This window comes from Miniopterus schreibersii (assembly GCF_964146895.1).
Source record: "Miniopterus schreibersii genome assembly, chromosome: 5".
Taxonomy (NCBI): Eukaryota; Metazoa; Chordata; class Mammalia; order Chiroptera; family Miniopteridae; genus Miniopterus; species Miniopterus schreibersii.
In genome coordinates, this window is record NC_138106.1 from 89819157 (window position 1) to 89962287 (window position 143131).

The window sequence follows — 143131 nt, forward strand, 5'->3', positions numbered from 1 at the left end:
TGTCCACACTCCCAGGCCAACGAGGACGGCTAGTCCTCCAGGCCTGAGGCTGGAGGACGCTGGGACAGGGTGGCCCTCCACTGCTGACACATTTACCTTCAGGGACTGCCCTTGCCCTCCTGGGACTGAGGACCCATCGCCTGTGCCATGCTTCCCCAGGCTACCGCGGCTTCTCCAGGTCAGGGCCCTGAGACCAGGTACCTGGGGAGGGGAGGGGCTCAGAGAGGTGATGACCTGACTCGGCTGGGGCTGTAACATGAAGGCCCAGGCCGCAGGCACGCAACAGACGAGAAATGAGAGGCGTCGCTCTGCGGGCAGACCGCAGGAGTGGTGGGGGCCGAGGCGGCAGGACAGACCGTGCCGCTCCAGCCATTTTTTGCCAGGTGGAAATGTAGGTTGTGGGGCTTCTGGGTTGTTGCTGTTATTGCTGATACATTGTTTTTAAGAAAGGCAATAAATCCAGGTTTTTATATAAAATCTCACTGAATCACTGAAACACTGAGTCTCAGACAACCTGAAGAGGCCTGTCCAGAGGGGGTGGACGGGGTGGGCGGCACAGGACTGGACATGCTGAGGACAGAGGGCTGGCACCTGGAGGCAATCTGGGCACAGGACAGGAGGTGCTGGCATGCTGTCTGGGGCCCACACCTGAACCTCAGCCCCCACCTCGCAGGGCGACTGAATGCCTCGGGCTCTCCAGAGCTCCACAGCTGGCTTCCGGGTGGGGAGGGTCCCCATGTAGCTCACCCCTGCTCTCTGCAGGATGGTGTTTGGGTCCAGAGGCAGCGCTGTGAGGCAGGCACCCTCATCCTGGGACCCTACAGTTAATGAGGCCCCCACGAGCAGTCCTGAGCTTGCAGCAGTGGCTGTGGGTTTGGGGGTGCCTCTGCTGACATCCCATTTCCCTGACAACCCAGAAAGCAGAGAGGAACATCGGGGTGGGACGTGACCACAATGTGTGGTGCTATAGGGACAGTGAAAATAAACCCTCTGCCTTGAGTCTGATGCATTTTATTGAGGGCACCCCCCTCACGTGCCTCACTCACACCAGCCCAGACGCCACTGGAGGTCCGTGCACAGCAGTGGGCAAGAACTGCCATGCTGAGGGCATGGCCCCTGCAGGAGGCAAAAAAATGCCTCCTCCCAAAACGTCCACGTCCTAATCCCTGGATCCTTTGGATGTGTTACCTTACATGGCAAAGAGACTTTACAGACGTGGTTAAATTAAGAATGTCGAAATGGAGGGATTGTCCAGAGAATCCAGGTGGGCCCAAGGTAATCCTCATGGTCCTTAAAAGTGGAAGAGGGAGGCAGAAGGTCAGAGTCACAGAAGCACTTGAAGCCGCTACACTGCTGGCTTTGAAGACGGAAGGGGCCACTAGCCCAGGAGTGTAGGCAGCCTCGAGAAATGAGAAGAAGCAAGGAAAACAGTTCTCCTAGAGCCCCTAGAAGGAATGCAGCCCAGCCCGCACCTGATTTTATCCTGCTAAGACCCATTTTGGACTTCTGACCTCCAGAACTGTTAAGAGAATTAATGTGTTCAGTCACTGCATTTGTGGTAACTTGTTACAGAAACAATAGCAAGTAATACAGGTGCCATGTTGGCCTGAAGAGGGCCTGGGGTAGGAGCAGCTCGGGCCTAGGTGAGGGAGCCCCGGAGCTACATCCCCAACATCGGGGGCCCTGGGCACACCTCCCACAATACGCTGCCAGGAAAGCCACATGCCTATCTTGGGGACACAGGGGTGGCCCAGCCTCACTCAAGTTGGTCTGTGGCATCCCACCCCTCTTGCCTCAACCATTGGTTCAGATAACCCAGGGCAGAACCAAGAGAGGACAGCATTCCCCTGCTCCGGGAAGTGCTGTGGAAAGGGCCCGTTTCGTGCAAAGGCCAGAACCTCTGCTAGTTCTGCTAAAAGTCCTGCAAGTGAGGCCTAGAGTGCTGCAGCCACCTTGCTGTCTTGGGTTAAAAACTAGAGACACCAGGAACAAGAGAATCACCAGTGAGAAAGGTTGAGGCCGGAGCTGTGGAGAAGGTAGTGCCTGAGTGAGGGCCACTCAGAGAGAAGGGGGTCTGGAGCTCCGTGTTGTGGGGGAGGGAGGACGGCCCTGGGGGAGACAGCCACCAGCATCTCACCTACATTCTCCCCACAGCAGCCAGGGGCACCCCATGAAAACTGAGGCTAGATCACGGCAGTCCACTGCTCAGGCCTCCGGTGGCCCGTCCTCACCAAGTAAGAGCCAAAGTCCTTTCTGCAGCTGCAAGGCCCTGCCTGATCTGGCTGCAGACCTCCCTAACCTCACCCCCCCTTCCCTTCGCCCAGCCTGTTCCACCTTGGTCCCGGTCTATACTTCAGACACAGCAGGCACATGCCTGCCTGGGGCTGTTGCCCAGGCTGTGCCCTGTGCCCACCACGCCCTCTCTAAGAGGCTCACTTGGCTCCCTCCTCCATTTCACATCTCTGCCTTTGGGCGAGTGCTTCCTTGGCCGCCCGTCTAAAACTACAAACCCTGCCACCGCTTCCCACCCCACTACCTGCGCAGTTTTGCTCCCTGCTGCTTATTACACACCATCTATTCACTTATATCTTTTGTTAATCTACCAAAGCTCCCCAAGGGAAGGGGCCTTCCCTGCTGTGTTCCCAGGGCCTAGAGCAGTGTCTTACACAGAGCACCTGCGGAATATCTGCCTGAGTCAGGGCCAAGACACCGCCAGGTAGAAGCCCCGCTCCGACCCCCACCGACCCGCAGCTTGCTCTTGGGCACCCCCACCTCCCAAGCCAGCCTGTGACACCAGCCTGTCTTAGGAAGAGCAGGCATTCCTGGGTGCCCCCCCGCCACCGCCTGCCCCCTACTCCCCGCCTCCGGCGCTCGAGTGGATTCCGGGGGTCAAGAGAGCAGCCTGCTTGGCCCAGAGCTGCTGCCCACCATGGGCACCACCAGCCCCCGCCCTGACCAGGGAGAGCTCCCAATCTGCTGCCTGAGCGGCCCTGCTCCTGGGCACAGGGGCACGCACACGGGCATACTCCCTGTGGAAACTCCAGAATCGCAGAATTTTGAAAGCTTGTTTGTTTCAGTTTGGCCCATGTTGTGATCTTGAAGGTCTGAGCCATGGCCAGCTGTGCACTTGCAGGCCCCCAGGCCCTCGAGAGTCAAAGCGGAAAGGCCCACGAAGCCATCCTACGGCAGATCAGCTGGGACCCCAGCACCACCCTTCTCTTCTGCCTCTGATTTTCAGCTGGGCTCCCAGAGTAAAATCTTATTCCCAGCTTCTGTTGCATCTGGAAGTGGTCATGGGGCTAAGCTCTCGCCAGTGAGATGTAAGAAATAGTGTCAAGCATCAACTTCTAGAAGCCTTTCTTAAAAGACATCTAATAACCCCCCCTCTTTTTCTTTCCTCCTTCCTCTGTGCCTCTGCTTAGAACTACAATGTGATGGTGGAACTCTGGCAGCCATTCTGGACCACAAAGACAAGATCTCTTCCTTGGTTTGGTGAAGCCAGGAGTTAGAAGGGAGCTGTTCCCCACAACAGCCCTGTACCACTTACCTCTAGGCTTAAACATGAAAGAGAAAATTTTCTCTCTTGTTTAAGTCACTGCTCCTCGAGGTTTTCATTTATAGCCCAGCCCTCTTACTGCAAACCTGGGGCAAGTGAGGCTGGAGTCAGGCACGGACCTGTGTAAGGTTCGACAGTGCGTCACAGCAGGACCCGTACAGAACTGAGGCTCTGCCTTGTTTTCTTGTGAGCACCTGGGCTGGTCCTCTGATTGCTGTAACGGATCCTGGGACCTTCTCCCCTCAAGATCACCCACGCTAGCCCCCTGATTCATTCCCACCCATGGAGGACCCCAGAGGCTGCCCCAAGTGGAGGCATTGGGAGGCCTGGCCTGGGCTCCACCAGTGGCCAGGGCATGAGCCTGGGCCAGCCCTTCCCCTCTGGGCTGTGTGTGCTACGTCAGCCCCAGGTACTGGCTTCCATGCCTCCCTTCCTTAGCCTCCCCCAGGACCCAGGATTCCTGGGTTCTGATTCACCCACATCTTGAGAGCAGAGGTCCTTGGGGTTCCCTCAGCCAAGCCCTGGCCCTTCCACAGCAGCCTTGGTAGAGGGTCACCAGGTGCTGCTTGGACACCTGAAGTGACAAAGAAGACACTTCCTCCCTGACAGTCCAGCCCGGCCCCTCTGACCTCCAACTGGGACGCCTGGGCCGCACATGGAGCTGGAATTGGCCCCTGCAGAGCCCTGTCCTGTCCTCTGGGTCACTCAGACCCTGGGACCAGGGACCCCCTGAGGCTACTCCTCTCCACCTTCATGCACGTTTGCTATATTGCCCCTTTCTGAATTCTGCACTCCGAGAAGAAGTTTGGGTGGGAGAGAGGAGGGAAGGGAACGAAAACTCGCTGGGGCTCCCCTCAAGGGCTTGGTACTTATGTCCGTGGGGCTGCGGGAGCTGGTCCAGGCCTCACTGGCACACGAGGGACCCAGCGCCTGCTGCACCCTGTCTGCGCACCATGCAGAGTGCTGAGTGCTCTTCATACAGTGCCTGCTTAATTTTCATAACAGTCCTCTAGGGCTTATTAACCCCATTTCACAGACAAGGAAACTGAGGTGCAGAAAAAACTTTCCACTGTCGCTGCCCCAACAAGTCCAGATTCAACAGAGGTGTGTCCTGCTCCAAGACCCTCACTCTTCCTGGGACCCAAGCCTGCCCTGCCCCTGGCGCAGGCCCACCCCCTCCCAGTGCCCCTCCCTCGGTCTGCCCACGGCCCACGGCAGGACAAAACTCCAACTTGCAGGATACGTTATGAATAAAGCAAAAGAAGGTTGTCCTGGCCCCTGAGCATGTCTTAAGTATTTAAATTCTTTTTCACAATTATCTCAAATAGTAATTATTGCAGGAGCAGATGCGCTTATCGCAGACAAGAAGCCACCTGCCTCCCCATTTCTGTCAAAAGTGGAAACACTGACATTATTTTTGTGATTCGCTTCAATAGCTGTTTTCACTGAAAATACCACCTTAACCACAAGAAAAATACCCTGGGTGATGCTGGAGGCATTCGAGGTTTCGGAGGAATTATTCCATGAGGACAAGGCCGGGAGTGCTTCACAAGGACGGGGGGAAAGGGGCATGGGCGAGCCCCCTCGTGCCCAGGGGAATGCACCAGCTGAGAAAAGGATGGGGGTCACATGGTGCTCCCCAAACCCTGTCCTCCTCTCTGCCCCCACCTCCCATCCCCACTGTCAACTCCAGCTACCCCCGCCCCGGGCTGCCCACCCTCTGGAAACACCTTGTTCACCCTGAAGAACACCAAAATGAAGGGGGTCCCCCTGGCCCCATTGACAAGAGGGGCCTCAGCTCCAACAGGAAGCTTGAGGAAGCCAAAGACTGAAAGGGACCAGAGTGCCAGGCACCATGTTTCCAAGAATGCTGCATCCCAAGATTTGCGGGTCTGCAGTCTCACACTGGCAGGCATAGGGGGAGTTGGGGAAGAAAAAGGAACATCTGGGGCAACCACCTGAAAATGGGCCCCCCTGGCCAGCTCCTTCCTTACAGAGCTATAAGGAGGCAGGGCACTCCCTCCCTCTCACAGCCGGGTCGTCAGGGGACTGCGCTCCCTGGGGTGTGCAAGCGAAGCCGGATGGTCACTATGAGAAGGTGTGTCCAACTCTGGGTGAGGGGAGGCCCTCTGATGGGGCAAGATAAGCCATGGCAGGAAGCAGGCATCCCGGATTCTAGTCCTGTGTCTGCCACAAGGTGGCCTTGGCCAAGCTGCCAGTCCTCTCTGGGCCTCAGCATCCCTTCTGCAGAATGGAGAGGCAGTGCTGGAGGAACCCCCTGGCCTCACTGCTGAGTAGTACAAATTGGGCAAATCCCTCCCTTCACAGCCTCCAGTGTTCACATCTGAACAGCATGTCTCTCCCAGCTCTGCACACCTAAGTCACTGATGCTATTGTCATCATCAGTTATATCACTGAGCATTTACAGGGTGCCAGGCACCATGCTCAGCATCAGCATGCACTAGACATTAGGTCAGTGTTCCTGCACAGCGTTTCCACGACACGGCCCTACCATCGCCCTGTTTATAGACAGGGAACTGAAGCTCAGAGAGTGTACGGGAGTTGCCCAAGCCACACAGCTAATTGGCCAAGGCACACATCACTGCAAACAGACAATGTCACTGACACTGTGACGTGTTCCTAGAGATGGAACTCTGTTCCCATTTCCAGGACATTGAGGCTCAAGGGAGACTCGCTTTATAGAAGTAGTGGAGTTGGGAGTTTAGCAGGTGTCCCTGGTGGTTAGGACGGAGGAGCTTGAGAAGAGAGTAGCAAAGATGGGTACAGAGAAGCGGAGGGGGAGGGTTCAGATCCAGCCCTGGCTGCCCGGAGCCCCCACAGCGCTGATTCGCCCTCAGCCTCCTCACTCCTTCCCAGTGTTTCTCTGCCGCCCTCGTGTGGTCACTGGGGTAAACACAGCCTTTCATAGCTTGGCAGTTTTGGGGATCCCGAGTCTGCTCCAGTGAAGAAGGGGTGGCTGGACTGGGCAAAAGACAAGGGGCCCTCGAGCACAGGGCACAGCCCTTCTCTCTAGGCTCACTCACCCCACTCCAGCCACTCCACCCCAGCACATTCTTGCTTCCCGACCTTTGCCCTTGCAGGGCCCCTGCTGCTGTTGTCTGCCCTCAGCTCTCCTCCGTTGTCCATCTTCATACTTGATACCTGACATCACATTTCAAATTTGTTGACTATTTCTCCAGAAGAATAATGTCAGCTCCAGTGCTTGGCACACTGCAGGTGCTCAATAGTGACTTTTGAACAAATCACTGCATGAGCATTCCCATCATGGGCATCCCTTGTTCACACCCATTATGACTAAGACGGTGCACTCGCTCACAAGTGTGGGCCCTATCTTCCCAAGGGCCCCAGCCCTGCCCTGTGCCCCTCCTGCCACAAGACAGCCCTGCAGAGGATTAAGGACAGCAGTTGGAGCCCCTGTTGGCTGAGCCACTCCACCTCCTCACAGGATGGAGTCTCCAGGGATCGCTGTCCATCTCAGAGTCCATTGAAGGGTCTGGAGCTGAGCATAGGAACCAGGGAGCTCAAAGAAGAGCAAAGAAAAGTTGTACAGCTCCTCCCTTGTTGCAAGCATAGACCTTCAGTAATGTGGTCTCCCAGAGTCATTAGCTCAAGAAACATACCTTCATGCTGTCCCACGCCGGTACAGAGAGATCTGCAAATTGAATCAGGCCTGGGAATACTGCTTGTGGGAAAGTCACCTTCATCCCACCCACTTCTTTCTGGCTGTGTGAGACCTTGGGCAAGTCTTTAGATTCCTTGGCTTCAGTTTCTCTTAGATAGAGTGTGGGTCTAGTGAGAATGATCACAAAGTTTCCTGGGGCCCTGGGAGCCCACATCTCATTGCATTGAGCCTGTCTCTGCTCTGAACCCGTGCCTGTCACAAGCACCCCCTCCTGGTGTGCCTTCCTGCTCCTCTAGCTCCTTACTGCCCATCGTTCCCTTGTAGCTCAAGGGATGACAGACTTAGCAGGAAAGAGAAATGTATCATTGGAAACAGGGCTGTGCCCAGAGGAGACAGCCAGTGGCATAAAGGGCTGCTGTCCACCTGCTTGGCACCCTTCTAAGATGGCCTGACAGCAGTTGTCATTGCCCTCTTCTGGGTGGAGAGGGATGGCCTGGCCCAGGCATCCCCATACAAGCCTCTCTTTTGCTGTGTGACAAAGTTAGGGGAGGCAGCCACCCACATTTATTGAAAACCTACTTTGTGCCACACCCTGCCCTGGATGTGCCCCATCAGCCCTAAAGGAGAGGTGTCTGCATCCCATTTTTCAGGTGGGGGGACTGGGGCTTGGAGCATTCAGCAACTTGCCCACACCACCCAGCTGGTCAGTGTCTCCAAGACCATGGCCTTGGCCTGGCACAGACTTCACTTACTATGGCTTAACCTGCTGGGCTTCTCATTTCTCTTTTCTTCCCAGGAAGAGAAAAGTTTGGGCCAAATGTCTTCTGGATGCTCCCAGACATCAGGGTTCACACAACTCCATTTCTTGACTTCCTGGTTCTCTGCACCTCCTATTGTTAAGTCTCTGGGTTTCTGAGCCCAATGAGTCCAACACCCGGTCATGAGTAGTAATGATCACAACCCCAAAGTGCCACCCTGTGCTGACTCTCAGTTCTCACCACAACCCTGGAGCTGGCTCTGTTATTAACCCACCTGAGTGTCCTCTCCTTAATGCAGTGTTCTCATGACACCCCCCCAGCCCCCCCCCCCCGCAGGGAAAACTTTCAGGCTCAGAGATCTCTGGGTGCCCTGCCCTTCAGAGAAGTGGTCCAAAGGGCTGCTGCTCCTGGAAAGTGCACTGGGAAGACGGAGTCTTTGAAGAGGCTCCCGACCAGTTAGTTTGGAGTCCCAGTCCCGTCCGCTCCCAGGGGCACCTCATAACGAGGAAGCTGAGGCCAGTGGAGCTGAGGCCCTGGTTGCTTGGGTCTGCCTGGCAGGCCCTTTCCTCCTGGTGGCACCAGCCTCCCCAGGTAAGCAGCCAGCCTCAGGGGGCAGCCAGCCCGAGGGTGCAGTGGCAGCCCACATGACCCAGACCTTGGAGAGCGGCTGGGAGACTCACGGGCCACCCCCCACCCAGAAGCCAACTGGGCTCTGCTGGCCCACAGCGTTGGGGCCAGGCGGCCGGCAGGTGCTCCCCCAGGGAAGGAGAGTGCACCCAGGCCTGCGCGGGGCGGCTGAGGGCGGCCCAGGGGCCAGCTGACCCTGACCACCTGCAGGAGGGACCGGCCCTTCCAGAGAAGCCTGGGCTTCCTGTCCCCTCTCCAGGCCAGGGCACAGCCTGGCGGACGGAAGAGGGGACCACACCCCGCAGCCCGAGGTCAGGGACCTTCCAGCTGCCGCTTCGCCCGGGTGGGAGGGCAGGGTGGGGCTGCCCACCACCCCCTGTGCCAGCCTGCAGGCCGCCGTCCAGCAGAGCCCCACTGGGCCAAACAGGCGGAGACCGGGGCTGGGCTGCAGAGGGCGGCGAACAGAACCCGCCTGAGAACAGTGGGCTGGGGACAGAACCCTGACCAGATGCCCTGGATCCGACGTGCCTGCTCCTCCACTGCCACTCCGTGGACTTGGCGCTGGTGCCCACGCCTCTCAAACGGGAGACAGGCGAGGCTGGGCGGTAAGGAGGGTGCCCAGACTTGGGCCTTTAACAACACACAGACCTGGGGCGCATGCTTTCCCCAAGTCAGGCAGGATTCCCCCAGGGGGACAGCCCTCTGCTGAAGCCAGTGCCTCTGCTTCCCCAGCCACTCTCCGGGAGAAAGGGGTGGGCAGAGCTGCCCACATCCTGTTAGCAGGCCGGGCAGAGGGGGAGCCCAGGCCTCGGAGCACAGAGAGAGAAAATGAGGCCTAGAGAGGGGCAGTGATGCTCTGAGCCCCCCGCAGACTCCCACATTTCCCCCGTCACACCACAGAGCTTGTCTAACAGGGACCCCAGACAGTAATCACACAACTAAATATATAAAATAATATCAGTGAATGTGCTTTGAAGAAAAACACAGGGTAGAAAGAGGGGCTGGCAGGCGGTGGGGGAGCAGGGCTGATTGAAGACATGGGTCAGGAAGACCTGTATGAGGAGGTAGCATTTGAGAAACGCCCTGAAGGAAGGAAGGGAAGGAATCCCATGAATACCTGGGAACCAAGTGTTTCAGGCAGAGGAAACAGCCAGAGCAAAGGCCCTGAGGTGGGAACGTACTAGGTGAGCAGAAGGACAGTGGATGTGGAAAGGGTGTGAAGATGGTGAGGTCAGGAAGTGGGGACCGGTCCAGAACTGGAGATCTTACAGACAACAGTAAGGAATTTAAGCCTATCCTGGGTATGGTGGGAAGCTGGGGCGAGGGGATCGAGAACAGGCAAGTCATTTAAATAATTGCTCAGGTGGCTGTGAGGAAAAGGGCTATGCAGACTCTCAGGAGGGACGCAGATGGGACAGGCAGAGGCGATGGCGCTGGGCCCGCTGCGGGCAGTAGAGGAGGGGAGGTGGGTTCTGGAATGTCTGAGGGTTGATTATGCAGGCAGTGCTCTAGTCGGATGCGGGGGCTAGGGCGAAGCAGAAGCCAAGGAAGAGGTGTGGTCCTGGAATGACCTGAGGCCCGGCTGGCAGGGCTCACTGACGGTTTGAATGTGGGGATGGGTGAGAGAGAGGAGTCTAACTACCATGGCACCATCCTTGCGCCACTGGATCTAATCTAGGCTCAGCCCCACCCTCCAGGTGACTTCTGGGACTCAGTTTGTAGCCAGCAAGACCCCTAGCACCACCTCTCCCCTTACGTCTTGCCCTGTGCCTGGAGGGATGGTCAGGAAGGTGGGCAGGGGACAGTCCAGCTAAGGTTATGTGGAGGGGGAGGGCACTCCCCAAAAGAAAAGAGGGTGGGCTGGCTGGTACAACCAGGAGGGAGGGGACCACCAGGCAGCCACATGCACCGTCGCTTCCTGCAGGTACACACACTGACCAGGCCCTGAGGAGTGGTTACGAAGGGTATGCCCATTCACGTTAGGAAACTGAGGCCCAAGGAACAGATGTCTTAGCCAGTGTCTCAGCTGGACCAGGTTGGGCTTGCCTCGGGTCTTATCAGCAGATGCTTTCCCTTCACCACAGTGGCGGGTGGGCCTGTCAGGGGAGTCCCTGTCCCTACAGCAGTGACAGGGTGGCTTGTGCTCACTCTGCCCAATTTGAGGGCCATGGTGATCCAGAATGCCTCTGCTCCTCTGCCCTCCTCCTGGCTAGCTCCGCCTGGCCCTCCAGCCCTGCAAGGCCCTCTGCGGGGAGGGCTCAGCACCCGCCCAAGGACATCAGCCTGCTAACCAGTTCTCAGGGTGGAAGCATCAAGGCATAAATCCTGACGCGGCTGACAGCACCCTGGGGCAGACACAGAGGCCCCTATCCCCTTCCTGCCCCCACCCTTCCTGGAGTGTTTCACAGGGTCAGAGTGGCTAGGGTGGAGAGGACAAGCACATAACCTTGGCCCCTCAGGCTGGACCAGCTTTGAACTTCCGACCTGATAAATGGACTGAGAAGAGAAGGAGGCCTGGCCCAGCACTGACCTTTGAGGGCTGAGAGAGAGAGAGCCACAGAGAGTGAGCCCCAAGGGGACCCTCGGGTGCCTGTGTAGAAGCAAGAGCAAAGCCCTCCCTGCCCAAGGAGCATGCAGAGGAACCTGGAGCAGGCGCTTTAGGTACTGGGGGGAGGGCAGTGCAGTCACACACAGGCCCCCGCCTAGGACCACCCCCACCCAACTGCTGCTATTATAACCATCCAGCTCCTTCCTTCAACTCTGGCCCCAGCCTGAATAGTTGGACAAAGTCTGACTATCACCTGAATAGCGGAAAGGACCCAGCCTTTCTCTCAGGCAGCTTGGAGTGTACAAACATGTTTGTTTATTCATTCAACAAACATTATTAGTGCCTACTTTATACTGTACCCGGTGATATGTGCAGGAAAACAGACATAATGTTTAGCTGCATAAATTTTTATATGGGCTTCCCCACAGGGCTGAGTGAAGGCAAAGGAGGCATAGAACAGGGACATGCCAACTGTGTGGGGTGATCAGAGTGGGGCATGACAGGATGTGTAGGAGTCTTCCAGGCATTCCAAGCACAGGGAACACAACGGGCACAGGCATGGAGGTGTGAAGACACTTGGAGGGAGCTGGGAAGGGCTAGTGGCTGTAGTGGCTGGAGTGCAGGGAGTGGGTAGGAAGTGATTTGGGTCCGTGGAACTTGGACTTGATGCTATGGAGTCACACTGGGGTTCACACAGGAGAGGGGCTAAGGCCGAGTGCCTCTGCTAGCTCAGCCCCAGACAGCCTCCTCTCGCCTCCTGACATGGCAAGCAAGGACACTCAGGAAAGCCAGGTGTTCTGCCCCTCATCACCCATGGCTGGACTCCCTGTGTGGCCTGGGCAAAGTATTCAACCTGTCTGGGCCTCAGTTTCTACTTCTGTAAAATGAGGAGAGTCATGGAAGAGAGGATGAGCTTGGTGAGGCAAGAAGACTAAACATGTAGCCCACCTGCCTCCCTCAGAGGAAGCAAGGCAGACCCCACTCTCAGACCACTTGCCATCCCTGTGAACATCTGGGCAAGATCTCTGAGGGCCAGAGTGACTAGGCCGAACATGAACCCAGGCACTACACACACACACACACACACACACACACACCCAGGACAGTGGCAGCCCCTCCACCTCAGATGCACTCCCACTCAGATTCACTTGTCCACAGAAATGCAAGTACAGGCATGACCAGCAATGCCCTGTGGGCCCCAGCCATAGCGTAGCCTTTTCCTAGTGTGCTCAGGAGAATCTGTTTCTGCCCACTGTCCCAGCCTGATCAGTGCCCCTTTCACACCCAACATGCAGACCTAGACAATAAACTATATGATCATGGGCACTTGCTGGTGTTGCCTTTCCTCTTGAGAGGAGTTCTCAACCATTGTGTGTGAATGCATGTGTGTTGTGTGTATGCATGCATATTGTGTTCTTGTTTGTCTGTACATGTTTGTTTTGTGTGCACGTGTGCAATTGTACCTGCATTTGCATGTACATTTGCCTACATGTATGCTTGTGTGTGCATGTACATGTTTGTGTGTGGCTCAATATGGGCATCTGCAGGTGTTTGCATGTGTGCACGTGTGCATTCATGCATGTTTGTGCATGCACACATGCTTCTGTGTTCACGTGTGCATGCTTGTGTGCACCTATGTACATTTGCATGTTTGTGTGTATGTGTACACATTTGTGTCTGCATTCATGTGTATGTTTGTGTGTGCATGTGTGCCTTTGTGTATGTACACCTTTGTGTATGCACATGTGCATGCTTGTGTACCTATATGTGTGCATTTGCATGTTTGTGTATATGCATGTACATTTGTGTGTGCATGTGTTTGTCTTTCAGGTGCATGTGCATGCATATTTGTGTGTATGTGTGTACCTATGTATGTTTGTGTGTGTGTGTGCATATGCCAGAGACATATGTGTATGTGTCTTTGGAGGGGTGGAGGAATCTGTAGGTTTTAAATGCCAATTACATTGAAATTGTAGTTACCAAAAATTCTGAAAAGAAGACTAGCACCGTGTGGGCTTCTTTCTTAACACGATGAATAACATAGTCTAGTGACAAGTCTAACACCCATGGCAATTTTAAAGCATGGTGAGCACAAGTGATATTTTGAGATGTCTGGAATATGATGTGAACACAGCTAATGCTACTGTGGCTTGTTGCCTGTGTTCATAATGAAAGGAAATGCTACATTTCCTTGAGGGGTTAACGACAAACAAAATATGTCATTTTTGTGAATCTGTATTCACAAATCCAATTTCTTTCCAGGTCCTGGGACTGGCCCCAGGACCTGGCCCTAGCCAGGCCCCATACAAACCACTCCCCGGTCTGTGCCTGCGGGGCTGCCTGCAGCTCTGCAAGCTAGGGTCAAGTGGCCCCGGGGAGCCTCCGCAAACCAATACCTCACTTTGACTTGTCCAGCTCCACGAGGCTCTAGGGCAGCACCCAGAGTCCTCTTGCCCGTCACCTGCAACTAAACTCTGCACAAGCACCCCCACCCTGCACCTCAGAACTTCCACTGCCCCTTCAACACCTCACAACTTGGTTCCTCTGCCTGGAGTGCCTGCCATGCTTCTTTATCTGGACTTTTAAAACCCACTGGAGGCAACACCTCCTTCAAGAAGCCTTCCCTGATGCCAGTGTAATAGCCCTTCTAAGTATCCACAGCCCCCTACAGTTTCCTCATCATTGCAGTGACTGTCCAAATGGTCATACCTGTTTCTGTATCCAATCCCCACCAGACTGTGAGCTTCTGAAGGCTGGGTAAGGCCATGCAATGAGCTGTTTTTTAAAAGACTATTTTTCAGAGTAGTCTCAGGTTCACAGCAATATAGCATGGAAAGTGTAGACTTCCCCTATACCCCTACCATCACACTTGCACAGTCTCCCCTACCCTCATGAATTTACATTAACACGCCATCACTGCCTGAAGCCTGTAGTTTGCAGCGGGCCCCCTCTCGGTGCCGTACATTCTGTGGGTTTGGACAAATGCATGACGACATGTCCATCATTGTAGCACACAGAGCAGGCTCCCTGCCCCAAACCCCTCCCTGCTCTGCCCGCCCACCCCTCCCTGCCCCTCACTCCAGGCAACCAGCGGTCTTTTATTGCCTCCATAGTTTTGTCTTTTCCAGAAAGTCTAGAGTTGGGATCAGACAGCATGTAGCCTTTTCAGATGGGCTGCTTTGACTTAGTAATGCGAATTTAAGGTTCCTCCATGTCTTTTCATGGCTTGGTAGCTCATTTCTCTTTAGTGCTGAATAATACTCCATTGTCTGGATGGGCCAGTTCATTTATCCGTCACCTGCTGAAGGGCACCCCGGTTGCTCCCAAGTTTGGGCAATTATGAAGAAAGCTGCTATGAATATCTGTGTGCAGGTTTTTGTGTGGATGTAAGGTTTCCACTCATATAGGTAAATAACAAGGAGTGCAACCAGCAAACTACTTCCCATGTGGCTGCCCCAGTTTGTGTTCCCACCAGCAAGGTAGGAGAGTTCCTGTTGCTCCACGTCACGCCAGCATTTGGTGGTGTCAGTGTCTGAGAGTTTGGCCCTTCTAATAGGCATGTAGTGGTATCTCCTTAATTTGCATTTTCCTGATGACACATGATAAGGAGCACGTTTTCATAGGCTTGTCATCTATAGATCTTCTTTGGTGAGATGTATCTTAAGGTCCTCTTTCTTTTTTAAAAAAAATATTTTTATTGATTTGAGAGAGAGGGAGAGGTAGAGAGAGAGAAACATCTATGTGAGAGAGAAATGCCGATCGGCTGCCTCCCTCATGCACCCTGACCAGGGATCAAACCTGCAACCTGGGTACGTGCCCTGACCTGGAACAGAACTGGCAACCAGCGCAGGGTCGATGCTCAGCCAGCTGAGCCGCACTGGCCAGGGCTCATTTGCCAGTTTTAAATCAGGTTATTAATTTCCTCATTGTTGACGTTAAAGAGTTCTTTGTATTTTTTGGATAACTGTCCTTTATCAGCTCTGTCTTTCACAAATATCTTCTCCCACTTTGTTGCTTACCTTCTCACTCTCTTGAGTAGGGAACTTTTGTAGTCAAGCACACCCGGGCTGAAGTCTCCTTGTGAATTTAGGCAGGTCAGCCGCTTTCTCTGAGCCTGTTTCCACCTCTGTCCCAGGCTGCTGTGGGGTACAGTGACATCTTAGTGACGCAGAGCCCCGACTCACAGAGGCTGCTGAGTGAGGCTGGTGGAGCAGAGTCACCTCCATTCTGTGGGTGGTGCCCTTGCCCACAGCTCTACCATTAAAGCACTTGGCCGTTAATAGTGGTCCCATCCATGGCAGGGGCAGTCAGTAAGTCCATTTGTCAAGAAGATTTCTGTGGGTGGGAATTCTTGGTCCCACAGGTGGGACAGAGCTGACCCCAGGGAGAATACAGCCTTGGGGCAAGGGACACACTTGTTGTTCAAGGAGGGTTGGCCACTCTGCCAAAGTCAGGACACCACTAGGCCACATCCCCTCAAGGACCATACCTCCCTCAGCATCCAATGCCCTCCCCAGCTGCCTCCCTCAGATCTCCCAGCCTCTGCTTCTGATTCACCCTTCACTCCACCCAGGGGCAGGGCCTCGAGTGCACCCCATGATATGCCGTGACCCTCCTGGCCCTGAGAAACACCTTTCCGCCACGGCCGGCCGGTGTCCAAAACCCTCCCCCTAAACTGGTAGTGAGCAGAGCTGCTAGATTGGCACTAGAGCCACAAGGGGGCACCATTGCCCCGCAGATGGGCCAGAACTCATCCAAAATGTTGGAAGGTGCCACCTCCCTCCTACTGGCTTGGAGCACCAGGAGGGGAGAATGCCTGTCTCACAAAATCAGGGAATCTGGACAAGACGGAATTTCAAGGGCTCCATCCTATGTCAAGACATTCTGGGCCCAGCCCGCACACCTCCAGGGATGGGGTGCTCTCCACCTCCAGCCAGGCTCCTCGCCCATGGCAGGACAGCTTTCCTGTAAGAAAGGGGCTCAGCAGTGATCTGAGTCTATTTTGCAGAAGCCATGAGGTTTTAAGAGGCCACAGAGACTACCAAACCCATATATTTTAAGAGAACAGCTTCATTTTGGAAAAACGTGAGGAGGAAGTCTGGGATTTCCAGCTCAAAACTTAAAAAGTTTATGTGAAATTTCTTAGTTTACAAGTTGACTCTAAGAATTTCTAAATATTGTGCCAGCCAAGCAACAAAGCACGTGGGTCCTCAGCTCACCAGATGGGCCTCTGGTTTGTGGTGTTGGATGAAGCAAGCCTTACAAGGGTGCCTGTGTGAGGTGATCAGACACCCCACCTGTAACGGGCCAGCATCATGCATGCCCCCAGCTTGGCCTGTGTCGGGAAGGGAGGTATTGATGGGACACAGGCTGCAGGGGGCGCACTGGCACTGCCTCTCTGCAAGGCACACACCTGGTGACCAGCACCTTACTCCTGGTTTTGAGTCCAGAGAAGTCCTGAAAGGGCCCCAAGGGCACAAGATGTTCCCTGTGGCACAGCCCGAGGGGTCGGTGCCAGGGCAGCCTGGGGTCATCACTGGGGTCAGGGGGGCCCCCCCAGAGGGCTCTGCCACATGACCCGACTCACACAGTGCTGAGCGCAAAGCAACTAAGACACCAAATGACATCTATACCACAGACCATTAAAGAATTGAAAATAAGTGCACAGAAGAATGTAGCATGGGAAGCATGAAAAGAAAAGCCAAGGGTAAAAACAAGATGGCAGCCTGGTAACAGCTGCCCCCGCCGCCTCCCGCACCACATCAAAATCACAACTAAAACACAGAACCACCATCACTCTGAGCCTCCTGAGATCTGGCTGAACAGAAGCCCCAGAACCAGGGAGCTGAAGCAGCACCGAGACCGGGAGGAGGGGCGCAGACGCGGGCGGATCGGGGCTGGATCCCGGAGACGCGGGCCCACACCTGGTGCCGCGGTTGAAACCCGGGAGGGAATCTCGGCGGTGGGGGTTTCCCGGAGGAGGGAGGGGTCCCAGCCCCACAGCAGGCCCCCAGCCCAGGGCTCCAGGGCCAGGAAGAGGCGCCCCCACAACTCCGGGCCGTGAAACCAGCGGGGACTGGCCCTGAGGGTCGCGGAGGCTGCGGGAGCCCCAGCAGCTCTTTCTAAGGGCCTGGCACGGACTCACTCGGACGCTCCCGCTGAGCCCAGCGCCGGGCGGCAGCCTGAAAGGACCCGGGACACTCAGGGAGGAACTAACCTGCCTGAGATCCGGGCGAGAGCTGGAGGGGCGGCTTCCTCCCAGGTGGAAGAGCTGGTGGAGGCCATGGCTCCTGTAGTGAGTCCTCCCGGCACACAGCCGGCAGGCAGGCGCCATATTTGAATCCCCAGCCCCTGACTCGCACCTTTGGCCCCGCCCCGTGATTCCCGGAGGCCCCGCCCCTCCCCACCTGTAGCTCATCCAGGCCAGTTCCAGGGGCTTTTCTGTGCAAGTGGCCTCTCCAGCCCCATGTTTAGGACTTTCCTAAAATCTCTCAAACAGGCAGCAGCAGGCCCCATACAGCTTGATAAGTGGCCCCAGGCCTGGCACTAGCGGCAGCTGCATTGGCTCAGAGCTTGGCCTCTCCTGGACACCTCCAAGCCCAGCACAAGGAGCAGCCAACTACGGTTTGCTGTGTAGCTCATGCTGGGTGGCCCTGGGCAAGGCACTGGCACAGGCTGACTTTGCACCTCCCGGGAGGCCCCAGAGACAGTGCACCTGGTGGTCAGACTCGACCACGTGGATTACAACCCTACCACATCCACGAGTGACATTCAAGGGGCGCACTTTGGTGAACACCAAAGCCCCACTGAAGTAAATCCTGCTCCATAGGGGTGTCTCCAGCACAGCAGCTCTTTGGCTGTAGTTGCAGCTGGTCCTCACAGCTGATTGGCCTGGGGGTCAGTTCCTCCCAGGGATGCCAACAGCAACCAAGGCTCAATTACAACAGGACAGTGCACACAGTCCACACAGGGGAGCACCTAGAAGGCCCAGCTCAGGTGACTGGGGAGGCTGAGTCACTGGACCTTACAGGACACCTACTACACAAAGCCACTATACAAATTCCAGGAGACATAGCAGCTCTACCTAATACATAGAAACAAACACCTGGAAGCAGCCAAAATGTGGAGGCAAAGAAACATGTCACAAAGGAAAGAACAGAAGAAATCTCTAGAAGAGGAACTAAATGAAATAGATCCAAGCAAGCTAACAGATAGGGAGTTCAGAATTTTGGTTATAAGGATGTTGAAGCAGACTATTAGGGAAGTAACTGAGAATATCAATAACATAATAAAGTACCAATTTGAAATGAAGGCTACAGGAACTGAAATGAAGAATAATTTACAGGGAATCAACAGTAGAGTAGAGGAGGCTGAGAATCAAATGAGCAATTTGGAACATGAGGAAACAAAAAACACCCAACCAAAGAGCAAAAAGAAAAAAGAATCCAGAAATATGAAGATAGTATAAGGAGCCTCTGGGACAACTTCAAGAGGCCCAACATTCGTATTACTGGGGTGCCAGAAGAGGCAGAAAGAGACCAAGGAATTGAAAACCTATTGGAAAAAATAATTACAGAAAACTTCCCCTACCTGGGGAAAGAAATCGACTTTCAAGTCCAGGAAGCACAGAGGGTCCCAAAGAAGAGGAACCCAAAGAGGCCCACAACAAGACACATCATAATTAAAATGCCAAAGGTTAAAGACAAAGAGAATCTTAAAAGCAGCAAGAGAAAAGCAATTAGTTACCTACAAGGGAGCACCCATACGACTGTCAGCTGATTTCTCAACAGAAACCTTGCAGGCCAGAAGGGAGTGGCAAGAAATATTCAAAGTGATGAAACACATGGAACTACAACCAAGATTGCTCTACCCAGCAAAGTTATCATTTAGAATTGAAGGTCAGATAAAGAGCTTCACAGGTAAGAAAAAGCTAAAGGAATTCATCACCACCAGACCAGCACTACAGGAAATGTTGAAGGGTCTTCTTTAAGCAGAAGCTAATGAACAAAAGAATCTGATGAACTAAATAGATCCAGAGACATTGACACATGCAACAGACGATCATATTTCAGAGGAAAGAGGGAAGAGGGGTGGAGGGTGGGAAGAGATTAACCAAAGAAGTTATATGCATAACCCACAGACACAGTCAATAAGGGGGGGAAGGCCAGGGGAGGGGGTAGGAGCGAAATGGAGGGGGTCAGTTGCGGGGGGGAAATGGTATACCTGTAATACTCTCAACAATAAAGATAAATTGTAAAAGTAAAAAAAAAAAGAAAAAAAGAGAATAAAATTAAATAGAATAAATCTAAATAGAATAAATTAGAATAAAACAAAAGAGAAAAAAAAAAAAAAAGCCACTTCACATCCAAGAAACCTGACCACAGGACCTCAGCCAGCGGGCCAAGGACAACACTGGCAGGGACAGGTCATTTCAACAGCATGTGTCCTTGATGTGGGGTTGTCTTCCCCCCAAACCTGCCATCCGGTCTAATCCTGAGGAAAACATCAGCCAGCCCCAGGAGAGGGTTCCTGAGACTCCTCCTGACCAACTCAACCCACACCACCCCGGGGTGCAAGACCGTCACAGCAGGGCCTGAAAACGGACATCCAGTAAAAACAAAGGACATCTGAGTAAACTGGGGGCTTCAGTTGGTATTATCAATATTGGTTCATTCACTGTGACAAGTGTGTATAACAATGTAAGTGCTAACAATAAAATTGGGTGGGTGGCAGTGTGCGAGAACTCTACTGTCTGCACTTTTTCCATAAATCTAAAACTATTCTAAAATAAAAAGGTTATTTAAAAGCTGCACACACATCAAGCCACAATACTCATTTTCTAAAGCTCCTCTTAACACAAAGTTAGAGTGGAAGCCTGAAGGAGCAGGGTGGGGATATCGATACAGACCCCAGAGACAGTCATGTGGTCTAGAAAGCAACGCAGCAGACAGACCTGCAACCCCGGTGCTCCCCACATGGCCCTTTATGCAGGGACACCCTGGCTGTACCCCTGCTGGCACACACTCTCCCCTGCAGGGGTGCCTATCTCTAGCTGGTCCCAGGCTGGCCCTGCCCAGACAGGGCATGCAGGCTGGCAGAGGCTGGGCCTTGCAGGCAGCAGGAAGGCCTCAGAGAGGAAGCCAGCAGGCAGGCTGGGGCCTGCCCAGAAGATAAAGGACTGTGTGTGTGTGTGTGTGTGTGTGTGTGTGTGTGTGTGTGGTGGGAGGGTGCTGTGCTCCACCTAACACAAGGCCACAAACTGCCACCCCTCCCTGGGCCTGGAAAGCAGAGTGCATGCAGAAAACATGAATATGTCACAGTTCTGGTACAGATGGATCCAGCAGTCTTGTCCTGTTTAATGAGCAAGTCCTTGGCTTGTCCCTGAGATAAGGGAGGGGCCTGGACACGAGATAGGGCTGAAGTATAAGACCAGCACCCAAGGGCCCTAATGGCAAGGCACGGATATCCCAGGAGCGATCCAGCTCTGCAGGAACCTGCCCTCAGCCCTGTGTTCCATTCTCCAGACAGCAGCCAGAGGGACATCTGTAAAGTGCGAAACCAACCCAGTAACCGCCCACCGATGCTTCAGCAGCTCGCTGTCACCCTGAGGAGCTTAGAGTCCCATCTGAGGTCTAGCACGTCCCCTCTGACCTCCCCTACTCCCGTTCCCCTCCAATCCTGCCAATCACTTTCTTCAAGCCTCCGGCACATCAGCCTCTTGCACTTCTCGGAAGCTTTGCTCTTGATGTCCCCTGGCCTGGCACACCTTCACCCCTTGACACATTATGTTGGACTTTTCCTGTTGCATTTGACAGAAAACAAAATTAACTTACACAGAAGAGAGTTCTGACAGAAGACTCCCAGGTCAGTAGCCTGGCAGGCTCTGCCAGCACTGCTGCAGCCGGGCGGCTTCCCCAGCTCTGGCTTCACTTTGGACGGCACCGACTTGTTTAACCTCCACCTGCAGCAACGGGGAGGCAGCAGTTCCAGGCCTGACAGCTCCTCAGGCTCAGGGCCGGGGGGGCAAGAGACCACCTGCACCCCAGTGTTCCCAGCAAGGGTCTCAGCAGCTGCACTCTCTCGGTGGCCTCAGGATATATCCTGCAACCAGTCACAGCAGCCAGGATGCACTGCTGCTCGTCAGCTCAGGCCCAGCACGCAGGGACTCCACTGTGCAGGAGGGGAAACTCCCAACGAAAAGTGAGGCACTAAGCTCAAAGAAGGGCGCCTGATGCTGTGCGGGGAGATGCAAACACCCTCCCTGCCCGCCCTCTGACCTCCGACGTCCAGGGCCCCTCCTCCCACGGTGAACTCAACACTCACGCAGAGCACAGTGCTGTCCAAGCCCAGGGTCTCTGGTGGACATGAAATGTGGAGGTGCTCCTGATGTGACCCACCCACACCTCCCGTGTCCTGGTAGAAAGAGAGGCGAGAAGAGCCACATAAGTCCTCCATGTTTTCACCCTTGAATTGACAGGTTTCAAGCTTAGCTTGTCCCTTTTCTCACAGGGTTGAAAGGCCAGCAGGATGAGGTGGCCAAAGCAGTCCAGCCTCCTTAGTCTTTTCTCCCAAGACACCATAGGCAGACTGCCCGGCTTTTGTCACCAGACAAGAAGTCCCCGTTTCCCGCCCAGGCTAGGAGAGCTCTCATGTCCCGCCACAATCGGCCAGCCCGTAGCCCATCCGCTCTCCTAATCCCCTCCCGCAGCGACGTGCTCGGGCTGCTCAGCCAGAAGACGGCCTCAGCTGGGTCCAGGGAAGGCGGGTCAGGCTCACAGCATCCAGCCCCAAGGACAACGAGTCCCTCTCCTAGTCCCTGGGGCCTTTTGTTTAGGCGAGTTTTTAAGAGAGATTAGGACACCGGGTAAATCTCTCTCCAGCATTACTCCTGCACAGTGGGCATGTGTGCGAGTCCAGCTCTTCAAAAAACAGGCGCCCAGAGGAGTCTGGGTGAAGCTGGGAGCAGTCCAACCCGAGGGACGGAGCCCTGGGTGGCTGCCCCCACCGTTGCCCACCACTGGCTGAGGATGGGTCAGCAGGACTGTGGCAGTTCTGTCAGCCGCAGAGGAGCCCCATGTCTGCCAAGAGGCGCCTGCCTCAGCCCCCGTCCTTCTCAGTCCCCCGCTGAGAACATCCCCTGGGAAACATGAGTCACACGTGGCAAGGCTCTCGCCTTGGGAGACGGGAGACGGGTCCTCGGGCAGCTGCGCTCCCATAGCTGGAGGCCTGCCAGGTGCACCTTCGGGCGCCTTTCTCCATGTAGGGTCTGCTGGGCCCGAGACAACTCAGCGCCTCAAGGTCATTTCTGCTCTCCTCCTATTCCTCCTGCTCCCAGTCAAAGCATCCCTGTCCCCTCTGCTGCCCCAGGTCAGTCCCCCCACCTGCATGGGGACCCCACTCCTCACCTACCAGTCCAGAGAACCAGGAAACAGAAGAGCAGCAGCTGTAATATTCAACAGCTGGGCCTTGCTGTCTCCCCAGGGAAGTGTGCCCACTGGGATCAGGACCTCCAGCCCTAAAGAGTCCAGAGCTGCAGAGACAGGAAGCGCAGCAGCCACTGGGGTCGTGACAAGGGGACTACTCCTCTTTTCATTCCTTAGACCCTAGTTGGCTACTCTTCCTCTGGAACACATTTCCCAATGGGGTCTCAGGTTTAACGGGGAGCATCCTACAGGGTGGCACCCCATTGTTTCGTAACATTTCCCTCAAGCCAGTGCTCTGTGCACCTTTAGAAAGCCATTCACACCTTTGTGAGGCTGCCTGCCTCTGGGTCATGTAGTTTGTGCACGAGCATTGGGTCCCATGGTCACGGGCTAGTCTCTCAGCTGCTTCTGTGGATCCTACGGGATGCTGGAGGATCAGACACTCTGTGAGTCCCCAGAGAGTGCTTCTTGCTGAATAGGCATCTATCCCAAGATGGAAGGTGCCAACGTAGTCCCCTTGCTGCCAGGTGGCCAGTGTATACTTGGGCTCAGTCTCCTTGGCTGCACGTAGGCAGCAGTAGCCAGATCTGCCTCAGTAAGTTGGTATCTATGCTCTTGGGCCCATGTGCCACCCTGAGACTTGTTTTATGGGATCCCAGTGCAGTGATTCCAAACTTTTTGGTAAAGTCCTAATGGGGCTACAGTTGGGTTGGGAGGGTGCAGAAACACAATGGCTGATGGGATTAAGGAGGACATTTAGATACACAGTAGAATGTCTGGACAGAGCTCTGCGGCTGTATCTCCTTGACCTGAATGCATCATGAGAATAGCACTGTGTCTGACTGGGGAATGCTTCCCCATCCAGCTGTAAAACAGAAGACATACACGCTTGCTGCCAGGCAATACTGATTGCACACTGTGGACAAAACATGTTAGAAGACCGGCAACTAACTGGTCAGTTTATGTGGGTTTTGGACACAAATTCCACATCTGGGGACATTGCTAGCTCCTGTACATACTGTACATAAAACTGATCAAAAGCAGCTCTGGAGTCCTCAGGCACACCATGGCTATGGCACGCTTGTGAGTGCCATCAACCGTGACCACTGAGATCTGGGTCCAGAAATTTTTATTAAGGGACAACTGGACACGGCCTTGAGTGAGGCTGCTCTTATGACTGAAGATCATAGACTAATCTCGAAACACCCACTCTGTTGTGGATGGTTTTGAGGAGATGCTCCAATGGGGAGGGCAGTGAGTGTCAAGAAGAGCTCTGTGATAAATGGACAGGGTTTGTGCAGGAAGATGCTACAAGGGCCGTGTTGGAAGGCATGCAACATAATCGCAAGCAAGATTTGCCCCCTTCGGCTGACTTGGGAATCACCTGAGGTTCCACCTGGGAAGCTACCATGTCCTACTGTCACTTGTGTGGTGCCCTGTGAAAGCTCTCGATTGACCCAAAGAGAGCTGCTAGGTTTACAGATGGCAGCTCCAAGGCATATGGGCAGCATCCTTGGGAAGGCTGCCCCTCTGACGGAAGAAAGTTAAGCACATCAGCAGGATAGGGGACTGCGTGCCATTTGGTCAAGAAGACAAGCAATGAAAATGGGCCTATTGAAGAGGGGCCCATGTGGGCCAGGCTCCATGGAGGTCACTACGGGAGTTGAGGGTACATTAAGTAGGACACGCTGATGCCCATCAGAAGCCCCTTCCAGGATCAGAGATTGGAATGGGCAAGCAGGTGCACTGGGGCACTCCTCTGAGGTGGCCACAGCAACACAGGAACTGGTTAAATCTAGCCATACTCCTCTTGTCCCTCTGAGGCACAAATCTCAACAAGAACTGTCCTGTCAACTGGAGAGACAGAAACTAGATAGCTGTGGGGAAGGCCCCCCAGGGGAAAGTCCCTGGCCACTGCTGGCAAGTGGCCTAATTCTGGAAGCCCCAGACACTGCAGATGGTTCCAACAGAAAGAGGTCTCTGGATTGGGCTTCACATGCCCAGCCCAGTGGTAGATGAAAATGCTCAAGATACTGTGCGTTGCTGGCTCAGGAGACATGGGCCAGTTTGGACCACCAATTCACATTTCTTCAGACGAAGAAACACTCAGACAGCCCAGTGTCCACAATGGGCAGAGACCTTCCTTGGAGTAATGGCTAGAGTTAGAACTGGTAGCTGACACACTGGGTTTCTAAAACAGGGTGGGGGAGGTGCAGGCATGAGGACTGGCTCGTGTGCCGTCAGCAATGTGAGCTCACACTCACCGTGAGGGGGGCCAAGGGAGGGTCCCCCCGGATTGACTCCTCTGCTTTCTAGGTGATGGGGGGCTGCTATGACACAATTCCTCCCATAGGGGAAGAAGGCTGGCCTGGCTATGCCTTACCCCAACATCATCTCAATTTCCTTTTTTCCTATCCGATGCTACTGTCCCAGGACCAAGGCTGCAACTGTGGGTGCCAGAAGCAGGGATTCCTAAGCAAGAGACTGTGACTAAAGTTTTAAACCTTGATGTCACAATTCCTAAGGGCCTGACAGATGGATACTGCCTTCAACCCTATGTGGCAGACCTGGGCTGACAGTGAGTGCAGCAGGATGCCTGCTGGTTGAGGGGGTCCCAGCAGGATGCCTGCTGGTTGAGGTGGCCCCACCCTCGCAGGACAGGAATGGGCTGAGGGGAGGCACTTACTAGACCAGCACAGGGGCCAGACCTGACGCCCCATCAAGGGTGGAAGAACTGGAGTGTGGGTGAAGGGCACCAAGGGAAAGGAGCAAATGGGTTATGAATGAGGGAAACCCAGCAGACACTGGGCCAGTACTAGATTATCTCAAGAGGCTTGGAGAAACAGACGATACGGTCTCATCTGATTAGACCAGAGGTCTGAAAGGCAAAGCCAAGTCCACTCCTGCTTGTGAAACCTGACAAGGTCGAATGGAATCTGCAAACCTGAGGGGCCTCAGGCTGGGAGACATTTTGATGGACCGGATGAATTGCTAATAACTGAACACGCCCCAGTCTCCCTTTCCAGGCCACACTTACCTACTGTGATGTGGAGTAGCGCTGGCATTGCTGGTAAGGTTACGCTACACCAACAGCCAAACAGGCTGGGACCCTGAGTTACGGACTCCTCGGGATGTAATGCCGACAAGAGACGGCCGGCCTGAGGAACCACTGACTTCTGTGCTCAATGGTTCTGCACAAGTTTATCATGAGGCACAAATAGCAGATCAAGAGAGGTAACAAGTAGCTCTGGCCAGTTCTGCTCAGTGGTTAGAACGTTGGCCTGCAGACTGAAGGGTCCTGGGTTCAGTTCCCAGTCAAGGGCACATACCTCCGTTGCAGACTCAGTCCCCTGCCCTGGTCTCTCACATCGATGTTTCTCTCTCCCTCTCCCTCCTTTCCACTCTCTCTAAAAATTCAATGGAGAAAAACATCCTCAGGTGAAAATTTTTTTTAAAAGAGAGGTAACAAGTAATACTAAATATAGATGCCTAAATACGATCATCCTGTAAGAAAGCCTAGGCGAAAGGAGCTGGCCTTCTCTTACCTGCACAAGCCTGGCCTTTGCTCTTGGCTCCTGGGAGGTGAGGTCTGTTTCCCTGGGAGCACTGGGCACTGGAGAGTCTAATACTGTGACTTATGATAGGGGCTTTAGGACATGCCATATTAGTCTCACCTCCAGGAGGGACTGGACGCTAAAGGTCAGGAAACCTGACAGTATGTGACCAAGCTCCAGTGAAAACGCTGGTGCCAAAGGCTCCCGGGTTGGCAACACTGTGTGAACTGTCACCCAGGTGCCAGGATAGTGACACATCCTGAGGACACGAAGCCTGGCATTTGAAAGTAAGGGGGGGCTGTGGGGACTCTCCAGCTTCTGCATGGCATCTATTGAGGATACACTTGTAGAGACCTGCTCTCCCAAATGGTAGCCTGCCAGATTCCTTGCAGGCCTGGACCCTAGAACCACTGAACTTTGGAAACCCTAAAATCAGAAGGAAATTGTTTTCTGAGAGCCTCAGATGAGCCGGCACCAAGCTGGACTGTGTGTGCTGATTCTGTGGGCACAGCCCTGAGAGGAGCATGGGGACCCTCTGCTGAGGCAGATGAAACACTAGGAGGTAACATCAGCCAACCAAGGGCCCACAGGGAGCACTTGTGAGCTGGGGGAAGGACCCCAGATTGTGTACGAGTCTGTGGTAGGCCTCTTAGGGCCTCTGTTGGCTAGCCAGGCACTGCCCATCCCATGCTGGTGTCCCCAATCTGCCTCTTGAATGGAAGTCTGTTCTCTACTGGCCCTTGCCCAGTAAGTGACCATGTCTGAAAGATTTGCTAGCTCTGGTTTTCAGAAACAAGACCGGAGGCAGCCAGGCCAGTGAGAGAGAAACCCTGGCTCCTGCCGCAAGCCCTCGGGTCACAGCCAGTGAGCAGCAGGGCAGGTAAAAGGCACGAGACAGCGTGACTTCCACAGCAGGCTCTGCCCTACGGTTACAAAGTTTTAATTAATCACATCTTAAAATTGGGAGATTTTATATCAAAATGTATTTTGGGAACTTGTCCTGAAGAATGAGAACATCTGGCCATCTGGGCACAGGTCCCCAGAAGGCTGCAGCTTCTGGAGCTACGAAATGCCACCCCCTCCACACAGGGCACGCATCCCCAGTGTGCCACAATCCCCAACAGGCCACATCACACAGGAAGAAAGAGATTTTATATCACAAGCGATGGCTGGTGGGAGCGTGGACGTGACACACAGACACATGCACTGCGGTTCCAACACTGCCTTCCCCTCACCAGGTATAAAGCACTCTGACAGGTCTATCCTGCTCATTTTGGAAATGCTGGCTCTATCCACTGTGCCTACTACACAAACCACGAGTCACACACTGCTTACATCGGAAACCCACTGCTTTAGAGAAAGAGCCAAGGGCAGTGGCAAAAGTGTGTGCCTGGGGCCTCGCACCTGAGTGCTCTTCTTTAGCGCAGCCTCACCTCTGAGGTGCACAATGCAGAAGCGTTCTCTCGTCTTCCAGGACCCCTCGCCCAAGTCCACGGTCCAACCTAACGCGTCCAGGCCTCAGTGAAAGGGGCCAGTACTGGAGTTTCTGGGCAATATCCAAAGTGACATATTACCTGAGGTTCACACTTGGGGAGGTGACACTCCAGATAGGGCCACACTTGGGGAGGTGACCATCAGCTGAGGCCCACTTGGGCAGGTGACATGCCAGCTGCGGTCCACACTTGGGGAGGTGACACGCCACTTGAGGCCCACACTTGGGAAGGTGACACCCCAGCTGAACCCATACTTGGGGAGGGGATACCTTGGCTGAGCCCACACTTGGGGGGGATACCCCAGCTGAGCCCAGTTGGGGAAAGAGAACAAGGGGGAAAGGAGGGAGCAGCTGTGATAAATAAGACAGGACCAGAAAGCCAGCATGTTTACCCCGTGACCATGTCACCCATAGGGGACTCCTCGGCTGGGGTAATTCCTTTAGTCTGACATCAAAGGAGATCTCAGTGAGCCAACGGACTTAACATTCAGGACCTGCAGGCACCGCCCTCAGACTCAAACACTGTACAGAGAAGTATGGGGGTTTCTTTTCTCACTTTTTTAGTTTATGACCTTTTTGTACTATTTGAATTTTTGCAGTATATGTGTACTACTTTTATAATTAAACAAAAACACTTAAGATGATTTTTTTAAAGTAAAGAAGTAATCACAGCGAGACATGAAATGGAATGTCAACATTGGGGACAGGCATCCGTTGAGTCCAAAGCTCCACGTGGTCCCCGTTTGCCGCCTTTAATCAGCATCTAGCCTTTGGTCCGCTCACTCCACCACCGGGCACCTAAGGTGACCCTGAACTGCTCCCAGGGCTTCCCTGAACCTCCTGCTGCCAAGATCCCTACTAGGAACCCAAGAGAATCCACTCAGCAAAATTAAGTTATTTTCCAGTTGTAGTAACAATCGCCCAAATAACCAGGCCCACACACATGGTGCTGAGTGCCCAAGAAAGAGGAGCCCTGGAGGGTGGTGTGGAGGGTGGCACAGGGACCAGCGGGGCAACCCAGGCGCTGCGGCCCTTGCACGTCACTCGGGGGGGTGCCTCACAGAGCAAAGGCAGTAAAGAAGACGTGCATCTTGGCCAGGAAGGTGGTGACGGAGCCCTGCCGCCACAGCTTCATCTCCACATCCAGGGTGAAGTCCCGGGGCTCGCGCACTGACCGCTGCAGGTAGACAACACCCGTGTAGGCGCTGAGCCGGCGCGTGCCGAAGTAGCCCTCCTCGTTGCCCCTGGTGATGGTAAGGGCAATGGTGTCCCCCACGAAGGCGGGCACCGGGCTGATGCGGAAGATGTCAGCCGGCACCAGGAGGCCAGTCTGGAAGCTGAGCTGGTAATACGTGATGTGAGCTGGCGTGTTCTGGCACTCCAGTAAGTCGTGGCACATGGTGCGCTCACACTTCCTGCGGGTGCAAGGGCTTGGTCAGTGGGCTGGGCTGGCGAACCACCATCCCAGGCCCTCCCGGCCCTGCCGTCCACCACCCTGGACATGGCGGAGGCAGGCTCAAGGGCCAGCTGGCCCAGCCCTCCCCTCAGTAGCCCTGTAGCACCTGCGGAGTCACCTTACCATGAGGGTCTGTCTCCTCATCTGTAAGACGGCTGACAGCCTTGTGGTTTCACTGGGAGGCTGAGGCGTTTATAAATATGCAGCATTACCACAGTGCCTGGCACAGCTTGTGCGCAGCTCATGTGCAGCTCTACGCTCCTTCCTTCCTGCATTTTTTTACTTACACACTATCCATCTGAATAGATTCCCAGGCCACAGTGTTTTTACTGTTTCAATCATTTTTCAAATTCCTCTTCTATTAATTGACTGCTCCTGGGCCATTTCCTCCTCTGACTTGGGTTGGCAGACGCTTTCCCAGGTGGAAGCCTCAAGACTCAGCAATGCTACACGAGGATGGTGAGAGACCCTCCCAGACCCCAGAGGGGCCAAGGCCTCAATTTTTAAGCACAAGAACCTGGCCTCTTCTTGGCGCTCTGAGCTACTGGCATCTCCATCATTAAATCAGTATAAAAGCTCACTGCTTCCCAAATGGGATGCTGTTTAGGTACCAGGGCTCAGCAACTCTAGAGATCTTCTGAGCAGAATTCTCCAACTGGTGTGCCACAGTACAAGGCCACAGAGGCCAGGGTAGGGACAACAGCCAGCAGCACGACACGGCATTTATGCCACGCAGTGTGCTCCACTCACATTCGCATCCATCTGGTGCTCGTACCAGCCACGCACGGTGCTACCGTCATTCCCATGTTGCCGACAAGGCAGCTGGGACGCAGAGAAGGGAGGCCACTCGCCCAGAGTCACCTAGCCATACTCCCTAAAGGTCCCAACACACAGGCACATGGACATTCTCCATGTGTAATAGTGGAAACTGGGAAACTGCCAGCAGGGCAGTGGTAAATGGACTGTGGACACATCTGAGGGAGGCTGCATGCAGACACGAGAGCAGCAGGGTAGACAGAACAAGCTGGGAATGGCTGAGTGCACGTGTATAACAGGACAGCCGTGTGCTTTATGCTCAGATGAAAGAAGATACGCTCCAGCCAGTCAGGGGCTGAGGGATTTGTTTGAGGGGAGGGGCAACAACTTTGGTCTGCACACTTTTATTGCTTGAATATTTCTATAAGAATGTGTCACTTTTGCAAAGGACTGTCTCTCCATGACCTGTGCCGGGGGAAGGATGTGAAAAGCAGCCCACGGAGAGGCCCACGCGGTGAGGAGCAAGGCCTCCTGCCCAGAGCCACGTGACTGGGCGGTAGGGTTCTGCAGCCCCCCGAGACCCTGCGCCAGAACCATCCAGCTAAGCTGCTCCTGGATTCCTGGCTCTCCAAAACTGTGTGAAAAAATAACTTGCTCAGGTTAAGGTGCTAAGTGTTACAGGGCAAAAGATAACTAATGTGTATATGTGCGTGTGTGAGAAAGACAGAGAAGTTCTGGGTGTGGTGTACATGTGTGAGAAAGACCGAGGGAGATGCTCTGGGGGGGTGTGCACGTGTGAGAAAGACAGAGGGAGAGATGTTCCGGGCATCTTCCCTTCATTCTCTACATGGACCTTTCTGCAAGGTGCTTTCATTTGTGCCATCTGACAGGATGCAGTAGGGGCAGGTAAAGAGCAGGGGGTGGTGACAGCAGGGGCCACCGGTCACCTTGCCTCTCCCCTGGGCAGCATGGATCTGTGCAGGGTCCCTGGGGCATGGCTGGGGTAGAGACACTCACGTTTCGGAGACTCGAGTGTAGTTGGGAGGACACCCGAAGAGCAGGCAGCGGAAGCTGCCCGGGGTGTTGTAGCAGGTCTCGGCCTCAGAACAGTTGTGGGTGCCCAGTGCACACTCGTCCAGGTCTGAGGGGAGGAGAGGAGGGTGATGGGAGGGTCGCCCATAGCTGGGGACCCTAGTCTGAATCACCCAAGCTGGAGGCCTGGGTCTCAGAGCAGCTCGTTGTCACTGCAAGAACACAGTTCACAATTCCCGCCCGTGCGGCACACACCCCATCTAGTCCCCTCCACACCCAGCACATAGCCAGAGGGCCTGGCTTTAAAATGCAAATTAGCTTTTCATATTCTGAGGGCTTCCCATGTTCCCAATATAAAAACTCTAGTCCCTCCTGTGGGCACCAAGCCCTACAATACAGGGCCTCTCTGGCCCTTTGCTGAGCCTCTCTACTTCCACTTGGGCTGCAGTCTTGCTAGGCCCCTCTGAGCTTCCCCAATGCCCTGACCCTCACCCCACCTCAGGGAATTTGCTGCTGGAACACTTTCCCCACATCTTCCCATGGGTGACTCCTCTTCCCTCAGGTCTCAGCTCAGGGCCACGCCCTACAGGATGCCCTCCCCGACTCTCCTACAGTGGTCCTCCTCCCCACTGCCCTCCATTCCAAGCCACGGTATTCTCTTCTGCTGCTTGTCCTGCTCTCAAACTATTCTGTATGTCTGTTCGGTTTCCACCCGTCCTCAGTGTGAGCTCCAAGGCAAGGGAGGCTTCCTCAGTCCTGCGGTGACCCAGCGCCCAGCAGAATGCCAGGCACAGAACATGTGCTCTTCGTGTAGTTGGATGTAGGTTCAAGAATCATCACCTGTAAATACAGACTGAAACTCACAGCTACGGATGCCCCATAAACTGCACAGACACACTCACACTTCCTGTGCACATGGCTAGCTAGGCACACACATATGCTCAAGGACACACACACACACACACACGCACACTCACATATGGGTAAATATCCCTGAGAAAAGCATGTGTGTGTGTGGTGGGGGGTGTCCACAGGCAACCCATGGATCAAATAAATGGATTCCAGAGACCTTCGGATGAAGACCAGCCACTTGGCTCAAAGAGGGCAGCTTCAGCAGGCCCCAAGGGCTGTGCCCGGGCGGGGGCAGCCGGGGTCTGTAAGGGACTTTCCTGAGGGCTGCAGATGTTCCCCAGTCCTCTACGCTGACCCAATTTAGGGACTTCTCCTCACCCAGTCCTCATACCAGCCCACTGGGGTAGGAGTCACCGGCGTCCCCAGAGGGAACTGGGGATCCAAGAGGGGTATAACCTTGCTCAAGCTCATGCAGCAGTCAGCAAGGCAGCTGGGGCCAGAAGCCAGGTCCACCTGATGCCAAAATCTGGGATCCAATCTTTACCCCAAGCTGGCTCCTAACAATAGCAGCCACATAACAGTACTGACAACAACAGTCACCCTGCACCCGAGTTTACCATCTGCCGTTCATTCAATGCTCAGGACACTCCACGCTCATTCACGGATCCTCACAACCCCAGGAGGCAGGTGTGGTGTCACCTCCCATCCACAGCAGTGCCCAGGGAGAAGATCCTGGATGTGACCAGGCTTTCAACCTGAAGTGCCATTAAGAGCAAATGTCCCTGCAGTCCTTTCTAGAAGGGACCATACTGTCTGTCCTTCCATCAGTGAACAGGCCCCAGGCTCAAAAATGAAAGCATATAAATGAAACACATAAAGTGTTTCCACCAGCTAAGTTTATGGTGGGTAAAATCCTTACCTTCTATGAAGCCCATACCAATTATTTTTTTAATTAAAAAGCAGAGTGCTTTGCAGCCAGGGAGACCCAGCTCAGCTTCTGTGAGCAAGCCCTGCAGGCCTCCAAGTCCCTAATTTACCCATTCTCGCTCAGAGCCTTTTAATTTATTATTGTTTTTTACATTAATCTACAGTAAGGAATCCTTTTGCATTAGGACTAAGGACACACATGTGAACTGAAACAATCCTAATGGGCACAGTGCACTCTGACCTACATCATGTCCATTCCACCCTACCCGAACCTGTATTCTACTCTATATTAAAAAAAACACAAAAAGAAACACAAAAAAAACCAGCCAGCTGAGACCTACGAATTTGATCTCAGGATCCACTTACAGGCAGCAACCACTGGTCTAACTCTGTACCCTTCCGGGTGCCAACTCTGACCCCTTGTCCCCCAGAAGCACCAGGGCCAGCCTTAGTGGACCAAAACAGCAACCCAGGGCCCCCAGGCTCTCAGCCCCACCACCTGGAACGGCTCGGTCATACAAGCAGGAGGGGCAGTGGCTGTGCTCTGAGGAGCTGAGTTGGTTTTCCCAGGGGGTTGCTGGTGCAGCTCCTAGAACCTGACTGACCAGGTGGATTCCAGGCCCCTCCACCTTGCCCTGGTGACTTGCCAGGTCCAGAACTTGGTGGCCTCGGTATATTCCAATGGAATGAACTAAAGATCAAGGCTTTCTAACTCAGAAGATTAGAAGTCAGAGCATGGTTCCCCACCCAGGGGAGTAGCCCCCTCGATTGCAAATTTAACAAGGGACTGCCCAGCCCCTTTGCATGTCCTGTGACAGGAAGTCCCCGTCCTCCTCTGTATCCCAGCCCTGCATACCCGACGGGGAGAGTCTTTTCTGCATGTGGCTCTGGGATAGCGTCTCTGTGACCCCTTTGCCTACACTTGGGGAACCCACCTTACCCTCTGGGTCCAAAGACCTGGCTGGCCTGGTCCCTGGAGAGCATCACAGACACCCGGGGACAGAGACGGGGACCCCTGAAGCTGCTCTTCTGCAGACTTCTCACTGGATAGGTCGCTCATGCCTTTTAGAATCACCCCATGGGATCTCTGCCTTGCTCCCAGGGCAAGGCCCAGAGCTGAGTCCAAATCTGAAAAATTCTAATCTGGGTCAAGCAGCAGAAAGACTGTCACTTTCCTATCCCAGACACAGACCACCAGAGGCCCGGGCCATTCTGTGCTGTGCACTTGGTATCAGACTCCAAGGGCACACACGCTGCATGAGGCCTTCTCTTTCTGTCAAGGTCCTGGCCAAGGCCTGGTGGGCAGGGACCCCTTGCTTACCCTTGCAGGACCTGCCGCTGGCCATCATGGTGTAGCCCCTCTCTGGGCATGTGCACTGGTAGCTCCCTGGCACGTTGACACAGCGGAAAGCGCAGAGGATGCTGGCACCCTGAGCACATTCGTCGATGTCTGCCAGAGAGAGGTTCACCCTGTGACCCTGCCCAGCCACAGGGCCCAGCTACTAACAGCCACACCATCCCTGCCATAGCCATGTGAGCTCAGGGCCCATTTTACAGATGAGGACAATAGAGCTCAGAGAGAGGAAGAGAGTTGCCCAGACCACACGTAAAACAGGACTCCCATCCTAGTGCTTGCCCCCTGGGGCTGCTCCACAAATACTACTGTCCGCTAAGGGGCAATCAGGTACCAAACGCCGGCCTGGACTCAGGATTCAACTGAAGCCTTCATCCCCTGAGGGTCAGGACTGGGTCTCCCTTTGCAGGGGAGGGGCCTAAGGTCAGACTCAGGAAGCATTTGCCCAAGGTGACAGCCAGGACACAGGGGTGGGATGCCCAACTCTGATTTGACCTAAAGCCTGTCTCCTGTGTATCCCAGGCCCACAGAGACTCTCTGGGAGCTGGGTACACGGGAAAGGGGTGCCCCTCAGGAAGGGGCACTGGGCAGAGGAGAGGTACCTGTGCAGGTATGCCCATCCTCGGCCAACTGGTAGCCTTGGCGGCAGTAGCACTGGTAGGAGCCGTAGATGTTGGCGCACTCCTGGCTGCAGCGCCGCGTCTCACACTCGTTCACATCTGCAGGGAGACCAAGGTGGTCACGATGGAACCCACCCAACCCTGAGACGAGACCCAGCGTCCAGGCTCCCCTCGAGCTGTCTCTTGAGAGAACATTAGTTCCAGCCTCCCCCTGAGCTGATGAGGAATCAGAGGCCCAGATAAGGACAAGTGAACCAGCGGGGGCAGGCAGCTGAGGCAGGGGCAGGGATGGGTTTGCTGTGGAGTCCTGGCCTGGCCTGCTGCCTGGAAGAGGCAGTCACAGGTCAGATTCAGATGCCCTGGCTGGGAGCTAGATGCTTCCCTACTGAGGGTCCTCAGCACCTGGCAGATGGCTCTCGGCAGTGCCACGTAGTGCTACAAGGACCTCCTCAGGCAGGCATGGGATGGGAGTGCTGATGTGCACAGGAGTGTGGCTGAGCAGGGTGTGAGTGACTGAGTGAAGGGTCGTCTCACAGCTGGGATGGAATATCGCCTAGACTCTGAGCTTCTGTGGGCCAGGAGGGGTCTCTTTCTTTTTTTAAAAAATATATCTTTATTGACTTCAGAGAGAGGAAAGAAGAGGGAGAGAGATAGAAACATCAATGATGAGAGAGTCATTGATTGAGCCCGCAACCTGGGCATGTGCCCTGACTGGGAATTGAACCCCGATCACCTGGATCCTAGGTCGATGCTCAACCACTGAGTCACGCCTGGCCAGGGCAGGAGGGGTCTCTTTCATTCACCCAGCCAAGAACTGTTGACCGCTTATGACATGCCAGGCCTGTCCCAGGAACTGGGCATGTCACCATGAACAAGAGGGGCAAAAATCTCCACCTGTGGAACTGACACTCATGTGTGTTGGGGGGAAAAAGAAGGAGGGAGGGACCTAATTAAATGAGTCAAATAACTAGTATGTCAGAAGGTGGCAAGTGCAATGGAGAAAGCAGAGAAAGGGGACAGGGATTGTGTCTGGGAGGGCTGCAACTTCAGAGCCAAGTGGGCATCTAGAGAAGCATTCCAGGCAGAAGGTACAAGGGCAATGACCCTGAGATGGCACAGACTTGGTGCACTCAAGGCAGCAAGGAGGTGGGTGTGGTCAGAGTAGAGTGAGTGATGGGAGTGGGAGGAGGGGATCAGGTCATGCAGGGCCTCACAGACCTCTGTCTGATTCACGTCTAGATCCTCAGGACCTCACAAGCTGCATAGCATTCACACAGAATAAACAAGTGAGTGCCCTCCTCTACTAGGCTCTGAGCTTCTGGGGGCCAGCGGCCACACTGGTTTCATCTGAGTCTCTAACATTCAGCCACAGATGGAGGAGTAGAGAAGTGGCATTAGGTAGGGATGGGGTGTGTGAAGGCTTAAGGGCCAAAAAGTTAATGATTGGCCACGGAAATGCCTGGGGAGCAGAGGCCTCATCCCTACAACAATGTGTACCCAGCCAGGCTCAGAGGAGGTGCTCACAGGTGATTATAATACAAACGAATGAATGAAAGAGTGAGAAGGTCTGGTCTGGTCTGGGAGCCCATCCAAATGCTGTCTGATGTAGCTGGATCTGGTCCCATTCCCCTGCCCCTAGGCTGGTCCTGATCCATGGCAGGGCCAGCTCCTCTGCCAGGTGAAGTGCTCAGGGAGAGGTTCACAGCCTCCCAGGGGTCTCCGCAGACTCCCCTCCCCAGGAGGAAAGTGAGGAAGCGCCTCGGCTGAGGAGGGTCAGCTGTACCTTCACAGTGCTTGCCGTCCGCAGCCAGCTGGAAGCCAGAGGCACAGGAGCAGCGGTAGGAGCCACGTGTGTTCTCGCACGTGTGCTGGCACAGGCGGCCAGGGGAGGTCCAGCACTCATTCACATCTGTGGGAGGCCGCAGGGGTGGGGAGGGGAGCTCCTGGGAGCCAGCTCCCTCCACCCCAGGTATGAAAGGGGGCAGGGTTGGAAGACAGGTCCAGGGAACCAGGAGAGACAGGGTGAGACCCAGACCGGGGACAGGGGAGAAAGGCAGTGAGAGTGTTGGAGGGAGGCTGTAGGCAGACAGAGGGACAGGCCATCACAGCAAGGGGCAAGAGAAGAGGGCAGCAGGGACGGAGGCTAAGAAGAGAAAAGGGCCAGAGCCACCACTGGGCAGGAAGACAGGAGGGCAGTCAAGACAGAGGGCAGGGCGAGGGGGGCGGCAAGGCAGAGGGAGGGGCAGCAGAAAGGAGGTGGTAGCTAGAAGGCTGGCCTGGGGCAGTGGGCACCGCTCGGGGGAGCTGAATGGGGGTCTTGGCAACCAGCCCCCACCTACCCACACAGGCCCGCCCGAAGGCGTCCTGCTGAAAGCCGGCTTTGCAGTTGCAGCGGTAGGAGCCAGGGAGGTTGTGGCACACCTGGCCCTCCCTGCAGTGGTGCGTGCCCGCCTCACACTCGTTCACATCTGCCAGGGGAAGGTAAGAAAGGCACCCTGAGGCCTTAGCCTCCCCTAAAGGGGTCTCCCATAGGCCAGGAACCCAAGGAAGCTGAGGCTGGCAGGGGCAGGGGGAGGGGGCAGCAGAGAGCGGTCTGGCCTTACCCACACACTTGGTCCCATCCTGGCTGGCGTGGTAACCACGCCTGCAGAGCAGCGGGTTCCTCTGGCATGTGTAGGAGCCCACCGTGTTAATGCAGCTGAAGCCAGGGTGACACGGCTCAGACAGTGACGTACACTCATTGATGTCTGCAGAGGTGGGTGTGGGTCACAGTCTGGCACAGCCCCTCCCTAGGCCCCAGCATCTGGGTCCAGGCCTGCCCTGGGAGGAGGTCAGTCCTGGGCTCCAGACCAGCCCAGGTCAGGGCTATGTGATCGGGTTGTCCCACCGGTGTCCATGGCACTAAACGTTTCAGTTCCCAGAACCCAAGCACCTGCCAGCTGCTTTCTAATGGAGCAGCTACAGCCAGAGGGGAAATCAAAGCTGACTTCCAGGATCACAGTGGCAAGTCACGCCCCTCTGGCTTCTCCAAGCCCACCAGTCTGTCCAGCTCACCCTCCACTGCTGTCCGCACACTGAGCCTTGCCCCGCTGGCCTCTTCACCCCACCAGGCCCGGGCACTCCCCACACAGGGCCTTTGCACATGCTGTCTCCCCTTCTCTGGCACACATTGCCTCCTAATATTTTCATGGTTGGCTCCCTGCCCCGATGTCACCTCCTCAGGGCCTGACCATTGTAGGTAGAAAAGTCCCCTTTAAACTTTTATCCCTACCTGTTTTATTATTGAGGAAAGCATCCTAGAGTAACTGCCACCTATATAAATGTGTTTGCTTATTTAATCTCTCCTCTCCAGGATGTTGTTAAACTGCTGCACCCCCGACACACAGCAGGCGCTAAGGACACGCCAGTGAATGTCACTAACCACTGAAGGACTCTTGTAGTCGGCAGATCCCTTCCCACCTCGCCTGGACTCTGGGTGGGTGTCCCAGGGCAGACCACAGGGACCTCCTCATGCCCATAGCCCTGTAGTGTCCTGAGGGGTTGCCCATGTCCTGTGAAAATGTTGGGGCACAGCTGTTAAAGGGGTGCTTCAGGGAGAGCTCCAGATCCCAGACTGGCTAAAGGGACCCCCAAAGAGTCTTAAGAAAGCTTTCAGGTGAAGTTAAGGCCCTTCTCTGTCCCTCAGTGTCCACCCTGTAAGACGGGGACACCCATCCCACGAGCTGTTCTTACTACATGTGACAAGCTGGATTCTACAGACCCCATTTCCATCTGCATCCAGTGGCTGGCCTTGCATGGGGCCTGTCTTCCCATGTCTCCCTCTGTCTTTCAGCCCTCCCCAAGTTGAGTGTAGCCCTGATCATGCCTACACTCTGGGTGCCATCAATAATCTGGGGGCTGGTGCTCCGCCTCCCAGCTGCATATAACAGCCTTGGGCAAGGGGGGCCTCCCAGCCACATGGTAGCAGCCTGGGCAGGGGGGCCCCCTGGCTGCAGACCTTAGGCTTTTTGGAAGCCGCTGAAGAGTGATGAGAAGAACACGAGATCTCAGCAGACCCATGTGGGGACGACAGGGCCAGTACCTGTCCAGCTGCAGGTCTCAACCCGAGTGTGGTGTGCAATCAGCCTCAGAGGCTTGGCTAGCGTTCTCTGCAAATAGGAACTTCAGTACCACAGGCAGTAATGCTTTGTGAGCTTGTGATCCAGTCGTGTGTGTGTGTGTGCGTGTGTGTGTCTGTGTGCACACATGTGCGCGCGCCACGTCAAGATATAACATATACCCTTCCTATTAACCAGGTTAAAAGAAATTTGGTACACTTTCTTCCAGTCCAACCCCACAGATGGGTGAAATGAGGCCACAAGAGAAGTAACTCAGCCAAGGTCACACAGCTCATGGCACGAGCTTCTGTTCTGCCGGCCTCCTGGGGCCAGGCACTGGCTTGTCCTTCCCAGGCTGGGACACAAAGGCCAGCAGGGTAAGAGCAGCAAGCCAGACCTCCTTGATCTCAACCCTCAGAGTTCCCGACCCATGACCCCTCCCAAAGACAGGGACAGGGCGCCACCTACTCACCTACACAGTTGCCCTCGGGGTCCTGCAGAAAGCCCTCCATGCAGCGCTGGCGCGCCTGGAGCGCCAGGCAGTAGAAGGAGCCCTTGGTGTTCTGGCAGGTGGAGCCCGCCTGGCAGTTGTGCGTGCCCAGCTCACACTCATCCACATCTGGCAAAGAGGCAGGCAGTCAGGGGCTGGCAGGCTGGGGGGCTCTTGTCCGCATGTCCCACTAGGAATGTGGGGTTACTAAGGTCTTCTGCATCATGGGACTCGGGCAGAGCACCATCACTGCCTGCCCACACCCGATATTGAAATGATATCACCACACCTACTGAGCCCCTGGTGGTGCCAGGCACTGTCCCAGCACTCTCAGATGTATTTACCTACCTGATGCTCACAATGGCCCTAGGAAGCAGGGCCCTCGACAAGCCCTATCTTACACAGGGGAACCGAGCACAGACACAGTTCCATAGCTAGGGGGCACTGGGCTGGGACCAGAACCCTGATGGCCTGCTCTCCTAATCACTGCCCCAAGCAGGCAGGGTTGGGACATGCACTCAGATCCCTAAGGTCATGTGTCCAGGCTTCTCTGGTAATGGCTCTGGCAGCAGCAAGGCTTAGAGCTTCAGAGGATGGAGCTGCCGGCCACTGCCCTACCTACATGGCACTGAGCAGGTAAATGGGCCCTCACCCCTGGGCTTGCACCATGCTTCCTGCACAACACTGCCCTGTGCTCCCTGCCCCATCCCCTACTTCCTGCACAGCACTGGCCCTGTGCCTCCCACCCCCGAGCCTCACGTCCTGCACAGCACTGGCCCTGTGCCTCCCACCCCGAGCCTCACGTCCTGCACAGCACTGGCCCGGCGCTTCCTCCGCCTCCCACCCCCATGCTCCCTGCACAGCAGGCACACGGGGCCACTTCTTACAGACCCTGATGCAGGCAGAGCAGAAAGCTGACAATGAATGAAGGGCAGGCCGAAATTCACTGAACTTTGCTGACGAGCAGACCACGCATGTGTGTCTGGCTGTGTAGGTTCTGTCCATCTGTCCTTCCTCACCCATCCCCTCTCTGGTTCCCAAAGCTCCTACCACTTTCCCACAGCAGCCCAGTCTCCGGAGGCCCTGGGCTGGGTTCCAAGCAGCCTGACATGAACAGGCATGGCCCTGTCTGATAACTGCTGGTGCTTGAGAGGCAGCCTCACACTCTAAGGAGCCCAGCACCCTGAAATGGGAGAGACAGGGGAGGCTGGGGCATGTCCAGGGAGGTGGCATCCTCCCAGGTGGCTTCTTTGAGGGCGGCTGGCCCTGGATGTGCATCTGCCCTTGGTATGCACAGGTGTGCAGAGGGGCTAGGCTCATTTCTCCTCCTAGCTCCTCTGACCTCCACTTCCTTGACACCTCGGAGCCAGACATGATTGAATTAACCCACCTCCCTGAGCCTACACTCCCCTCAGGGCTGCTTGTCAGCTTCTCCAGGGCAGTAACAAGTGAGCACTTCAGCAGTCTTCCCTCCTTGGTGACATTCTTCTGGGCATTTCTAGTTAACAATAAAATGCTTCATATCACAGGTGAAAGACTCCGAACTCCTTTCCTAATCAGTCTCTGAGCTCTGTACCCTCCTTTCAAGCTGTCAGCATGCTTGCTCCAACCCCTGAAACTCTTCTTTCTGTTCTTTGAATGTGTCAAGATTTCTCTCCTCTCTAAAGGCCTCGCACTTGCTGTTCCCTGTGCCTGAAACACCCTTCCCAGGAGCTTCTCACTATGTAGGTCTCCGCTCCATCTTGTTTTCCTGTGTGACCCCATGTCCCTCATCAGGAGATCAGAATCAAGGACACCACACCCTACCACGTATCCCTGCCACCCAGAGCCCAGCAGGGAGGTGAAGGGGCTTGGAAGAGTCTACTAAAATGCTTCAATGAAACTTCTCCCTCTTCCTAGGCTAGAATTTTCCAGTGAAAGGGACAGAAGTGATCTGTGGGCTCCACCCCAACATACAAACAGGGGAGCTGAGGCATGGCAAGGGGAACAAGTGGCACCCAGGCACCAGCAAAAGTAGCAAAGCCAGGAGCACAGCCTAGCCTACCCACCAGCCTCAAACATGCCTCTGCCTCAAACACCGTCATCTGTGGGGTCTTCCCAGAGGCACAGGACCTAAGTGCCGGGAGCTCTTGACTCTGGGCAGGTCAGGGATGGGTCTGAAGGGGGGGTGGGACGGCAGGTCAGGGGGCAGATGGGGCAGATCAGGGGTGGGGCCTGCAAACCACGGTCCTCACCTGTGCACTCCCCGTCCTCAAGGGCGTAGCCCGGCTGGCAGGTGAGAGCTGTGTAGCAGCGGAAGGAGCCCACTGTGTTCACGCAGTGCTCGCCCCGGGAGCAGGTGTGCAAGCCTGTCACACACTCGTTGATGTCTGCAGGGAGAGCAATGCCATCAGAGCTACAGGTGCTTCCCAGGGCAGCAGAGCGCAGCCAGCACCGCCCTCAAGGTGCTCACGACCCAGAGTAGCACAGCGCTGACGGCCGCCTGTATGCATCCATCATTCTTTCAACAAAGACTTAGCGAGTGCCTGCCATGTGCCAGCAAGCACTGCTCTTGGCACCAGGGGTGCATGGTGAACAAGACAGACAGATCCCGGCCATCATGGGGGCACTCAAGAGAGGGGGGTGCCAAGAGATGAATATGTAAACATAGGGCAGGATGGGTCTCCTCAGGATGAGTGCTGTGAGGAAGGAAAGGTGCGCTGAGGGGGGGCACACCCCATATTAAGGAGGAGGCAGGGGGGAGGGTCCTCAAAGAGGACACTGGAGCAAGAATTTGAAGAAGTGACGAAAGAACCCAGCAGATATTCCAGGCAGAGGGCACAGCCAACGCCAGGGCCCTGACCAGGCCTGCTAGGCGGGTCCGAGGGCCAGCCAGGAGGGCTGCGGCTGCAGGGGAGAGGAGTGTTAGATGTGGAGGGAGGTGGGAGCCACAGAGAGGTTCCGGCTGGGGCCTTATTTAACAGGGGCCGCTGGCCGGGTATGTATACCCCAGGGGTGAAAGTGGAAGCTGTTAGGAGACAACGACTGCCATCCACGGAGGCAAGGAGAAGCAGTTGGGTTCAAAAAACACGGTGAAGATGGCACGACAGGATCCACCAGTGCGTGAGATGAAGGCGAGCGAAAAAGAGGAGCTAAGAGGTCTGCAAAGCTTTCTGGCCAAGCAGGTGTCAGGTGAGAGCAACAGCACCCAGGACAGGGATGCTGGGAGAAACAGGCTTGCCCAGTGAACCTCAGTCAAGAGGCACCCGGGGAGACCTCTGGGCTCCCAGAAGGGGTCTGAGTAAAAGTGCTAATTCGAGAGAGCGGTGGGCTGGCTGCCCAGCTCATCGGGGGATGGAGCACAGAAAGGAGAGGTCAAGGAGCAGCTCCCAGGAGGAGCAGTTGGGAAGGGAGAGAGAAGCGGCAGCAGGGAGGGCGTTGGAGAGCCCTTGGAGAATGGATAACTCCACATCGTCGCAGGTCTGGTGTGGGGCCACTGACGGGGCAGTGCCTGCTGGCATGTGCACCTGGAAGGGGGGGCAGTCACTCACTGACTCAGTCTTTCCTGGACGCACGTTGACCAGCACATACTTTTACACAGTGCTAGGTCAGGTAGCTAAGTGGGAGTGTCGCCAGCCCCTGCCCTCAAGGAGCTGCCAGCCTGGTGGGGCAGACAGGAAGGCAGGGTGTCGACGCTGGGGAGGAAAGCCGGCCATGCAGTCTCCGGGCCCCACACTGTGAGTCGCTCCTTGGGGGGCAGCACCATCTGAGCCAATCCTACTAGGATGACTGGGACCAGGTGGAGAGGAGGGGTGCCAGGCTGTGGGCAGAGACTCTCAAACTCACAGGTGAACCAAATGGTTAAGGCCAGGCCAACTGAGGCTTGGGTGGAGGTGAGGGGGGGAAAAGAGAGTTCTGGGTCAGAGGTTTCCAAGGAAGGCTTGGTTGGCAAAATAGGAACTTCTGACTTGCAGGCTGGATTAACAGGGGACACATTCCCAGGGTCCCAGAAACACAGGAGCCCAGGAGCCCCACCCTGGGGGGAATCACGGTGATCAATAGCAGCAGATACCTCTGACAGGCTTGCTAGGGACCAGGCAGTTCCAGAACTGCCATTCTGCCATCCTGCGACAGTTTCGCAGACAGAAAACAGGTCTCCCAGACGGGATGTGGCTGGACCAAAGCCACAGAGCCTGCACGTGGCAGCAGCAAGCACAGACCCCCGAGTGCCCAGCCCAGAACTGTGCCCTTTCCCCTGCTGTGGGCTGAGCTCCAGAGCTGGCAACTGCTCCCCTCCCATCTTCTCAAAGCCCAGCTCACCTAGGATACTTTTCCCAGGAGCCAAGACAGTCCTCAAAGGGCAAGGCACAAAAGGCAAACAGCAAAGCACAGAGGAGGCCTCACAGAGGCCACATGTCCACTAGAGGTCCTCTGGACTTGGCACCACCCAACACCGTCCCACTTCAGCTCACAACCTCTGGTGATGTATGACTTACTACCTATGCAGGCTGCCTCAGTATAACACATGTAATGAATCACAAAAATGACATAAAACACTTGTAAATTCTATACATTAGATCTCCACAGTGACCCTTTGAAGTGGGTGCTATTACTATCTCGTTTCACGGAGGTTAAATGACTTGTCTAAGGTCTTACAGCTAAAAAGTGGCAGAACCAGGATTTGAACCCAGGCAGTCTGGCTGCAGAAGCCACACTGTTCATCTGGGAACATCTCCTGTCTCACCAGCTTGGGTTATTAATAAACCTGCCTGGAGCTAACGGTGGCCTGCAGGAGATGCACGCACACGCCTGTGGGGAAGTGAGGGGACAGTGCGCACTAACAGATGGCATCGTGAATGTGGAAGCGGACAGGAGGACAAGAGGCCTGTGCGGGTGAACGAGGGGCAGAGACATGAGTGAGAATGTGCGCTCATAAATTTGGTAAATGAAATGTACCTTTGCTCTTTTAATCCCAGAACCTGTTTTCCAGCTGCCCAGCAACCCCATTAGCACAAGGTCTTCTTTCTAGGCCACAGCGGAGCCTGTGCACCCAGCCATGGCAAGCAGGCAGGGCATCCCAGGAGGGGTGCTGGCAGGCTTGGGACCCGCCTCCCCAGACACACACACAGACACAGCCAGGCAGGAAGAGCTGCCCAGCCGCTGACAAGCGGGGTCAGGAGGCACATGTTGTGCCGACGGCTGGAGGCCAGGGGCAAACATGTCTGCAGCGCCTGCGCAGCCCAGCACCGCGCCTGCCAGTCCAGCAGTGGAGGGCGAGGACATGTTCAGGCTGAACATGGTCCCCAAACACACAGACGACAGACTGGGCTCTGGGCACACACCCTGAACGCATCTGCACTGTTCCTACCTCCACACCTTTGTTCAAGCTGTTCCTTCCACTGCAAGCCCCAGCATCCTTATAGACAGGCACAAACACTGCTTTCTCCAGGAAGTACATGAGACGCCACAGCTCGAATGGCCTCTCCCTTGGCCTCTGTTGTAGCACTTCCGAGTCTGCCCTCAATTCCTGTGACTTGGGTCTATGTTTCCTCTGGACATGGGTCACCATCAAGTCCACCCTCTTCACTGCCCACAGAGCACACCTGGAGCCCCAGGGCCGAGCCTACACAGGCACTGAGAGGCAGGTGGGACAAGCTGTTACCAAGCACCAGCCCCATACCTGTGCAGGCCAGGAGCTGGGTACTAGCCCTTGTCATCCTCCAAGCCCTAAGGTTAGAGGTAAGGAAACAGGCTCAGAGAGGAGAGCTCACTGCCCATGGTAACACAGCAAACGAACTCCAAGCTGGGATGCAAAACTGGGTCTGTCAGACCCCAGCTCCATCCATTCACCTCTGGAGGGGAGTCCGGATGCATCTAAGGACAATCTTGGCAGCTGACTCATGGCTCACTATGCCCCAGCCTCCACTGCACCACACACACAGGGAACAGAAACTCCAAGGAGGAGCAGTGCCCTCAGCGCCTTTTTTACAAATGAAAAACTGAGGCTTGGAGAAGGGAGTCATGTATCCGAGGCCACAAAGCTACTAGAAGGTCCTGCTTCACCATGGCCCTGCCTCCGACCTCACATTCTCTCCTGCTGCCCACAGGTCTGACCTCGCTTCAGTGACCCAGCCAAGTCACCCATCAATTAGTTTCCTGACTCTCAGGCACGTCCCTGGGGAAAGCAGCCTCCCAGAGGCGTCGGTGGAAAAGCAGGACAGGACACCAGGACACGCAGGACATGACAGGGGTGCCAGCTGTGCTGAGCTCATGTGCAGAGGGCAGGCCCTGTAGCGTGGGACGGGCTTGGTGTGGAGCAGAGCAGGGCGCCTTGGCACTGGCGGCAGCAGGGGCTCTCGCTTACCCACGCACTTCCTGTGCACGTTGAGGATAAAGCCCTGGGCACAGAGCACTGTGTGGTTGACACAGTAGAAGGATCCCAGAGTGTTCACACAGAACTGTCGCCGGCTACAATTGTGAGCACCCAGCAGGCACTCGTCTCGGTCTAGTGACAGCCGCAGAAAGAAAAACAGAAGGGCCATTAGAGGGGCATAGCCTGTCAGGGAGCATCCAGTGACAGATGGGGAAACTGAGATCTAGAGAGGAGCAGGCACCTGCTCAGAGCCTCCCAGCCCATCAGTGGCGGCACCTCTGGGTTTGGGCCCAAATCTGAGTTTGTACGGTCAAAGCTGGAATCCCAGTAAGGACAGGTGGCAGGGTCAGGCTCAGATAGGGTCAGCAGCCTGCCCCCTGCAAAGTGGGGCAGACCCAGAGGCTGTCTGTCTCCCGCCCGCATTCTGGAAGTGCTTCACCTCTACAGGCAGCCTAGGGAGCTACACAGGCAGGGGCTGCAAACTCAAGTGCTGGGGGGGGGGGGGTGTCAGGCTGGCAACATAAGTGGAAGAAGGAGCCAAAGGAGGTTCTGTGGGCACTGCAGGGCCTGTGCTCTATCCAGAGGGGGACCAGAGCTGTGGGCCCCTTGTGGGCAGATTTTACAGTTTCAAGAGAAAACTGAAATCTGGACATTTTTAAAAATTCTTGACATTTTCATGTTTGGTAACTCGTATGATTATTTTGGACAAGATGGAGCCCCACAGGACTCCCTTGCAGGCAAAGCTGCCCCTCAGAACCTGTGTGCAACCTCTGGCCTAGAACCACAGCCTTTACCGCTGGGACTCTGCAGAAGGAGGCCGGAGAGACACAAACACTGGCCTGTAGTCTGCTGGGTCCAAGGAAATCCCAACCTAGGAGAGGTACATCCTGTCTTCAAGGCTCCAAGAGATGGGGAGCGAAGCCCAGAGAGCACCTGAGATCTGCCTCTACCACCTAAGACAAAAGCCTGCCAGTCACCACCATGCTGTATGCCCTGGGCATGCCTCCTGACCTCTGGGCACTGGATGGTTTTCATAAACAACAGAAAACCATCTCAGTCAAGGGGCTAGATAAGGGTTTCAGCTTTCTGGCAGGGATGTGGGCATTTTTTTCCTGGACAGACTTAATCCTGGTATCCCCAGAAACCCACCAGGGACACCTCTCCTGAACCTGAACCTGAACAGAAGTGTGTTGGACTGTCTGCACGCTTCATGTCCATCCTGCCTCCAGACAGGAGGCGGCGCAGCCTTGAGGCATCTCGGGTTGTTCTCAAGGCATCATTCACTATGGAAACCACCCCAGCAGGTGCTGGATCCAATGCCCCTATCTCACAGGAGGTCCCGGCCAACAGAGGCCCCACCCAGACCTAGCGGGTCACTGGAGTTAAAGGGACATGCTTTTGGAACCTCTCCATCCCCTTTGTGCATGGCAGAGGTAGCTGTCACCAACATCCACTGTCCCCTCCTTGGTTTCAGTAACAGAACTGAGCACACGCCATCCAGTTGGGACTCTTACTCCCATCTTGCTCCCCATCAGAGGCCACTGAGAGGAATGAATGCCACTTCTGGGTCCCGCCTTACAGTAACTGGCATACACCTCCCTCTTTCCCTTCTCCACCAGTGACAGGGACAGTGAGGCCAGAATCAACTTTGGCAACGCAGACAGAGGCCACCCTCAAGGACAGGGTAGCTGGTAAGAAATACAAATTCTCAGGCCCACCCCAGACCGACTGGGGCAGGCTCTGGGGGTTCCGTGGAATTCTCAGGACCCGTGCTGGGGCAAGGCCACCAGATGACTCTGGCGCACACTCAAGTTTGGAAAGCACTCTCTAGAGACAGCAGACATGACAGAGGAGGCCTGGGCTCCTGGCCAGCCTGTATGCTTGCCCTGGACCGCACACACACCTATGCACGGTGGCAGGCGAGGAATCGCTGCTTAAGCTATTTGGGACTCTTTATCAAAGCAGCCAAACCTGTTCTCTCATTAACATCCCCAGTTTTAGATCCGGACCACCTCCCTCATTCTGGATGTCCAATCCCCACTCTGGGGCCCTCCCCACAGGCTCTCACACAGGTGTGAGGGTGACCCCGTGTACTCACCTTCACAGGACACACCGTCCGCCATGATGGCATAGCCGGGAAAGCAGGAGCACATGGCTGTGTCCCCAATAATGCTGCACACCTGCTTGCAAGGCCCATTGTCTGGGAGGAAACGCAGAGTCAGAGACCACCAGACTCACCACTTCCAGCTCTAACCTGCGGGCGTTGGGACTGGGAGCAAGGAACTCCACTCCTGTCCTTTTTTACAAGTTCACTGCTAAACAGGCTCACACATCAGCTGGTGTCTGAGATAATGTACTAGATCTCCCACCACCACTCAGATACCAAACCCCTCCCTCAAGAAACAGTGATGGGACAGAGAGAAGGCAGAGAACAGGTGCAGAGAGCAGGGCAAGGAAGAGAGGAGCAGAACAGAGAACTTCTCACGCATTGCCATCTCCACGACAGCTCCACAAGCAAGGATGTACCCTCTCAATTTCACAGGAGCTGAGACCAAAAAAGTCACTAATTGGCTTGCTCGAGGTCACATACAATCACCCCAGACTGTCCTCTATTCTCATATCCTCTCTCACCCCAGGCTGACCCTCTCTCCAAATCTCACCTCCTCAGCTTCACTCAGCTCAGACAGGTAAGACCAACCAACCCCCAAAGCAGAAGCACCCCAACTTGCACATGGCCAACACTAGAGAGCTCACCACCTGCAAGCAGCCCAGACCCACCCTGAGACCCAGGTTACCTTTGCAGGTGTTGGGTTGCGGCCGTGGTAGCAGGATGGTGTTGGGGGCCCCTTGGGGAGTTTCTGGCCTCAGTGCAGACTCCTCTGCAGCCTCTGGCTGTGGGGGGCCGCTGTCTGTCCCGGGCAGAGCAGAAAGGAGGGGGAGGTCTGTCTCACATCTTCAGCCAGGCCTTAGGCCCTAATAGGCACCATGCCAGCACTTGGCAGAAATCACCTCACCTAGTCCTCCCAACCCATTTCCCAGGAGAGGAAACAGGCTCAGGGAGCAATGTACTTTAGGTAAGATCGATCTCACAGCTATTCAGCACAGAGAAGGCAAGGAAGAGGAGTGAATTTCTAGACTGACAACAAATCTATCCCTGGGAGCTGGCAGAGAAAGTGCCCTCCCAGACCATGGGCTGCGGCAGCCTCCTGGGCTGCCTCTTGGGGCTTAACCACCATGGGCCTGGCACTGGGGACATTGATTGGGTTGATGGGAACCTCTGTGGCTTGGGTCCAGGCCCTGCACTTGAACCCAGAGCAGGGCACCGGGGCTTACCCTGCAGATAGAGTTCTAGGAAGGAGTCTATCTGCCTGGCCTCACAAAGTCCACTGCTGCAGGTCCCCGGATGTGGCGGGTTCCAATGTGGGGGGGGTGGGGGGGCAGGAGAAGTACCCCAGAGTCCCCACAGCTGGAATGCCACACTGCCCTGGCAAGATCAGCCCCGGCCCCGGCCCTGACTATCCAGGTGCTTACCTGGGCGGCAGGTACGGCCATCATCCTGCAGTGAAAAGCCGGGAAAGCAGGCACAGTGGTAAGAGCCCACCGTGTTGATGCAGAGGTGCTGGCAAAGCTCCCCTGGGAGGAGCAGGCACTCGTCCTGGTCATCGCCGGGAAGGCTATTGGGAAGCTCAGTCTCCATGCCCAGTGACAGGGCCTCTTGACTCCCCAACTGCGCCTCTGAAACTGGGGCAGGAGTCAGTGCTCACGATGGGAGCTGGGTTGGCCCCATCAGGTGGCTGAGACCTCAGGCCCCCAGAAAATCAGTGCTGAGACAGCATGGGTGGATGAAAGACGGGTGGATGGATGGATGATGAAGGATGGGTAGGTGGACACCCCCCCAGCAATAAGAGTGAATCCATCAGAGCCAGGTCCACAACAGCCCTCAGGGAGCTTTGGCTAAAACGATGAATAGGATTCAGACCTGTGACCTCAGGGACATCAGGGAGAACCACCCCTAGCATCAGAAGGGGCCCCAAGCCCAGGTTCCATCAGATTAAGATCCAAACCCTCACTCGGGCCTTCCCTAGCTATGTCGCTCTGAATAGCACTAGGTCTCTACTGCCCTCCAGGCCGCCCTGGGGACTAGGTGGGGGTGGGAGAGAAGGCTCCCTGGGCCCAGCTGCCATGGAAGGCTCTTGATAGACAGTGGTGAAAAAGGGAGGGGACAGAAACCCCTCCATGCTCTTTGTCAGCCTGGGCCCAACTCTGTCCACCGGTACCAGGCAGCCAAGCCCCTCAAGGGAGCAGCTGTGTAAGGTCACATTGAGGAACATGCTTCATACTGAGGGCATTTACATTAAGCTCCAGCCCAATCAGCCCAGGCCTTGTACCCTCCAGTGGGGTTGTGATAGCTGATGGTTCAGTTCTATTGACCTGTGCCTGGCCTCTGCTGGGACCCTCATCGGCACAGTTCTCACAATAATCCTCCCAGCGGAGGGGACGCTGAGGCTCGGAGGGGCACAGTGACTTGCCCAAGGTCACCTGAGCAGGAATGGAACTCAGGTTGGTCTGACCCTGCCACCGTGTCCCCTGAGGTCCAGGTTACCCACCAGTTAGTCATTGAAAACGTACCATTGGCTCTGTACCCTTCTCAGCCCTGTGCCTACCCCTTGATCCCTGAAGCTGGACTTCCTCCCAAATCTGACCTTGAATCAGACTTATGGGTACTAAACTGGCCTTCACACCAATGCTCGACCAGCCCCCTAGCGCCAACCTCATCAAGTGGCATTCCTTGGACTGGAGAGCCTGTGCCCATGCTAGCCTAGTGAGGCTGGCGAGCCCTTGTCTTGTCAGCTGCCCCTGGCCTGGTCTGCCCTCCCTGCTGGGAGACCCAGGTTTCCATTGAGCCCACCATCACACCCAGCAAACTTTGTACCCACAGGATACATGGTCTTCTCCCAGGAGCCCTGGCCTTGTAGCCCATGGACAGTGGGCATCCTAAGTCCCATGCACACTGTCTTGCATTATCATGACAGAGACCCAGGGATGACTGGGTCTGGTCAAATCCAGGACACCAGAAAGCCCAGGTCAAAAATGGGAGTCATCAGAGTCAAGGGTCCAGGCCCAACTATGCCAGACCCATTCTGCACATGGGGCACGGCCCAGCACATCTCTGGGCCTCAGCACCCTTGTCGGGACTACTAGACATGACAACAGTAACAGGGTAACAGTAACGCACCATCATAACAGTAAACATGGTAACAGTAACGCACCATCATAAACTCTTGACAAGCATCCTGTCATCCATCCTCACAGGGAGTGAGGTGGAGAGCAGAATTCTGTGTTTGACAAAGTCTCCAAGAAGGACCATGACTTGCTGAGGAGAATGGTGGAGCTGGGATTCCAACCAGGCCTACTGGACTCCAAAGGCCAAGAGTTAACCTTGATGCCAGGGCCACATCTGGGGCTTTCATTCCCAATCCTTGAAGTGCCCAGTACAGGGCCTCAGGGGCCCCAGAGGGTCCACACAGCCGCAGAAAAGCCAGGCTAGTGTCTCTGGAACCCTCCTGGGCACCTGGTCCCCAGTGGTGAAGGAAAGATGTGTGAACACCTGCAGAAGTGGCTGCCAGGGCTTTCATGGCATCAGCCCCAGGGCTGCTAGGCCCAGATCTCCAAAGAACATCTGCTGACTCACTGGACACCTTGATTAGGCTCCTGCTGGCCCACAGGCACAAAGAAGGCTAATGGCCATGAGTCCAGGAGATAGTCCTAGATAGGGTGACAGAGGCTGAATATGGCAGCTGACACAACCACCACAGCACAGGGAGGACACAGGAGGGAGGAGACCCCATGGACGCTGAACAATGACAGATCCAGGACCTGGCTGCTGACGCTCAGGCAGGAGCGAATGCAGGCTCAAGGCTCCACACTGGTACCTGGAGCTCCCCCATACACACTGCCTATGGCTTCTGGGGACCAGTGCCAGGGAAGGATAGAGAGGGTAAGGGCACAGGCCTGGTCAGCCCCCAAAGAACTCGTGGTCATTCATTCAGTCATTTGCTAGTGACTCTTCCAGGACAAGTCCAGGGCCAGGCACTGAGAATACAGACAGAAAAGACAGCGCTAGCCTGAAGGGGTGGATTAGGCAGCTGGGAAACATTTATGAATGGGTTCTCCTTGCTAGTCATACGCTGTTCCCTGAGGACGCGAGAGTGGCGCAGGTGAGTGGGATGGAGGAAGGATGAACACAAGCAAAGGTAAGTGAATGGACAGATAAGTTAAAGGTTTGCAACCAGGTGGATGGTGAATATATGAGTACATGGACGAACAGGCAGATGGACAGATGGATGAACTGATGGGTAGGTGAATGGGTGGGTGGGTAAATGAATGTGTGGGTGAGTGGGTAGGTGAATGGGTAAGCAGATGGGTGAGGTAGATGAATGGATGGATGAATGGGTGTGAGAATGGAGGGATGAGGGGATGGTGGATGAATGGCGTAGTGAATGGAGAAATAGATGGCGAAGTAGACCAGAGAATGGGCGGGGGGGGGGGGTGAGATGATGGAGGGATAGAAGAGTGGATGGGAGGGTGGGTGAGAGTGGAAGGGTGATAGGTAGTAGACAGTTGGTGGTTCAGTGGGTGAAGTGGGAGTACTTGGAAAACTGAATGATACCATCTTGGAAATGTCAGGCCTGAGCCCACTGTCAGAAACCACAGAGGAACTCTGTCTAGAGCAGAACTTGTACCTCACGCTACAGATGGCCGTGGACCAGGGTCCCCACAGAAGCCCAGGGTCATCCAGCTTTGGCTAGAGGCACCAATAGCTCTCTACCCCTCACCCAACCATCCCATACACCCTGGCCCAGGGTGAGGAAACACCCACCTCTCTGTGGTGCAGCCTCAGGCTCTGGAGGCTGGCGGACCTCGGGCACGATGAGGGGGTCTTCACCCTCACAGCAGGAGAGCATGACATGGTTGCAGGGATAGCCCAGGTTGGGGTTGGACTCGCATGACTGGCCCTCGGCCCGCACACGGAGCCCCAGGCCACAGCAGTCACAGCATTGCTGGAGGGAGACACGCAGTCACTGCTACACCTTGGCCCTCAGAGCCCAACTGCCTTCCCCTGGGTCTGTGAGCCCATAGGACTCACTGAGGGTCCCCAGGAAGCAGCCTGGGTCAGGCTCAGCAGAGGAGCTGATAAATAAATTAATCTTGTCTTGTTTCTTCTGTACAGTATGTGCTCTCCAAGGGTAGAGGAGTCGCTTGTCTCCATTTCCCAGGTCTGGCTCAGAGTAGGACTAATGCAGGTCTTTTGAAATAATTAATCAATGGCCTCTATGAAAAGACTACAAATTTGCCCCAGCCACATCTGCTACCAGACCCTGTTTTTGCTAGCACACTAATTTTGGTTAGGCCAGCTAAAAGACAGCATGTTCCAAGGTCCTGCAGTTGAGATAGAGGTCACCAGGTCAAGCTTTCAGGAGAGCTTTTAACTGGGGCTGACCCAGCTTGGAAGCACCTCCTTTTCACACAGTGCACCTCCTTTCTAGACAAGACATGGTGGCTGGAGTTCTAGCAACCATCTTGGGACATGGGCTGACCTTCAAGATGGAAGCTACGAACTGAAGACGACTGAGCAGAAAAGCAGAAGCCAGCGAGGCTGAAGGTACTGTGTGGATACACCCTGTCCTAGATTGTCCCCCCTAAACCCTTTGGCTGTTTAAACTACCGTGGTTAACTGACACTCCCAACTGTGTCTTCTTCCCGGTGGCCCTGCCTCTGCAGCGGTGGTGCCATTCCTCCCGTCAAGAAAGACTATTCTCCAACCTCCTGGTCGCACCTCATGGCTTGCTTTGGCCAATAGGATGAGACAGAAGTGGCAATGTGCCAGTTTTGAGTCTAGGCCTCAAAAAGTCTTGCACACTTGTACTCCCTGTGCAGAAGCCCTGCCCACCACTAACTAAACAAGCCGAGGCTAGCCTGCTAGAAGCCACGAGACCACACAGAGAAAAGTCATCCCAGCTGCAGCTATCCTAAATCATAAAGTGCCAGCAGAGCCATCAGCAGGCATCAGACTCATAAGTGAGCTCTGCCAAGATCCGCTGAGCATGGCCTAGGTCAGCAAAACTACCCTGACTCATGAGATAAGCCAGTCATAAGTCAAGACCCACCATGTACTTCATAAATACTTAGTTTGCCTTACCTCTGATCCTCACAACCACGCCATGAGACATATATCACTATCCCCATTTTGTAGACAGACAAGCTGGGGCTCAAAAGAGGCTGGACCAGGGTCAAACATACAGACAAAATGAAATTGGAAACTTCTCTGTCACCAAAGTCCTTTCCCTAATCTCAATTGCTTTTAGGAAAAATCAACCCAACATGATAAAAACTAAAGTCAAAATCATTTTCCAAGTGCCACCTTCCTCCAAAGGTGCCTGTTACAGTCATCCAGGCCTGTGACACTTCTTTGACTCCTCACACGCCTCTCCCCTAAATATCTCTTTTGGTGATGCCCCTGAAACTGTCCGCTGCCCTAGTCTGCCGTCCTCTGCTGCACAGCAGCCAGGTGTGGATCTCCAATGTCTGTTTTCCCTTCTCCCCCATTTTCAGTGAGCACGTGAGCTCTCCAGAATAAAGACTACATTTCTCAGCAGCCCTCAAGCTAGGTGTGGCCACTGGACTAAGTTCTAGCTCATGTGCTGTTAGTGGAAGTATGTCTGTCTTCAAAAGAGGGGCTCTTCTCACACCAGCAGCATTAGTGGACACAGCAGCATTAGTCACAACAGCCAAGATGTCAAAGCCACCCAACGTCCATCAACAGAATGGATGAACAAAATGCATTCTATACATGTAAGAGAAGAATATTCAACTTGAAAAGGAAGGAAATCTTGGCACATGTAACAATATGGATGAACCTGGAGGATATTACGTTCAGTGAAATAAGCCAGTCACAGCAAGACAAGTACTGTGATTCCTTTTTGTTTAATCCTCACCTAAGGATATTTTTTCCATTGCTTTTCAGAGAGAGTGGAAAGGAGAGAGAGAGAAAAAAATCAATGTGAGAGAGACACAACTATTGGTTGCCTCCCGCATGCGCCCTGACTGGGGCCGGGATCAAGCCTGCAACTGAGGTACGTACTCTTGACCAGGAATCGAACCTGGGACCCTTCAATCCTCAGGCCAATGCTCTAACCACTGAGCCAAACCAGTTAGGGCTGTGATTCCACTTTTATGAGATACCCAGAGTAGTCAAATTCATAGAGACAAAAGTAGAATGGTGGTAGCCAGGGGCAGGGGAGAATGGGGAGTTATTGCTTAATGGGGACAGTTTCAGTTGGGAAGATGGCGAGTTCTGGGGAGGGATGGTGGGGGTGGCCCCACAATAATGTGAGTGCATTTAATGCCACTGAACTACACACTAAAAAGTAATTATAACAGTCAATTTTACATTATGTGTATTTGGCACAATTAAAAATAATTTAAAGCAGGAGGGGGGCTCCTTCCCCCTTCCCACTTCCTCCTGCCTGCTGCCTGGAGCTCAAGAAGCCATCCTGGGCCAGGAGGCAGCATATGACAGTTTGTGGGCAACAAGACAGCACGAGCCTGTGCCCTGAAGACCACAGAGCCACTCGCTCCTTCAATTCTGGCCTGGCTGCCTGCACCCTCCAGCATACGACAGAATAAGCAATGTTTCGGGAGTTTCCCATTACTTGTAGCCAAACTGACGCCTTGTCACTGGCCCTGCCACTTGGGGCCAGCGTGAGTCCTAGCACAGTGACCCTCTTCTGTAAATCCCTCCCAGGCCCTGCACACCGCGGCCTGAAGCCCGAAATGTCTCACGGCAGGAGTTACTGTCCTTAATGCAAGAGCAAGAGGGTCCTGGCAGTCTGCCCCCACTGCACCTCAGGCCTTCCAAACCCCCTTCCCACACGCTCTTGCTCACACAGTTCCCTCCGCTAGAAGTGCCCTCCTCTTCTCTCTGCCCAGGACCGCCTGGTGAGGTTTTACTCCGTTCTGATTACACTGTCCGTGGAGAAGAGCCCCCTCAATGAATGGTCTCCACAATTGCAGAAGGAACCCAGATAATATCCTTCAAAACTCTCCATGTCTCCTACCTCACTCAGAGCAAACCACCATCCTTGTAATAATGGACAGGGTCTGCCCCATCACTCTGTGGCCTCCTGCTCCCTCCTCATTCACTGCACTCCAGCCACACAGGCCTCCTTGCAGCTGGTCACACATGCCAAGCATACGCCAGCCTCAGGACCTTTGCACTTTCTGTTCCTTCTGCCTAGAAGATACTTCCCACAGAAGTCCACACAGCTCACCCCTCTCCTCCTCCAGGGTTTTACTCAAACATCCCCTTCTCATTGAGACCATCTCCAGCCACTGTTTGCTGAAACTCCAGATCCACCCCCTCCCTGACAGAGCTTACTCTTGTCCTCTCTTCAGTGTTTCCTCCCCGGCACCATCACCGTCTAATACACCACACACTAACATACTTACCTCGGTTTCCCTCTGTCTCCCTGACTAGAATGAAGACCCAGAGAGGGCGGGGAATTTTGTGTGTCACTCATTTCTGCATCCCTCATGCCTAACACGGGGCCTGGCCTACACTGCTGCTCAGTAAATACTTTGTGAATTAGGGGCCTGGCCTACACTGCTGCTCAGTAAATACTTTGTGAATTAGGGGCCTGGCCTACACTGCTGCTCAGTAAATACTTTGTGAATTAGGGGCCTGGCCTACACTGCTGCTCAGTAAATACTTTGTGAATTAGGGGCCTGGCCTACACTGCTGCTCAGTAAATACTTTGTGAATTAGGGGCCTGGCCTACACTGCTGCTCAGTAAATACTTTGTGAATTAGGGGCAGCAGAGTAACTGGTGATGTTCTGTATGCAGATGAGGAGACCCCTGACCCAGGTGTGAGGGTCGCCCTCACTGTGGAGCCCCGTAAGGGCGCCCAAACCCCAGCCCTCAAGGACCCTCAGGCCCAAGCCACTAAGGCTCCAGCCAGACTTGCCTTGTACAAGGAAGTGCCGCAGGTGTCGTTGTCCTCAGGCCCGCAGGCCTCGCCCTCCTTGGCCCCCGCGACGCCGGCCATGCAGCTCTTCTCCTTTAGGTAGGACACACAGCAGTACTTCTGGGCTGTCCTGCAACAGAAGAGCCCTCAGCCCTCCTGTTGGCCGCCATCCTCCCAGGGAAGACACTAAGGCTCAGAGAAGGGAAGCCACAGGGCAGGACAGCGCTGCTGGCAGGCGCACCGGCAAGGCCAGCACATCCCGAGCCACATGGGCCGGTTTCCTCTTAACCAAGACGTTAGTCCTGGGCCCCACTGGTCTTAGTGCTATGTGTCCCTGACCAATGAGAAAGGGGAACTGCACTCCCAACCCCCCACAGGGCCGAGAACGAGAGGAGGACCCAATCCCGGGTGGGCCTAGAGGAGACGAGCTGACAGGGTCCCTGGGCAAGCCTCCCAATCTCGTAGGGTTGCCCTGGGCAGAGGCAGCTGATGAGCCAGCAGCATGAGGGTAGAGCCAGGACACAGAGGCAGGGTCATGGGGAGCAGGGTTCGGCCCCATGTGAGGAAAAGCAGGTCCCAGTGAGCATATCCAGGGACAGAACTGTCTGGCCAGGAAGCAGTGAGTTTCCCATCTCGAAGAATGCAAGCATGCACGGGCTACTCGGCTCAAAACTCCAAGGACGTGACTGGCGCATGCCCTAACTCCTGAACAGCCCCAAGCCGGTGGGACAACAGAGGGAAAGGAAAGGGGCAGGTTAGCATTTGAATCTCTCTAAAGGAGGCCCGGTGGGCTAGACACAGGAAACATGGGGTCTAATCCTGGCCATGCTCCCATCGAGCTGTATGGCTTTGGATGAATCACATCACCTCTCTGAACCTTGTCTTCCTGGTCTGGAGAAATGGGCAGGTTGGAAAAGATGATGTCGCTAGAAAAGAGAAATGGTGAGTGGCTGAAGAAGACATCCTCCAGGCCTGCACAGGGGAGGCACCAGTGTAATGATGCCACTGCTGACACCAGAGTCAGAGGAAGCAGAAGACGACGGAGAAAGGCAGCAAAGGAGAGAGAGGACCGAGCGCGCCAGCTCGGAGCCGAGCAGTGTGACCTGCGTGGGTGGAGCACTGCCCAGAGTCAGAGAAGCACACGATCACTCCTGGGTGCCAACGGCCCTTTCACATTGCTCCAAACTGCACCCTACTTAGATTATGCGCATCAGGCCCACTCTGAATCTATGCGGCCAGTTCACTTTGGGGTCCAGTCTTGGGCTCTCTGCACTTGCAGGAAGCCTCACCCGCTGGGCCACAGCTGCCATATCCAATCTCCCTTGTGCACCTGGAAGCAGGTGAACCATGTGCTCACTTTCCAATGTCAGGGCCTGGGGTCCAAGGCAAGCAGGGACCTGGAGAAGGTGAATGGGCAGCTCTGTCTGCTCCAGGGTGCCCGCCCTACCTGCAGACGTCACCCTCAGCGCCACTCTCAGGGATTTCCAGGCACTCGTCGTTGTCAATGGCCCACTGCTGTCCAGCTGCGCAGCAAGTCTCGATCAGGTCCTTCGTGGAGACTGTGGGTGGCAACACAGGCAGTCACCACCTACTGGAGGCATGTAGCTCCAAGATGTCTAAAGTCACCAAGTAGAGCAGATGCTGCTGGTGCCTGCCCACACCCCCATTACCGGGTAGGTAACTCACCCCCATTACCAGGTAGGTAACTGCTCTGCATGTTGGCTGCCAGCAAACAACCGCAATGGAGAAATGCCTGGGAGGTTAAGTTGGCCCCACTGAGGTGGGGACTGGGAGGAACCAAGCCAGTTGGTGACTAGCACAGAGCACAAAGGGGACAGCCCTGTGGGGCCACTCATGCTAGAGCTCCCTGTGGGGTCAGGAGCACTGTCCAGCTATTTCCCTGCACCTCCCGAACCACCACATGCACAAGGACCCAACTCAGGCTCTGTTCCAAGGAGCCCAACCTAAGATCCAGCACAGGACATGATGTAAGATGCAGCTGCAGCAGCAAGGGGAGGTTACAACTCAGGTGAGTTCACGTAAGAGGTTAACGGAGAAAATCTCTCTGACTGGAGAGGGTGGGAGGAGTCACGGGCAGGGAAACTCTCAAAACTCAAAGGCACAGACAGACCGGTTGTGCACTAAGGAATGGATGACTCCGACCACCTCAAAGTTAAAATTCTCTATATAACAGAGACCTCCATGAACAAGTCTAGCAGACTGCTGACAAGTTAGGAGGCTTTTTTTTTTAACCCTCACCCAAGGATATTTTTTCCACTGCTTTTCAGAGAGAGTGGAAGGGGGAGAGAGAGAAACATCCATCTGAGAGAGACACGTTGATCAGTTGCCTCCCGCACAGGCCCTAACTGGTGCCAGGAATCGAGCCTCCAACCGAGGCATGTGCCCTTGACAGGAATCGAACCTGGAACCCTTCAGCCCCCAGGCCAATGCTCTAACCACTGAGCCAAACTGGTTAGGGCTAGGAGACATTTTTGGAATGTCTACAACTGACAAAGAATTGCTACTGAGAAAATATAATAACCTCCTGAAAGTTAACAAGAAAAAAACAACCCCAACATAAAATATCTTAAACTAAAAAAATCAGAACAAGCAGTTAATGTGCCTGGGCTGTCAGTGGGGACTGGCAGCCAGTCTGGAGGGAGACCTGGCACAACTCGCAGTGCAGTGTGCACATCAACGGGACCTGGCAGCTCCCCTCTGGGGTACATCCCCGGAGCCTTGCCAGGCCGACCACGCAGCAGCACAGGACAGGCACTGGAGCGCTGCTGCAGAAGGAGGAAGCTGGGAAGCTCACGCTGGACGACAGGGAGAAGGGAAGTGCAGACTTCCCCGTGCAGGACTCCACCTCTGTCAGAAACAGCAGACTAGATACACCCACAACAACACGGAGCAGGAGGGGACAGAGCAGCGGGGAACAGGAAAAGCAAGTGAGAGTCATCATACAGATTTAAAATATTGTACACAAAGTAACAATACACCCTTTGCAAGAACACATAAAATTAAAAAAAGAAAATCCACAAATGAAACAGAAGAGAACTGCTGCCTATAATGGGACAGAGGGATGGCAATAGGGACAGGAAATAAAAGGGAATAAAATACATAAATAAAACAAGAGAGAATCTTGCAAAGATGATAAGGTATAAGGTGCTAGAAAGTGAGTAAACTGACCCAACCATTTCTGAGGTCTGAAAACAAAGCTCATCTAGAATACCTATCTGGAGGGGCTGCAGGGTGTAATGGAATAGCTTCAAGCCTGGATCCACATCTGAGTGCTACCGTGTGTAGCTTTTCTCCTCCCTAAAGACTCAGTGTCCTTCTCTGTTATAAGGACCTCATGCCTGCACAGCTGCTGAAGACTACAAGAACCTCTAAATATACAGAAACAGCTCACAGAACCTGGCACGGCAGAGGAACAGATGCACCAGGAGACGTCAGCATCTTACAAGGCTCTAGAAGCAGAGTGCGAGCTCACTAGAATCATCAGCTTTATCTGCTAAATGAGCGTTTCAAGCCCTTGAACTTTTCTAAGTTTCCATTACCTTCTGTAAAACAGAGAAAATAAGCTTCAGTAACAACTTGAGAGCTGTTCTAAGGCACTAGAAGGAACGAAAAGAATTCTTGACAAATGGTATCTACCAGAAACAAGTCATAACATCACAATCAATATTTAAACATTAGACACAGGCCCCACTGAAGTCAAAAATACAACAAAAATGCCTACTGACACTGCTACCATTTAGCAGTTTCCTACAGATGCCAGCAAATGCAATAAAACAAGGCATGAAGAGGCAGTAAAAATATTAGAAAGATAGAGATGACAGTCATTAGTTGTAGAGGCTATGAGTTCATCTTCCCAGAAAATCCAAGTGAATAGAAATTAACACAATATTAAAATGGATACAAATTTTTCATTATTATTATTACTATTATTATTTGGTGGCCAAAAATAAAATCAACATATTCAAATTAGTGGCCTTCCTACACACCAGCAGCAATTAAATAAAAAAGATAGTAGAGGAGACTTGACTCAGGTTGATGAACACAAAATATAATATACAGATGATGTATTATAGAACTGTACACCTGAAACCTATATAATTTTATTAACCAAGTTACCCAAATAAATTCAATTAAAAAAAGACAGTAGGAAAAAAATCCCATTCAAACCAAAAACAATGCTAGAAATATATCTATAGTAAACATGCTAAATCTACATGAAGAAAAAAATTATCAAGTAGGTGTAACAGTATATTTTATTAAAAATATATACTATGTGTCTGGATGTGAGGATTCAATAACCTTAAAGATGTCAATTCTCCTCAATTTATCATTTCAATGCAATCCTGACATCCCAACATACTTTGTCATAAAATTTGTCAAGCTGATTCTAAAATTTATCCAAAAAAGGAAATGTTTAAGAATACCCACGAAAATTCTCAGCTGGTCTGCCCAAGGCCCTCTGAGGGCCAACCCTAGTCCCCAGGTGAGGCCCTGTTTCCTCTCCAACAAGATGAAAGAAACTACCCTGAACCAGGAGAACTCACCAAACTGCAGGCACAAGTGCGCACTGGTGGGAAAGGAACGGCTCCTGGAAAGAAGGTAGTTCACAGAACAGCTACAGCAGGTGACAAAAACGTCAGTCCTCCCTAAAGGAGTTAGGGGGAAACACTGTCTCTGGCACTGAAGAGGTTACTGTGCTCACAAACAGGAATCCTGTGCCCCTTTACCAACCCCACGGTCAGGCGTCTCTGGCAGCGAACTTTCACCACGACAGGCCCTGCCGAGGCAAAGCGGCCGACACCAGTGCCGGTCAGCCGCTCAGACCAGCGTGGGGCGGTCTGACCAGCTTAAGGAGTGGGCGAAGCTCTGTCCCAGCGCGCCGTGGGTGGAAAGGCGCCCGCTACCGAAGAGGAGGAGGAAGTCCCAGGTCTTGGGAGAATTCGGATGAGGCCAAGGCAGCAAACTGAACCAGCCAACTTCCGAAGAAGATTAACTTGAAAAAGTCACTGGAGCTGCTACTTTACATGGACTGCTTTCCCACATTTTGCTTAGGGATCTGACAAAGTCTAGATCTCTAATTTTTTAAGAAGGGGAAGAAGGAGGAAGAAGGAGGAGAAGAAGAGGAAGAAGAGGAAGAAGGAGGAGGAAGAAGAGGAAGAAGGGGAAGAAGGAGGAAGAAGAAGGGGAAGAAGGAGAAAGAAGGAGGAAAAAGGGGAAGAAGGAGGAAGAAGAAGGGGAAGAAGGAGGAAGAAGAAGGGGAAGAGGAAGGAAGAAGGAGGAGGAGGAGGAGGAAGGAGGAGGAGGAGGAGGAGGAAGGAGGAGGAAGAAGGAGGAGGAGAGGAAGGAGAGGAGGAGGAAGGAAGGAGAAGAGGAAAGAGAAGAGGAAGAAGAGGGAGGAGGAGGAGGAGGAGGAAGAAGGAGAAGGAAACCCAAGAAAGTCTCTGAGAAGAATAAACTTTAAAGTTCCAGTAATTAAAACAAAGAGGAAAGAGGGACAAACAGAGCTCAGAAACACAACTGTGCGCGTGGCAACCCAGGGAGTTCAAACTCAGGGGGAGAGGTCTCTCCAGGTGATGCTGGGGCCTCCCTCACGCCGGCCAGGAAAATCAACTCCAGTTCTACGAAGGCAGTGTCAGAAGGAAACCCAGGAAAAGAACCAGGCCTTGGCTGGCAGGGCTTCATGGCTGGAGCGTCGGCCGTGCACCAGAGGGTCGTGGGTTCAGTTCCAATCGGGCACGTGCCTGGGTCGCAGGTTTGATTCCTGCCCCCTCACTGGGGTGCCTACGGGAGGCAGCCAATCCAGGTGTCTCTCACATCGATGTTTCCCCCTCTCCCTCTCTCTCTCTCTTCCTCCCTCCCCCCTCCCACTCTCTAAAAAAATCAATGGAAAAATATCCTCACTCCTCAGGTGAGGAGAAAAATAAATAAAAAGGAAATAATTTTAGGATAAAGAGAGCCTTCTTCCAAAATAAAATCCACAGAAGAATAAAATTGGACCATTATCTCACACCATATACAAAAATTAACTCAAAATGGATTAAATATATAAGTGTAAGACCTAAAACTATACAACTCCTAGAAGAAAACATAGGGGAAATCTCAACTTTAATTGGTCTTAGTAACAATTTTTTGGTAATGGCACCAAAAGCACAAGCAACTAAAGAAAAAAATCAACAAGTGGGACTACATCAAATTACAAAGCTTCCTGCCTGGCAGGCGTGGCTCAGTGGTTGAACATCAACCTAGGATCACTGTCCAGTTCCCAGTTAGGGCACATGCCCGGGTTGTGGGCTCGATACTCAGTGGGGGGGTGCAGGAGGCAGCCGATCAATGACAACTCTCTCATCACTGATGTTTCTATCTCTCTCTCCCTCTCCCTTCTTCTCTCTGAAACCAGTAAAGATATATTTTTTAAAAAATTACAAAGCTTCCTTCTGCACAGCAAAGGGAACCATCGACAAAATGAAAAGGCAACCTGGAAAATGGGAGAACATATTTAGAAGTCATATATCTGATAAGGGGTTAATATCCAAAATATGTAAGGGACTCAATAGCAAAAAAAACCCAAAAACATTTATTTAAAAATGGGCAAAAGACCTAATAGACATTTTTATAAAGAAGACATACAAATAGCCAACAGATACATGAAAAGGTGCTCAACATCACAGATCATTGGGGAGATGCAAATCAACACCACAATGAGGTATCAGCTCACACCTGTCAGAATGGCGCCATCAATAAATCAACAAAGGGCAAGCGCTGGGAGGGTGTGGAGAAAAGGGAACCCTGTGCACTGCTGGTGGGAATGCAGACTGGTGCAGCCATTATAAAAAACAGTACCGAGGTTCCTCAAAAACTTAAAAATAGAACTACCAGCAATTCCAATTCTAGGTATACATCCAAAGGAAATGAGAACACTATCATGAAAATATACCTGCACCTCCCATGCTCGCTGCATCAGTTATTTACAACAGCCAAGGAGGCATGGAAATCCCTTGAGTCCACCAACAGATGAACGAGCGAATGAGGAAAGTGTGGCAAATGTACAATGAAATCGCGTCCCCCACACAGCGGGGGAAACCTGTCTCTCAAGACAGCATGGATGGGCCAAGCGGGCATTGTGCTAAGTGAAATAAGCCAGTCAGAGAAAGACAAATACTACTGTGGAACCTAAAGTAGTCAGGCTGGTGGAAACAGAGCGGAGACGGGGGGCGCGTTGGCCAAAGAGAACAAACTTCTAGTTGTAAGATAAACAAGTTCTGGGGATCTAATGTACAGCATGGTGACTACATTTAACAATACTGTTTTATATACTTGAAAGTTGCTAAGAGAGTAGATCTACTCTTAAGTGTTCTCACCACAGGGGGAAAAAATGGTAACTACTGGAGGTGATGAAGGTGCTAACTAGCCTTATTAATCGTATCTATAAAATCATTACATCATACACCTTAAACATACATAATGTTCTATGTCAATTATAGCTGGAGAAAAAAAGAAATAAAATCTACACATGAGCCCTGACTGGTGCGGCTCAGTGGTCAGAGCGTCAGCAGGCGCAGTGATGGGTTGTCGGTTTGTTTCCTGGTCAAGAGCACGTACCTGGGTTGCAGGTTCGCTCCCCAGCCCAAGTCGGGGCGAGTGCGTGTGGGAGACAACCAATGGATGTGTCTCTCACATCGATGTTTCTCTCCCCCCCTGTCCCTTCCTCTCTCTCTCTAAAAATCAATGGAAAATATATCCTTGGGTGAGGGTTAACCACAGCAACAAAATCAACGCAGGAAAAGTGAAAACCTTAATGCAACTGACTACATTCAAGTGTAAAACACCCACGTGGCGAGAAAGCACGTCCAGCGACCCCATTGCTCTCTATCACTCACTGACTGTAAGCCCCTGGCATTTGTCACTACATGATAAATGAGCTCTTTCAGTTGCCAGTTTCCTCCTCTGCAATCTGCTTAAACCTGGGGTATCATTCATCCGGGCAGGGCCCTGGCACAGACCACGGGCTCACCGAGTGTTTGCTGAATGAGTCAGTAACACCCTGGGCAGCTGAGAATTCTGCTTCAGATGGCAGGATGGGGCTCACCACGGGAGCGCAACAGCACAGGGCTGCTGCCCGAGCGGGCGAGTCTCAGTGCACACTGAGAGTGACACCACCACTCCATGCTTAATCCTGTCCAATCACCCTCTGGACACAGGGGAGTCTCACCTTTGTTTGGATACTTCTGGTGATGGAGGGCTCACTGCACCCAGGCAGCTTGTCCCTTTTCTGCAGAGCTCAGGCTCACAGCACCCTTTCTGTTACTGGACTGAGCTCTTTTTCCCTAGCCTTCTCCCACACTGTCTCACAGAGAGGTTAGGATATCGCAACAGACCCCTGGGTCTTAGCCAGGCAACATGGATGGGTGTCCTATCAGGACCACAGTCATAGCTGAAATGAAGTGGGTGCCATGGGTGCCAGCAAAGAGCCAGGCACGGGCCCAAGCACTCTGATTCTCAGTTAACATGAGTGAGTACTGTTGTTATGCCTACGTGACAGGTCAGGTAGGGAGTTCAAAGCCCCAAGCCTGGGCTGCCCCACCGCTGCTGTGCAGGTAAGTTGATGCGGCTGGTCATCCTCTCTGCCCAACTGACCATCACCAGCCTGAAAGGTGGTTCTGCTTCCTATGGAATAAATGGTGTGTGCTCCTGCCCACCCCTTGACAGATGGCAGGTTTCATCCTGTTCTGGGCAGACTGCCCACCATTCTCTCCTGGCCTTTCCCATCCTGGCTTCCCTCCTTTTCAAAGGAACTCAGGGTCCAAGAGCTCTATGCTGGGAGGACCACCCATTTGGAGCAGAAGGGAATTAGTTACAGGGCCAAGCATGGGACTGCCTGGTACCATGTGGTCTATAGGAAGCAGGGCGAAGCAAAGCCCGACAAGACGTGCACCCCTATGTCCTGTTCAAAAGACCCGCCCCTTCCCAGCCCAGTGCCCCAAGGCTCAGCTCCGAGGTCCTCTCCTCCAGGCTCCTTCTCTGACCACCCTTCTGAGGTCCCCCAGCCCTCCCACTCTCTGTCTAGTTCTTTTTAAGTTCCTGGGCACCAACCTCTGTCACCTACACCCTGGCCCTGGCTGATTCATCCAGTCCCTGAGCTCCAAACGCCTTCACCTCGCCCCTTGTGCACATCACCACCAGCCAAGGAACTATCACATCTCCTGGTGTTCCCAGGGCCAGAATCTGTTCCACAACTGACTTTTGCCAAACCTCTCTGAGTTTCCATTTCCTCGCCTATACAATGGGTAGATGACCTCTGCCTGCAGTTTGCAAAGTTGGGAGGTGAGAAGATTCAGTGTCTGGCAAACAACAGGTGCTCAGTAAACAGCACCTCTCTGCCCACTAGCACACTGGAGGGGCTTGGTGACTACTCTCCAGTTAGTGAAAACAAAGGAAGAGACCAATAAAATGCATAGCTAGGACAATCATTAAAAGTAGAAGTGGGTGGAGCTTTCAGCAATCCCTCCCTACCTTTCCTGCTTTCCTCTGGGTTCTGGGAGACTCCATTTCTGTCTACTCTTCCACTTTGCCTGAGCTCAGGCCAAAGGGGACCGTGTCCTCCCTTGCTGGTCAGTTATTCAGAGCTTTGTGCACTCAGAGGCGGGGCCATCTCCAGCTGAAGTCCTCTCTGGCCTCCTGGGATTAAGGGTGGCACGGCCGGCACCCTCTGGCTTCAGAACCACAGCCATGTCGGCCGCACAGAACCAGGGCTCAGGCCCCGCCGGCATGCAGAGTGCACGACCTGGGCCTGGCAGGAACCCTGCCATGACATCCCTGAGGAGCAGAGGGAGGAGCCCCCTTTAGAAAACAATTTACCACCATCAGGTAAAGCAGAAGATACACACAGCCAATAGCGCAGCAACTGCCTTCTGAGGTACATATCCAGGAGAAGCAGGTGCCCAGGATCTCCACCCGGAGACCAGACAGTAGCCCAAACCAGAAAAAAACTCAGTGCCTATGGACAGGAGAAAGGGTAACTCAGTGTGGCATGAACACATGGTGTGAAGAAAGGCACCCCAACGACACAGATGAATCACACAGACGTGACGTGGGGGAAAGAAGCAGATCACAGCAGAGTAATGCCTCCTGCCCTGTATATGAAGCTCAAAGACAGGAAAAAGCAAACAACTACTCAGGTGGTAAAACTCTAAAGAAAAGGAAGGAACTCCTGCCCACAGAGTCGGGACGGCGGGCTCAGGGCCGGCCAGTCACGGCTTCTGTCCCCATGGCTGGTGCCTTCCTGGGTGCTCACTGCAAACACTTCATTCACTGTTCACACAAGTCCACACACTCTTCTACTCACAAATACTTCACAGTAAAAAAATTACTTTAAAAGGTAGTATGATTAGAAAATTCTAAGGCTAAAGACTGAGTCTTTAAAAATGTGCCCCAAAAGTGACGTAGGTCAGATACAAAAGGATAAATATTGTATGATTCTCCTTACATGGGGTAACTTAAAAAGGCAAATTCATAGACACAGAGAGCAGAACAGAGGCTCCCAGGGGCTGGGTGAGGGGAAGGGAAGGGGGTGTTGGTTTAGTGGGGACAGAGTGTCAGTTTGGGAAAATGAAAAACTTCTGTGGATGGATGGTAGTGATGGCTGCACAAGTGTGAACAAACTGAATGCCACTGAACTGGACACTTAAAAACGGTTACATTTTGGCCCTGGCTACTGTAGCTCAGCTGGCCAGGCATCATTCTGGGCACCAAAAGCTTGCTGGTTCGATTCCCCGTCAGGGCACATGTCCAGGTTGTAGGGGGAGTGCAGGAGGCAGCTAATCGATGTTCTGCTCTCACATCGATGCTTCTCTTTCTCCCTCCCTCTCCCTTCCTCTCTCTCTAAAAATCAATAAAAGTCAATTTTAAGTGGTTATATTTTAACACAATAAAAAGAAAATAATGCATTGCAGTGTTTAAAAAAAATGTGAGCAGCGTTTCTCCTTCTAGACACCTTGGCTGCTGACAGACAACCATGGGCACAACCAGGCATGTTACAGGTGCTTGCTGTAGCCAAATTTGTGAGACCAAAGGTCCAGAAACAACCAAAATCCCATCAATAGGGCAATGATTAAATAACTAATGTTATATCCATCCAATTTTATGCAGGTGTTAAAAAAAAGTTAGATCTTCATGTACTTATATAGGACAATTTCTGAATATACTATGAAGAATTAATAAAGAAAGGCTCAATGCTAAATAACATGTTTATATGCCACTATTTATCTTTTTTTTTTTAATATATCTTTATTGATTTCAGAGAGAGGAAAGGAGAGGGAGAGAGAGAGACAGAAACATCAATGATGAGAGAGTCATTGATCGAGCCCACAACCCGGGCATGTGCCCTGACCGGGAATCGAACCCCGATCGCCTGGATCCTAGGTCGATGCCCAACCGCTGAGCCACGCCGGCCAGGCCACTATTTATCTTTTTAAAGGGATACGTGGACATACATGGAGTGTTTCTGGAAGGAGACCAAAGGAACTGGTCAAAGTGGTTGTCTCTGGGGAGGGAGGAAGCAAACTGGCATTTCACTGTTTCCCCCTTTTGTATTAGTGTGTGTTGCTTATCATATGCAGATGTTGTCCATTCAAGAAGTGCTGTGTTATAAAAAGATCCCGAGACTCAGGAGATGCTAACTTCCTTTGGTCACAGGACAGGTGTCCTAAACAATCCAACCCAGAGGTTGCAACCCTTCTAGATGAACCCCTCTCCCAGACACTAAAGCCCTTAAAAACTGTGGGACTAAGATGTACAAATTGCCAGGTATAAAAATGGTCACAGGGATGTAAAGTCAATATTATTGACGATAGGAAATATAATCAATAATATTGTAATAACTATGTACGGTGCCAGGTGGGTACTAGAATTATCGGGTGATCACTTTGTAGGGTATATAAATGTCTTATCACTGTTATATAGCTGAAATTAATTTAATATTGTATATCAATTATAGTAAGAACCGTGGATTTGGAAATGCTGCAGAAAATTGTCTGCCCTGGCAGAAGGGTGATGAGAAGGCCATCTCTGCCAGGCACCCTTGGGACAGGGAGTCTGTGGGCCTGAGCAAACAGCCCAAAGATGCAGCAGCTCAGATGCACCCAGCAGCCTGGCATCCTGGGGGAGGGAGGTGATGAGCGCCTGGAGTCCTTCACAGAGACGGCAGAGCAAAGAAACAGGGAAGACTCCTGAGCTCTGTCCTGCCCCAGGGTCACAGACAGATGGCTGGCTGAGAAACAGCAGGAGCTGCTGGCCAAGCCAACCCACCAGAACCCATGCAATTCGGCCACTGAGAGATGCTTTCCTCAACTGGTTCCCCTCCCCCATAGGGCAGCCCCAGCCTCCACTGCCCTTTGCAGAACTTCCTCCTCACTTTTCTTCTCTGTGTGGGGTGTTTAGTGACTGCCCACCCCTGCCCAAGTCAGTACCTGGCCCACCTGCTCACCACCCCAGCCTGACCAAGGAGGCACTGAGCCACTCTTGCTGATCGGCTAGATCTCTGCCCTGACAGCCGCCTGCCAGGCCCCAGCTTGCACCCACTGCATCTTCCCTCCAGCTCTAGAGTGTCCCATCCCCACTCACATTATACAGATGAGTAGGCAGCAGCCCAGAGAGGAGGCACAACTTGCCCCAGACCACACACCCCAGCCAGGAACAGTGCAGGATCTATCGCAGGTGTGTGCTCCACAGTGCCTGCTCCTGAGCAGAGCTTCCAAAGAAGCAAGGAAAGTGGTAGGTGGAGGAGAAGGGGGGAGAAAAGGGAAGCTCAGGTCCCTCACTCTGCACCAGTTATCCCAAGGGAAGCCGGGTCCTCACTCCTCAGGATCCTTCCCAAGTCCACTTCTATAGCAGGCTCAACATTCCCTTCCACCCTGCACAGGGCTGGGAGTTGGGGGAACGACAGGCTCTGGTGTCACTGCTTCCGCTACCCAGTGCCACCTGGAACCAAGACTGACCCGGAGCTCTGGAACCAGAGGTACAGGGTCCCCAGGCAAGAGTGGTTTCCTGCAGGAAACCAGTTAGAAGGCTGGGCCTCCCCCTCCCTGGAGCCTGCAGAGCCCGTTAATGAGGCTCACATGGGGACTTTCCAAACAACCCCAAAAGTTAGCGTAATTATCTTCCTCTTAGAGGGGAGGGAAGGGATAGAACCAAGATAGAAGCTCAGCCAAAGGACAGGCTGTTATCTTTCCATGTGCTCTGCCATGTGGGCGTCCTCATGGCAGGTCCACTGTAGCCCACACCTGGCGAGTTCAACATGTGAAGGACTTTAATGAGGATTCAACACCCCAGAGGTAGTGGTGGATTATGTGTGAATTGTGCTGTGCTGCCTCACCCCTTAGGATGGCAGAAACAGCCGCAATTCTTTGCAGAGGTGGTATTTCCCACTCCCTGAACATGGGCCACCTCATCACTACACTGCTTTGGATGACAGGATATAGCAAATGTGAAACCTGAAGAGACCTTGCAGCTTCTCCTCTCTTTCCAGGGACTCTGCCATGCCATGAACACACCAAGGCTAACCCACTAGAGGATGAGACCACATGGGGCTGAGACAAGACAAGACAAGCCTGGCTCAGGTCAGCAGAGCCCAGCCCAACTGCTGACCCACAGTGATTACAAAACTAACACTAACTACAAGTAATTAGCTAGGAACAGATCTAATTAAAGACATGGATGACTTCTCTCCTCAAAATTATAAAAACACTGCTGAAAGAAATCAAAATCTGAATAAATGGAGGGGTATACCATGTTCATAGATTAGAAACTTAATATTAAGATGGCAATTCTCCCAAAGTGATATAGAGGGTCAATATAATATCAATCAAAGATCCTAGCAGGCTTCTTAAATGTAGAAATTGGAAATGCAAATGCCTAGAATAGACAAAATGATCTTTTAAAACAACAAAACTGGAAAGTTCCCACTACCAGGTATCAAAAATTACTACAGAGCTACAGTAAATCAAGACACTATGCAAAGATAGTCAGCTTGACAGAATGAAACAGAAAAGAAGACCCAGAAATAGACCTCTTCCTACATTCCTGAAAAGGTGGCCATGCGGGGAAAAAGACGTCCCTTTCGATTGCTAGTACTGAGTCAACTGAGTATGTATTTGAAAAAAGAATGAATTTTGACTCCACCTGGCTGGGCGTGGCTCAGCGGTTGAGTGTCGATCTAGGATCCAGGCGATCGGGGTTCGATTCCCGGTCAGGGCACATGCCCGGCTGCGGGCTTGATCAATGACTCTCTCATCATTGATGTTTCTATCTCTCTCTCTCCCTCTCCTTTCCTCTCTCTGAAATCAATAAAGATATATGAAGAGAAAAAAAAAGAATTTTGACTCCTACTCACGCCACCTGAAGAAATAAGTCTAAGTGTGATCTGATGTGAAAGGTGAAACGAATTTAAATGTCTAGAACATAACATCTTGGGCAGACAAATATTTCTTTAAAAAAACATAAAACGTACTAACATAAAAGATCAATAAGTTGTATTTCATTAAAATTAGAAATTTGTGTTTCTCAGAAGACAGTGTTTGCAATATACTATCAGAAAGTATCACTAAGAGAATGGGAAAAAAGTCACAGAATGAGATAAAATACTTGTGATTAAAAAAAAAGACACATAATCAGAATACATAAAGAACTCCTATGGCCCGCCGATATGGCTCAGTGGTTGAGCATCAACCCATGATCCAGAAGATCACGGTTCAATTCCCGGTCAGGGACCATTCCCGGGTTGCAGACTCCATCCCCAGAAGGAGGCAGCCAATCGATGGTTTTCTCTCATCACTGATGTTTCTATATCTCACTCCCTCTCCTTTCTTCTCTCTGAAATCAATAAAAGCTCTTTTAAAAAAAAAAAGAAAAAGAAAGAACTACAAATCAGCAAGACAAAGAAACCCAATTTTAAAATGGGCAACTAACAACAAAATGACCAACAGTAATATGAAAATGTGCTCAGTATCATAAATTATGAGGGGGTTCAAATTCAAACCATAATGAAACAACATTACATATCCACCCTACTGCTAAAATGGAAAAAGAACGACAACATCCTGTGTTGGCAAAGATGTGGAGCAACTGGAACTCTCACTAACAGCTAGTGGGGACATAAACCAGTAACATACTTTGGAAAACTGGAAATATCCGCTAAAGCTAACCAACTCCTTTGATGCAGCAATTCCACTCGTAGGTGTCTATCCAACAGAAATGCATGTCTAACCCTTCCAAAGAGGCATCCTTCTGAATGTTCACAGCAACTATATCCATCACAGCCAGAAACCGAAAGCAGCCCAAACATCCATCACACTAGGATAGATAGACTATGATTTACTCCTACAATGGAACAATAAAGAGCAATTTAAAAAATGAACTACTGCTACATGCAATAAGAATGAATCTCAAATACATTATCCTGAACTAAAGAGGCAAAATACAAGCAAAATCATACTGTGCGGTTCCCACTATACAAAATAAATTCATAAATAGGTAAGAATAACTGATGTGATAAAAGTCAGCATTGTGGTTTCCAAGGGTTTGTGAGGACAGAACTGACTGAGAAAGGGCACTAGGAAAACGCTGAGCACTTGCAATGTTTTACATCTGAATAGGGACGACCTGCCCAGTTATACACATGTGAAAACCCACTGGGCTGGTCTATGAAGACTGGCATGCTTTACTGTCTATATGTTATACTTTATAGAAAAGAAAAATATAAAAATAAAAGTTTATAGGGAGTACTGTTATATTAATCTAGATTAAACAATACTCAAGTATACTCATAGTATGCTTCCACACAAACTTTTAGAAAGAAAAACTCAGGAGATAAAACAGGCAAATATTGATTAGATATTACTTTACAAAATGAGCTATATACAATACACTTTGGGGACAAGTAGAGGAAAACAAATATGATCTGAATATTAGATGGCAGCAGGGAACTGGTGAGTGTGCTAAGTGTAGGATCATGGTATGTGGTAATGTAGGAGAGAGTCTTGATTTTTTAGAGTCGCAACATACTGTCAAGACAAACTGTATCTCAAATAAAAGAGAAACAGTGAGCGAGCACTGGACAATTATGGGACTGAGATGTCTTCCCTGAGTCCCTGAGCCCTAGAGCGGCTTCACTAGGATCTATCCCAATGGCCTGGTGTGGGGTGGGGTTCCAATTGGAGCCCCAGGATGTGGGTGTGTTGTGGCTGGTGGAGCCCCAGTTATGAGGGTGTGTTATGCTGGGCTTTGACCACGTGGTAAGGCTCCGAGGTCCTACCATGCTTGGCTTCAGGCTAGTCCTTAGGAAGCCTTGGGAGGTGGTAGCTGAGTGGCCAATGGCCCATGGACAGGCCCTACCCTACACGGCCTCCAAGGTAGCAGGGGTGAAAGGGCGACTGTCATTAGTGTTTTAATGGCTACTTCTGTTCAGACTTTTACAATCTATGAGAAGCTGACTCTATGCAAAAAGAGAAAAGCAGCTTGCACAGAAATGGCAGCACTGACCAGGAACTGTGCAGAAACCCTCAACAAGCTTAGCTCTGCTCAAAGGGCGTGTGGAACTGGCATCATTGTTGGAGGATGCCACCCTAGAGATCCACCACACATGGAAACCTGCCAGCTTTCAGGCACACTCTGAAGAGCTGAACAGAACCCCTGGATTCCTGGCACCTGACACACATGGCCTATGCATGTGCCACGAATGAGTAAATGGAGCAGGTGAGAGGGAGAGGACTGAAAGTGACACAAGATTCTTCATTCACATACCTGGAATCTGTAGTTCGCTCCCCACAACCCCAGGCTCTGGGAGCTCTCTGTGCCTAGCACTTGTTTCATTGCCCTCAGTGACCTTGAGCGGTTCACTTAACCTCCCTGTGTTACCCTGTCTCTAAAATGGGCATACTGACAGTCCCCCTCTCACAGGGGTGTCACGAGGCTTAATGCACCAATACATGTCCAGTGATAAGCACAGAGCCTGCCATGTAATAAAGGCTCCCCCATGTAGGGCAACACTGAGGGTGGCCCATGAAGAGCACCCCCCTCCGGTCTCTGGGACGTCAGCCTCACAGCCAGGCTGTGCCGCTGAGGAAAGATCTCAGGACTTTGGCGTCTGCTGACTCAGTTGGCTGAAACAATAGCCCAGGGCAGGAAGGGGCCGACGAGGGAGGAACACTGTGCTACACAACTCACAACTCCAGGCAGCTGCAGTGACGCGGGTGGGGAGCAGGAAGTGAGCAGATGAACATCCCCACCCAACTCCGCAAGGCCTGGCTCCTTTGCTTCCTCTCCAGAGGGGACAACTCCTGGCCACCAGAAAAGACACACATCTGTTCACTTAAATAAAAACAAATCCATCCCCACCTTCCAGAGTGCAGTGACCCAATGGCAGGGCAGAAAGGCAGCCCACAGTACCCAGTGGCCACTCCGCGGATTACCATTCTCTCTCCCACTCCTCTCAGTAATCCTGGGGGTGGGGGTGTAAGAGGTTACTCTCTCATCTTACAGGTGCAGAAACTCAGGCTCAGAGAAGGTAAGTCGATTGTCTGAGGTCACACAGCCAGCAGAGACAGGATTCACACCCAAGGATACACTCTCTGAGGGCCAACTTGGATCACTCCCCAGGCGACTCAGCCCCTAGCCCACTTTCCCAGTGTAGAGACCCTGGAGTAGACAAAGAGGTCCCAGCAAATCCCCAAAACACAAAATGCTGACCTCAGTCAGATGAAGCTTCCCCTCGAAGCCTCAGGCACTGCAGGACAAAGGACTCCATGGCCACATAACTGTGGCGCAGCTTAAAGGAGGTGCCAGCAGGCAAACGAGGCTGCCACTGCTTCCACTGCCCCCAGAGAAGCCCATAGCACAGACCTCTGGGCTCCAGTTCACTGAAGCACCCAGGATTCTGGACGGCTCAGCGTGCAGGAGGCCAAAGGGGTTGGTTCAGCCCAGAAGAGCTACATCAGCTGCCTCGGGCATGGCATGAACAGGAAGCAGCCCAGGCTCAGAAGCCACCGCCCTCCCTCCTGGCAGAGAACCCAGGGCTAGAATCACCGCACCCAGGACACCAGTGGTGAATGAAGCTTGACTGCCCAGCACCTGGTGCCAGATGCCAGCTTTCTTCCAACTGAGAACAAAGCTCTAGAAGGGAGCTCTCAGGAAGCCCATCTGACAATGAAAAAACTGAGGCCCAGGGCAGTGAAGCAATCTGTGAGGGACAGAACCAGCCTCAGACCGGGGAGCCCTGTACCAAGGCCCACCTCAGCAGGACAGCCAGAGACAGCCTCAGCACAGGCAGCCCCGGATTCAGAGCTGGGCCAGCTGTGTGTTTCCCCCAGGTAGGAAAGGATGGTTAAGGTCATTTGGGGACTAAGTGAGATGAGATACATGGAGCACCCAGCCCAGGGACTGGGGTGCGTTACTGCACTGACCGCACCAAATCTCCTCCCTTCCTTTATCCACACACTTGGCAATGCAACTTCATAGCAGTTGCCATTAGCAGGAGCCCTGAAACCTGGGCTGGCCCCTTCAGTGGATGGCAATAGGATGTGGTAAAATCAACAGTTCTGCTAGTTCCAAGCCTAGGCCCATGAATCCTTGTGTGCCCCTAATGTTTCACCTAGGCCCTGTTTCCGGCAGGGAAGCAAGCGGGGGCTGTAGCAGAGATGAGGCCTCCCAGTGAGGCCATCCAGATCAGCACCCCCTGGGGAGCTGACACGCAGCAGTGTGAGCCCAGCTGACCTCAGCCATGCCTGGCGTCTGGACCTGGGACCAACACTAGATGTTCATGGTGTGTGCTGCAGAGGTTCTCACGTGAGGACATGCGTGGCAATAAATAGGTCGGTTATACTGTGACCAAGGTGTGTCCCGGGGGAACAACTGGCACAAGTTTGGGGAGAGCGGCAGAAAGATCCCCCACAGCCTCACACAGTATTATTGGGAGTGAGGCCAGACTTGCTGGGGAGCCCTTGATAAAGGCACGGGGAGAGAAAGTACACGTGCAAACTAAAATCACTGCAAGACACTGACTTCCACCTCCCAGATTGACCATGCTGGAAACATTTTACAGCACCCTGCTCACTCTCTTCTCAACGCTTTCACCATCTAACCACAGGGTTTACACATTCATGGGACTGACTGCATCCCCCACACATGGAGTGGAAGCCCCATGAGGAATGGAAGCTCATCTGTGTTCATCACTGCTGTACCCCAGCACCTGCAACAGTGTGGCAGGCACTCAATACGTATTTGCTGAATAAGTAAACTGGGGAAGCAGGCATTCTCCTACATTGCAGGTGTAAATAAAAATGATAAACCATCAGAGGAGGACAAGTCAACAACATCTACCAGGGTTATAAACACGCATTCTGTGTCTTCTAAACTGAGCACACACCTGCCAACATCTCCCAAAAGAAACGCGTGTGGCTGCCCTGCCCAAGTGCCTCAGTTGGTTGAGTGTTGTCCTGTGCTCCGAAGAAAGGCCGCTGGTTCAATTCCTGGTCAGGGCACATACCCGGTTGCAGGCCCTATCCTGTCAGGACATGTACAGAAGGCAACAGATCGCTGTTTCTCTCTCTCCTCCCTTTCTTTCTCCCTCCCTCCCTTCCTCTCTCTAGCATGTCCTCATGTGAGGATTAAAAAAATAAATGCATGTGGTTGATCATCTGAGCAGATACATGGCAACGCTCTTCCTAATGACCCCAGGCTGGAAGCAACCCCAAGGCCCTCGGCAGGAGAGTGTGCAGCCAAACGGGGCCCATCCGTAACAGGGAGCCCTGCTCAGCAACAAAAGGACCCATGAGGACGTGCAACCCAGGGAACCTAGAAACGCTGAGTGGAAGAAGCCGGACCCGAGAACCCCCTGCACGGCTCCGTCCCTAACAGGCTGGCAGCTGCAGTTAGAACCGGGGCAGTGGTTCCACGGATGAGCACTTCGAGGTGATCTGAGCTCTCTCATGATGTTTCATGATCTCAGTGATGGTTACATAGGTGTGTTCATTTGTAAAAATGTATGACTGACTTTTATAAAATAAAAATAAAGAAGTGCATACGCACACTGACCCTGTGGTTCCGAGGTGGGGTGTGGCATAAAGATGTTCATCCAAACACGGCTATTTAATGACAAAGACTGAAAACAACCTGAGGGCCCATTGCTAGGGACTGTAAACAAAAGAGGAATGAGCACACAGTGGAGCACTAGTGAGGGAGCTCCTCACACGCTGACAACTGAAAAGCAAGCACGGGATGGAACACTGCATAAGCCCAGGCCTCTTGTCTGCCCGCCCTGGCTCTGGCTGCTCCCAGCAGGCCCTGACAGTCAGACATCCCATTTCAAGACCCTCTGGGCTGGGGGTGATGAGAGGCAGGGCTGGCTGGGCCCGCCTGTCGGCTCTCCTCACAGCACTCTGCTGCTGAGCAGGGCGGTGGTCCCCACGGGGTGACTCCTCCCCAGCCTGCCCCAGGAGCCTTGAGTTCTCGCAGGAGGCAGTTCTGTCGTATAAGACAGGCTCAGATGTCTGGAATCCCAGCCTGGCTCCCTCAGGTCCCCAGGCTGTGCTCATGGGCTCTTCAGATCCTACACAAGCTTAGTCTTCCACAGACCAACACTAGAGGGGAGAGGGCAGGGTCTACCAGGAAACAGAGTCTAGGTGAGTCCCTCTCCCCTACTCCTGGGGGCCCTGGGGACCCATAGACCTTGGGAAGGCCCAGGGCTGGCTCCTGGGACTGTAGGGTAAGGCAGGGAGAGACCTGCTCCTGCAGTCTCCTCCCTGCACCCAGAAGGTAATACCTATGGCCCGACACCTAGTGGCTCCCCACACCCCTAAATCTTCATCCCAATGGCCTGGTCGCTGCTCCTCCCAGCTGCTTCCAGCCACACAGCCTCCTTTTAATCCAATGAATTCCCTCAGGTGCAGGGCCTTTGCACACCCTGCGTCCTATGTCTGGAGCACTCTCTTCTCTCTGCTTCCACCCATCACCCAGTCAACAACCCCTCCAGCTCAAACATCACTTTCCCTAGGAAGCCTTACCTGATCTTCAGGAGGAATCAGACGCACCTCCCCCGGCCCCCGCCACACACACACACACACAAGCTCACAGGGAACAAAAACTCCATACCCAGTGACTACTGGGTTCTTTATTCCCCTATAAACCATAAGCTTCCAGAAGGCCAAGATGATGTGGACTCTGGTCATCTGTCACAGTCTGTGTCTACACTGGTCTCCGGATCAACTGCCAGGGATAAAGACAGGAAGGCATATGAGGGAAACCTGGGCCCACCATGTCCTAGACATGTGTCCGTGGGCAAGTGGCCTAAATCCCCTCTGCAAACTAAGGGAGTGGCTATGAGGATGAAAGGGGTTAATAATCACACAGGGCTAACAAAGGTACCCAGCAGGAGCAGGAGCACTATTTGGTATCTGCAATTAACATACAGTTATTTGAATTTAAATAGCTTCTCTGTTAACCAGAGCATCACAGCACTCAGAGACCCCTGCCCTGCAGAATCTGATTAAGTGAGGCCCTGAGGAAGGGGCCTCTTTCCTGCCTGGCTCTGGGAGCCTGTAGAGGTTACGCTGGAGCCTTTTCCAGAAGGGGGACTGCCTCCAGCTGCTCTGAGAACCACTGCCTTCCTGAGGGTCACCTGTTTCAGGATCCCCTCCCTGTGGCCCGGGAGGCAGCAGAGGTTGGGGTTGGGGTGTTTGCCAAGCCTCCATCATGGCAGCCCAGCAATAGAAGCCCCCTCACAAAGCCCCCTGAACGGCAACAGACATACCCCTCTGCCTGGCCCACAGAGCCAGGCATGTGGCTTCCATTAGGCCACATCTGGACATGCTCAGAGGCAGTCTGGATCCCTGGCAGGGTTTCGGCTCAAAGACAGGAACCCCCCCCTTTCCCCCACCCCTGCCCTAGCCAGGTCCAGGGCAATGGCTGGAAACCTCCTTCTCCAGGCCCCAGAGCTGCCATGGCAACAGGGCTGGGGGTCATTTCCGGCCCATGGCCCGCCTCTCAGCAGGCCCCCAGGCAAGCAGGGCAAAGCCACCTCCCAACTCCTCTTCGCAAAGGGTCCTTCCATCACTGGGGACCCTTCCCCCCAGCTCTCCCCCACAACAGCAGCCAGGGGCTTCTAAGGCCCCCCACGCCTCCCAAGATGCTCAATTGGGCACCTGACCCAGCCCCCATCAGGCCTCCCACCGCACCCCCCATGCACTTGGTTCTGGCCATGGGTAAATCTGTGTGCCCATCTATTCAGAGCCTCCTCCCCCAGGAGACCTCAGAAGAGGTGAGCTGCGCCTGCCTCCCTCCTGCACAGCCCTGCACAGACGACTCCCTAAGTATCTGTTCAAGAAATGAGTGGACTGAAGAATGGACACTGAGTAATAATAGCTAGTATTTTAACTAATCAGCAAGTACTAAGTTCCCTGCCAACCACTGGACATAAAAAGGACACACACCTGGGTTGCAGGTTCGATTCCCGGCCCCGGTCGGAGCGCATGCGGGCAGCAACCAATAGATGTGCCTCTCTCACATCGATGTCTGTCTGTCTGTCTCTCTCTCTCTAACCCTCCCTCCCTCCTACTCTCTCTAGAAAATCAATGGAAAAAAGTATCCTTTGATAAGAATTAAAAAAACAACCAGCTCCATGAAGCAGGAACTTCTCTGCTGCTTAAAGATGAAGAAACTGAGGCACAAAAAGATAAGCCATTTGCCTAAGTTACACAGGTGACGGTGGACACTGGGTGAGTAGGAGCACAAAAGATATGTGGGCGTGGTGGATGGCAGGCCCGCCCTTGGGTATCAGGCCAGGGCCAAGCTCCTGGGTCCCATTTAAAGCCACCTACTCCCCAACACACATGCCAACCTCCCACACCTTCCTTTCCCTGCACACCAGAAGCTGAAACAGCCTGTCCAGGCCCTCATGCCCTGAGCATTCTCATTTCTGGGCCTTGCCTGTGTGGGGCCTCTGCTAGGACAGTCTTCAGGGGCAGTCAGTCAGAGAGCCTTACCCACAAGCAGCCCTCGTCAAAGGCCACACTCCAAAATCCACTGAGAAAGCCCAGGGCAGAAAACAAAAACAAAAACCAGGGTTCCTGAGAACAAAGAAATTCTCCAGGATTCCAAAAGCCCAGAACCACAGAAAGGCCTCTGGTGGCAAGAGGTGGGGTAGGGGGCAGGGGTGTGTCTGTTTTGGAAACCCCAGAGGCTGCAGCCCAAGCGCACCGCATGTGCCAGGCTCTGGAGAAAAGCCCTCTGAGCACACATGCACCTCATTACAGTGCCCCATACCCCACACACACGCCTCACTTCCCACAGGCTCTGGGCTCAGTAGCAAGGAGGCCCCTAAAACACAATGCCTTGGTCCCAGCCCACCACCTCTCATTCTGTGACCTGGAGCCACTAGAAACACCTCTCTGACTTTAAAATGAGAAGAAATTTACCTCCATGGTTTGTGGAGAAGATCAAGTCACAGAAACGGGGCCTGGCACCCAATAGGTCCTCCATGAGGGTGAACTGTGTGCCCCACCCACTGCAAGCAGGCTGGATGCACAGCACTGTGGGCTTGTGGACCATCTGGCCTACAGGTCGGGGGAGCCTGCAGTTTTACCCCTCACTGCACGTGCACAGGCTTTGCACACAACAGATGGGAAATTGGGGCCCAGGCCACACAGCTGTGGGCAGCAGGGTGGGTCAATGGGAATGCTGCAGAAATCCTAGAATCCCCTCATGTCCCCTCCTCCAAGAAGTCTTCCAAGATACCTCCCAGGCATCCCTCCCTCACAGCGCCTGGCCATAGTGGTCCATTCCTGCCTCCCCAGGGCCCACCAAAACCTGCTCATTATTTATACCTAATGAAGGATTGTAGAGTGAATGACATGGGACTGAACAAGACACAGACTCCCAGCTGTGGGGAGAGATCTCTAGACAATGACACAAGTCCCCAGAACACCCTCCGAGGGAAAAAAAGAAAATGGAGCTGGAGGAAGGGTCAGACAAGACATAAAGATTCAAGGAAGGATTCCTGAAGGAGGTGCACCTGTGCTAGTGGAAACAGTGTACACACATGTGGCACAGAGGGGGATACTGCTGCAGGGTGCATGGGAAGGGGGCGGGAGACGAGGGTGAGAAGGGACAACTGACAGGGGGGGTGGACACAGAGCCCCTACAAGTCACTCATTCATTCAATATCTACAGAGTACTGACTGTGTGCCAGGCTTTGCTGGAGGCTCTGTACACAGCAGAAAAGATGGCAGTTATGTCCCTCTGCTCACGGCACTAACATTCTACTAGGAAAAATTGCAGCAAGGTAAGAGGAAGGCGTGCCGTTCTTTTAGCTGGGAGCCCAGGGAAAGCCTCTCTGGGGAGGTGACCTTGAACAGACAGCTGAATGGAGAAAAGGAGTGAGCCGCGTGGACACCTGGAGAACACATCAGAAAGAGCAAGTGGCAGGTGCAAGTGCCCTGGGGCTGCCATGGCGCCTAGACAGGAGGCCAGTGGGGCTGAGCAGAGTGGGTGAGGGGGAGGGTTACTATGAATTGGAAATTCATCTCCCACCCCAAACCTGTGTTAAAACCCTAATCCCCAACGGGATGGTATTTGGAGATGAAGCTTTTGGGAGGTGATTAGGTGATGAGAGTGGAGCCCTCATGATGGAATTAGCAGCTTTCTAAAAAAACACACCAAAGAGTCTGCTCCTCCTGTACTGGTACCTCAGCCGAGATGTGTCCTCGCCTGCTCTGCCGCATGAGGACACACGAGAAGCTGACCATGGACAAGCCAGGAGGTGGGCCCTCAGATGCCCACACTCATCTTGGATTCCCAGCCCCAGAACTGTGAGAAATAAGTGTCTGTCATTTAGTCGCCCAGACTGTGGTATTTTTGTAATAGCAGCCCAAATGGACTAGGACAGGGGTGATGGAGACAAGGTCGAGGAAGTCACAAAGGTAGGCTGTGCAGGACCTGTGGCCCGAGAAGACCCTGGCTTCTACACGGAGCAGGCGGAAGCCAGGGCAGCGTGCAGAGCAGAGCGATTAGAACAACTTGTGTGAACAGGACCAACGGGAAGAGGTGGCAGACCTAGGCCTAGACTCTCAAAAAGAGCCCCCATGAGAGACTGCAGTTCCTCGGCTATCACCTCAGAGACCGAGGTCGCAGCCATGCCTGGAAGGATGTGAGAAGGCAGCTGCCCTGGGTCTCTGAGACTCCCCACTTCCTGCTGGGGCACTATGGACCCTACAGACCCTACCTGCACCTAAGCAGAGCCCCTCATGCACCCCCAACCCTGATGAGGGATGCCTACTGGGCCCTGGACCACAGCCATACCACGCATGTAGCCCAGAACTGATTGCAACAGGGACCTCACCCCCACCCACCCACTCCATCCCCAGGAGCTAAGCCAGAGAGAAAGCTGCATCTACGAAGTTCATGCCCTCAAGTGTGGGGTCCACAGACCCAACTTCAATGTCCCAGGCAGCTGTGCAGAGACCTGCAGCAATGATACGACCTGAGGCTGCCTCCCCTGGACTACGTCTAAGAAGGAACTAGGAAAGAGACTTACCTTCAGAGTCACTTCTGGGGACAGAATGGACAGAGTTGGGGTCAGTGTCTTCCTCTGGCTGAAGATGGGGCAGAGCCAGTGGTGGCTTGGGCACTTCCTGGATGGGTAGGACCTGGGTGGTCTCATGGGGAGGTATGGTCAGGACGGTGTGGCTGCTGGGCTTTGGTGCGTCTCTGGGAGAACTGAATGTGGCCTGAGACTGGAGGACACTAGCCATGTCTGATCCCAGCACAGGGCCAGTTCCCCCCTGTCCAGTGTTTTGGGGGGTGGCCTGGGCATCCGGGATAAGGTTCTCTTCCGGCCCTGCTCTGGTATCTGCCCTCTTCTCTTGGACAGGGAGACTGGGCCTGGCTGGGCCTGAACTGGGAGGCCCATTGAGTCCCCTGAGGCCACCTGCTGCCAGCTGCCCTCTGGCAGCAATTTCCTCCCTCTCCGCGTCCCCTGGCCCTTGTCTGTCCTCCATCACTCTCCTGGCTTTGGCCTGCACAGGAGCTGGCGGGCCCAAGGCAGAAGCTGCTGTTGGCATGAGGAGGTCAGCCACCCAGGGGGTGGTAGCGGTGGCAGAGAGCGGCTGAATTCTGCCTCCCAGGGTGGCTGGGCCCCCTGTACCTGCCTGAAGCTCGCCTGCCAAAGCCACTGCCACTTCTGCTTCAGCCACCTCTTGGTCATAACTGTAGGGGTCTTCATAGTGTTGCGCAGGGTCACTCTCTTCAGGATCTGAGAAGTTCCCGGTGGCGGCAGTGGGCATGGCCTCGGAATCTCCATGGCAACTGGGGACCTGGTAGCAGATGAGCTCACCACCAGTGTCAGGACAGTGGCAGGCCTGGCACGGCGGCAGGTGGACCGTGTGGCCCGCAGCATACTTGTGGCCAGTGTGGACACAGCCCAGCTGGCCACACTGCGGGCAGCTGTCAGCTGCCACCACGGCCTCAATGCAGTTGGGTGGGAGCTCAGGGCACAGCATGAACTGGCAGCTGATCTTGCCGCCACCTGGTGGGCAGGAACACTCAGTGCTGCCAAAGTCCACGAAGTAGGACTGGCCTGCGGGCACACGGCCACGCACAAAGCCACCCTGCAGACAGTCGTAGTACTGGTAGCCCTCGCAGGCACAGCCCTGCTGCATACACGTGGCACAGCAGGCACCCGGCTCCAGTGCCTCCTCAATGCAGTTCTCCAGCGGCGGGCATTCGACACCCGTGCAGTCCTGCCGTGGGGCTGCCGCACCTGTGCTTGCACCCAGGGCCAGGGCCAGGGCCAACCAGGCTCCTACAGGCTCCCGGAACATCACCATGGTCCCACAGTCAGCCCAGCTGCCACTTCCAGTCAAAGGTCCCCTCTCCAAGGTCCTGGGGGAATCAGAAAGGACACCTGTCAGCACCATACCAGCCCACACATGATGCACATGCACCCCCCAGATGCACATAAAAACTAGTCCGGATGCCTGGACAGAGCCTCAGCCACCTTCACTCACACCTGTGCACTTGTCTCTGCACACACAATAGTGGTCACCTGTATCTGAAGGCACAAAGGCATTGCCACACGTGTAAAAGAGTCACAGAAAGGGGCTTCCATGGCCGCGCAGGCACCACAGGTGCTGCTATGCAGACACAGCACGGCCGGGTCAAGGCCGCTGACCCCGCATCAGCTGCTTTCAGACACCAGCCCTCCTGCGCACTCACACTCAGACACGCCTGCCCTCGTTCCCCACAGTCACACTCACAGACACGCCTGCCCTCCTTCACCACTGTCACACTCACACTCAGACACGCCTGCCCTCCTTCCCCACTGTCACACTCACACTCAGGCACGCCTGCCCTCCTTCACCACTGTCACACTCACACTCAGACACGCCTGCCCTCCTTCACCACTGTCACACTCACACTCAGGCACGCCTGCCCTCCTTCACCACTGTCACACTCACACTCAGGCACGCCTGCCCTCCTTCACCACTGTCACACTCACACTCACAGACACGCCTGCCCTCCTTCACCACTGTCACACTCACACTCAGACACGCCTGCCCTCCTTCACCACTGTCACACTCACACTCAGGCACGCCTGCCCTCCTTCACCACTGTCACACTCACTCACAGACACGCCTGCCCTCCTTCCCCACTGTCACACTCACACTCACAGACTCGCCTGCCCTCCTTCACCACTGTCACACTCACACTCACAGACTCGCCTGCCCTCCTTCACCACTGTCACACTCACACTCAGACACGCCTGCCCTCCTTCCCCACTGTCACACTCACACTCAGAGACACGCCTGCCCTCCTTCACCACTGTCACACTCACCCTCACAGACTCGCCTGCTCTCCTTCACCACTGTCACACTCACAGACTCGCCTGCCCTCCTTCACCACTGTCACACTCACACTCAGAGACAGGCCTGCCCTCCTTCACCACTGTCACACTCACCCTCACAGACTCGCCTGCCCTCCTTCACCACTGTCACACTCACCCTCACACACACGCCTGCCCTCCTTCCCCACTGTCACACTCACTCACAGACACGCCTGCCCTCCTTCCCCACTGTCACACTCACACTCAGAGACTCGCCTGCCCTCCTTCACCACTGTCACACTCACACACACGCCTGCCCTCCTCACCACTGTCACACTCACCCTCACAGACTCGCCTGCCCTCCTTCACCACTGTCACACTCACACACACGCCTGCCCTCCTCACCACTGTCACACTCACCCTCACAGACTCGCCTGCCCTCCTTCACCACTGTCACACTCACCCTCACAGACTCGCCTGCTCTCCTTCACCACTGTCACACTCACAGACTCGCCTGCCCTCCTTCACCACTGTCACACTCACACTCAGAGACAGGCCTGCCCTCCTTCACCACTGTCACACTCACAGACTCGCCTGCCCTCCTTCACCACTGTCACACTCACCCTCACAGACTCGCCTGCCCTCCTTCACCACTGTCACACTCACCCTCACAGACTCGCCTGCTCTCCTTCACCACTGTCACACTCACAGACTCGCCTGCCCTCCTTCACCACTGTCACACTCACACTCAGAGACAGGCCTGCTCTCCTTCACCACTGTCACACTCACAGACTCGCCTGCCCTCCTTCACCACTGTCACACTCACCCTCACACACACGCCTGCCCTCCTTCCCCACTGTCACACTCACTCACAGACACGCCTGCCCTCCTTCCCCACTGTCACACTCACACTCAGAGACTCGCCTGCCCTCCTTCACCACTGTCACACTCACACACACGCCTGCCCTCCTTCACCACTGTCACACTCACTCACACACACGCCTGCCCTCCTTCACCACTGTCACACTCACCCTCACAGACTCGCCTGCCCTCCTTCACCACTGTCACACTCACCCTCACACACACGCCTGCCCTCCTTCACCACTGTCACACTCACACACACGCCTGCCCTCCTTCACCACTGTCACACTCACACACACGCCTGCCCTCCTTCACCACTGTCACACTCACCCTCACAGACTCGCCTGCCCTCCTTCACCACTGTCACACTCACACTCACACTCAGAGACACGCCTGCTCTCCTTCACCACTGTCACACTCACACTCACAGACACGCCTGCCCTCCTTCACCACTGTCACACTCACACTCACACACACGCCTGCCCTCCTTCACCACTGTCACACTCACAGACTCGCCTGCCCTCCTTCACCACTGTCACACTCACACTCAGAGACACGCCTGCCCTCCTTCACCACTGTCACACTCACACTCAGAGACACGCCTGCTCTCCTTCACCACTGTCACACTCACACTCAGAGACACGCCTGCCCTCCTTCCCCACTGTCACACTCACACTCAGAGACACGCCTGCTCTCCTTCACCACTGTCACACTCACACTCAGAGACACGCCTGCTCTCCTTCACCACTGTCACACTCACACTCAGAGACACGCCTGCCCTCCTTCACCACTGTCACACTCACACACACGCCTGCCCTCCTTCACCACTGTCACACTCACTCACAGACACGCCTGCCCTCCTTCACCACTGTCACACTCACACACACGCCTGCCCTCCTTCACCACTGTCACACTCACTCACAGACACGCCTGCCCTCCTTCACCACTGTCACACTCACAGACTCGCCTGCCCTCCTTCACCACTGTCACACTCACACTCAGAGACACGCCTGCTCTCCTTCACCACTGTCACACTCACACTCACAGACACGCCTGCCCTCCTTCACCACTGTCACACTCACACTCACAGACACGCCTGCCCTCCTTCACCACTGTCACACTCACTCACACACACGCCTGCCCTCCTTCACCACTGTCACACTCACTCACAGACACGCCTGCCCTCCTTCACCACTGTCACACTCACACTCAGAGACACGCCTGCCCTCCTTCACCACTGTCACACTCACTCACAGACACGCCTGCCCTCCTTCACCACTGTCACACTCACTCACAGACACGCCTGCCCTCCTTCACCACTGTCACACTCACCCTCACAGACTCGCCTGCCCTCCTTCACCACTGTCACACTCACACACACACACACACCTGCCCTCCTTCACCACTGTCACACTCACTCACAGACTCGCCTGCCCTCCTTCACCACTGTCACACTCACACTCAGAGACACGCCTGCCCTCCTTCACCACTGTCACACTCACACTCACACACACACCTGCCCTCCTCACCACTGTCACACTCACACACACACACGCCTGCCCTCCTCACCACTGTCACACTCACAGACACGCCTGCCCTCCTCACCACTGTCACACTCACACTCAGATACACGCCTGCCCTCCTTCACCACTGTCACACTCACACTCACAGACACGCCTGCCCTCCTTCACCACTGTCACACTCACACACACGCCTGCCCTCCTTCACCACTGTCACACTCACAGACTCGCCTGCCCTCCTTCCCCACTGTCACACTCACACACACGCCTGCTCTCCTTCCCCACTGTCACACTCACACACACGCCTGCTCTCCTTCCCCACTGTCACACTCACACACACGCCTGCCCTCCTTCCCCACTGTCACACTCACAGACTCGCCTGCCCTCCTTCCCCACTGTCACACTCACAGACACGCCTGCCCTCCTTCACCACTGTCACACTCACTCACAGACACGCCTGCCCTCCTTCACCACTGTCACACTCACTCACAGACACGCCTGCCCTCCTTCACCACTGTCACACTCACTCACAGACACGCCTGCTCTCCTTCACCACTGTCACACTCACAGACACGCCTGCCCTCCTTCACCACTGTCACACTCACTCACAGGCTCGCCTGCTCTCCTTCTCTAGGACACACATCCAGCAGCCTAGGGCACTCTGGGTCTCCACACCCTCCGTGACAGGCACCCACATGCAATCCCCAATTACACACACTGTTACACACACTGTCTCACCATGGGCTGTGGTCTCCCAGCCATAGTCCCACAACATGGATGCATACACATAACCACCCAAACAGTTTCTGTCCCCTAAAATCCTGCCCAATCCCCAGCCTCCACTCAGAAGCCCGTGGCTGACAACCAGCGGATATGATCAGGTGGATGCTGGGCAGCAGCAGGCTCTCTTCTAGGCCTTGGCGGAGGCAGACAGCCCCTGCCACAGCCCTCAGCAACCGCCAGGGCTAAGGAACGGCCTCCCAAGATGGCCTTGGATTGCAAATTTTGCCAACCTCCTCAGCTGCCCCAGCAAAGGTTACCACCATTTCCAGAATTATCCTGGATACTCCCACCCCCATCCTGGCACCTCTCAAGTTCCATCCACTCTCCCCCATGAACAGCCTTCCACTTCCTCTGCCCCCTCAGTGCTGTTCCTCACTCCACTGCTACTCTTTGCAAAACCAGTGTAATCCCAGAGCAGCTGACCTGACACACCAGAGGCTTCAGACCATGCCGAGTCAGGTGGCCAGCAAGGAAAGGTCCAGATACCCTGTGGAAGCTGCCTGACCCTCCCGTCTCAAAGGCCTTCAAACGACACTCTCGCAGGGCTCTCTGTCTCCCCAGCCCCTCCTCACCATCCTCTACAGGCCACTCAAATGCCACCTTTTCACAAGTCCCCATCCTCCCCCACTGTCACCCTTACAAAATCACCGGTCCCCACATCCCACCATAGCTCGGGGGCCAGGCTGCCCCCTGAGGTTGATGGCCTGGGTCACAGACAAGGGCTCCTTCTCCACCCACTTCCAGCCCCCAACCCCAGGCTACCATTTGCAGCCACTTAGCTAAAATTTTCCAATTTTTTTTAAAAGGGATAAAAAGACAATGGAGTGACATCGCTAGTATTTTAAGTGTTTGTAATTTCAGACCTAAAAATAGTAATAAAAACTTCTTAAAAGTTTCAGACAAAGAGCAAGCAGGCAGAGGGGAGAGCCACCCTGTTTCTAGAGGAAGCCACCGGCAGCTGCCCACCTCCCGGCTGAGCTAGGGCAGGGGAGGCAAGCATGACCTGAGAGTACAGGACCTGTGCCTAGAGGGGCAAGGCCAGGACAATAGCCACTCAGTGGCCAGCACAGCCAGGAAAGGAGGCCTGCCTCTGCCAGCCAGGCAGCCAGCACCAACTGAGCACGTCTTATGTGCGGGGCTCCTTCTAGAGCTGAGGTTTATTAGCAAATAAGACAGGCTTCATGGCCATTCTGCTGGCACTGACCTTCTGATGCAGGGAGGCCCGTCATAAACCCACAGCAATTCAGTGGGTTTCTGCATGTGGTAAGTACAATGAGGAAATAAATGAATGAAAGCAGGGAAGTGGAACAGAAAGTGACTGGGGTGTGAAAGAGCCCGTTTTAGCCAGGATGCTCACACAAGGCTTCTCTGAGAAGTGGCATTTGAGCTGAGACCTGAGTGGATCAATGGAGACAGCCACGTGAATGTCTGCAGGCAAAGTATGTCAGGTGGCAGACAGGACCAGCAGGTGCAAAGGACCTAGGCAGGACCAGCTGGAGGGAGGTGAGGAACAGCAGGAGGCCACCGCTGCTGAGCGAAATGAGCAAGGGTGAGTGTGGTGACAGCCAGATCACGCAGGGATTCTGGCTATAGTGAGGGCTGCTGGAAGCCCTGGGCCTGGAATGACTGATGCGACTCTATTAAGAGCTGCTTTGTTAAAAGCAGGGGGGCCAGGCAAGAGCAGAGAAGCCAGGGAGACAAGTGACAGGAGGTGGGAGAGGACAGTGGACAGGGGAATGATTTTGAAGGTAGAGTTGGCAGGATTTGCTGCTAGACTGCATGGGTGTGACAGGAGAGGAGTCCAGGATGAGCCCAGGCTTTGGCTGAAGTGCCTAGAAGGATGGAGCTGCCACTTCCTGAGGAAGGAGGGCCATGGGCCCCAGGGGAGATGTGCAGCCCAGTTTGGGCCGCATTGAGTATGAGGAGCCCAGGGATCATTCAAGTGAAGATGGTAAGAATGCTACCAGGGACAGGAGTGTGTGGACTCCAAGGAGTCACGGGACTCCAAGAGGTGACACACACATTCCCCAAGCTGAGAAGCCGCTTCCGGAGGGTGGGGGCTCCATAAAGCCAGTCTGATTAGGAACTGGTCACTGGGAGAGCCCGGGCCTGCGATCCCCAATAACAAAGCCAGTGACTGTCTGCAGGCGACGCAGTGGACAGCACAAAGGCCGAGTCAGTGCTCAGCAGTGTCGTTTAAGAAAAGAAGCATCTGCCTGACCAGCATGCCTGTGTTTGAGCATCGACCTAGGATCCAGGAGATCGGGGTTCGATTCCCAGTCAGGGCACAGGCCCGGGTTTTAGGTTCAATTCCCAGTAGGGGGCATGCAGGAGGCAGCTGATCAATGACTCTCTCATCATTGTTTCTTTCTCTCTCTCTCTCCCTTCCCCTCTCTCTTAAAATCAATGAAAACATTTTTTAAAAATTGGGGAAAATAAGAAACAAAAGAAACATTTGCAGACCAAAACGTAAACCCTCTTCCCACCCTCCCTCCGCCTTTCCATTCCTCACACACTCAGATGAACAATACTTCCTGAGAGGGAAATATTCCCACCAGAGGCGGGGAGGCTCCTCCCGGAGGACCTTTACTGCTAGCCAGGCCCGCTGCACCCCAGCCACCCCACTGCACGCTCTCCTACAAGTCAAACCCCTAGTTCTGCTCACCCTCTCGGTCCCTACAGTGGCATGGCCCTTGGACATCACTCCCCAGCATCATGTTCCGCCCACATCCAGGTGATTCCAGATCTTGGACTCACCCCTGCCCCAGGCCCAGTGTAATGATGAACATTAGACCCTGATTTTGTGTTTTCCTCATTTGCTGTGCAAATCTAAGTAAGGCCCTGGCTCTCTCTGAGTCTAGGCTCTGCACCTGTATACAGTGAAGAGGTTCTAGCACACCTTCAATCAAGGCCAGGGGTCCACAGGCACTATCTAGCCCATGACTGCATTTGTTTATCCCACATGGTGGGGTTTTAGTTTTAAATTAGTTACCATTATTTACAAATTGGAAATGTTCACATGAAAATTCAGGTTTCCAAATCCTCTTAAAAACCACTGAGCCTTGGTCACTCTAAGATGTCACACAGGGCATGGGGCTCCCATGTCCACATGACCTCTCCACTCACTAACGGTGGCAAGGTCTGTTTTGAGCTCAGGATCTCCCCACACTCACCTCAGAACTGGGAACCCATGGTCATTCCCACTGTGGTCTCCAGCTGGGAGAGTAGAGGTCTGGGCCCCCTGCATGCTGCTCAGAGTCCCCTGGTGCTACCTGAAGGTTGTGTGCCTATCCACAAGAAGGATGGGACCAGCTGGGATGTATGTGGAGGAGGTGGCCCAGTAGAGAAGGGGCCAGACCCCTTGGGGAGTTAACCTCAAGAGGCCCTGGTACATCTCTACAGCTGCTCTGGATGGTTCATGGGTGTATATGTGGTGGTTGGGGATTGGGGGTAAGGGAGAGGCACACTCCCAAGATGGGAGCTCACCAGGCCTAAAGAGACAAAGCAAAACGCCCAAAGGCTCTCCCCTATACCTGTCAACTAAAAAGCTGGATAATGTATGCACGTTAATAACAATATGACTACTCGATTCCCTACCAAGGGCACATACCTAGGTTGCAGGTCGGATCCCCAGCCCCGATCAGGGAGCACATGGGAGGCAACCAACCGATGTGTCTCTTTCACACTGATGTTTCTCTCTCTCTCTCCTCTCTCCCTCCCTTCCACTCTCTCTAAAAATCAATGGAAAAAATATCCTCCAGTAGGATTAACAAAAAAATATATAATAATAACAATAGTAATAATAATGTGGTTACTATTTAAGGTGGATGATTATTATAATGCCAGCTGTCCTAAGTGACCACTGGGGTGGACACTCTGGACAGCAACACATATGCTTTTAGTTTTTTAGGTTTTTTTTAATCCTCACCTGAGGATATTTTTTCCATTGCTTTTCAGAGAGAGTGGAAGGGAGAGAGAGAGAGAAACACTGATGTGAGAGAGGCACCATCAATTGGTTGCCTCCTGCACATGCCCCAACTGGGGCGAGGAATCAAGCCTGCAACAGAGGTACATGCCCTTGGCCAGAATCAAACCCAAGGCCCTTCAGTCCGAGGGCCAATGCACTAACCACGGAGCCAAACTGGCCAGGGCAGCAACACTTATGCAATTAAGCCCATCTGAGCAGAGTATGACGCCGAGTTCTCGTACCTGGTGAGGTACCTAAAGACATCTGCACCAGGTCCACACACCCACAGTGGTCCCTGGGCACTTGTCTGGTGGTAAGAGGAAACAAGGCAGGGGTAGGCCACCATGCCAGTCCCTGTCCCAGATCCACTCCCTGCCCTTCTCCACCCTGCTCTCCATTCAGGAGGCTGACCGCCTCAGATGTGTCCCCAGGTTCCACATCCTCCAATGGCAGCTGGATCACAGGAGATCAGAGGACAGGAGAGAGAGGTTGGGTATTTATTTCCCACCCTCTCCCTCCTTCCAGGAGGGAGGTTGGTGATGACTGTCCTCACTCCCCCAAGGCCATAGCTCTTGTAGGATGACCCTGCTGGGTTCTAAAACCTGCCACTCCTCCACCCATGCAGGCCCATAGTGCTAAGGGCTCCCTACCCACCCACCCACCATTGCTACTTCAAGAGTTGGTCCAACCCCTGGAGGTTCCCCCAACCCTGCTCACACCTGTTCCAGGTCTCCTCATTAACCACTCCTCCTGTCAACCCAGCAAGGACCCTGAGAAAGAAGATACTTACCAAGAAGGGTTCCTGGGAGTTCAACTGGGCTCGAATTTTAAAAAACAACCCAGCAGCCATTTCTACACAGGGGACTCTCACACAAACTGCACTGAACTGCCTGCCTGCACTGTGTTCCTGCCGTCTGGTCCAGCCCTTATAAAGGAGAATTGTATTTCAACCAATTGGACTTAGGCTTTCCGGGTCCATTCCGAGCACCCCGCCTATATCCCCATCAGCATTTTCACCAACCAATACCATTCAAACTACAAGGACCTGGAGTCCTCATTGCATGAAGATGGACCAACCAGGGACCAGGGCAGGGACTTCTGTCCATATAAGCCAGTAGCCCTCTGGCTATGAGAGAGCACTTTCCCTTTCCACCAAGACTGCCTTCCGGGCTGAAATGTCAAATGGCTGAAATGTCAAATAAAATGTCAAATGTCTCGCTGGAGCAGAGCAGAGCAGAGCAGAGTGGAGCAGACCAGCGCAGAGCAGCTGCCTTGCCGAGGGCCGCTAGCCCTGGGGCTTCTTTAGGGCCTACCCATCCACAGCCCTGCTGTCGCCTAACGAGCAGTAACTACTGAGCTGCCTCTCAGCCTTGCTGTATCACAAATGAGCTGTTTGCACTGAATCAAGTTTCCTGCCTCGCTGCACCCCAAACTGCGGATTCCTGTTGGTATTGAATTGACACCATCGACCATCGGTTGACACCGGGGTGTAGGGGAGCCAGTTTCCTGCTGGGACCCTGAAAGGCACACCCCTGTGAGGACCCCACAGAACCAAAGCCGATGATTCAGTATACACAGGGCAACAAGAATGGACCTTAAAAACAGAATGCTAAGTGGAAAAGGTAAGAAACAGAACAAGATGGAGAGCCCAGCACTACTCATGTCAATTTAAAATGTGCACACCCAAAGTAAAAATAGATGTACCACTTGTAAAACACAGGCAAACGAAGAGACCCACACAGGACAGAACTGGACACATGCCTGCAATGGGGAAGGGAATGGCTTGGGAGCGGAGAGTGTGGAATAAGCCAACCAATAAAATGCAAGCCGACCCCACTGAGAGCAAGATAATAGTGTGTTATTAGCTAAGGAGTGCATTAAATCAGCTTAGTTCCTGAGGTCTAGCTAAAAACCAAGAATCCCATGCTGGGCCCCTGTCCAAGCAGGAACCCCAACAGCTTGGGGGGGCTGCATCCAGCTGAGGCGGCCAAGGGGATGTGACCACACCCAGCCAATCCACAAACCTCATCTGTCGCCTTATTGTGATTGGCTGAGGGATGGGCCTGGATCCACGCCTAACCAACGAGACGGCTGTAACTGCTCCTACCGAGGACCTGCAGAAGGCATGCCAAGCCCCTCCAGGAGGCCTGGCAGCCGCCACCTGCATCTCTAAAAGCACTGACCCAGCCCTGGCTTGTCTGGCTCAGTAGTTAGAGCATCAGCCTGCAGGCTGAAGAGTCCCGGGTTTGATTCTGGCCAAGGGCACAGACCTCAGTTGCAAGCTCGATCCCTAGTCCTGGTTGGGGTGAGTGCGGGAGGCAACCAATTGATGTGTCTCTCTCACATCAATGTTTCTCTCTCTCTCGCCCTTCCAGTCTCTCTGAAAAAGCAATGGAAAAAATATATCCTCGGGTGAGGATTAAAAAATAAATAAAATAATAAAAGCACTGAACCACCTGGGAGGATGTGGGACCACCCAGCCAGAGAGACCTGACGCCTACACCGCCTTATGCATGAGCCCATTTGGGAGCCCCTCTCTGCAAGGAGGCAGGTGCACCACCAATGTCCCCAGCTGATGCCATGTAGAGCTAAAAAAAGACCCTGGCCTAGCCCTGAGCAAACTGCATAACTATTGCTCCTTTCAGCCCCCAAGTGTCAGGGTAGCTGGTTATGCAGCAATATGTAACCTGAACCACTGGGATCTAAATCAGCAAGTAAAAGCAGGTAACCCAGTGGTGGGGCATTTCTATAGGATAAACGCCCCTTTCTCAGCACACAGGAAAATCAGAGAGAGAAGCTGCTCTGGATTAAAACAGGCCTGGGACATAACCACCAGAGCATGTGGGATTCCTAATGAGACTCAGCATGGAGAAGCCAGCTGAGAGACACTGGGGCTAGGTGGGAACCCCAAGGATGCACTGAGGACCAAATGATAGCAGGGAGCAGAGATCATTCTGTGAGGTGTGACGGCTGGCAAACGCTGGCATTTTTAAAGATTAATATTTTTAAATATCATCATCTCTATGATATGCTCTAACATATCTCAGCATGAAAAATAGCCAAAGGAAATATTATGCCAAAATATTAACAGCTGTTGGGCTGGGGGGGATCTGTAATAGTGTCAAACATTTTTAAAAAGTTTAAAAACTGTGAAATCCAGTGACGGGTGTCTGGGTGTCCTTTCTGGTCTTCTCTATTTTGGTTTGCCACTCTCCATAACAAAGAGCCACAAAGACAGGTTTAGGTGAGAATGAAAGACAGGGAACCATCCACTGGCAGATCTTGGAGTATGTCCAGCTCTGTGGAGAGTCCGACTCCCAAGCTAAAGATCCAGAGCGGGCTCAAGGCAGGAGCAGAGGGCAGGCTGGGGACACAGTCTGGGCTGTCACAGCTTTGACCTTCATTGGCCAGATCCCTGCTGTGGGTGGGGGTGGTGGGGATTCTAATGTAATGTGGGGTTAGGTTCTTAGGCCATAACTTGAACATGGGCAAGGCAGACAGTGGAGGGAAATGACACACTCACTAAGGGTCTCTCCAGGGAGCATCTGCAGAGACAGGTGGCTGCGTGTGGAGACATGCCCACTCTCCAACAGTCCCCAGCACAGGGCATCTGGCGGACGGCGGGGCAGGGCGGGAGGTCAGAGGTGCCTCAGGGTGCTGCTTAAACAACAGCTACCTTCACTCACCCTGACCGCAAGCTCCTCTCCCTGCTGTCCCCCTCCAAAAAACAAAACACAAACACACATCCCTACAGTAAGGTCACACCATCTCCTTTGATAAATGAAGCTCACGCCCATCCATAGCAGGCCCCAGATAAAACTCTCTGGGCTGGCAAGGCCACCCTGGTGCATCCCAGAGGACCCAGAGGACACAAATTCATCACCAGAAACACCATTACCAAAAGTGGGGTCTGGCCTCACATAACTTCAAATCACAAGGTAAGGAAATTCTTCCTTTTTCCAGTTCTCAGATCCTTCAGATACTGACAAGAATAGGCTTGCAGTTACACTGGAATTTCAGATAAATACTGTGTAACTGTGTAGTATAAGTATGTCCTATGTAATACTTGGGACATACTTATTCATTGTTTACCTGAAATTTCTATTCAGCTGGGCGCCCTACATTTTTACCAGGAACCCTGGGTAAGAGCAGCATCAGGGTGGAGTTGGCAAGGCCTGAAACGTTTTAAATACTTGCAGGGGGTCTTTCTTTTAAACAAGACACTGGGCCCAGCCGGCGTGGCTCAGCGGTTGAGCATTTTGATTCCCAGTCAGGGCACATGCCCGGGTTGTGGGCTCGATCCCCAGCAGAGGGCGTACAGGAGGCAGCTGATCAATGACTCTCATCATTGATGTTTCTATCTCTCCCTCTCCCTTCCTCTCTCTGAAATCGATGAAAATATATATTTTTAAAAAATAAATAAGACACTGGGACTTTCAAACAGCTAGGAGTGACAGAGGGAAATCAACAGGCAAGACACTTGTTGACATACCAGTTACAAACAGCAGTAATCAGGACCGCCTGGCCTCCCACAGGCTCTCTGAAGAGCACTCCAGCTCCTACTCGGCTGCCCTGCCCAAGTGCAACTATGCAGCACTCACCAACCAGCTGCCAGACCATGCATCCACAGGCCATGTTCAGGGCCCACATGGTACCTTTGAAGTTAGTTGCTGACATTACAATATTGCAATGTTATTAATTTAATGTTTGAACATTTTGCCCAGGCTAGGTCGCTCAGTTGTTAACATGCCAAGGTTACAGGTTCAATCTCTGGACAGGGCACATTTAAGAATTAACCAATGAATGCATAAATAAGTAGAACAACAAATCGATCTTTCTCTCTCTCTCTGAAAAGTCAATAAAAAAATTAAAAAATATTTTTAAATAAATAAGCCCTCGACGGTGTGGCTCAGTTGATTGGGTGTTATCCCGTGCACCCAAAGGTAGCCAGTCGAATTCCTGGTCAGGCACATGCCTGGTTTTTGGGCTCCATCCCTGGTGCAGGAGGCAGTGATAGGAGTTCCACTCTCACACAGATGTGTCTGTCTGTCTGTCTGTCTCTCTCTCCCCCCCCTTCCTTCCTCTCTAAAAATCATTTTTAAAATCTTTAGTAAATAAATAAAATCAGAACATTTTATACTGAAGCTGGATTTCTAACTTCTCTAGGAAACTGGACGGCAGGATCTGACAGCAGAACATCACTGGTCCACGTGGTCCGCGCCCACTCTCCACTGCCATCACTGGGCTCACTGCTGCCTCTCTGTCCTCCAGGACCCTCCTGGGCCCTGGGCCCTTGTCCACACCCAAAGGAAAGGCCTAGAGGATGTGGGAGTTCCAGCTCCTTCCTGCCCAAAATCACCTGAATGTCCAGGTTTCCTGGTTAGGACTGTCTCTTCTCTAAGTGATAGACAGTGGGAACCTTGCCTCTTTCCAAGGAGCCCACTCCTCCATAGGTGGCCAAGCAGACCTCAGTGTGTCAGTCACAGAGGAATCCAGTGGCATTCCCCCAGCGACACAAGACTGCAGGAGGGAATTCAAGAGTTACACAGGCCTAGCCCAGGACCCCCAGAAGCAAAGCCTGAGATGGACTTTTGTGCTTGTAGTTTACTGGGGAGAAGGCTCAGGAGGAGGGGAAAGAGGAAAGCAGGACACAGGAAAGGATGATACTGGGCAAAGATGTGGCCTCAGCTGGGACCTGGCATCAGCCTGATCCCAGGGGAGCCCTGCAGTGTGACTGGCACCCCGGGGCTCATCCCACTCACAGAGTCATTAGTCAGTCACTGCCATGGACCGAGGTAGGGAGAAGGGAAAGTTATTTCCCAGGCATGTGGGGTGGGGGGGAGCGGGCAACTCCTGTGGACCCAGGGCAAGCACCTGGACAAGGGCCATTAGCAGCCCCAACCTGGGGCGACTGGGAGAGGAGTGCACCTTCAGGGGAGGGGGAACCAGACAGGACACCAGCAGCGGCCACAGTGTCTGCCACACAGGCACAGACTGTCCAAAAAAGCTACCTTTAATCTATAATTCCACCTGTGCTCACCCCAGCCTTAGAAAGGTAAGAAAGTAATATACTGCCCTGGCCGGTTTGGCTCAGTGGTTAGAGCATCGGCCCAGGGACTGAAGGGTCCCGGGTTCAATTCCGGCCAAGGGCGCATACCTCGGTTACAGGCTTGATCCCCAGCCGAGGTCGGGGCGAGTGTGGGAAGCAACCAATTGATGTGTCTCTTTCACATCGACGTGTCTCTTTCTATCTCTCTCTTTCTCTTTCCCTTCCCCTCTCTCTGAAAAGCAATGGAAAAAATATCCTCAGGTAAGGATTAAAAAAAAAGTAATGTACTAAAATAGTGTTTGCACACTGGGCTCACAGCAGCATTACTCACAATAGCCAAGGGGTGAGAGGAATCCAGTGCCCGGGTAAACAGATAGACAAAATGTGGGCTACCCATACAACGAACTAGTATTCAGCCCTGAGAAGGAAAGAAATTCCGACACACGCTACACTATAAATGAACCTGGAGGGCATTATGCTCAGTGAAATAAGCCAGTCACAAAGGGACAAATACTGTGATTCCACTCAAATGAGGCCCCCAGGAGTCAAAGTCACAGAGACGGACAGCAGAGGGTAGGTGCTGGGGGTAGGAGTGGGGAGTAGGGAGTTAGTGTTTAATGAGGACAGAGCGTCAGTTTTGCAAGATGAAAAAGTTCTGAAGAGGGATGTTGGTGATGGATCCACAAAATGTGAGTGTTCTTAATGCTAATGAAGTGAACGCTTAAACATGGTTAGCCCTGGGTTGGAGGGCTGTCCCCTACACCAAAAGGTTGCGGATTTGATTCCCCGTGAGAACACATACCTGGGTTTCAGGTTCGATCCATGGTCAGGGCACATACAGGAGGCAGCCCAATCAATGTTTTTGTCTCATATCGATGTTTTTCTCTCTCTCTCTCTCTAAAAATCAATAAAACATGTCCTCAGGTGAGCATTAAAAAAACAATTTTTAAAAATGGTTAAATTGGTCAATTTTGTGTTATATATATTTTACCACAATAAAAAACAATAATAACACATGTGTACTGTGGAGCCAAAAGCAAATAATCAAAGAACAGAGACAGGAAAGGAAAAAACTACCCTGAAGACCCAACAGGAAATAAAGGCTGCTCCTGAGACCACCCCTTAGTAGTTAGCTTCCCAGCAGCCAGGACCAAAGGGAAATTAGAAGATAACCCCGTGCTCCTTGTCTGATGAGAGGAAGTCATCTAGTTCACTGGGAAAAATAAACTTGTTTTTGGCACAAAATGTTAGGAGGAATTCTAACTGTTGATAGGTTCATATTTATAACCATCACTTCCTCATGCTAACATAATGCCAAACACTGGACTGAGAGTTTCCAGGGATTTTTAATTTACTTAGCTATACTCTACAGATAAGGAAACTCAGGCCCAGAGTAAATGATCTTCCCAAATAAAAAATGGCACAGGGATTTGAACCCAGGTCTGTCTGGCCAAGGGAGTATGTATGACCAGAATTCTTCAGTTTGTAGATATTAATCAGGCACCTGCTACCTGCCTGTCCCTATTACAGGTATTGGGATGTGGGAATAAACAAGACCAAATTAGGTCCTACTCTCATGTGTCCAACATTCTGGTGAAGGAAAAGACAAGGAACAAATAAGTAACAAGATGTCAGCATTGTGAAGGAGGGAGAGGGACAGGGGCACTCCTTTGGCAAGAGTGGTCAGAGCAGGACTCATCTAAGAGGCAACACTTCGTCTGAGACTTGCCTGTCAAAAATGTGGTGCCATGCAAAGATCTGGGGAATGGAATCCCAGGCAGCATGTGCAAAGGCCCTGAGGCAAGAACCAGCTTGACATGTTGTAGTTGGCATGCAGGGAACAAAGAAGAGAGTGGGAGTGAGGCAGGACAGAAAGGAGTCAGGGAAAGCTCCTGACAAGGGGACATCGCAGGCAGATAGGCATCAGGTGCTCTCACCAGAGCCCCCACCTGCACACATGATCAAAGGGAAACAGTTTACGGTAGCAAACCCCTGTGGTGGTGGCAGAAGTCAAGAACCAGCTAAAACCAGATCAGTCAGGGGAGGAGGAAAAGTTATCCAGAGACTGACCCCAAAGCTCATTATAGTGAAAACTGACAGCACATGTAGGGAAAGAACCGCAGGAGAACAAGAAGGCCGAGACAGAATTTACTGCCACAGAATTCAAGAACTGGAAACATATAAAGTCCCAAGAACTAACTGGCAAGTGCACAACTCACTGGCAAGCTCGCCCGCGTCCCCGGGATGTGCACCCTCACCTCTTTCACAGCGGCGCCAGTGGCCTGCCCTCCACCTGTCTCTACCTGAGTAAAACCCGCTTTCGCTCTCATTCGGACTCTCACTTGGACTCATTCTTGAAATCTTTCCTACACAAGTCAAAAACCTGGAGGTCCCGGACGCACTGGACAGGGCCAGCCACTGGCACTGAACCAGCCGGTGACAGGAGGAAATGAGGTCAGCAGCAAGGAGAAAAAGGGGGTGAGCGGACATGAAAATCCAGAAAGGCGAGGCCTGGCCACTGTGGCTCAGCGGTAGAGCATTGGCCCATACATCAAAGGGCTGCGGGTTTGACTCCTGGCCAAGGGCACGTACAATGGAAAAAATATCCTCGAATGAGGATTAACAGAGAAAAGAAAGGAGAGAAGCTCAAAAGAGGAAAATGGTCGGTCCCCACACCCAGTGCCCCGGGGACTCCACACAGCAGCCATGCACTTAGCGGACATTGTTCCAGAAGGGTGGTGGGCACCACACTAGGCCACAGCACACTGGGAGCTCAACAGGGAACTAAAGACACCCCTTTCAAGAAGTCTGAGGAAGACCCCAGTCCTACAACACAGCACCAAGTAAAACCGCATCACACAGGGAACACCGGCGCAGGCGGCAGACCAGAAAGCAGGCCACGCAGAGCCACAGACGTCTGGTGCTGGGGGGGAGGAGGGGACGGAGGGGGACCCCAGGAGCCTGTGGTGGGCGGCATCCTCCTCCTAATCCACCCAGGTGGGGATTACTCCAGGGTTTGTTCAACGGTTTTTATGAACTTTTTGTATGTGTGCTTCTTCACAATAAAAGAGACATTTTAAAGAAAAAAAAAAAAGAGCCAATTGTAGTAGCCCAGAAAAAGGTAACAAAGGCCAGACAGGTTTTAACACAAGATATGGAGAAGAGGGGAGGGAGGTGAAAAATAGTCACAAATTACCCAAAGAAAAGTGACCAAGTTTGGCTTCTATCTTTAAAGTCATATTTTCCTTCATCTCCTTGTGGGCAAAAGTCTGACTAATTGATGGCATTGTTTGTAAAAAGACAAGTCAGGCCCTGAAAGGCCGGTACGAGGCAGGGGGTTGGGAAGGGGCCTGGGTCCTTTCAGGTGGGACAGCCAGAGCAGGTCAGGCCAGGGGGAGAGACACAGGTGGGGCGGCCTGGGATCCCAAGGAGGAGGGAGGCGCTAGGTCCAGACTCAGGGGGAACCGGGCTCTGAACAAACACTGGGTGAAAGTGCTGAGAAGAGGGACCCAGGCGGAAGGCAGAGAGGGTGCCAGGAGCCCTGGGTCCTCGCACGTTCATTGTTCCCTGTGGTGCTTCCACGGATAAGCTCATGAAATCACAAGGAAAATGCACCCTTCGAGTGGAATCGCCAGGTTTTCCCTGAATAAAAAGCTTCTTAAAGCCTGGGTGAGAGCTGACCATGCACATGTGATCACTAGTCTCATCACAAACATAAGCAAGTGAGAAATTACAAAGACAATGTCCATGACTTATAATCAACCTCTGAGAAGAAAATGCTCTTGCACCAGAAGGAGCTGATACTTTCTCTCCCCACAAGTCAGGACTCTGGAAAGAAGCCACACTCCCAGGGAGGAGTGATGCAAACAGCCCTGCTGGCAGCCAACGCTGAGCTCACTGCTCTCCCCACCAGGCATCCCCACGCCCTCTGCCCAGCCCCAGGAGGGCGTCGCACCCTTGCTCTCTCCCTCTCTCTGTGGCCCTGTCGCTGGGACCTGTCATCTGATCTCCCACCTTTACTCAAAAACCGGACTGTGCCCTGGCCGGGTAGCTTAGTTGGTTAGAGTGTTGTCCCGATGCACCAAGGTTGCAAGTTGAATCCCCCATCAGGGCACAAATGAATTTATAAATAAGGGGAGCAACAAGTCGATGTCTGTCTCTATCTGTCCGTCTGTCTCTCTTTCTCTTTCTAAAATAATTAAAATTGTAAATTATATCTTTTTAAAAAAGAATGCAAGGGTAGTTCAATATTAAAACAGCAGTGCAATCCACTACACTCAAAGAAAAACTCTACACTATCATCTCACTAGAGGCTGGAAAATAAGTGTTCAGTAAAATTCAACATTTCATGATTGAAAACTCTGAGAAAAGTGAGCTTCTCCTGACCCACCCAGCAGTCTCTAAGAATGGGTCACCTGTCTCGCCTCCAGAGAATATAAACTGGCCTTGGAGTTTAAAGGTCTGTCTGCGGGAACACGAACATGGGACTTTAGGTGCTACCGTGGGAGATAAACTTTAGGGTCCACACTTCCTCCGTAGCCTCCCAAGCCTTGGCTCAGCCCCATTCACCGCTTCCCAGCCCCTGAAGTTGAGTCCAGGGGTCCAGCGCAGAGCCCACCTCTACTGAGAAACCAAGCAGAGACTGACCTGCTCCGGGGAGGTGAGCAGAGCCCCATGAAGGGCCTGAGCTAGGTCGGTATCCTGCCTCTGGGCTCAGCTGACATTCTCTTGCTCTATTTTCTCCTCTTTACAAGAGATTTTTTCAAGGGAAGGCAAAAGACAGTCCTTTCTGTAAGAGATGAGATACTTGTGAGTGTGCGCGCATGTGTGTGTAGTACTGTATGTGAGCGGGCATGGAGTGTGCATGAGGTGTGAGTGTGGCTGTAACTGCGTGCAACTGTGAGCATTATATATGTGAACTGAAAGTGTGTGTATGTGAGTGGGTGTGAGCATGAGTGTGCAAAACTGTGAGCATGCGTGTGCATGTGCACACACACGCTGGGCCTGGCAGGTGCTTGCCCTCCCATCCTCAGCCAGTGGGTCGCTGCTCCCCAGTGCCCCTGGTCATTCCCCACTCCCTGCCTGGGCCACTCTGCCTCCTCGGTCATTCCACGACTTGCTTCCTGCTCTCCAGACACATCCCTGTCCCTGCCTCATTCACAGCCCTTCAGAGCCCATCCACTGTCCAACCTCACTGCAGAGAGCCCTGCCAACTCCATGGGACTCCTGCAGTGTCCTGGACGCACACGTCTGTCAGCTGCATTCCTGAGTGCCCGTCTCCTCCCCTCTAGTCGCAGGATGGTCATCAGGAGCTGGGGCTGGCAGGCTGCGTCCTAGGAACTGACAGCTTGCACTGCCGTGTGTGCCTGCTGGTCTCCCTGTAACTCTAAAGCAGGGACCCTCCCTCCTGCTCAGCCCTGACTGAGGGGTGGGCCCATGTGGACTCTCCAGAATGCTTTTGGTGGGTGGGTAGAGATGGGTGGATTAATTATTTAATTTGTGTGGCCCCAGCACAGGGTTGACACAAAACATGGAATGAGTTATAAACGTGAGTGCCCCTGGCCAGTGTGGCCCAGGTGGTTGAGCACCGTTCTGTGCACCAGAAGGTTGTGGGTTCAATTCCCGGTCAGGGCACATACCTAGGTTGCAGGTTTGAACCCCAGTGGGGGCACATAGTACGGGAGGCAACCAATCGATCTCTCTCATATCAATGTTTCTTTCTCTCTCTCTCCCCCTCTCCTCCTCATCCTCCTTCCTCTCCCTCTAAAAATCAATTTTGAAAAAATACCCGCTCTGGCTGGTGGCTCAGTGGTTAGAGGATCCGGCTGCACACCTAAGGGTCCCAGGTTTGACTCCAGCCAAGGGCATGTACCTGGGCTGCAGGCTCCACTCCTAGCCCTGGTCAGGCGGGTGCAGGAGGCAGCCGATCAATGTCTCTCACGTCGATGTCTCAATCTCTCCCTCTCTCTCTCACTGCCCCCTCCTTCCCTCCACTCTCTCAAAAAAAAAAAAAAAAAAAAAATGGAAAAAACATCCTAGGGTGAAGATTAACAAAAAAAATAAAAACAAAAAAGACCATAAAGCTGAGCGCCACCAACACTCACCCCAAAAGGGCCTTCACAGATGGGAGGGAAACTGCCTGAGGTCAGCTGGCGAGTCAGTGGCTAAGCTGGAAGCCTCACATGGTCACACCTGGCACCGCATACACCCCGAGGCCTGGTCTCTCTGTCCTCCTCGGCCTCACAAGGCTTGGGATTCTAGGTGGAGGGGGTGGGGTGGAACAGGGACAGGCAGAAAGACACTAAAGACACACAGAAAGACTGAGAGAAGCAGACCAAAAGCCAAGCAGACAGACAGGGACAGAAAGGAAGGAGGCAGGCAGGCAGGCGGCCCCAGCAGACCCAGCCCTCAGCCCTGAGGCATCTGGAAGGAGGTGCCAGGCAGGGAAACCCTGTGCCTCCCCTGAGCCTTTCCCGTGCCAGCACCCCAATTTATTTGCACAGTCCTGAAATTAAGTAATTTCTCAGGGCTGCCAGCAGGGCCACTGGTGTGTAGCAAATGGCAGGGTCTGGCCCAGGCTGTGGCATAATCGTCAGGCTCTCCAAGGCCATCAGCAGCCACTGCCAAAGCAGAAATGGATAGCAAGTCTGGACTCCCTGAGGTCCAAGGTTCAAATTTTAACCCAGCTCTGCACTCAGGCTGCTGGGTGGCTCAGAGCACATGACTTTTGTCTGCACATAGGCCCATCGCAGTAGCCACTCAGCAACACTGGGACCACTCAAGGAGATGGTGATCACAAATGGCAAACAACAGTTGAAAATACATGTTCACTGTAAAAAATAAGTACTCGCCCCAGCTACTCTGAATCTCTCACAGCTCAAGTCTGCCCATTCCTTTGTTCCCTCTGCCAGGCACACCCTTCTGCCCCTTAGCAAACTCCTATTCATCCCTAAAGACCCAGCTCGATATCCCCTCTTCCAGGAAACCTTCCATCAGCACTCACGGCTTCCTCTTTCAACCACTCTACACTCTGTACACAGAGTTCCTGAACCTTCAGAGTTCATAGAAAAGAAAAAAATCAGAAGTTTAGAGCAAACCCTCAGAGAATAACTAATTCTGTCCACAGCCCCACCACTCGAGGTGGCTGTGGTTAGGCTGATGGTCAGGACCCCATAGCCCTTACCCCCCTCGCCAGCTCCCTATTCTAACATGAACCACCCAGACAGTAGAGCTGTGTTACTCATACTAGAGCACTCGCACGTTCTCTGTGGGATGGGTCCACCGTGAGAGATAGGGGCAGGCAAAGAAATTCACGGGCCATTCATCTGGAGCACGCCAGAGATGCTGTGGGGATCTCAGCCGACTTCTCCTGGTACAAGAACCCCAATTTTTTTCTGGGAGCCGCCCTCTCTCACCCTCAGGCCATGTGGAATGCTGGATGGCCAAAAGAGGCCTCCCTCCCCACCCACAGTGACTGGTCAGGAACAGTCATACAACCCAGTCATACCAACCATGCTGAAGCTCCTGAGCTCAAAGGAGTGAACCTGGAGCTGCTGGGCCACCTGACTGTCCCATGGCAGAGCCTGCCTGACAGTAATACAACATGGAGAATGCAGACACAGCCCTGAGGGCATCTTCAGAGCCCCTGGATACAGCCAAGCCTGACGCTAGTCCCCGTATGTTTTAATTCCATGATTATCAGCTTAAGTTGTACTTTCTATCACCTGCAACCAAAATAATCCTTACAACTATGAAAACAAGAACAGCAACTGTGTTCTATCTGTTGCTGACTAGACTCCAAGAATGGGTTTCTGAAGTTACTACACTCTGTCCCTATGGCAGACACCTCTTGGGGCTGCAGCTTGCTTTGCTGAATGCCCATTCTCAGGGAAGGGATGAAGACATGCCCCTAAAGCCACGCCAACATCATGACTTGGTGACCATGCCCCTGGCCACAGCCGACCAGACCAGGGTGGGTGTTAAGCTGGGCCAATCAGAGCTCTTCCTCAGGACTTTGACCTGGAAATAAAAGAGAACACAGACCATTTATTGTAGAAAAAACTTTGAGCCAGGAAGCTTCCAAGCTGAGGGTGGGCACTTTTAAATCACTTTGAGAGAATCAACCAGAGAAAAGTGCAGACAAAGAAAGAAGGGTGTGAGGAGTCCCCAGCTGCAGAAGCTCCTGGGGCCAGCAGTCCCTTGTCCTGTCCTGACAATGCAGGGGAAATCACGGTGAGGGATGTGGCCAGGCTGGGGACGCGCTACATGCCACATGCTGAGGAAGGCCACTCCTCCCACCCCATGCCTGGGAAGCCATAGCCGTTCCAAAGGGTGTCTCTGGGTCAGGCCCATCTGGCCTTGGGGTTGTGAGGCATTTCAGGGACAGACAGCTAATGTCACCACAACCTTTCCATTCCCAGCAGTCCATTAAATGAGTTTCTTGCTCTCATGAAAGCATAAGATTGGGTACTCAGTTCAAAAAACAAGTGGGGAGGGAGGGCTGGAGCAAACTTCCCTCAACCAGGTTCTGTAGCTAATTAAGGACCTGCAGCCAGTCGGCCACTGCTGTGGCTGTTACTGGTATTGCCCATGAAAAGTGGTATTGATGACCTCTGCTCCCCTGGGCTCAGCAATTACAGTTTACAAGCCATCTCCCCCTTGGCCAGGCTTAGATCCCACTTCGTCCAAGCACTGGCCCAGCCTCACCTTGCAGCCCCCATGGCCCTCTCCCTCAGAGCCCGAGCCCTAGCCCTAAGCCCCAGCCAGCCTGTCCCCCCGAGGCACAGACCCCAGGCTTCAGGACAACCCAGGCTAAGCTGCCTTCACCCTCCAGAGCTCTGCACAGCCAACACAAAGGGCGCAGAGCTGGGGAGCACTGGGGGCGGAGAACAAGCACCAGCCATGACCTAAGAATCAGGGACTTAGTTTTGGGGAAGACATCCTGGCTGGAGGAGCTGCAGCCTCATCTCACAGCCCCGCCCAGCAGGAAACATGCCAAGGAGGGCCCAGGGCAGGGTTCCAGGAAGACGGGAGGTGTATGTGACCAGCCAGTGGGGTCTTTCCAAGTGAGACTAGACATAGCCATGCACAGTGAGGTCAGCGCTCAGGGCAAGGGCCACGGCAAGTAAGGACCCCGCCCATATTCTCTTTCAGCCCGTCACAATCACAGGACTCTGAGAGCACAAACATGTCCCTGCCACTTGCCAACATTCCTTGTCTTTTTTTTCAGTATGTGTTCATTGATTTTTAGAGAGAGAGGAAGGGAGGAGAGGCAGGAGACAGAAACATCCATGGGCTGCCTCCTGCACGCCCCCTACTGGGGATCGAGCCCGCACCCGGGCATGTGTCCTGACCGGGAATCAAACCCGGGGCCTCTTGGTACATGAGCCACACCACTGGGCCCAACATTCCCTTTTAACAAAGAGAGGGCGGGAATCACTGGCTCAAGGCTGAGGCAGGGAACAAAAGGTGACCAGAATTTGGAGCTACTTTGCAGCTATCTTTATTTTCATGGGTATTGCCGCCAAACCAGGGAAGGGATTTTTAAAAATATACTCAGTGTAATGTAAAGTGCATGGAAGGTGGGACAATACATGAGATTATGCTAATTATCACTTCATCAGAAGAGGAAGCCAACACCCACTGGATTCTTCCCTAAGAGAGGACACAGGTCCCCATGGGGCCCACCTCTACTAGCCCTGTAATCAGACAGCCGCAGACAGGAATCCTGTATTGCCCATGGTCAGACAAGAAGGCAGAATTAACCCGCTATGAAGATAGGCAGGGGAACAGATAAGAAACACTGAGTTGCTAGGCCTGTGCCAACTACCATGAGGACCAGAAAAGCTGACAAAGTGCTGAGCAGTGGTCTTGAGAGAGAGTGGGGGGAAGCGGGGGGAAGGGGACAGAGTCTGGTGTGCCTCTGAGGGGTTGGCATGTTCCAGACCACCCGTTTCCTGGGCTGGCCCTGACACTCAGTCCCCATCCTGCCTCCACACGGCCCCACTCTGCCTGTCCAGTGCTTCCATCTCTCTATCACTCTGACAATAGGCTGCAGACTCATGGGATGCTGGGGTGATGTTCTCAGGGGTCCCAAGAGTTCTCAACCAGAATATTTTTTAATGCTGTGTTTTCATTGTGAGGAGACTCTAAGAACAGAATTTTCTGGATCACCAAAAGCTCACTTAGTGACCAAATACACGGCTGGGAATTTAGGGCTGCGATGGGGACCCAGGCTGAGGAAGAAAGTATGCTGGGAGGCTTATCAAGAGTCGGGGTATTCTGTCATTGCAGCATTGTTTTCAGTAGCCAAGACATGGAAGCAACCTAAGTGTATATCAACAGATGAACAGATAAAGAATAAAAGAATATCTGGTGCATATAGATAAAGAAATGTAACTACATCATAAAAAATAATGAAATCTTGCCATCTGCAACAATATGGATGGACCTAGAGGGTACTGTGCAGAGTGAAATAAGTCAGACAGAGAAAAACAAATGCCCTATGATATCAATTATATGTTGTTTAGATTTGAAAAAAAACAAAATAAACTGCAGAACAGAAATAAGCTAATAGATACAGAGAATATTTTGACCGTTGTCAGATGGGCATAATTGGGGGTGAAAAAGGTAAAGGGACTAAGAAGTAAAGATTAGCCCTAGCTGGTAGCTCAGTTGGTTAGAGCATCATCCCAATATGCCAAGGTTGCAGGTTCGATCCTTGATCAGGGTGTTACCATGCAGGGGACCTGCCCCTGAGCAGGTCTGCCTAGGGCCAGCCAGTAGTGTATGGATTTTTGACTTCGCACACGAAAAATTTCACAGCACGGGTCCAGGTAACTGTGAGGGAACGTTCGTTAAAGCTGAGACAGTGAAACAAGAAAGGGCTCAGCATAGCAGCAGCAACAGGAGGGCCGAGGCTGGGCTGCCCTGGCTCTATAGGAAGCCAGAGAAAAGGGGACCTTGGGAACAGGTTCAGGGGGTAAGCCCAGGATGAGCTGCCGCTGCCCATGGCTGCCCTGGTTGCAAGGCTCCTGGGGAAGAAACGAGAAAAGAGGGGAAAGGGAAACTGTGTCTGCTAGATCCTTTATCTTGAAGCTTTTATCTCTCTCCTGCAGGCAGGAATCTTAAGGGAGGTCTCAGGGGAGGGTTTCAGCAGAATATCCATCAGTTTTCCAGGAGTGCTCCTCTGGATCTCTACTGAATGGTCAACGCCAGGGCAGGGGGTTACTGGGTCATTGTTCATTGCAGCTGGTCCTGGCATCACCCACCTGGCTTTGTTGCTTTTCTGGTCTGGAGCTGAAATAGAACTGAGGCCTAGGTGTTATATTTAGGAAGGTGACCTGTACCTGCTGTAAATTGCTCGGCCAGTTTGTTCAGCTACCTGCCTCAGTTTTCCTATTCCACTTGCCAAGGAATTTTCCTAGCTTCTTAGTATCCTGCCTCAAGGGCACATACAAAAATCAACCAATGAATGCATAAATAAGTGGAACAACAAACAGATGCTCCCCCCTCTCTCTCCTTTCCTTTCTATCTAAAATCAGTAAATAACTTTTTTTAAAAAGAGGTACAAACTAGTAGTTATGGAATAGTCATGCAGATGTAAAGCAGAATGTAGGGAACATAGTCCATAATATTGTAATAGCTAGATATGGTGTCAGGTGGGTAGTAGGGTTATCGGAGTGATCACTTCATAAGTTATATAAATGTCTAATCACTGTGTTGTAGACCTGAAACTAATACCTTGTACGTCAACTGTAACTTGAAAATGAAAAAATTAGTCCTAGCTGGTTTGGCTCAGTAGTTAGAGCACTGGCCTGAGGACTGAAGGGTCCCAGGTTCAATTCCGGTCAAGAGCAGGTATCTGGGCTGCAGACTCGATCCCCAACCCTAGTCAGGGTTGTGTGGGAGGCAGCCAATCGATGTGTCCCTCACATCGATGTTTCTCTCTCTCTCCCTCCCTCCTCCCTCCCTTCCACTCTCTCTGAAAAGTAATGGGAAAAATATCCTCTGGTGAGGATTAAAAATAATAATAAAATAAAGTAAAAATAGAAACATTATGTAAAAAAATAAAAGAACTGGTGTGTCCCCACCACAGTGCCCAGGGCTCAGGGGTGGCCCAAAGCACACAATGTGCCTCAGTGGCCAATGCAGAGTGGACCACAGGATGGCTACGACACTCAGAAGAACCTAGCTGGCATGTGTGAATTAAAAACCGAACACTTGCCACAGCCGCACCTGGGGCTTTTCACACACCCTTCAGACTTCACGCCAGCCCCACTAGGTGTGCCTACCCCAGGTCCCTTAACAGACTGAGAGTGTGAGGCTGGGAGAGAAAGCCCTCACTATGCAGGGTCATGTGACTCAGGCAGGCACACTGGTGCCCCTTCTGCTTCCCACACACCTGGCTGGGCCGTCACCCCACTGTCACTCCACACTTCAGAGCCTCCTTCCCACACTTCAGGCCATTCCTGGGGACCAAATGATAGCAGAGCCAGTAGGGCTGTCCCCAATTCACAGAAGAGAAAACTGAGGACATAGGAGTGAGATGGCCTAAAGCCAGCAGGGTCTACCTGAAGGCAAAGGCCTCCTAAGCCCAAAAGCTGCCATCCCACTCCCCAGGCACATGGCCTCCACCTTCCTGGCCAGGCAGAGACGCCGGAGTGCCCTGGCCGCAGCCCAGGGCAGGCCTGCAGTGCCACTTCCTCACACACTGTGACTTGGGCGAGGTCACTCTGGCCTACAATACAGGCCCTGCATAAAAAGCCAGGCTCCCCACCCCCAAGGAAGGAAATAACCTTTCCCCAAACCAGTACTTTCACTCCATATACAAAAAGACGGGCATTTCTGCATTGTTTCCAAATCCCAATAACTGTGAGAACAATGGTGTAAAATGAAGCATGGCTTGACCCAAGAGGGGCCCTGGGAGGGAACCAGCCCGGAGTAGGTGAGTTAGTGGTGTGTACATGCCAGTGGTACCCTGTCACCAAGGGGCGGCCCACTGGGCAGGGCCTGGAGGTGGACAGACCTGGCTCCCACTACAGCCCTTCTTCCTCCCACCCCCCTCCGACCCACATCTCCAAAAGAAGCCAGGTTCTCTCCTGTCACTGTGTCTCCCTCACACCTCGGCTTTCACATTGCAGTGCCAGTAACACCTCTTCCAGGAAGCCCTCCCTGCTGACCACCCCCAGGTTCAGTTGAATTCCCCCCAACACACATACATCCATGGTCCAGGACCTCTGTGCTCTCCTCCAGGACAGCCCTGACCAAAGCATTTCAGAACTACATTTGTGAGTCCCTGGGGCCCTCAGGATGGCCATAGGAGGGACCATGGGCTGGCCCACCCCAGAGTTACTGCCAGGGCTGTGTGAGAGAAAACCCAAGGCCTTGGTCACATGTCCCTGGCATGGATGTCCAGGGAGCCAGTAACCAGGAACCCCAACTCCACAGCCTTCCCTGGCTGCTCCCAATAAGGCATGGTCAGGGTTGCCAACCCTCTAGGAGGAAGGCCACAACTCCTCAACTCCCCACTGCCCCATAAGGCCCAGCTGTAGGCCCCACCCTGCTGCCCCTACCCAGGAGGGGCTGGAGGGAAGCTTTAAGATCTCATTCAGACTCCCCCTCTCCAGGAACTGAACCCTCATTACACCCTGAATAAAATAAAACCCCAGATCAGGCCCATCCCCTAAGCACACTCCTTGCTCACAGGGATCCTGTCCTCCAGCCACTCCGGGTCGCGTGCACCTGCTATGCCCTCTACCTGACGTCCCCGTGCACCCAGGGTGTGCTCTGCGGGCCTCTCTGACCCTCTCCCTAAAACAGCCCCATCCCCACTTCCAGCCCCAACCAGCTTGTCTGCTCCCCCTCAAAGGCGTGGGCAGCACAGAAAGCCTCCACCTGTCCCCCACAAAACAAGCTCTGTGGAGGCAGAAGACATTGCCTTGGTCACTGTTTTATCCCCAACACTCAACACAGTGACCAGCACCCAATAGGTGATCAATAAATATCTCTAAGTGAAGGAATGAGCGGTCTCATTTCCCCCTTCCAAAAACCCTGACAGATAATGGCAACCATTGTGCAGATGGGAGAACTGGGGCTCAGAGGGTGAGTCACTGGCCCAGAGCCTGTCTGCCTCTGTGAGCGGCAGAGCTTGGATATGAACCTTGTAGGATGCCAAGGAGGGACTTCCTTGCACCCACTGCCCCCTGCTCCAGCCCCCCTGGGGTCTGGATGAGTCAGTAGTTTCCTGGTCAGCAGGCCGTGGACAGAACAGTAAACGAGGTAGTGCCCACCCCAGGCAGGGCCAGCGGTCAGACCACCAGAGGAAACACACCCACAGGAAAAGGGAGAGAGAAAGGGTGGGTGTTTTCTTTTGTCTATTTGCCAAACCTTGCAAAAAGTGACTTTGTTACCATCTAATTTTAATCACAGTGGAAACTTTTGTATACCAAGCCAGGAAGAAGTCAGTCTATTCCACCACAACCCCTAAAGCTGGGAATTTAAAAACCATCCTTAAACACTTCCACTTAAAACTCACAAATGAACCCTGGCCGGGTAACTCAGTGGTTAGAACGTCACCCCCACACACAAAGGCTGCAGGTTTGATCCCCGGTCAGGACACATAAGAACTAGGCGATGAATGCATGAATAAGTGGAACAACAAATCCATGTTTCTCTCTCTCTCTCAAACCAATTTTTTTTTAAAACTCACAAATGAACAGTTACCCATCAACTGCCCAGCTGCTTTTGAACTTAATGTAATGTTTTAAACAGGCAATATAATCATATAGTTCAAAAAACAGAAAATATCAAAGATACACAGTGGGAAATGTCACCTCGCCCTTGTACCTTTGTTCCCCACCTGCCCACCTCCCCCAGGTAACCACAGGTAACCACCACAACTTGCTCCAGGTGTCTCCTGTGCTTACAGCTCTTATTTTACACAAAAGGTAGCAAGCTTTTCACACCATTCGGTACCTTGTTTTCTTCTCTTAATAGATCCTAAAAATCTTTCCACAGAGAGCATCCCCATTTCCTACTGCTGCCTAATGCTTCACTGTAAGGCCGCCAGCATCTACTTAACCAGGGCATGTCACCCTCGATCTCAAATGTGTGTGGACAGGCCTGGCTCCCCCACCTGCCTGTAGCCACTTAAGGGTGAAGAACTGCCCCAGCACAGGGCTGGCCCTATGATGACGCTCAGGCGCTCACCACTTTCGGCAGCATCCTCTCTGCTGAGCAGAAGAGCCTCTTCTTGAGCTTGCAGCTAGGGAGGGTGTCTTAAAACAGAAATCAATTCTCATCGCTCTGGGACTCAAAACCTTCTGCAGCTCTCACTCTCCCTGCCCTGCCCCTCTCCACCATCCCTCACCCATCCCAGCCTCCTCCCTTTGTGTCCCTCACAGATGCCAAGCAGGGTCCCTGCTGAGGCCCTCACCACTCTAATCTCAGCTCAGAAATCCTCTCCTCAAAGAGAAATCCTCTCCCTGCCCTCTCCTCTCCTCTCCCTGCCCACCTGGATTTGGCTGCCCTACTAGCTGAAAGCTCCTTTCCAGCATCTATACCTGTAGGAAATCAACTTAACTCATTTCTTTGTTGATCAGTTCCCCACCTCACTCCTCCAACTAGAATATAAACTGCATGGGAGCAAAAACTGTCTTGCTGCACACCATGAGCTCCCAACCGGGACCATTCCTGCCTGGCCTCATGTGACGCCCACCTCAGCCCAGGACAGCAAGCTCCTGCAGCAGCTCCTGCCTGACAGAATCAGAACCGGCAGCCTTCAAGGAGGCCACGGGCTGGCAGAGCACAACACAGGATCCTGTGGCAGGCTGGAACTTGCACCCCAGGACAAGGCCTTCAGCTGGGGTGGGGGTGGGGTAGGGAGAGAGTTCAGGAAGCCAGAGAAGAGAGCTACACCCAACTGCCATCTGGACAACAGACCCCAGGATTCTACCCCTCACCCCCACTTCAGGACCATGAGCAATGGAAAACCACCAGAGAGCATCTACTTTACGAAAGGGAAGACTGAGGCCCAGGAAAGGGAGGGACAGGCCCTCCACACCACCTTATGCAGCCAGGCCCAGCACCTTCCTCCCCCACAGGAAAGAAAACCTCCAGGAAGTACAAGGACGAGGCCAGGCGCTGCCCACTGTCCCATGTCCCATGTGCCACTGAGAGAGCTGCTCTTCGGTCAGTCAGTCAACAAACTTCTAGGAGGTCACACGTCATAGGGGCCCTTAGCTTACCTGAATTCAGCCACATGGAGGTGGCATACAAGAGAGAACAGAGGGTCATGGGATTTAGGACTTAGAATAACTCAGTGGCTGCCCCATCAAATGCCACCCATTGATGTTCGAGCAGCCAGGAGGTGGGAGCCTGCCCTTGTAAAGCATCTCATCCACCAAGGCCTAACAGGAGTTTAAGGGAAAACTGCTCTCACACACAGCCCCCAAATGCAAGGGAAACACTGACTCTGATGTCCAACAGGATACACAATGCCCTGGAGGCCACACAGACTCAAGAGACTTGGGGGTCGTCCCCCTGGTGGTCATGGAATCCCAGTGAATATGGCCATCAAGACCAGAACTGGAAACTGCACTGGGTTTTTAGGACAATTCAAAGTAAAATTTAGTGGTGCTTCAGGCCATGTGAGATCTTCATCTTAGGCCCTGAGTTTACTTCCACCTTGACCTCTGCCGAGGACACAGCTTCACTTCCCTCAGTTGTTCCACAAGCATTTATTAAGCACCTGCTGTGCATGAGGGATGGGTTGAAATCCCAGCTTTACCCTTTGCTTGCTGGAAGACCCATTCTGAGCCTCAGTTCCCCCATCCGTCAAGTAGGGGTAAGAATGTGACTTGCAGGATCATTGACAAGATCTGGGAAGAAAAGCAACTGATGAGACCTGGCTCTGAAATTCCTGCCTTCCTCTCATGGGGCCTGCAGGTTACTGTCTCGCAGTCTAGCAGAAAGTACCTGCAGCCATTGCAAGATGCCCTGTGGTTCAGGCCTGTGGTATGCCCCTCAGTGCTCTGTTGACTAAAGCCTTGAAAGACAGGAGGCTCACTTATTAAGGCTTCCCCAGCCATGGGTGAGAGGACTAGCCTAAGCCCACTTTGGGGTGGGCAATGCAGTCTATACAGCAGGTTCAGCTAACATGAAGGCTATGTAGGCCAGGCAGGAGCCAAGAATGTGCAAATAGGCAGGGTGGGGACTATGGCCAAATGGTGCTCCACCCCCAGTGGCAGTGGGCAGGCAGCAACAGCCAATGAGCATCATAGAGATGTGGACCTCCAGCTGCCAGACCCTGTGATTTTTCAGGAGACAGAAATTCAGACTTTTATGTGAAACCTGCAATTCTGTAAATGCTGGCAGCTAATTAAATTTTAAAAATAATAACACAGTAAGTGTCAAACAAAGCATGCAGGGACAACCACCAGGGCTGGCCAATTCCATGCCACAAGAATAGGGTTCTTTGACCTCACCCCTCCCCGGCCCACTCGCCCATCATGTAACTCTAGACACAGGAGGGGAGGGCGGGAAGTTGAGGAAGCACTGAGGACAATAGATCCAGGTCTCTCCCTTCCTCCTCATGTGGACCTTCACCCCATTTACATGTGGGGAAGGAGAGGCCCAGAGCTCCAATCATTCAGCCACAAACATAAATCTTTTCTTTTTCTGGCCTGTCATGGTGACACCTGCTGGCTTTGGACCAGTTCAAGTGGCTCTCACAAGATGAGGTGGGTAAGACCCTGTAACAGCAAAGGAGGAGGGGCACCCCTGCTTGGGAGAGTGGGGAGGGGGAGAGGATGCAGGTGGGTGACGAGAAGTGGGGAGCTGGCAGTTGGGGCCACCCTGCAGGCTAAGGCCCCCGTCCTGTGCTCCCCAGAGCCACTGCAGGTCCCACGCGGTAAGGGAAAGTGAGCTTCAGCTAGGAGCCTCTCCCACCCCTCCTCCCACCCCACTCAGGACAGCGCGAGGGCTGTGCCCACGGAGATGGGGCGTTGGGGGTGCTGGGACTGTGGAGTTGTGGGCGTGTGTGACTGTGTGTGCGAGATTCGCGGTGTATGGGACTGTGACTCCGAACACGTGAGACATGTGTGCGACATGTGGGATGTGCGTGTGAGTCACATGTGTGGCAGACATGAGTGCATTAGAGACGCACATGCATTCGACAGAAACGTAGCTGACGATAGAGGCACGTACGTCCGAGGGAGGCCTGTGTGCAAGGCACGCGCGCATGGAGCCTGTGGGCGCAGAGCCCGGGCCGCCGCGAGCGCCCCACCGGCTGGCCGCTGTGGGGCGGTCCCGCCGCCGGCTGAGCGCGCCGGGGCCGGGCGGGCGCCCCACGCACCGCGAGCCCCCGCCCATCCCGGGTGGGCGCGGGCGGCGCGGGGGGGCCGGGGCGCGAGGCGGCGCCGCCCGGCCGGGGTTCCAGTCTTCCCCTGGGGACGGCGGGGCGGCCTCGCGGCCTGGGGCGCAGGGAAGCTCGGACGAGGCCTGGCGCGGGGCGCGCGGCGCAGGGCGGGCGGCGGGCCCGGGGGAACCTGCCCGCGGAGCCCCGGCGCGCTCCGCGGCGCGAGCCTCGGCGCCCGCACCTCTCCAACGGGCCCCGCGCGCCGCGCTACGGCGCCGTCCCCGCGGTGGGACGGGGCGCGGGGCGCGCGGCTGCCGGGCCGCCGAGCCGTCGGGGCGCCCAAGCGTCGAGCGGCGGGCAGCGGGGGCGCGGCGGGGCCGGGCGAGGCCGGGGCGGGGGGCCGTGGGACTCACCGCGAGGCGCTACGCACGTCCGTCCGTCGATCCGTCCGCCCGCCGGGCCGTCGGCGCGTCCGCGGCTCGTGCGCCCCGGCCTGTGCGCGGCGCGAGGCGGTGCCCGGCGCGGAGGGGCGGGCCGCAGCCGGCTCCCGGCCCCCTCCCCTGCCTCCGCCTCCGGGGCGGGGTCTCGGCCGGCCGGGTGGTGGTGGGCGGCCCGGGGCTGCGCCCTCCGAGGCGCGGTGCGCCCACCGCGGCCCCGAGGCGGCTGCGCGCCCTCGTCCCCTCCCCGCGCCCCGTCCCCCGCCCGGCCTGCGCTCTGGGGGCCGCACCCGGCCCCGCGGCCCTCGGCCGGGGGACTTTGTTCCGGCCACCTCGGCCAGCCTGACCCCCGTGTCCCCACGTGGAGGACGGGCTCAGAAACTCGGGGCGCTCTGGGCGGGCCTGAGGGCCTGGGTACCCCGCTGCGAAGACGCGAGCCGGTGTGAAAGGGCCCCGGGTGGGCGCGCCCAGCCCGGTCCCGCCTCGGCTCCCTGGGGTCTCCCGCACCCGCCCGGCCTGCTGGCACCTAAAACTGCTCCTACAGGTCCTTGGACACACGGCTCCCAGCCCTCGGCTGTGAGACTGCCCAGGTCTGTCGCTTTCCTCGGCCCACACAGCTGCCTGTGACCTCAACCAAGGCCGCGTCCTCTCTGAGCCCAGCCTCACCTCTTTCTTTTTGTTTTTGTTCTTTTGTTAATCGTCACCGGAGCGTATTTTTCCACTGATTTTTTTTAGAGGGAGTGGAAGGGAGGGAGGGAGACAGAGAGAGAAACATCGATGAGAGAGACCCGTGGATGGGTTGCCTCCCACAGGCGCCCCAACCCGGATAAGTGCCCTTGACCAGAATCAAACCCGTGACCCTTCAGTCTGCAGCCGGTGCTCTAATCACTGCGCCTGGTCGCTGAGGTGAGCTTGCCAGGGCAAGCCTCATCCCTTGAAAGGGTTAACCCCTGGCTGTTGATGGGGAGACATAGAGCACCCCATGTCATGCCCTCAGCACAAGGCCCCCCCAACAGGTGGGGAGCACTCTGCAAGTTGTAAGCTCAAAGCGTTAATTACTGTGACTCTGACCCACAGTCCAACCAGGGTTGGCATCCGGTGATCTGGTACCCACCCAATCACCTGTTTGGCGGACTAGGAGCCTGAGGCCGGTAAGAGGCCCTGTGAGGAGCAGGCAGTTGGCAAGGGACTACCTCCCAGGCCCTTTACCCTAACCAGGGGCTCAAAACCCCACCTCAGAACCTACACAAGCAAAATCCAGCACTGCCAGTCCAGAGCAGATACTGTCACCAGAGCAGCCCAGGTGAAGGGGGACTGGCCCAAACCTGCTGGGTCCTGCAGGCCTGGACTCCGGCACAGGAACCCTATGTCGCTCCCCACCATCTGCTTAAAAGTCCCAGAGGCCAGTCAGGCCCAGAGAGTCAGGATCCTGGAATTCTGTCCTGTCTGTCACCCTCTGTTTGCAGTCTTCTCACTTTGTCTCTTTATTGTCGTGAAGTTCACATAGCATAAAATCCAGCATTTTAGTCATCTTAAAGTACACAGTTCAGTGGTACACAGGGCACCCATAGCTTTCTCTCTTGTCCTCTCCGTGTCTCTCTCCCTCTCCCCCTTCCCTCCCCCACTCGCTGTGCTTCTTAGTCCACCCCTCCCTGCCTCTCTCTTTCAGTTTTTATGTTAAACTGACTCTCCATCTTACTCTGTCCTTCTTGGTCTCTGCATCTCCCTCAGACTCTGTCCCTTGGTCTCTTAGTCCTGGGGCTACATTCTCAAGGACCTAAGGCCTAGACCTGGTCCTTCAGGACCTCAGGACCTCCAGAACCAGCTCCAGGACCACCTCCCATCCCTGCCAGAAGACACATGGCCCAGCAGTTGCCACCTCATATCTGGGCAGCAGCCATGGGCCCAGAGTGTGCCCCACCCTACGGGCCTCACTGTAGCCCAGACGGGGGTGAGGCACCCAGCAGAGTCAGAGAGGAGGGAAGCCACTTGCCCAGGATCACACAGCTGGGGGGAGACGAAGCCAGGAAATGCCCAGGGGTTCACCCGGGGTTGGCCACAAGGGAGCCAGGAGGGGATGAAGGGGCCAAGGCCTGGGTGGAGAACCTGGGTCCAACCTGCCCCAGCTTTCTGTCTAACCCTGGGCCCTTTTCCCCACTGGAGCTTGTTTTCCTTCAGGACCTATGCACTCTCTGTGCCCTCTGCCTGCAATGCCCTTCCCCTAAACCCTCATGGGTGCCACATCCTTGCATTGAGATATAACTGAAAAGTCACCACCCCAGAGAGCCCTCTCTGCAATGCCAGGAGAGGTAGCAACTGCTCTACCCTCTCTACTCTTCAGAGCATTTGTCACTAGCTGACTTTTTAATTCATTTGTAAATGACTACAGGTAGGATAGTCTGTGTTAAGGACGCTGACATACACCAGCTGTGTCACCTTGGGCAAGTTACTTCTGGACCTTGATTTTCTCAACTGTGAAATGAACATAATGGCATCAAGGCCCATCTAATGGGCTTGTTCCGGACGTTAAATGATTTCAAATATATAAGCAATTTGAACATGGCTTGACCCAAGGGGAGTGCTCAGTAAATATCCAGTGAGTGAGTGAGCGAGTGAGTGAGACAGACTCCTTCCCTCTGTCAGCAGGCAGGTAGCCAGGGGGCTACAGAAGACACCTGTCCCACTCACCTGGGCAACTCACTGCCCTCTGATGGGGTTCCCTTCCCTGAAGCAAGTTCCTAGAGCCCGGAGGAAATGGCGATAGGTGGAGATTTGGCCTCCCCTAGCAGCCTGCTGAGCCCAAAGCCAAGCCAGCTTTCCAGGAGATAAAGAGGAGACGCGTCGCCAGTCTTCTGTTATCTGAGCCGGAGACGTAGCCAAGGCAGCCGTGCCCTGGGAGCCGCGCCAGGGCTCTTATCGCAGGCAGAGCGCACATCACCCACCAAGAATTTGGGGCCTAGATCTGGCTGAGGCACAGTTGGAGGAAGTTCCAGGCTGATAAGCCTGAGCCAGGATGCGCAGAGTGGGCGCGAAGTTCCTCACACTGAGACAATCTCACCAACCCCCTGGGCATCGTGGCGCCAGGGCCGGCTCACCTGTACCACCTGGCAACCTGGATGGGCTGGGCTTCGTAGGTCTGCATCCTCCCTGGATAGCCTTCTGGAGGTCACTGCACCCTCCCTGGCATCTGAGAAATGAGAGCAACAATAATAATCACCCCATGTAACAGTAACGTGGGGTTTAGAAGCAGGAGCTCTGTAGCCGATGGCCCTGGTTTAAAGCTACATCCCCCTGCGTGACGCTGAGCCTCAGTGGCCCCTATAAAATAGTTTCTGCCCTATAGGATTGTTTTGAAGATGTTTAGAGTAGAGTCTAGCTCATGCTAAATGTGTAATTTTGTTGTTGTTGTTGTTGTTAATTTCACACGGACTAAACCAACTTGAGCCAGCAACAGCACCCAAACTCTCCCTGCACACCTGGGTGCAGACAGCATGGGGGCTGCCCTCTCCTTGGATGGAGGCCTCCCCATCACAGCTTCTCCTGCTGCTGCCGCTGAGGGCTGATATGACACCTCCTCCTCCAGGAGCGGGCTTTGCGCTGGGCCCACTTCCTCATAGCTCTTGCCTCCCATTGAGTTGTGATCATACTAACTTGCATCTGTTGCAGACACAATAACTGGACAGCATGGGGCAGCTGTCAGTCCCAGGCTGCAAAGGATGCCAAGAAAGGAAGTGCCTGGGCCCAGCAAGACTCTGGAATATTCCAGAAATATGGGAAAGCTGTTCCAAGATGGTGGGCAGCAATATTCAGGCAGAGGCATGGCACTCCCTGCCCCTGCCATCCTGCTACTCAACAAAACCCCGCAGCATCTCCCAGGCCCAAGCTTCAGAACATGGCAGTCTTTTAGAATCATCTGGGACTCTTTTTTGAAACACCAACATCTACACTTTACTCCAGAACAATTAAATTTGAGTCTCCAAAGGGTACATCTGGGCATTAATATTTTCTTAAAGTCCCAGTTGTCCCAAGTTTGGAAAACACTTCAAGTCCTCCCTCTGCCCTTCCAGCTGTGTCCCTCCCCAAGGGTGTGGACTCTGTAAGAACAAGAACAAGTGCCCGCCTGGAGCTCATGATGCCTCACCTAGTCCCTAGAATTCCCTACTGTGGAAGAAAAAAAGGCTCTATAATAAATCTAGCAAGTTCAGCGCCTGAGAGTAACCTCACAGGGTAGTATGATCATAAATTCCCAATTGGGCAGGTTGTGGTGGGTAGTCATACCCCAAGCCTATAACTTCTTTACTAAAGCAAAACTGGTCCATTGTTTCTGTGCATCTAGCTTAACACACCTTTGAAACGCCTCCTTTTCAGATTCCTCACAAGCATAACCACCCTTAAGAAAGCACATGAGCCCGGCCGGTGTGGCTCAGCGGTTGAGTGTCAACCTATGAACCAGTAGGTAACAATTCGATTCCCCTCAGGGCAAATGCCCGGGTTTCAGGCCCCATCGTCCACCAGGTGCGTGCAGGAGGCAGCCGGTCAATGGCTCTCATCATTGATGATTCTATTTCTCCCTCTCCCTTCCTATTTCTGAAGTCAGTAAAAACATATTTTAAAAAAAGAAAGCACATGAACTACCAAGCAAAAGAGAGACAGACTCATAGAGACAGGCGGACAGCTCTGGTGGTGGGGGGAGTGGGAGGAAGAGATTGAGCGAAACAGAAGAAATAAGAGAGCTCATGGGCATGAGCAACAGTGTGGCAATTGCGTGGGGGGGGGGGGAAGAGGGCATAGAGGGGATAAATGGTGATGGGAAAAATTAAATAATAAAATAAAATAAAGCTCATAATCTTGCTAACTATTCTGTAATTCAATCCCCTGCTTGCTTTCTCCCACCTCCATGTAATCTTCCTTAGTTCCCTCCTAAATTCCAAATGCATAAAAGGAACTGCAAACTATCATCATGGGGAGCATCTGAGATCTTGCTTCCCAGAATATGTTGTCAGTTTGGCTCAAATAAACCCTTATAAAAATTCTCTGCAGGTTTGGACGTCCCCTTCTTTTCTTTCTTTCTTTTTTTTTAAATATATCTGTATTGATTTCAGAGAGAGGAAGGGAGAGGGAGAGAGAGAGATAGAAACATCAATGATGAGAGCCATTGATCGAGCCCGCAACCCGGGCATGTGCCCTGACCGGGAATCGAACCCCGATCGCCTGGATCCTAGGTGACGCTCAACCGCTGAGCCACACCAGGCCAGGATCCCCTTCTTTTCTTACACTGACACTGCTCGAACTGCCCTGAGCCCAGGGTCCACTGGGGCCTCTTCCCCGGGCCCCTCCCCTCAGGAGTGGGCTGCACCACTGGAGGACACACCCCAGGCCTGAGGGGTGGCCAAGAGCAGCTGCCGGCAAGTGATGTGAATGGAGCTCAGACATGTGGGCACACAGTCAACCCTTGGAACCCAGATCTGGCCCTCTCTGGTCTGAACCCCACTTGCATCTACAGCCTCTTTATCCACACGCACTCCTGTCCTTATTCCCCAGCATCCCACTCTTCAACCCAATGAGAAACTGATTAAAAACCAGGAACTCCTCCCTCCCTGCCTTTCCACCCACCCTGAGTGCTGTTCCACTTGGAGCAGGAAGTACTCGCGCCCACTCTTTGTGTCAGAAACACAACCATAGAAACTGTACGCAGACCTGTGACTGCCTGGTTAAAGACCACATTCCCAGTCTCCCTAGCAGCAAAGTGGGACCGTGGAAGTTTAAGGGCATTGAATGGGAGCAGAAGTAATGTAGTCTTCCCTTCCCTTTCCCCTTCCCACTGGCTAAAGCGAGGAGCTGGTGGTGGACACGGAGCTTGAGGAGCCACCATTGTCCATGCTTGGGTGAAAGGAGTCCCTGAGCATCATGGACATGGAGCCATCATACCTGGCCTAGACCTTCACATGAAAGAGAAATGTGCTTTCAAATATACTAAGCCACCGCCTTTTAGGGTGTCTTTGTTACAGCAGCTTGCTTAAACTATACCTAACTACTAGCCACCATCCCACTTCAGCTAACTATCCCAAATGTTCTACTAAGAAGCGAAGCACACAGTGTGCACCCATCTGCACAGGAGCTCATGGTTCGGAGCCCTTGAGAAGACTGGTGCCATCTATACCTGTGGCTTCTACCCATCCCTGTCCCCCACTGCAGCTACCAGCCCCAAATCTCCTCTGCAGAACCCTCTTCTCTGTTCTGGATCCACATTATCCCTTCAGTGGAGCATATCCCTCCTCCTGGATGGGTACATGGCCCAGGTGTGGGCTGCTAGAGTAGCCCACCCAGGGAAGGGCTCCTGGCTCCAGGGAAGGGACCTCTTTATTGAAGGCCCACTGTGGGCATGAGCCTGTGGCATGTAGGCTACTTCTTAGGGAAACCTGCTGAGGATGAAGCCCGCTCAAAGGAAGGCAGGGTGGAGAGGAGGAGAGGAGGGGAGAGATGGAGAGAGAGCTTTTGGATGACATAACGTTTAAGCACCTGGTTATAGCTTGCCTGGAACCCCACTCCTGGATTTTTCAGTTACAAAGGTCAATAAAGTCCCTTTGGGCCTTCAGCCAATGCAAGCTGGAGTTTTACTACTCACACCCAAAAATCTTTGCTAATGTGTTTCATTGATGCAACATTCCACCAAGTCTGGAACCTCACTCCCCAGGCCCTCTTTGGACACTGGGGTCAGCTGTAAGGGGCCAGTATTTTACGATACTCAGACTCTCCCCAAGAGTGCTTTGCCTTAAATAAGTGGACAATGATTGGGGTGGAGAATAAACTCCTGTTTGTTAACCATACGCTGTGTGCCAAGCGTTTTAATAGGCGCCCCATATTGATTAACCCATTTAATTCTCAAAACAGTCCTAGGGGTGCTAGATATTATTACCCCATTTTACAGACAAAGAAACTAAAGTTTAATGGCATAGAGGGCCCCCATCCAGAGCAGTGTGACTATAGAGTCTGCATGCTTTTCCCTGCCCTTGCAGAGGAAGGAATGGAGCACACTGTAGGAGGCAGCGGGTTCCCCACCCCCAGGGTTTGTGAACAGGGACAGGGTGATCCCTTGGCAGATGGTTGGAGAGGCTAAAGTACATGGAATGGGGTGTGTGGAGAGAGGGGGTAGAGGGAAACCATTACAGTTTCTTTTCATACTGGAGTTTCTCTACACTTTCCCAAGCTGTCTGCTTATTTCGGGAGAGCTGCCCGGCCTGATGCCTTCCATCTGGAAATGATTAGCTCCTACCTCCTATGGCCCAACACATTCATGACTCACCCCCAGCCCATCCCTCGCCCGGTGTGATGAAATTTCTGGCACTTCAGAGAAGTTCTGGTCACCCTGGACAAGACTTGGCCCAGCCTTGCTGTTCAGTCCAGCTCTCCTGGCAGCGGAGAGAGCTAGTGGGCCAGGGGTGCTGACCTCACTAGTGGGCTGGAAAACTAAGCTGAAGGGCCTCAGAGCCCATTCCCTACTGGAGCAGCCCAGAGAGGGAAGTGATTAGCGTGTGGCTACACAGTGAAGGCCTGAGGAGCTGAAAGAGGCCCCAGGACAGCAAAGGCAGCCCAGAGAGAGGAGGCCTGGTCCCGGCAAGCCTTGTTCTGGCCACCACAGCCAGAAGAATACACCTAAGGAACTAACAGTAAAAGTAGAACAAGATCACTACTGTACAGGGCAAGGCCCGACAAGCCAGCCCGATAATTACCGCCCCCCCTGAGTTCCCATAGAAAGAACAAACCAGTCACACACTGGCCAAGCATAACCCCATTACTCATTGTAAGACATTGTGTTTAAATCGTCCCTTTTGTGTTGCTAAAGGTCCCCCCTTGTTTCCTGTAACAAATGCTGACAGCCTGACAAATTATTGGAAACCCCTTTACTGCAGTGCCTTTGTGGTTACTGAGCATAAAGTGAGAGAAGAACTGAGGGTCGGGGCTGCAGTTCGGCTCTCACATGGGTGAGACGCCGCAACTGTAGCCGCTGGCCAGCTAATAAAGGCTCCAAAATCAAACACAAACTCTGGTGGTCGTCTGTTGCGGGTCCCCCCAGAACAGCCTCTTGCCCGCTCTGAGCCTCAGTGTTCCCATCTGTGAAATGGGAGAGGCTGACACTGATTTTAATAAGTTAGGAAATACAATAATAAAACATTCAACACCAGCAAATCTACCTTCAGAAGAGAATCTCTTCCAACCACTTTTTTTTTTAACACTTTATTAAACTTATTGGGGTAACAATGGTTAATATGAGCATATAGGTTTCAGGTGTGGGCTTCTGTGTTACAAGATCTGTATATTGCTCTGTGTGCCCACCACCCAAAGTCATATCTTCTCCCGTCATCATATATTAGGACCTCCTTCACCCCCCACCTCCCCAACCAACCACTTTTGTCTTATATGTATGTATACATGTATGAACAAATTTATGTATGCCCACGATCAAATTTTAATGAACAATTTACTACATTTTTGTGACATAAATATTGGCCATTTTCTACATCAAAGCATGTATCTACATAACAGTCAATAGCTGTCCAGTATCTCACTGTCTGCTACAACCAGTTTATGTATCTGATCCTCCATTGATCGTTTTCAATTTTCTTTAGTATACTAAATGATTTGAAGAATATTTTTGGCCCTGGCTGATGGCTCAGATGGTTGGAACATCATCCTGTACACCAAAAGGTTGTGGGTTCGATTCCTGATCAGGGCACATACCTAGGTTGCGGGTTTGATCCCAGGTCAGGGCTCGTATGGGAGGTAGTCAATCAGTTTCTTTCTCGTATTGTTTCCCTTTCTTTCTCTCTCCCTTCCTCTCTTTCTAAAATTTAAAAAATTTATATATTTTTGGATTTATATTTTGGAGTACTGGTCTACCTCCAAGAAATTGTAAGGGCAAAGGGCTTGGCACATTATTAAATGCTTTTTAGCAAGGCCCTGAGGAAGTTGTACAAATCTCCTCCCATCAAAAATGGGTGAGGCCCTGAGCATCATCTCCTTACGCCAAGGTTTCAGGATCAATCCCTGGTCAGGGCACATACAAATCTGTGTGTGTGTGTGTGTGTGTGTGTGTGTGTGTGTGTGTGTCTCCCTGCCCCCTTCATCTCTCTCTAAAATCAAGAAGTTAAAAAAAAAAAAAAAAGCATGCAGGTATGTTTCCCACACAGTGACCGCACCACCAACTACACCAGGTATCACCAGCCTTCCTAGTTTTAGTCAATCTGTTAGGTGAAGATGGTGCCCATTATTTAAAGTTCATTGTCTTTTTAAATGTTTATTAGCCATATGTGTTTCTCCTGAGAACTCGGTGTATATGATCTTGTTTCATTTTTACTGTTGAGGTACTCAGCTTTCTTTAATAATTTTAAAGAATTCTTTGTATCAACATGCTGGTTTTGCCTGCTAAGTACATGTTGCAGGTGCCTGTTTTAACTTTGGTTTTGTATTTTTTTACATATAGAACTTATAAAATTTGATGTAGAAAAACTTACCAGTATTTATTTTTGTACTTAGGCTTTCCCCATTCTGACACAGTAAGCTACATATATATTTTGTCCAGCTCTTTTTATTCATTCTCTCATTCATCCTCCGTTTATTGTTGCCCTTGAGTCCAACCCCAAGGCCTGTGGCTACTGGCCCGCACAGCTGGTGGCCAGGTCCTCAGCATATTGCCTTGTATGGGGCAGGAATTTGCAGTAATTTCTGGAAGCTTTCCCTTTTAGGAATGTGGGGAGGGAAAACACATCTGTTTGAATAACAAACTTTGGCCTGTGAGGCTCCAAATAGCCTCAGGTTAGGGGACAAGGTTCCACCCAACCAGTCCTTGAGTACTGAGGATTTTAGGATAATGACTATTCCGGTGGCATGACAATGCATCACTCAGCTCTGCCCCAGCAGCAAGAGCAACTGTCCTCCCCTCTAGATCTGCCACCTTAAGCTCTGTCTCCCTCCCAACCCCCCACCAAGAACAGAGCTCAGTGGCTGCTGTCCCCGTAAGAAACGCCCAAACCCGCAGTGGGTTATGAGTTTATTTGCGCTAATCTGACTACATATGCTGGGGAGCCAGACTCAAATGCTCCTGAAAATAAGTTTTGCAGCTTCCTTTATGCATTTGGAATTAAGGAGGGAACATAAGGTAGATCGCATGAGGGTGGAGAGGGCAGCAGCAGGAGCCCAGGCCCCCCTGCCCGGGACCCAGAGCCAACAACTCAGCTCTGGGGCGGGAAGGCAGCATCTCCATTCTTGGCAACTCTGTGTGTGGAGAGAAAAGTCTTGTTCACACAGAGGCGGGACTCCCTTCGTGGGTTCTGGCCTTGCCCAGTCCTCCAGGCTGTCCTGCCCCGCCTCGGTCAGGGCCCCAAGGCCGCTCTCAGACTGCCCGGCGCTCCTCCAGTGCCCGGTCAGCGCCGGCCGGGCGGTCAGCGGCGTCCAGACAGGTTTCCACATTCCGACCTTAACTTCAGCAATGTGACCCCAGCTGCAGGTGGCTATTTGGGGTGGCTGTGCTGAAGTGCCAACACACCGGCTCCAGGGCCCCTCCCTGCCCAGCCGCCCACGCAGAGCTGCCTCTCCGGGCTGACCCACCTGCGCTTGGGGACCCCTGGCCGGCGGGCCCATCTGTCTGGACATCTGCCCTGAGGTGCCCCTGGTCTCCTTCCGGCCCACCCAGGCTGCCCCGAGCCTGCCCCGGCCTCCCCGCCAGGCCCTCTGCGGCACGGCAGCCGGCGGCTTCAGGCCCACGGGCCGGGCCGGGCCCAGCGAGGCGGGCCCTGCCCTGCGCCTCATCTGTTCAGCCCGTCCTCTGACACGCTCGGGACGCGGGTCGGGCCTCGGCTCCACGCCCCGCACCCCACTTGCCCCGCCCCTGTGGGAGCACGACCTCGGCACCGCCCGCCCGCCCGCGCGCCGCAGTGCATGCTGGGACGGGCGACCTCGGCACCGCCCGCCCTCGCCACAGTGCATGCTGGGACGGGCGACCTCGGCGCCGCCCGCCCGCGCCGCAGTGCATGCTGGGACGGCGGAAGCACGGCCGGAGCGGGCGGCCTGGGCGCGCGTGGAGGCTCCGCCACATCCTCGCCACGCGACCAAGGGGCGTCCCCTCCGTGCCTCAGCGTCCCCGGCTGTAAAGTGACGCCGCCCAGCACTGAGGGCGCTTGGGGAGCGGCACGTGCCGGTGGGTGCTCAACCACTCTCCGGTGGCATTGGTCACACAGCAGCTCCTCCGGGGCACCCGCTCTGTTCGGGCACCGCGCCCCCGGCGTCTGGCAGGAGGGCAGATTGACCCCTGCGCGCAGGGAGCCCACGCGGAAACAGGAGGCAGGCAGGACCGCGGCCCTGAGGAGCCGGCGCGGGGCGCGGGCCGGAGGCGGCGCCGGGACTGGGGGCCGCGCGCCCCGCCTCACGTCCTCCGCGGTGAGCGGGAGGATCAGGGCCCGGCCCCGCTTTCGTGAGGAAAGAATGAGCCACAGGGGGAGAGAAACTCGCAGGGCCTGACACCTCGTGCTTCCCGAGGGAGGTGAGGCAGTGGTTTGGAAGCAAGGGCGCCTTCGAAGGAAAGGCTGGGGAAGCGGGGACCTCGGGGTCCCGGCGGGCTCAGGAGGAGCTCCGCGTTCCCTCTGGGCCGTGGAGCTACGGCAGGGCTTGAACGGAGGAGCAGGGCCTCCGACAAGGGGGCCGCGTGGGGCAGTGGCCGGGAGAGGGCCGCGCGGCCTGGCGGGGGGCGGCGTCGGAGCCGCGGGGCAGGGACGCCCGGCTTCCGGCTGGGGCGCCTGGCGAGCCGGGAGGGGGAGCGGGCCTGGGCCTCCCGCTGCGCGGCCCCTCAGAGGCTTCAGCCAGAAAGGGCGATGTTGAAATCCGTAATGAGAGGTGGCTCTAGGCGCCCAGTGTCCCCAGGACCAGCTGCCCCTGCTTGTCCCTCAGCTCTTCGCCACGCTCCCCGTTTCCCTCCGTGACCCAGCTGCTCAGCAGCTCCCGCCCGCAGCCCTCCAGGCCCGCTGACTCTAAGGTCCCCTCGGGCTGGAAGGGCTGCAGTCGGCGCCCAGGCCGGAGCCAGGGCTGCGGGGACCGCCGGCCGAGGCTCAGCCCAGGTCAGGGGCTCCCCCAGGAGCCCGAGGGGGCTGCTGCCAGACGCCGGAGGGGAATCGGAAACGCCCCGACAGGGCGGGCGCGCGGCGGCCCCGGGTGTGAAGCCCGTCTCTTCTGCACCAGATCCAGACCCTGCCAGAGACCGGCGCGCCTTCCAGAAACAGGCTCCCCTGAAATCCGCCCCGACTCGGGACTTCAGCAGCTGGCCAGGGATTGGCTCAGTCCAGCCAATGAGAGCCCGGAGGTTGCAGATCTCGCACTGTGATTGGCTCACAGCGGCCTGGAAACGACCGCCTGGCGGGACGATCTCCGCCCAGGGCTGAGACTAACGAGGCGGCAGCAGGGTGCGCCGGCGGCGGAAGGTCGAGCCGGGGAGAGGAGGCGGCCGGAGCCCAGCGGCCGGTTGGGCCACGTGAAAGACGGCGGTCTGTGAAAGACAGAGGCAGCCAGGCCCAGGGAGCCTCGGTTTCCTTAAAAGCGTGGCCACCTCTACGCATCCCCAAAATGTTCTTCGTTTGGACTGTTTCTGAACTTGACATGCGCACACCGCTCGCACCGTCGAGAGCACCCAGCCGGTCCCCGCGGCTGCTCCTCTCTGGCCTCCGCCTGCCTCCAGCCCCTCCCTGGATTCCCTTGCCTGTGCATATTTAGGTGGTTTCCTGCTTTTCCCTGTTACACGCAATGCTGCTATAACCATCCTCCCAGTCTTCCAGTGACGCTTGTGCTGGTCCGAGCCATGGGGCGCAGGCCTTCAAGCCGACCAGCCCATGCGAGCTTGCGGCGAGTGTGCGCTCCCTCCAGCCCTGCCGAGGCTGCACCTCCTGCCGGCCCTTGAGAAGGGCCTTGGGGATGTGAACCAGTCTCCCTGCGGTTTCACCGTTCACGGCCCTTGTCACTAATGAGGATAAGCTGGACGTATATTTACCAGCCATCTGCATTTCTTCTTTTGTGAAATTTCTGCTCATACGTTTTGCTCCTTGATTTTCCTTCACAATCACTGATTTCCAAAGCATAGTCAGGCCCTGTGGCTCTCTGCCTTTAAGCCCTTTCATGGCTCCCAGGGGGCCTCAGAGTGAAGCCCACGCCCAGGGGCCTGGCCAGCCCTACAGTGGTTTGGCTCTGGTCTGTATCTCCATCCTCAACAGGAGAGTTTCCTGAATCTCTCCTCTCACATTTCCCCCTCCCCTCAGCTCCTACAGGCTTCCTTGCCCATATTCTGCTCTGTGCCACCTTCTAGCTCCTGCCTGTGCTGTGGCACCTGCCAACAAAACCCTCCTTCTCCCCACTGAACCTTGTCTGGCTGCTGCTTCCTCAGCCTTCAGGTCTCAGCTAAAATGTCACTTCCTCCAGGGAGACCTCCTGGCTTCTTCCCACCCAGGCTGCAGGGCCACAGTGCCTGTGCACTCTGTCTCAGGGCACTGCTCCTGTGCCATGATTGTCAGCAGGCTCATCAGCCTTTGCCACTGGACAGTAAAGTCCATGAGATCCAACACCATGACTGTTTTGCTCACATTTATATTCTTTGTAATGGGAATGTGGCTGCACAGTTACCTCTCCAAAACTCTCCATAGAAGTTTGGGAAGAACAAAGAGATGGACAGGGGCAGTGTGGGGCTGTTAAAGCACTCACTGTGCTTTCTGGGATCACCTCCCAAATAAATTCTTTGCACCAACACAGACTATGGGCGGGACCCAGAGATCACTATGAGCCCACATTAGGGTGGAGGAGGGAGGAATACTGCATGAGGAGTCAGGGAGCTGTGTTCTAGTCCTGCCTCCACCGCTGACAGACTAAGATCTCTCGACAAGTCTCTTGTCCTCTCTGTCCCACCTAACAGAGAGGAGCCCTGACTTTCTTTCCATTACAGATAGTGCCCTATAAGGCCAGCCTGAGGCCTGACCCACAATTCAGGCCCAGGGAGCAGGCAGCCCCCTAACCAGACAAAGAGGCCTTGTTCCCAGAGCTCTTTCATGGAAACTCCTCCTGCAACAGCTTGGCTCCAGCTGAACAAAACAATATGCCAGCATGCAGGAGGAGGGGGCGGGGGCAGGCAGCACCACAGTACCCCTCTCAATGTTCAGGCCCCGCCCAAATGCCAGATGCCAGGAACTCACTCTGAGGAATGCTCTCCTTCAACTGCCCCCTGCCCCACCCCCAGCTGTACCAGGCCCTCATCTGTTTCTCATGGGGCTGAGGGAGCCAATCGAGGCACACTCCCTTCTTGCCTCATGCAACGCTCGTGTCACCCTCCAGGCAAGCCTTCCCACCAGGCCCATTTAACAAAAGAGGAACGTGAGAGGCTTGGAGGTCATGGTCATGAGCCCTCAGACTCAGCCAGGAGGTTCAAAGGTGGGACCACACATAGCAGCCCGGCTTCACTATCACACTGCCCTGAGCCCCACCGCTGGGACCATGCTTCAGTGCGTCCAGATTTCTCAGTAGTTGGGGAAGACAGGGCTCTCAGTGCAGCCTGCCCTCAGCAAATCAGAACATGGACGGACAGCTGTCGTTACCTGGCCTGCTGGACAGCTTCAAGGGGAGGAGCAGGCCTCAACCCATCACCACTTTGCATCTGGAAATCTGTTGAGCGTGTATCTATGGCTCTCCTCCCCTGGCGGGCCTGCAGCAGAAGATCTCCTGCTGAGAATCCTGGCTTCAGGCCCCATCCTGCCACCTGCAAGTTGTGTGCCATCGGGTAAGAGCCTTGCCTCTTGAAGTTGTCTGTGCAGTATGTGTGAGGCCTCTGGGGAGCACAGAAGGACATGTACCTGTGAACAGCTGACAAGCCCACTAGATTTATAGAAGGAAAAAGATGGAAATATTAAGTGTGGGAAAGGAAGTGAAGCAACTATAATCCTTGTCCATTGCTGATGGGAGTTTCACAAAGTACTTATCACTTTAGAACATTGTCGGGTGAAATTGACTAAAGCGGAATACATACTTATACAATGACCAGAAACTCCACTCCTAAGTTTCTACTCAGGAAAAGAGCATATGTCCTCCAGAAGTGTGGACAAGATGATCCCCAGCAACACTGTTCATAATTCTCCAAACTGGGAGACCACTCAAAGGTTCAGTGCAGAGGGATGTGGAAGGATGTCGTGGATCATCCACACAGCTGAGCATTGCATCGCAGTGACAGCAAAAAGTTATGGCCACGTGGAGGTAGCTCACAAGTGCAGCCACATGGAGACAGCTCACAAGTGCAGCCACATGGAAACAGCTCACAAGCACATGGAGAGAGCTCACAAATGCAACTTGGAGCCGAAGAAGTCAGGCGCAAAAGATCGCACACAGATGAGTCCATCTTTTACAAAGTTCTAGAACAGGCAAAACTAATCTGTGCTTTATTTTATTTTATTCTTTTAATCCGTATTCAAGGACATGTTTCTATTGATTTTAAGGAGAGAGGAAGGGGGATGGGAGGAGAGAGAGAGAGAAAGAGAGAAACAACAATCAGCTGCCTCCCAGCACTCTGACCTGGGATAGAAGCAGCAACCTGGGCATGTGCTCTGATTGGAATCAAGCCCACCACCTTTCTGTGCACAAGATGACACCCAACCAACTGAGCCACACAGGCCAGGGCCTAAACTGTGTTTTTAGAAGTTAGGAGAGGGTACCCTCAGGGTGGTTGTGGCTAAGAGAGGCCACAGAGAAGACTTTTGGGGTGTTTCTTGATCTGGGCGCCAGTGTCATGAGTATGTTTGATTTGTGAAAATCTAGCACGTACACAATTATTATAGAGGTGTAAGCAGTTAATGGAGGACAGGGCTGTAGTAAACTGTAATGTTCCCCTGGGTCTGTTTATTTTTCTTTTCATTAAAGTCTCTAAAGAGATAGCGGAAAGTGGTCCAGTGGCAGACAATGTCCATGCCCTGCTCATCACCCTTCAGCCCATGCCAGAGGTCACTGCAGCCTCGGTGACCAGCCCCCCCCACACACAGATGGCTTATGGGTAGAAGAGTGCTCCTGGCCCATGCGTACAGGGCAGCCTGAGTGCCATGGAGTCCATGCCTCTGGGAGCAGCCTCAGCCAATAAAGTGGACAAACACCACACTTCCTTTGCCCTTTCTGAGGTGTGTCAGGTGTGTCCTGCACAGTCCCTTTGGAGACTGGCTAGCTTGAGCCCCAATTGCCCCCACTGGTGACTCAATGACCCCCCCCCTCCTGCCTCACCCACTCACTGTGCTTTCTCCCAAACAAAATCTTTGCACCCAAATCCTTGCCCGAGGTCAACTTTTGTGTCCCTAAATGTCTGGACGAGAGGAAATGATGTAGGGATTGTCCTTACCTGGGAATTAAGAGGCCAGGAAGCCAATTCCAGATCTCATTGGAACTCTCCTTGCCCAAGACCACAGCAGCAGAGAACCCTGCTGGGGCAGAAACCGAGCACACATGGGAAGGGGTCCAGCTCGGCCAGGTGTCCCAGGTCAGGGCCCTCTGCGGAGGGGCCTCTCCCTAGTAGCGTTTCCTGAAGAATCACACATGCCTACAAATGACCTGGTGGGGATGGAGGCCACATCAGGACACTGCTGGTATTGATGGCATGTCAGAGCAGCCTAGGAGGCTATAGAGGCTGACTACGAGAGAATGGTAGAAGACAGATTACACCCTCTTCACCCAACCCGGGGACCATGGACCACATCCAGCTTGGGAAGGGAAGAGGAGAGAATTCATAGTGCACAGTGGCCCAAACACTGGGATTGGCTGGAGATGGCCATCAGGGAAGGTGGGGCCCACAGAGCCCAAGGGACAGCACCACAGGAGGAGAAGAAACCCCTCCCCTCTATCCCTCCCCAGCAAGTCCAGGCTGCTCAGCAAACTGGTGGCACTTGAATTGGATGGCTGTGCTGAGCAGAGAAAGAATGGAGGTTCATGGGAAAGGGTCCCAGCCCCATCCACCCATCACAGCCCCACCCACCACAGCCCCACCCACCGTGCAGACTGAGGGTGTCTCTACCCACTCTGCAGTGCCTTTGCCAGCAGACAACAACCTCACAAATCATGAATGCCACCTCGAGGTCCCCCAGGCTGCACAGATGGATTCATGCCCCACTAGGCCCCAGGAAGCTCTGCCCCCAGCCCAGGCCAGCTGAGATGTCTGAGATGGTGAGCCCAGCCAGGGTGCGGGTGGGGTGGGGGTGGGGCTGAGCTATAGAACATTTCTCCCAATGTGTTCCCTATGAGAAGGAAAAGCATGGGCCAATCTCATCTAGAGACACAGATGCAAACATCTTAAACAAGTGGGAACAAACCAGACCCAGCCATCTCTAAAAGATAACACATCACGTGCATGTACAATTTACCCAGGGATGCACTCTGGGCTTCACCTTGGGAGAGCACGGCATTTGGTCACCATCTTAACAAACAGGAAGAAAAACCATTCAGTCATCTCAACAGGTACAGAAAAAACCCACATGCTTGATAGAGCCAAAATCTCTCAAATGAGGAGTGGAAAGGAACTTAATCTGATAAAGTGTGTGTATATGTATATAAATTCCATTTCTACTCAATTGGAGACAGAGCTAAAGGAGCAAGTCTCATTTCAACACCAATTCCCTCTTCCAGATGAGTGTCCCTCAGCACCTCCCGCCAGAGCTCATCCTAGCATAGGGCCCCTGCCCTTAGGGAACTGAGTCTGCGGAACCATTGTCCCATTCCAAAGGGAGCTTTCCCGGAGGCTGGGAGCAGGCAGGACCCCCTGGTGCAGCCACTCCAGCCTCCACGGCCCTCCTTTCCCTTCCCTACGTCAACAGCTTTGCAGATTTTTAAAAAATTTCAGTTGCAGTTGACATTCAATGTTATATTAGTTTCAGGTATACAGCTTGGTGGTTAGATGTTTACATAATTTACAAAGTGATCCCCCTCATATTTCCAGGACCCACCTGACACCATGCACAGTCATTACAACATTACTGACTATATTCCCTGTGCTGTACTTTACATCCCCGTGACTGTTTTGTAACTACCAATTTATACTTTTTCACCTAGCCCCCACACCTCCTCCCATCTGGCAACCATCATCTTGTTCTCTGTATCTGTGAGTCTGTTTCTGTTTTGTTTGTTGGTTTATTTTGCTCTTTAGATTCCACATATAAGTGAAATCATGTGGTATTTGTCTTTCTCTGACTGACTTATATCACTTAGCAAAATACCCTCTAGGTCCAGCCATGTTGCATAAATGGTAAGATTTCATTCTTTTTAATGACTAATATTTTACTGTATTAGTACTGTTACCGGGAAACCTGGGTGGGGCTCAGGCTGCCTGTCTCTGTATCCCATTCAGTGGGGGCTGGGTTGAATCATCCCAGGCGTTTACTGAGAAGCCGGCCAACCAAGAAGAGAGGGAGCCTACGAGCATCCACAACCTGTCCTACCGAGTGGGCTGGGGGTTCGGGTTCTGTGGGTCAAACTGAGGCAGGGAATGGACTGCAGCTGCTGCAGCCCTGGAGGTCATTCTTTTGACCTTGGTCGCCTGGCGATGTCTCCATAAGGTGATATCTTGACTCATTGCTCACGGCTGCGCCACCTCCTTAAGTGCTTCAGTCCTGGACCAAGCGGAGCGCAGGGTGCAAAGGCCTAGGAGAAAGAAGCTTAAGGAAAAAAACTTAAATCCCTGCTCAGGTAAGTATACGTGTTCTGCAATTTTATAAGTAATATAATTATATTTCAGATTAATTCAGGTCTCAATCTTTGGAAATTATAAGTGCCCCTATCAGTACCACCTATTCTTTATCCAATCATCTATCATTGGACACTTGGGTTACTTTCATAGCTTGGCTATTATAAATAATGCTGCAATAAACATAAGGGTGTATATATCTTTTTGAATTAATATCTTGGATTTCTTCAGGTAAATACACAGAGGTGGAATTGCTGAGACATATGGCAGTTCTAGTTTTAATTTTTTGAGGAATCTCCATACTGTTTTCCACAGTGGTTGCCCCAGTCTGCATTCCTGCCAGCGGTGTACTGGGTTCCCCTTTCTCCACACCCTCGCCAGCACTTGCTGTTTGTTGATTTGTTGATGGAGCCATTCTGACAGGTGTGAGGTGATACCTCATTGTGGTTTCAATTTGCATCTTTCTGATGATTAGTGATGTTGAGCATTTTCTCATATGTCTTGGCCATCTGTATGTCCTCTTTGGAGAAGTGTCTATTCAAGTCTTCTACCCATTTTGAAATAAGATTGTTTTTGTGGTGTTCAACTGTATGAGTTCTTTATATATTTTGGATATTAACCCCTTATAGGATGTATCATTGGCAAATATCTTCTTCCAATCGGTAGATCGTCTTTTCGTTTTGTTGATGGTTTTCTTTGCTGTGCAAAACGTTTTTAGTTTGATGTAGTCCCATTTGTTTATTTTTTCTTTTGTTTCCCTTGCCTAAGGAGATACATCAGAAAAAATATTGCTACGAGGGTTTACTGCCCATGTTTCCTTCTAGGAGTTGTATGGTTTTGGGTCTTACACTGAGTCTTTAATCCCTTTGAGTTTATTCTTGTGTGTGGTGAAAAGAGATGGTTTAGTTTCATTTTTTTTGCATGTATGTCCAGTTTTCCCGACGACATTTATTAAAGAGACTTTTACCCCATCGTATGCTCGTCCCGCCTTCATCACAGGTTAGTTGACCATAAAGGTGTGGGTTTATTTCTGGGCTCTCTCTTCTGTTCCATTGACTTATGTGTCTGTTTCTGTGCCAGCCATGCTGTCTTCATTTAGCTCTTTTTCTGGAGTTTTGTTCTGTTCTTTCATTTGGGATCTGTTTCTTTGTCTCTGCATTTGGGCTGCTTCCCTGTGTTTGTTTCTGTGTGTTAGGTAGAGCTGCTTTGATTCCCAGTCTTGGTAGAGTGGCCTAATGTAGTCAGGGACTTATGGGCCCCTGTGCACGGCCTCCGTGGTCACCTGAGCCAGACACTCCAGCAGCATCCTTGTGTGGCTTGTGTCTTCTTCTTGCAGTTGGGCCTTGATTGCTGTTGGCACATTACTGGGTGGGGTTGACCCTCAGACTGACTGACTGTGAGGTTTGGCCAGGACCGTAGCATATGAGCTACTGTGCGGGGGCTGACCCCATGGAGCAGGACTCACCCCAGCGGACTCTGGTGCCTGCAACATCTCTCTATAGGTGTGCCAAGTGTGCTGCTTGTGGAGCTAATCTGGTGATGCTCTGTTGTGGAGTGAAGCTGGCAGGCAGATGTATTGGTTCTGGGACCCTTGGGAGGGGCTTCTATGCCGGCCAAGGTCAGCAGCTGCCTGTGAGTGACCTGGAGCTACTCTGTAGGAATTAGAAAGTGAGCTGTGGTTGTTAGCTCCCTACTCTGGGCCTAGCGGGATGTGGGAGAGGCCACGCTATAAGCCAAGGCTGGCTGCCACCAGTGCCAGGCCTGGGGCCGCTCAGCAGAAGGGACAGGATACCCCAAGGCCTGCCACCGCCTACTGCCCATGAGGCTCAGATGCTGAAAGAGCCTTGGGCAGTACAAGAGTTGGGCGGGGCAGTCTTAGGGAGTCACCAAGGTGGGGCGAGTGGTGTTCACCAGGTAAATGCAGATTCAGTTTGGCACCAGTGCTGAGCCTAGGGCCACTCAGCAAAAGGCACAGGGCACACAGAGGCCAGCAGCCACCTGACTCGGGTCTTCAGATCTTTGAGAGTTTTTAAGAAAGGCTGCAGTGCAGGCCAAGGCTGCCACCTACCACCAAAAGAGCCTCTGGAGGTGTGAGAGTTGTGTGGGGCAGGGTCTCAGGGAGTCATCAGGGTGAGTGAGTGGTGTTCCCGTGGCTAATGAAGACTCAGAGTCAGCCTGCCATGTGGGGAGAGCTCAGCACAGGAAAGGTGGCACCCGCCTTCCAGCTGTGTGGGAGGAGGGCTCCACCCAGGGACAATGGCAGCTGCCTCTCCAGCCTTCACCCTGAAGCCACCAATTCAGTTTCTCCCTGTACGTCTCTGGGGCTCCAGAACCAGAGCCCAGGTGACTGCCTGAAAGTGCGAGTCTGCACGTGGGCCCTTTAAGAGGATGCCTGGTTTTCTTTCTATTTTTAAAAATATTTTTATTGATTTTTAGAGAGAGAGGAAGGGAGAAGGAAAGAAAAAGAGAAACATGGAATCAAGTGCCTCCCACACCCCACACCTCCCTCTCCATGGATGGAGCCCACAACCTGAGCATGTGCCCTGACCGGGATTGAACCAGTGACCTTTTACTGAGCCAGGGCGAAGACACCTGGTTTTCCAGTAGGCTCCCCACCATCCCACGCCCCCGTCTCCCTTGGATGGGTGAAATCCCCACTGTGTCATGTGGGCTCCTTTTCCCGGCACTGGAATCCTGGGCTATGGAGGCCAGTGTGAGGCAGGGACCCCTCTACCCTTGAGGGGAGCTCTGCATCTGAAATATCCCTCCCATTTCTCAATATCCATATGTGGCTGTGGGGCCAGTCCATTTTGCATCTCTGCCCCTCTCACCAGCCCAGACGTGACCTCTTCTTTTTTTTTTTTTTAAAATATATCTTGATTGATTTCAGCGAGAGGAAAAGAGAGGGTGAGAGAGAGATGGAAACATCAATGATGAGAGAGTCATTGATCGGCTGCCTCCTGCACACCCCCGACTGGGGATCAAGCCCACAACCTCGGCATGTGCCCTGACGGGGAATCAAAGCCTGATCGCCTGGATCCAAGGTCGATGCTCAACTGCTGAGCCACACCCGGCTGAGCGGCCTCTTCTTTATATCCTTAGTTAGAGGGCTTCTGTTCAGCCAGTCTTCAGATGGTTCTCCAGGTTGATTGCTCTATAATTTGTTGTAATTTTGAGGTGGTTGTGGGAGGAGGCGAGCACAGCATTCACCTACTCTACCATCTTGACAGGAAACCTTGGTTTAATGGATCAGAGATTTCTCAGGAGAAGTGACATTCAAGCTTATAAAGATGTGATTAAGGATCGTGACGTGAGGAAATCCATTCTAGGTAGTTTTGCTGGAAACATATTTTTGCAATTTCTTTAAAAAATTGTAGTACACTTAAAAAGTACACAGCAGAGTTTGCCACGCTGGTCATTTGTAAGTGTGCAGGTCAGCCCACTCATACTGTGCAGCCATCACCATCATCATCTCTAGGCCCTTTCATCTTCCCAAACTGAAACCCTGTCCCCATTAAACAGCCACTCCTGTTGCCCCATCCCAGCCCCTGGTCACCACTGTCTCTGTGAATTTGACTACTCTAGAGACCTGATATGAGTGGGACCACACAATATTTTTCCTCGAGTTTCATCCACGTGGTAGCGTGTGCCAGAACTTCCTTTCTTTCTAAGGCTGAATGACATTCCATCGTGTGGATGGACCACATTTGTCTCTCCACTCATGTGTGGATGGACACAGGTTGTTTCCGCCCTTGGCGGCTGTGAGTGGCGCTGCTGTGAGCATGGTGTAAACATCTGTTTGAAGCCCTGCTTGCAATTCTTTGGGGTGTTTATACTTTTCCTACTTTGTGCACAAACACAGCCTCTGCCCTAGGGTTTCATGCCTTCCCCCACCCCACCCTGGCTGGAGGCTGGGATGGCGGAGACTTGCTAAAGAGCTGAGGCACACATTCAAGGAGAGGACACTCCTCTGGGTGGGCAGAGGAGGTGGGGTGCATTTGTTGGCATGACCCAGGTATGCCATCTCAGCTAATCCTTGCAGCCACCCAGATCTGGACCTCAACTGCATTTTGCTTGCTCAGGATAGTTTTTCAATCAGGATATTTCAAAATCTCTATTTCTGACTTCTCTTGAAAAGTTGAAGAGTCTAGATTGGTCTGTGTTCCCATAGTTGGAGCCAAGTGGCACCCTTGGCACCCTTACACCCTTAGTCAGAGCCTGGGCTCTCCAAGTCCCCACATTTTTCTACAGCCCTTCCCTCCCTGGCCCCCATAAGCACTTGAGTTTGTGAGCCCTTAGCTGGGAATGAATCATCCCATTTTACAGCTGAGGAAAGTAAGGCAGAGAGGTTAAGTAAGTGGCTGAGCCCCAACTTAAACCCAGGACTCTTGAGCTACATAACAGACACTGAATGGATACTCGACTGTGTAAGTCAGGGCTGGAGCTTCAAGAGAAACGAGAGAAACATAGTGATTCATCCAAACACCCCACCCCCATCTCCTATGCTCTCAGGACCTCATCACTGTCTGCCCAGCCCCACATGCAGCCCAATGCCCATGGGAGGGGTGCTGTCCTTTGCCTGTCTCCCCACTCTTCTATCCTGCCACCTCTTCCCTCTCTCACCTGTGCCTGCCTCATTTGGCCCTGCCTCTGCCAGGTGCCCTGCAATCTGCCCATCACAGCTTCAGGAAGGCTCTTCTGGCAACATGCATCTGCTGGTGGTACTCCCCTACCTGGAAGCCCTCCTCAGCCCCAGGGCCTCAGGACGGGGTCTAAAGGCATCAGCCTCACCTTTGAGACCCCTGTGAGCCAGCTCAGCTGTCCCCTCCCTTGTGCCATCTTCCACACATCTGCCCCTCCAGCCAGACTGAGCTGACAGGCACACCACACGTGCACACCTCTTTGCCTTTGCAGAGACTGGTTCCTCTGCCTCGATGCCCTTCCCTCACCTTTTCTCCTGGGTCACTCCTACTCACCCTCCAGAACCCAGCTCCGGCATCATCCCTGCCCTGTGCTCCTGCCGTCACAGCTCTGACCACCATATATTCCTACTGTACTCCCGTTAGATTGGGACCACATCTGAGGCCCGTCTGAGCCCTCACGCGCTGACTAGGAGGGCCTGGCACACAGTGGGGCAAAAACTAAATGGCCAGAGGGAAAGATGGAAGCGAGAATGGAGAGCGGAAGGGCTGGGAAGATGAAGGGATGGGTGAGGGGAGAGATGGAGGAGTGGGTGGATGGGGGAGCATAGGTGCAGGGAGGGGGAAGAAGGGAGGGACAAAGAGATGAATACTAAGAGAGACAGAGGGATGGAAAGATGGGGGAAGGAGGGAGGGATGGAAGGAGAGCAGGGGAGAGGGACCGCGGAGAGAGGGGTGGGATGTGATGGCTCTCCTTACCCCACTGTGTGCTGAGGCTCTTGGGGAGGTAGGGAGGCGTATTTATTTGCCGTGTGGGTCCTCCAAAGAGCCCAGCAAAAGGGTGGGTGTGCAGCAGGAGTTCAGTAAACTAACCACAAGCCAAATACGGAATGCGCTGGAAGTGGTGTTCAGGATAAGGAATGGGGGCCAGCGGGTGCAGTGGGTGGGGCCGTCCCGAGTGGTAACGGTGCTAGGCCCCAGGCAGGGGTGGGGGCTGCGAGGAGTGAGATACTGAACAGCTATGACGGAGGCAGAACTAGCTGGGCTTGCTGACCGGGGACACCAAGGGGAGGGGGGTTATATCCCTGTGGTGGGAAACAGTGGAGACCAGGATTGAATGTTCTGAGAATGAGGACTGTCCACTGGGGAGCAGCCCAAGAGCAGGGTCAGAGCTCAGGAAGGAGCTCTTGACCCAAGCCAGGTTTGGGGGTTCTAACAGAGACAGGCTAAATGAGCATGTGGGATTGAGAGAAATTTCCAGAAAATCTTGGTGAAAAAGCAAGAGGATGAAAGCAGAGCCTTGGGGACAAGAGAGTGAAGCCAACCAGGAAGAAACCAGAGGGAAGGGGTTGGAGGGAAGCCCCAGAGAAACCCGGTCCACAGCGGGCAGCGGAGAGGGTGAATGGCAGCTGGGGTTTGTCCCCCTAACCTTAGGCCCCTCTTCCCTGCTGCCCGGACCTGGGAGTCAGACAAATTCTTGGAGAAAAAGATGAAGGAGATGGGCTTGGGCACAACAGTCATGATTTGCAGCACTGGAGCAGCAGGGCTGTCCACCGAGCAGAAGCAGCAAACCGTCATAGTAACAGAGATGCGATGTGCAGAAAGTGGGAGTATTAGGTGGTTTTTGGCAAACTCCTCCTCCCGGCCACACCAGCTCCTGCCCTATCTGGGCACCACCTGAGTCCTGGCCATGTACCTTAGTTTGGGACCTCTGACCCCCCTCCACTCCAGCTGTGCCTCAGCACAGGCTGTCCAACCCAGCCTTGCTCGGCCTGACCCAGGTTCCTAATTCAGTATGCAGACAGGGCCTGCCTCCCTCTCACAAAAGGCTTTTGTTCTGCTGTTGCTCACCCCTGGCCCCCATCAGGAGGAAGGCCTCTCCCAGCCAGGGAGGAAGGAGGCATTCTGTCCAGCATCTTCCCCTGCCAGGCCCTGTGCTGCCCCCCCTCCTGCCGCTGGGGAAGAAACTAGAAAGGTCAAGCACAGGCTTTAACGTCATGCCCAGGGCAGTCTGCTCCTGATGGCGCGCACTAGCCGCACAGATCTGGCCTTGTTTTCGGGCCTCTCTGAGCCCCACTCCTCAGACGTAAAGATGTTTAACCTTACAGAACAGATCAGAATGCAATGGGACATGCATCCCTCTCTCCTTTCTGTGTCTCCAAACCCCAAGCTAGTTCTGGACGTTGGGCCCTGGTACTCACAGAGCCCTCTGAGCCTTTCTCTGCACAAGGCTTGCCTGATGTCTCCATGCCCCCGACTGCTCTGAACGAGCAGGATCTCCCCTACTCTGAATTCTTCCCTTGCGTCACCACATCAGTGTTCCACACCAGGGCCCTCAAATATTCTGCTCTCAGTGTCCTTTACGAGGATGCCAGTTTAGTACATAAGTAAAAATACAGAATAACTAGTTAAATTTGAGTTTCGGATAAGTGGCAAACAGTTCTTTTTAGTATAAGCATGTTCCAAATATTGCATAGGACATACTTATATTTTATTTGGCAAATTATCTTTTACTCTCTTAAAAATCATTGAGAACCTCAAAGTGTTTTAGTTTATGTGGATTATAAATAATGATATTTATTGTATTAGAAACTAAAATGGAAAAATTGTTAAAATATTACTGCCAGTTGTCTTTCTGGTAAAAAGTGAAATTCTAATTCTTTGTATTTCTGTTGGGTCAGTTGTTACTTCACCTCTTTCGTTTCTGATTTTCTTTATTTGGGTCCTCTCTGTTTCTTGGTGAGTCTGGGGAAAGGGTCTTCGATCTTGTTTATCTTCAAAGAACCAGCTCTTGGTTTCATTGATCTTTTGTATTGTTTTTTTTTAATCTCTATGTCATTTATTTCTGCTCTGATCTTCATTATTTCCTTCCTTCTACTCACTCTGGGCTTTTCTTGTTGTTCTCTTTCTAAGTCTTTAAGTTGTAGGGTTAGAGAGTCTATTAGAAGTTTTTTGAGGGAGGCCTGCAGTGCTGTGAACTTCCCTCTCAGGACTGCTTTCACTGTGTCCCGTAGATTTGGGGTTGTTGTCTGTTCATTTTCATTTGTTTCCAGGAAGTTTTTTATTTCTTCCTTGGTCTCTTTGGTAATGCATTAATTGTTTAAAAACATGCTATTTAGCCTCCATGTGTTTGAATGTTTTTTAGTGTTTTATTGTAGTTGATTTCTAATTTCTAGCCATTGTGATCTGAGAAGATGGTTGATATGATTTCAATCTTCTTGAGCTTGTAGAGACTTGTTTTGTGTCCTAACATGTGGTGTATCTTTGAGAATGTCCCATGTGCACTTGAGGAGAATATATATTCTGCAACTTTGGGGTGGAATGTTCCGTAAATGTCTATTAAA

The 143131-nt window shown here is 53.3% G+C and overlaps 1 protein-coding gene across 3 annotated transcripts; it reads right to left on the bottom strand.

Moving 5' to 3' along the window:
• Positions 1-28236: 28236 nt before the first annotated feature.
• FBLN2 (fibulin 2) lies at positions 28237-116500 on the bottom strand. Of its 3 annotated transcripts, none has more exons than XM_081137708.1 (18): positions 116397-116500; positions 82160-83505; positions 58010-58121; positions 56563-56692; positions 52418-52598; positions 49069-49278; positions 48333-48446; positions 47636-47737; positions 45529-45669; positions 41420-41554; positions 39168-39314; positions 37202-37345; positions 36938-37066; positions 36382-36507; positions 34581-34697; positions 33946-34074; positions 30831-30954; positions 28237-29016 (listed from the first exon to the last, which is right to left on the bottom strand). In XM_081137708.1, exons 2-18 carry the CDS (start codon positions 83448-83450, stop codon positions 28659-28661), a joined length of 3690 nt encoding a protein of 1229 aa, XP_080993834.1. In that variant the 5' UTR covers positions 83451-83505; positions 116397-116500; the 3' UTR covers positions 28237-28658. The 3 variants fall into 3 exon arrangements, with proteins under 3 accessions (XP_080993834.1, XP_080993835.1, XP_080993836.1); XM_081137709.1 differs by lacking the exon at positions 116397-116500 and adding an exon at positions 92367-92496; XM_081137710.1 differs by lacking the exon at positions 45529-45669 and having other exon boundaries at positions 116397-116478.
• Positions 116501-143131: the final 26631 nt, after the last annotated feature.

Coding starts and splice junctions, on each gene's coding strand:
- FBLN2 (XM_081137708.1), bottom strand. CDS start 83,450: ATGGTGATGTTCCGGGAGCCTGTAGGAGCCTGGTTGGCCCTGGCCCTG. Junction 56,693..58,009: donor GCTGAGGGTGACGTCTGCAG/GTAGGGCGGGCA, acceptor CTTCTGTTGCAG/GACAGCCCAGAAGTACTGCT. Junction 34,075..34,580: donor GGATGGGCATACCTGCACAG/GTACCTCTCCTC, acceptor TCTCTCTGGCAG/ACATCGACGAATGTGCTCAG.